Source organism: Rosa chinensis, chromosome 2 (genome assembly GCF_002994745.2).
Source record: "Rosa chinensis cultivar Old Blush chromosome 2, RchiOBHm-V2, whole genome shotgun sequence".
Classification (NCBI taxonomy): Eukaryota; Viridiplantae; Streptophyta; class Magnoliopsida; order Rosales; family Rosaceae; genus Rosa; species Rosa chinensis.
In genome coordinates, this window is record NC_037089.1 from 14,902,284 (window position 1) to 15,040,605 (window position 138,322).

The 138,322-nt window shown below is 38.3% G+C and overlaps 20 protein-coding genes and 1 long non-coding RNA gene across 29 annotated transcripts in view; 5 read left to right on the plus strand and 16 right to left on the minus strand.

Moving 5' to 3' along the window:
- The first annotated feature begins 8,015 nt into the window (after positions 1–8,015).
- On the plus strand, positions 8,016–8,780 carry LOC112183753. The gene has a single exon (XM_024322089.1). The coding sequence runs from the start codon at positions 8,016–8,018 to the stop codon at positions 8,778–8,780; it is 765 nt and encodes a 254-aa protein (XP_024177857.1).
- Positions 8,781–18,707: 9,927 nt separating this feature from the next.
- Positions 18,708–21,052, plus strand: LOC112189672 (trimethyltridecatetraene synthase). Its single transcript, XM_024329019.2, has 2 exons — positions 18,708–19,704; positions 20,209–21,052. Exons 1-2 carry the CDS (start codon positions 18,796–18,798, stop codon positions 20,836–20,838), a joined length of 1,539 nt encoding a protein of 512 aa, XP_024184787.1. The 5' UTR covers positions 18,708–18,795; the 3' UTR covers positions 20,839–21,052.
- A 24,140-nt stretch (positions 21,053–45,192) lies between these two features.
- On the plus strand, positions 45,193–46,801 carry LOC112190580 (protein JINGUBANG). The gene has a single exon (XM_024330026.2). The coding sequence runs from the start codon at positions 45,255–45,257 to the stop codon at positions 46,635–46,637; it is 1,383 nt and encodes a 460-aa protein (XP_024185794.2). The 5' UTR covers positions 45,193–45,254; the 3' UTR covers positions 46,638–46,801.
- Positions 46,802–49,785: 2,984 nt separating this feature from the next.
- Positions 49,786–54,940, plus strand: LOC112185675 (extra-large guanine nucleotide-binding protein 1). The gene is made up of 8 exons (XM_024323952.2): positions 49,786–51,271; positions 51,384–51,521; positions 51,613–51,717; positions 51,834–52,019; positions 52,473–52,653; positions 53,120–53,349; positions 53,817–53,983; positions 54,205–54,940. The coding sequence occupies exons 1-8, from the start codon at positions 50,096–50,098 to the stop codon at positions 54,797–54,799; spliced, it is 2,778 nt and encodes a 925-aa protein (XP_024179720.1). The 5' UTR covers positions 49,786–50,095; the 3' UTR covers positions 54,800–54,940.
- A 231-nt stretch (positions 54,941–55,171) lies between these two features.
- On the minus strand, positions 55,172–58,146 carry LOC112185676 (protein root UVB sensitive 4). Of its 2 annotated transcripts, none has more exons than XM_024323953.2 (10): positions 57,487–58,146; positions 57,118–57,264; positions 56,876–57,022; positions 56,719–56,781; positions 56,567–56,643; positions 56,349–56,454; positions 56,075–56,177; positions 55,820–55,971; positions 55,659–55,724; positions 55,172–55,559 (listed from the first exon to the last, which is right to left on the minus strand). In XM_024323953.2, exons 1-10 carry the CDS (start codon positions 58,111–58,113, stop codon positions 55,320–55,322), a joined length of 1,728 nt encoding a protein of 575 aa, XP_024179721.2. In that variant the 5' UTR covers positions 58,114–58,146; the 3' UTR covers positions 55,172–55,319. The 2 variants fall into 2 exon arrangements, with proteins under 2 accessions (XP_024179721.2, XP_024179722.1); XM_024323954.2 differs by having other exon boundaries at positions 57,118–57,289; positions 57,487–57,627.
- Positions 58,147–58,922: 776 nt separating this feature from the next.
- On the minus strand, positions 58,923–61,961 carry LOC112183755. Of its 2 annotated transcripts, none has more exons than XM_040515126.1 (5): positions 61,748–61,961; positions 60,401–60,881; positions 59,725–60,308; positions 59,300–59,558; positions 58,923–59,213 (listed from the first exon to the last, which is right to left on the minus strand). In XM_040515126.1, the coding sequence occupies exons 1-5, from the start codon at positions 61,811–61,813 to the stop codon at positions 59,152–59,154; spliced, it is 1,452 nt and encodes a 483-aa protein (XP_040371060.1). In that variant the 5' UTR covers positions 61,814–61,961; the 3' UTR covers positions 58,923–59,151. The 2 variants fall into 2 exon arrangements, with proteins under 2 accessions (XP_040371060.1, XP_040371061.1); XM_040515127.1 differs by having other exon boundaries at positions 59,725–60,299; positions 61,748–61,948.
- A 756-nt stretch (positions 61,962–62,717) lies between these two features.
- On the minus strand, positions 62,718–67,736 carry LOC112183756 (B3 domain-containing protein At5g18000). 4 transcript variants are annotated; one of them, XM_040515599.1, is made up of 7 exons: positions 66,864–66,920; positions 66,152–66,293; positions 64,622–65,123; positions 64,097–64,485; positions 63,801–63,893; positions 63,629–63,652; positions 62,718–63,537 (listed from the first exon to the last, which is right to left on the minus strand). In XM_040515599.1, exons 2-6 carry the CDS (start codon positions 66,215–66,217, stop codon positions 63,632–63,634), a joined length of 1,071 nt encoding a protein of 356 aa, XP_040371533.1. In that variant the 5' UTR covers positions 66,218–66,293; positions 66,864–66,920; the 3' UTR covers positions 62,718–63,537; positions 63,629–63,631. The 4 variants fall into 4 exon arrangements, with proteins under 4 accessions (XP_040371533.1, XP_040371531.1, XP_040371532.1 ...); XM_040515597.1 differs by adding an exon at positions 67,688–67,736 and having other exon boundaries at positions 62,722–63,537; positions 63,629–63,893; positions 66,152–66,248; positions 66,864–66,915; XM_040515598.1 differs by having other exon boundaries at positions 62,722–63,537; positions 63,629–63,893; positions 66,152–66,257; positions 66,864–66,892.
- Positions 67,737–69,849: 2,113 nt separating this feature from the next.
- Positions 69,850–72,481, minus strand: LOC112183757 (B3 domain-containing transcription factor VRN1). Its single transcript, XM_040515709.1, has 5 exons — positions 72,304–72,481; positions 70,974–71,394; positions 70,697–70,854; positions 70,278–70,566; positions 69,850–70,187 (listed from the first exon to the last, which is right to left on the minus strand). Exons 1-5 carry the CDS (start codon positions 72,370–72,372, stop codon positions 70,036–70,038), a joined length of 1,089 nt encoding a protein of 362 aa, XP_040371643.1. The 5' UTR covers positions 72,373–72,481; the 3' UTR covers positions 69,850–70,035.
- Positions 72,482–73,624: 1,143 nt separating this feature from the next.
- Positions 73,625–76,745, minus strand: LOC112189296 (B3 domain-containing transcription factor VRN1). Its single transcript, XM_024328601.2, has 3 exons — positions 76,531–76,745; positions 74,499–75,095; positions 73,625–74,406 (listed from the first exon to the last, which is right to left on the minus strand). Exons 1-3 carry the CDS (start codon positions 76,642–76,644, stop codon positions 74,161–74,163), a joined length of 957 nt encoding a protein of 318 aa, XP_024184369.1. The 5' UTR covers positions 76,645–76,745; the 3' UTR covers positions 73,625–74,160.
- A 1,205-nt stretch (positions 76,746–77,950) lies between these two features.
- On the minus strand, positions 77,951–82,578 carry LOC112191004 (B3 domain-containing transcription factor VRN1). Of its 3 annotated transcripts, none has more exons than XM_040515448.1 (6): positions 81,278–82,578; positions 79,679–80,126; positions 79,432–79,586; positions 79,023–79,287; positions 78,590–78,933; positions 77,951–78,463 (listed from the first exon to the last, which is right to left on the minus strand). In XM_040515448.1, the coding sequence occupies exons 1-6, from the start codon at positions 81,392–81,394 to the stop codon at positions 78,221–78,223; spliced, it is 1,572 nt and encodes a 523-aa protein (XP_040371382.1). In that variant the 5' UTR covers positions 81,395–82,578; the 3' UTR covers positions 77,951–78,220. The 3 variants fall into 3 exon arrangements, with proteins under 3 accessions (XP_040371382.1, XP_024186299.1, XP_040371381.1); XM_024330531.2 differs by having other exon boundaries at positions 78,590–78,924; positions 79,432–79,589; XM_040515447.1 differs by having other exon boundaries at positions 79,432–79,589.
- On the minus strand, positions 82,126–82,791 carry LOC112183758. The gene has a single exon (XM_024322094.1). The coding sequence runs from the start codon at positions 82,789–82,791 to the stop codon at positions 82,126–82,128; it is 666 nt and encodes a 221-aa protein (XP_024177862.1).
- Positions 82,792–84,003: 1,212 nt separating this feature from the next.
- LOC112186590 (B3 domain-containing protein Os11g0197600-like) lies at positions 84,004–87,503 on the minus strand. Its single transcript, XM_024325056.2, has 8 exons — positions 87,283–87,503; positions 86,793–87,159; positions 86,491–86,705; positions 86,054–86,339; positions 85,813–85,946; positions 85,380–85,641; positions 84,786–85,288; positions 84,004–84,492 (listed from the first exon to the last, which is right to left on the minus strand). The coding sequence occupies exons 1-8, from the start codon at positions 87,382–87,384 to the stop codon at positions 84,250–84,252; spliced, it is 2,112 nt and encodes a 703-aa protein (XP_024180824.2). The 5' UTR covers positions 87,385–87,503; the 3' UTR covers positions 84,004–84,249.
- A 972-nt stretch (positions 87,504–88,475) lies between these two features.
- On the minus strand, positions 88,476–92,118 carry LOC112183761 (B3 domain-containing protein LOC_Os12g40080). Its single transcript, XM_040513131.1, has 8 exons — positions 91,909–92,118; positions 90,888–91,254; positions 90,597–90,811; positions 90,168–90,453; positions 89,928–90,061; positions 89,483–89,747; positions 89,015–89,391; positions 88,476–88,835 (listed from the first exon to the last, which is right to left on the minus strand). The coding sequence occupies exons 1-8, from the start codon at positions 92,011–92,013 to the stop codon at positions 88,596–88,598; spliced, it is 1,989 nt and encodes a 662-aa protein (XP_040369065.1). The 5' UTR covers positions 92,014–92,118; the 3' UTR covers positions 88,476–88,595.
- A 1,212-nt stretch (positions 92,119–93,330) lies between these two features.
- LOC121051404 (B3 domain-containing protein Os11g0197600-like) lies at positions 93,331–94,119 on the minus strand. The gene is made up of 2 exons (XM_040513714.1): positions 93,995–94,119; positions 93,331–93,814 (listed from the first exon to the last, which is right to left on the minus strand). Exons 1-2 carry the CDS (start codon positions 94,112–94,114, stop codon positions 93,575–93,577), a joined length of 360 nt encoding a protein of 119 aa, XP_040369648.1. The 5' UTR covers positions 94,115–94,119; the 3' UTR covers positions 93,331–93,574.
- A 149-nt stretch (positions 94,120–94,268) lies between these two features.
- LOC112183763 (B3 domain-containing transcription factor VRN1) lies at positions 94,269–96,424 on the minus strand. The gene is made up of 6 exons (XM_040513269.1): positions 96,286–96,424; positions 95,787–96,156; positions 95,493–95,707; positions 95,077–95,359; positions 94,850–94,965; positions 94,269–94,670 (listed from the first exon to the last, which is right to left on the minus strand). Exons 1-6 carry the CDS (start codon positions 96,388–96,390, stop codon positions 94,473–94,475), a joined length of 1,287 nt encoding a protein of 428 aa, XP_040369203.1. The 5' UTR covers positions 96,391–96,424; the 3' UTR covers positions 94,269–94,472.
- A 1,116-nt stretch (positions 96,425–97,540) lies between these two features.
- Positions 97,541–101,469, minus strand: LOC112183764 (B3 domain-containing transcription factor VRN1). Its single transcript, XM_040513271.1, has 6 exons — positions 100,191–101,469; positions 99,064–99,559; positions 98,747–98,952; positions 98,352–98,625; positions 97,903–98,263; positions 97,541–97,782 (listed from the first exon to the last, which is right to left on the minus strand). The coding sequence occupies exons 1-5, from the start codon at positions 100,296–100,298 to the stop codon at positions 98,082–98,084; spliced, it is 1,266 nt and encodes a 421-aa protein (XP_040369205.1). The 5' UTR covers positions 100,299–101,469; the 3' UTR covers positions 97,541–97,782; positions 97,903–98,081.
- Positions 101,470–104,629: 3,160 nt separating this feature from the next.
- Positions 104,630–106,419, minus strand: LOC112183765 (B3 domain-containing protein Os11g0197600). The gene is made up of 6 exons (XM_024322100.2): positions 106,253–106,419; positions 105,738–105,949; positions 105,347–105,626; positions 105,167–105,250; positions 104,908–105,068; positions 104,630–104,807 (listed from the first exon to the last, which is right to left on the minus strand). Exons 1-5 carry the CDS (start codon positions 106,380–106,382, stop codon positions 105,001–105,003), a joined length of 774 nt encoding a protein of 257 aa, XP_024177868.2. The 5' UTR covers positions 106,383–106,419; the 3' UTR covers positions 104,630–104,807; positions 104,908–105,000.
- Positions 106,420–111,086: 4,667 nt separating this feature from the next.
- Positions 111,087–112,685, minus strand: LOC112185889 (B3 domain-containing protein LOC_Os12g40080). The gene is made up of 6 exons (XM_040513272.1): positions 112,556–112,685; positions 112,275–112,468; positions 111,881–112,169; positions 111,700–111,813; positions 111,463–111,617; positions 111,087–111,357 (listed from the first exon to the last, which is right to left on the minus strand). The coding sequence occupies exons 1-6, from the start codon at positions 112,683–112,685 to the stop codon at positions 111,106–111,108; spliced, it is 1,134 nt and encodes a 377-aa protein (XP_040369206.1). The 3' UTR covers positions 111,087–111,105.
- A 9,340-nt stretch (positions 112,686–122,025) lies between these two features.
- Positions 122,026–123,274, plus strand: LOC112185891. Of its 2 annotated transcripts, XR_002930512.2 has the most exons (4): positions 122,026–122,177; positions 122,431–122,474; positions 122,605–122,714; positions 122,822–123,274. It is a non-coding gene; the product is annotated as an uncharacterized LOC112185891 (long non-coding RNA). The 2 variants fall into 2 exon arrangements; XR_005805488.1 differs by having other exon boundaries at positions 122,605–122,836.
- Positions 123,275–125,525: 2,251 nt separating this feature from the next.
- LOC112183766 (B3 domain-containing transcription factor VRN1) lies at positions 125,526–126,740 on the minus strand. The gene is made up of 4 exons (XM_024322102.1): positions 126,657–126,740; positions 126,149–126,563; positions 125,907–126,043; positions 125,526–125,768 (listed from the first exon to the last, which is right to left on the minus strand). Exons 1-4 carry the CDS (start codon positions 126,738–126,740, stop codon positions 125,526–125,528), a joined length of 879 nt encoding a protein of 292 aa, XP_024177870.1.
- A 10,029-nt stretch (positions 126,741–136,769) lies between these two features.
- LOC112183767 (B3 domain-containing protein At4g01580) overlaps positions 136,770–138,322 on the minus strand; it is a 3,870-nt gene continuing 2,317 nt past the window's right edge. Inside the window, exons 2-3 of the mRNA XM_024322103.2 lie at positions 137,049–137,472; positions 136,770–136,906 (exon numbers count right to left, since the gene is read on the minus strand). Of these exons, the coding sequence (XP_024177871.1) occupies positions 136,770–136,906; positions 137,049–137,472 (561 nt within the window). The remainder of the gene's footprint in view (positions 136,907–137,048; positions 137,473–138,322) is intronic.

The window sequence follows — 138,322 nt, forward strand, 5'->3', positions numbered from 1 at the left end:
ACTAGGTATGCCTAGTGGGATTTTTCAAAATTCATACAACAGTTCGTTGTACAACAGATAACAAAAGACTGTTGTGTGTATAATTCAAATTGCATTTTGTTGAGCTCCTTCTCGGAGGGAATCATATGCTCATTTCCCTCCATTCTATGCCTCACACTTACACAACATAAAATCCTTAACTCAGTTGTGCAATGTCTTCCTAAAAAAAAATATTTCAATTTCCTTGCATTCACACAACAGAAACAGATTTGTTCCGTTGTATGATAGAGTTGGTGTTAACACACAATAGCAGATTTTGGTTCTGTTGTGTGATGAGTGTTGTGTGTTTCGATTTTTGTAGTAGTGTAGGCTTAGTGAACGTGGTATTGATTTAGATACCCAATGCCCTTTCTGTGATGAAGAAGTCAAATCCCCACTCCATGCCCTTCGTGACTGCAGCCATGCAGAGTCGTTTCTTCAATTAGCTCATATTCAATCTTCAAATCAAGCAACAAGTATCATTGATTGGTTAGTCTCTTCTTTTTCCCAATCTTCCACTACTTTTGCTATGCTTTTGATGATTATTTGGGCTACATGGAGGAATCAGAATGCAAAAGTGTGGGATGGGGATGTTAAACTCGCCTCCGAAGTGGTACCCATTACTCTAGGGTGGTGGGAGGAATATAGGGCAGTTCATGCTTCAACAAAGGTACCAAGACCGGTAAGGCATGAACTGTGGAAGAAGCCCCCTGTGGGCTTGGTGAAACTTAATGTTGACGCTGCATTTGATAATGTTACCGGTTGTATTGGGGTGGGTGGGATCTTTTGAGATTCCAAGGGCTCTTTTCTATGAGGATTCAGGCACACTGTATCGGTCTCAAACTCAGCTAGGCATGGGGAGCTCCTTGCTTTGCTGTATGGGGTCGAGCTGGTAGTTGCCCATCATTTTGTTCCCCTGATGGTGGAAACAGATTGTCAAGATTTGGTCACTGTGATTAAGAGCTCTAGCTTGAACTGGACTGAGTTGGGTTTCTTGGTGCATGATCTTGAGAAGTTGTTGAAGGCTGCTTCCAATGCCCAGGTTCGTTATGTTCACCGTAGTGCAAACAGGGTTGCTCATACCCTAGCTCAAGAGGCCAAACATGGTTCTTTTTCTTTGAATTCTTTCATTGTATCTCCTCCAAGTGTGGAGGAACTTATAATCTTGGAATGTAATAACATTTGACGTCAATGAAGTTAATTCATTCCCCTAACAAATAAAATAAAAAAATGTTGTGATCTAATATATACTAAAGTTTTCAAGGATTTATTTTTTTATCGGGGATTTATTTCTTAATAGTTAATATACATAAATACATAATTAAAAGATCAGTGTGAAATCAACCTTACTTTATTATGAAATACAGAAATATAGTTTTGATATTGGCCTGCAAGCCATAAAGCCTCAAAACACACCAATAGTAGGATGAAGTTTCCGTCAATCTTTTATTGTGTTTCTATCAATTTCTTTACTTCATAAGAACTTCGGCCAACTAAAGTGAACTAATGGGGCTGAAACATTTATATAGGTTATAGGGGTCTTGACCAAATGCACAAAATGAGGTCAAGGTACTCCCTCTTACTCCATCAATATATTTTTATCTCTACTTACCTAATTTAAGAGCAAAATGTCTATTTTAGGCTCTGAAAAATTAAAAATTATGCGTTGTCACTAAACTCTCTCTCTCCCTCTCGCACTCCCACTAAATTCCGGTGGCCGGATCTTCGTCTTCGGGTTGAATTGAAATGTGATATTTGGAAGGTTTGTAGAGAATTTCAAGACAAACAAAGCTCAGTCGATCTCCCCTTCTAATTTGGCCGGAATTTGAAAAAGATGCTGGAAAATGGCCGAAACTTCTTTTCTTTAATTTGTTGTGTATGGTGAATAACATATAACATGGTGTAAGACATATATGGTTGGAAAGAGGGTTCGAAGATGAAGAGAATTGAACATATTTCATGGCCGGAGGTGGCCAGACGATACGACGGCAATGCAGCAAAATTTGGAACTTATTTTTGGAGTTCCCAAATTACAAAAATGCCACTAACTTAAATCTTTTATAACTTATTCGTTACAACTCCGATTTTAGCGTATTACATATCCACAGACTCGGTTTAACGTCCTCTACAACTTATGTGAAGAAAGTTTATTCAAAAAGTAAACAACAAAAAATCAACTTTTAGTTTATTGCCTCCCAATAAAATATTTTGAATTGATGTAATCTCCTCATCTTTTTCCTCAATCAAAGTTTTATTTGTCTAATTTTAGGGAGATTAGTCTCTGTTTCTCCAATAAACTCCCCCCCCCCCAAAATAAGGCCATATAAACTTTTGTTTCCCCCAACAAAACCCTATAAACTTTTATTGTCTCCCAATAAAATTTTTAAATTGATGTAATCTCCTCATTTTCTTTCTCAAACAAAGTTTCGTTTTTCTAATTTTAGGGAGATGAGTCCCTCTTCCCCCAATAAAATTTTTATTAGAGGGCAATAAGTTCTTATTGGGAGGTAATAAACTTTTATTGGAGGTCAATAAACCACCTAAAACTTTCAAAATCAAGAATATTTTCATTTCTTACTAATTATTGTCCCTTAATAAAACTTTTATTAGCTTTTACCTGCGAAGTCCGATTTTATTGTCCCCCAATAATATCTAATAAACTTTTATTGCCCTCCCAATATCAATAAACTTTTATTGTCCCCCAATAAAAATTATTGAGTTTTATTGGGGGGTAATAAAAGTCTCCGGCGACCTATAAGATCTCCAATGACCTCTTTGGGGACCTCCGGAGTCTGGCAGTCGGTGACCAGATTCTGGCTACTGGTGACTGGATTCCGACGAAGTCTCCTATGGCTTCTCTCTCTTCCATTTTCTCTCTCTATGTGACAAATGGGCAAAGGCAAAATAGTCTCAAAAATAAATAAATAAATAAAAACTTGATTGGGTATTAGGGAATAACTTATGAGAGATATTATGGGTAAGTGAGAAAAAAAATAAGTGAGTGGTGTAAGGGGAAAAAACTTCCCTAGAATTAGTGTAAAGGGACATTTCCCCTTCTATATATATTAAATTATTAATCCTGCCTCATGTACAGTTACTTCAGCGGAACAAAATCACAAGAGTGCAATGGTCACTTCCGGCTCTAGTATACCTCCACCCCCTGTTAAGTGGTTAGGATATGAGTCTCTCTTTGGCAGAGCATCACTAAACCCTATCTAGCTAGGTAGATCCAGTTTTTTACACTTTTACATTTTTACGTAATCAATAAATTAATTATCACGAGTACAATGTGCATAAAAACATCAAATTAATGGAGGTCAGTTCACTCACCCTTGTGTATAATTAATATACATTATAGAAATACATCACATATGCAAGACTTTCAAGAGGGTTACAAATGATAAGATCAATAATGAATGCATGATTGCAATAAACAAATTACCAAGAACTAGAAGAGTGAGAATAGATTAATTAAGACTTGATAGCTGTATAAGATATAAAATTGCCATACAATGTTTTAGAGTATATTTACAGTTTCCCATCATCAATAAGAAATGTTCAATATGCTTGGCTCCAAAACCAACTTGGTGTGCAAACCGTCTCTTTTGCAGCTGTGATTGCGTGGCCGTGCCAGCACCATGGGGTGCAGTAGTCGGGGGAGTCCCTTGACCTGACTTCTTCTTCAAGCATTGCGGACGAGGAGAGCACCAATCTCGTCACAAGGCTCTTTTCTCTGCCTTTCAGAAAAGGACTTCTTGCCTTACGGGTAAGGGCTTTGGTTGTGGTCTCTTGCGTTCACCGAATCAATACTTAGTGTTGTAGACTAAGCAGAGCAATCACTGGGAAGTTGGGAGAAGGCACAGGGTTTGCTAAAGCGTGACTTTAGCTTCGCTGGGTTGTGAGGGCGTTACCCTTACTTCGCTGGTTGAAATAGTACCGGTGGTAGTGGTACTGGCAGTCGGCTCTTGGGGAGACTGGGACTGGAAGTACGGTCGCCGGGTTTGTTTGGTGGCGCTGACAGTCGGCTCTTGAAGAGACTGGGACTGGAGTGTGGTCACCGGTAAGAGTGGTTGCTCCAAGGAGACTTGGGTAATCGTAGAGATTAATTGGAGAGCTGTGTCTTTGCTATATCGTCTTTAGCCTCTATATAGGAATGAAATACTATATTTTAGGCCACAATTATTGGCCTTTGAATCAAATCAAAACTCTTAATAGTCTTGATAATTAATAATTATCCTCTGTCGTAACTAGAATGTAGGCAAAGTTAATCGCCTCTTGAGATGTAAACTCTCGGATGCGAATATGTTGGATATGCATATCTTAATTGCATGTATATCTTCGCGAGGACTCTGTAGCTAGCGGCATGCAATTATATCATCCTTATTTGATTAATTGCAACTTACTCACACTGCTCCACTTCCATGAATCCTTAATTGTATGAAAGACTTGATCGCTTGCACACCATTGGTAGGGAATGATGGCCCACCATGCAAAGGAGTCTGTCCATATATGTGATATATATTATTAATTGATCCACATGCTCCATGTTTAATTGCATGGGCAATCATAATTCCTTACTCAATTGGTCCACCGTAGGACCTAACATGCATGGGCAACTATATATATATATATATATATATATATATATATATATATATATATATATATATAATAAGACTATATACATACCTTCCTTGATGACCACAATCAACCATGATTGCATGCTCCTATATATGCCATTGCACATTAATTGCATGGGAAACTTGACTATTCGCATGGCTCACGTTATTGTTTCTTCTCACGCAATATTTGGTAATCAAGCAAACAAGTCATCATTAATTATCAAATATTTAATAATTAATAGTAAATCAATGAATATCTAGATTTGCTTCAAGATTGCTTGGTCTCTAAGTAGGCTTTATTTAACCTCTAAATAATATATTTCGAACTTGTCGAAAATATATAGTTTGGGCCACGGATATTGGCCCGGTTTTCTTCGAGTCCCCATTATAGGGAAAAAATGTTAATTTTGGGTTCAAACATTGCCCCCCAGACCTCGAAGTCAAAGTTTCCCGTCTCGATTGAAGAGGTCTTGAGTCGGCACTAATCTTGCAATAACGTCGCTTTAAAGCCACTTGCATTGACTTAAATGATATCACTGGACTGATTCCATATACTAAATAGGCCATGAAACTTGAATGTTGATGAGGTCACCTGGACAGACCTCCCATAGGAAAGCAAATATACGCCTGCATATAATTGGCGCGTCTAACTGCAAGCCTTATGTTAATCATGAAAGAGGTTAGGTGCCTCCTAAAGCTTATAAAAGGCCACGGGTATTGGCTTTCTATGACCAAAATCATGTATCTTGGATAATTGCTTGATCATCTGCTGAAGAGAAAAGAAAATGGAGGTGCGAGTGCTTCTCCCTCTCCTGATGGTCATGCATGAATCATGGCTAAAACAACCATCACATGTGTCCAACTGTCCAAGTGAGCCTACCACCATAGTATTTGCTGACCCCACACTTGCTCGCGACAACTAAACCGCATGGGTTTTAATTAAAATGCATCAAGCCACTATACTGGCTCACTGTGAAGTGTTGATAATTATGCCAAGTATCTTCGCGAATCGCGAGTAATCTGCAGCCTATGTATATACCATGCAGAGCGATACATGCATACATGAATGAACTATATGGCTCAACCCAAGAATTATCATGCATGTACATATGTTGGAGTGTTGGACTGCCGCGTACTCTCCTTAATTATATGTGAACAGCGAACACACATATAAGTCACCAGTTTTCCTTCGCGAACCATTCTTCGCGAGGCCATGTAATTAAAGCCACTTCACTGGCTTTTAATCGACTTCGCCTCAATTGTATCTTTGTTGGCGAGATTCAGGCAAAGTATGTCAGCGGAAATTCGCTTTACGTAATCATCTTTAACCGGAAAAAGCTTTGGCGAAGTGTTCCTCGCGAACATTCTCTGACTTCTGCTCTCGCAAACTAACTCTGGGGTGAAAGCGCCTTTGGGCCTTTTGGCTGCTTCGCGAAATATTTTTATTTGTTAGTAGCACCTACTCTCTGCCTCATGAAGTCTTCAAGCTGCTCGCGACACTTCGCCGCGATGAGAATGGGCTTTGTCCACGAACGTTTGCTAACTTGATGGTATCATTATACTTTCTGGACACCGACCAACCTCTTTTGCAGAGTATTTTACACATGTTTAATTATTGCAGAAGAACTTTCTCCTTGTAACCGCATCACGTCTAGGTGTCATCGGCCCGCTCCTTGTTGCTTATAGACCGGCAAGTGTTGACAATTGAACCAACCTAGCATCATTTTATAATTATTTATGCCCAAAACATATGGCTCCAATTAAAAATCACAGTGCATGCCCACTTTTAATACCGCATGTGGCTCAGGCATCATGATCATGCCCTTGTAGCAGCTTTATACAAATATATAAACCATCAGGCCCATCAATAAAGCCTATCTTAGTCCATAGTGGATAAGAACGTGCTGTAGCCATTTCATACCATCATCATGCATCATTAATATAAGCCACCATGTGGGCTATATATTTTTAATATATATAGTGTCAGAATGCACCACCTCCTCACCGCTTCAAATACAATCTTCAATATGGGATGGAGACCATGTAACATAATTAGGTATCAGCTAGAGCCACATGTTGGCTTAGCTATTAGAGCAAATGCACTCATGAACCAAGGGCAATTGTTAATTTACCAATCGAATTGGTACTACCAATTCATTATTCATCTCAAATTAGCAATTGCCCCCAGCTTATACAATGCACCAGTGAAAGACAATTTGCCTGCCAATCCACTATTCACACTTCAAATTTGAATAATTCATTAAACTAATAATTTAATTAACTAATTCATTAACAATTAAATTAATCATCCAATGTTAATGTAATAAAAAATTAATGAATAAATTTTAAAAACAAATAAAATTGTATATCAAGTATAAATATTGTTCCCGATAAAAAAGGATTGAAAAAAAAAAAAACATAGATATCATTATCATAAAAAAAAAAATTATCTATGACAATTGATAAGATTACCGACCAATCTCCATTTGCCATGTGTCGACTTTAGATGCATTTATCTTACAAAAAATATATATAATTTCTGATAAGATAATCGCCCAATCATCATTGAATACGTGTCAATTACAGATATCGTTATTTTCTGAAAATATATTTAGGATATGTGATAAGATTTTCAACCTATACATAGGTGACACGTGTACTTATCCTAACTTTTTATCTTTCAATATTGGTAATAAATAAGCTTCAGACTCCATTCTCTGCTCACACATTCCTCTCATTCTACACCTACAGAAACTTCCAAATCTATCATACATCTCTTTTCTCCTCTTTCCGATGGAAGAATTGAACAAATGGTTGTTAGACAGGGAACGTGAAAATATGGAAGAGCTCGAGAGGATTCAAGCAACAAACTCTCAAGCGGCTGCGATGGTGGCGCAATATCAATTATCGGATGCACCTAGAGGGCGTGGTTCACGACCTGGCCGTGCCCCAAATGTTGAAAGACATAGAGAAGTTTGAGGTCATTTTCTCCTGGAGGATTACTCTGTCACACGTCCAGTGTACGACGAAGTAGGTTTTCGAAGGCGGTACAGAATGCAAAAACATGTCTTCCAACGTATAGTGGAAGACCTATGCAACTTCGATAGTTTTTGGGGACAAAAAGCAGATGCCACTGGAAAAATGGGACTGCTTCTCGAACAAAAAATGACAGGTGCCCTGAGAATGCTTGCGTACGGTGCAGCTGCAGATCAATGTGATGAGATCACTAGGATGGGGGCTTCTACAACACTAGAATGTCTCAAGAAATTTTGTTGACAAGTCGAGTTTCTTTATGGTGGGTGGTTTCTTCGTCCTCCAAATCCCGCTGATCTATATAGGCTTCTCAACAGAGGACAACGCCGTGGGTTTCCAGGCATGATTGGGAGCATCGATTGCATGCATTGGGAGTGGAAGAATTGCTCAACCGGCTGGGCTGGAGCTTTCTCGGGTCGAAAGGGTAGACTAACTATTATTCTTGAAGCAGTGGCGTCTTATGACACGCGTATATGGCACACCTTCTTCGGAACCCCTGGAGCTCAAAATGACCTAAATGTTCTGGGTGCGTCTAATGTGTTCGAGCGTGTCATAGGTGGAATTGCTCCTCTGGTTGAGTTTGAAGTCAATAACAAAAGGTACACCAATGGTTACTATCTTGCTGATGGAATATATCCGAGGTGGTCCACTTTTGTCAAAACAATATCAAACCCTAGAACAGAAGAGGAGAAACACTTTTGTAAAAAACAAGAGGCTTATCGCAAAGATGTGGAGAGGCGTTTTGGTATCCTTCAATCTCGATGGGCCATACTGCGTCACGGTGCTAGGTTGTTTAAATTGGAGGATCTTCGAGCCATTATGATAAGTTGCATCATTCTTCATAACATGATTGTGGATAATGAGTTTGTTGAGGAAGAATTTGTGGAGTCTCAAGAAGCTGATCTAATGAATCCAGCAATGGCAACCGTCTATGACCGGCCTGTGCATCCCGATACTGGAGCACCTATTCCTTTCGAACCAGTAGGGAGAGATGGACAGAATCTTCCTGCATTCATGGATCGTGAATTTCAGGTAGAGTCAGCCTACCTCCACAAGTGCCTGCAAGATGATTTGGTGATGCACAATTGGAACATGGATGGTAACTGAGTATGAACCACCACAATTTGGGATTTAGATTTGAATAAATGGTGGTTTGTAATTTTAATCAATGTTTTCTATGTTTGTGTGCTTTCCTGATATGTTTGGTTTTATTTGTATTTTTAATCAATGTTTATCTATGTTTGAGAATAAAATTTGTTTAACATTAATAAAACTATTGTTATTTGGAGTTACATACTTCTTATTATTGTTAGGTTCATTCATCAATTTATTCAAAGCATAAAAATTTTATTTCATAAAATTAAAATTACATAAGTGAAATTAAGATTACATAAAAAAAATTAAAAAATAAAACTTGATTTCCTAGACAACATTTTATTATCTCTTACATAATAAAATTAGTCGAATTGAGGTATGTAGCAACCGCTGCTACCACCATCGGACATTGTTTTTGCTACGATATCACCCTTTTTCTTTTTCCACCAAGCCTTTGATTGTGGTGTCATGGAATTAGTATCCATGGCCATAATTCTTGCATCTTCTTTCGCCTCTTCAAATTCAAATACCTTCTTTGTATGAGCAGCCATTTCTTTGTTTCTTTTCTTCACTAGCTCAACAGAAGCTTGAGTTGATTCTGCCACGGCTTGAATAGCAAGAGCCATACTTTCTGCTGCATCTTGCGCCTTCTTTCCTTTTTTCTTTGCTTCCTTGGCTCTCTTTTGTCCCATTGGTGGCATGGAGCTTGATGGTGTCTCCAAAACTATTTCATCATCCAAGTCAATTGAAGACTCGTTTTCGGAGAAACTAGCTGTCGAATATGATGCCGGTGGTTGAGAATTAGATGGTGGATCCACAAAATACGGGTGATACTTAACTTTCTCCCAACATTCAAATTTATCAAACTTCTTGGACTGTTTTTTCATGAAGTTATCGTGAGTTTGATTTTCCTAAACAAGAAGAATGAAGCAATAAAAATCAACCGAAAAATTAATATAACATTTGTATGGGGCAAATTTTACTTAAAAAAATAAATAATATTAATAATAATACAACAAAATAGGATCGGGAGAAAAATCAATACCTCGTCCATTTTATTGGTTCCGCTCATTATACGATTACGAGAAGTCATTTGTGCATTGTGCCAATCTTTGAGAATTCTTTTCAATGTTCGAAACTGAGATTGGAGAGCTTGAGGAGTTCGGCTTGTTGGTGGACCTTGCCAATTTTGCACATAATCGGCATGAACTTTCTCCCATAACTTTGAGGAAGTTATTTGTTTGCCGGTGATCGGGCACACGGTCTTACGCGCCCATGAATCGCACAATTGAACTTGCTCGTTAGTAGACCAATTGGTACCTGAATCTCCCATTGTTGGATGATAATTGAAAGAAATGAAGAGAATATTGATGGAGGAAGAAGATGGAGAGGTAAAATTATTGAAAATTTTGATGTGAGAAATTAAGGTAAGGGAGTAGCTATTTATAGAATTTTAAAAAATCAATTTATGATTTTTTTTTACATTTCAAATTATTTTTTTAAGATAAAAAATTTAAGTTACCGTTGAAAAGTAACTGACCGTTGTGAATTAATTATAGCTGTTGGATCAAAGATCCAACGGTTGAGATTAAATAACCGTTGCACAGAAGGATTGGTGAGAAAAAAAAAAAAGGCTGCTGGCAGCAGCGCATGTGCAGTGGAGCCCACCACCAACGGTCGGGCGATTCATTTGCTAATTTTCAGTCATTCGATTGCCAGGGCGAGTGGTCCCCAGGTGGCCCCCTCCAATCAGTCGGGCAATTATATACCGCTGCATCACCCAAACCTTCTCTTTTCTCCAATTGGTCAGTCAACCGGTCTACCGCTGCATTTGCTCTTAAAGTAATTTGGGGCCATAAGTGCAAATCATAGTGCGAGGCGAATGACTATTGTGTAGAAAAATTAAGAACTTTTCTTGGTAATTTTGGTTCGCGAGCTCTTCTTCACTATATATTCATCTTGTCTCAATTCGCAGACTTCATGCGATTAATAGCTTGCTGCGAAGACCTTGTCAAAAGTTCTACCATCACTCCAAAATTTTTCTCTTGCTTTAACTTTCATGCTCCAAAACCTAGGAAAGAGAAAAATGCACCAATAGTCCCTCAACTCTTGTGCACCGGCCAGTTTGATACACAGACTCACAATGGTATCAATGTGATACTTAGACTCAAAATTTGCTATCAATGACATACTTCCGTCAAATTTCTGTGACGGTTCTGTTAAAGAGGTGATGTGGCAAGCATGTGGAGGGAAAAAAAAGGGAAAATGACCAAAATAGCCCAATTCGATAGCTTCATTGACTTATCAATCCTCGAAATTATTTATTTATTTATTTAAATAATTCTTTTTATTATTTTTCTCTCCTCTTCCTCTTGTTCTTCCAATTTTAATTTTTTTTCCTTTATTCCTCTACAACAACGCACAGCCGGACCACCAGAAACTCGCTTGATACCCTCAATTAAAGTAATTTCGGGCCATAAGTGCAAATCATAATGCGACGCGAATGACTATTGTGTAGAAAAATTAAGAACTTTTCTTGGTAATTTTGGTTCGCGAGCTCTTCTTCGTTGTATGTTCATCTTGTCTCAATTCGCAGACTTCATGCGATTAATAGCTTGCTGTGAAGACCTTGTCAAAAGTTCTACCATCACTCCAAAGTTTTTCTCTTGCTTTAGCTTTCATGCTCCAAAACCTAGGAAAGAGAAAAATGCACCAACAGTCCCTCAACTCTTGTGCACCGGCCAATTTGATACCCAGACTCACAATGGTATCAATGTGATACCTAGACTCAAAATTTGCTATCAACGACATACTTCCGTCAAATTTCTGTGATGGTTCTATTAAAGAGGTGACGTGGCAAGCATGTGGAGGGAAAAAAAAGGGAAAATGACCAAAATAGCCCAGTTCGATAGCTTCATTGACTTATCAATCCTCAAAATTATTTATTTATTTATTTAAATAATTCTTTTTATTATTTTTCTCTCCTCTTCTTCTTGTTCTTCCAATTTAAATTTTTTTCCTTTATTCCTCTGCAACAACTCACAACCAGACCACCAGAAACTCGCTTGATACCCTCGATTAAAACCAGAAACCAAAAATGATGAGAGCTCGTTTGCTCTGGTTCGCTCTCAACTTCTCCTCCATCGAAGCTGCAATTTCTCACCTGATCTGGAAAGATCTTATTGTCGACCACACCGCTCTTTCCTCTGATGTAAAACCCAACCTCACCAAACTCATAACCGGACCAGACCCAGAAAAAGAAAAGAAAAAAAGGACTCTCAACCAGACGTTTCTTTGTGACCCAAACCCAAAAACCTGAAGAAAAAAAAAGGGCAAGGATCTAAGCGACGATCAAGTCAACTCGATGAAGGAGGCCTTCACCTTCTTCGACACCGGAAACGACGACAAGATCGCCCTATCCGAATTGGAATCCTAATGTGGTCCCTGGGTGTCATCTCCGACGATGATTCGTCACCCTCCGCCTCCGCCTCCGACAAGTCATGCGCCCCCTTCTCGAGTCTGTTCCTGTTGGTCTTCAGCGACACTGTCAAGCCTCTCCAGGCTCTCGCCTAATTTCTCGGTCCCCGCAGATCTTCCTCGTCGGCAAAATCCGCTGAAATGGAGGGCCGATTTCGGGTCAATACTCAAACCCAGAAGCATTATAACTCAGCTCAATACTCAAATCTCCAAGATCCCACAAAAACCCAACTGTTAAAACATACACACCCCAAGTTAAAACGAGAATCACAATCAAACAAACCCCATTTGGATTCCTAGGAACCCAAATCCAGATCGGAAATGAGAATACAAATTCGAGCCGAATTTATTTCATGAGTTCAAAATGATTGAATGGAAGTTGAGACTTATCGGAGTAGTTGTTTTACGGGTTCGGGTTTGTGGGTGGCGGCGAAATCTGAGAGAGACGATAGAAATACAAAGGGAGGGAAGAAAGAGGATGCAAAAATTGAAAAGGGAAGGAAACTCCGAATTATAGGAGGAGAGTTTTGTGTAGCGGTCGCTGCTCTCACTCAAAAATATAAAGAGAAGAGATTCTGGGAAGAAGCTCTGCCATTCAACCCGGACCTAACAAGCCTTCACTCTACAAAAGACACCATCTCTAGCGAGGGTCTTGACAACACCTCCAAGCTATTTATCTCTTTTTATTTTTCATTGATATTTCTGTCAATAAAAAATTTAAAAAAATTAACAAGAAAGAAAAAAACCAATTAGGTATACTATTTGGATAAAAAGACATGTTTGCCCCTTTTTTTCCCTCCAGTGCTTGCCACATCACCTCTTTAACAGAACCGTCACGGAAATTTGATGAAATTATGTCGTTGATAGTAAATTTTGAGTCTAGGTATCACATTGATACCATTGTGAGTCTGGGTATCAAACTGGCCAGTGCACAATAGTTGAGGGACTGTTGGTGCATTTTTCTTCCTAGGAAATTGCTGCTATACATGGGATTATACTTTTCTTTGCCTCTGATAACAATAGAGTGCTGAACATGACTCCCTTGATGAGCAACAGAGCAAGTAAACTTCAAAAGCCACATGAGTTGGCCTATGGTAACTAGCTATGGCTCCATACCAATCACTGCCGCAACTCAGAACTCTACCTTTGTGAGGGGAAGTAATTAGCTGCTATCATGCGTGACTGCATTGAAAATGAGTATTGCATTCTAAACCTTCATCAACCCACCAGCTCCAATGCGTCTCCAGCTAGACGCATACCCAGTAGAAGCCCATGAAACTGAATTTCTCTCAGACATTCCATCAAACACCTTGTGTGCATATTACATATTCTCATACTTGTGATGAAAGTCCAACAGAAACAGCCCACATAAGACAATTTATTAGCGCATAAGACAACCAACAACTATCGCCCGGAAATTGAACTTGATCTCTGCAGCTTAACCTCGATAGGACGTGTCATCTCCTGCAATTTGATTTAGCGTTGAAAGACTTCGTCTTGGCTCCGCCTTGATGTCTGCCACTATGGTTGGCAGAAGATTGTCCATTAGAGCCCACTCACTGGCCTTTAGATCGACTCCGAGTCGGTTGTAGCATATTTTGTTGGGAAAATTTTGGCGAAGCTCGCTGGCGAGGCGTAGGCGGATTGTATTCAGTGAAATTCGCTTCACGTGATCGTCGCTCGCCAGAATAGCCTTCACCAAAAATGTTCCTCGCGTGCATTCGCTAACTCCTTTCCAGGCGAACATGCGCTAATTTCTGGCGACCTTCGCGAACGAATTCTTTTTTTTTTTTTTTCAAGGGCGTCGAATTCCTTCGTATGTGCACAGGCCTTACTCGACATCAAAGTCAAATGGCCTCCAAATATAAACTAGAAATTAGGTTCAAGCCACAGCTAGGCCAGACACTACCTTCGCATCTAGCGATGCACAAACTTAGAACTCTTTTTGTATTTTTTTTAACTAAAAGAAAGATGCAAACTGAAAATTGACAGAAAATTAGAAGCAAAGAAAGAAGCTAGCAGCAACACGTTTGGCTAACCTCTAGAAGGTCAAGGGGGAGGCCATCTATGCTTCACTCCAAGCTCCGATGTATCAAAATTTATAGCATGAAAATTTTTCTTGTGAGAGTTTGCAGGAAAGCAACAAAGATACTTTGCATCAAAGATTTGGAAGACATTTGGCTCGTAGGAGGAGTAATATTGCCCCCCAAGTATCTTTGTTGGTTGGCGAAGCATGATCTTCAATTGTAATTTTAGATATGACGGTGTCCCAAGATCAGCTTTGTCGCCAACTACCATGTCATAGAACATGGTGTCTTCAAAATTAGCCACAAATTGACTTTTGCATTTGACCACTTGTTGGTCTGAATTCTCCATATCAAGAGCTTCAAAGGACTTGAACTCCTGCATATGATTTTTAGAACCAATAACTAAATTATAATTATCATCATACTCATCATATATTGGTTTCACATTGAGATCATATTTAGAGTCACCAAAGAATGGTGAATTGATCTCTTCTTCAAAGATAGGCATATCAAATCTTTGTTTACCTCTGTCCACTTTCCAGGCATCATATTGAGACGCCTCTATAGACTGTTTAATATCATCATAGACAAATTTTTTTTGCAGGAAATTTAGAGCTTGATAATTATAAACAAGAGTTAACTTGCACTGATGATATGCGAGTTCACATCCCACAATGATAAACCGGCCATTTGAATATTGAGTTTGGCCATTCTCGAAATTTGGGATGCGAATATATCTTCCACATATATCAAAACCACAGCTTGGCTATTGACTATATGTGTAGTCAAGAAAGCCACAAATAGGTTGGCTGGGAACAATTCTTAATTGACAACCATATTGATTATCATGTCCTTGTGCTTGCCCAATATGATTGCCACATTCGTCATCTTCTTGGCCATGTGATTCATATAGGTCAGTAGCTTTTTGAATAAAGTCATATTGTGAACCATCTTTGTTGTAAATAGCTGATTGATTCGCTAGACCACATTTAATCACCTCTTGGCCCTCGTATAATTCTGTTGATTCACAAAGCCGCTTTGGATGATAAGAGGAATGAACATGGGCAGAATCTTGCCCCCCATGTATCTGATCAATAGCCACGTATTTGGCTTGATCAATGGAGAAATCAACTATCTGTTCAGAGACAATTTTATTGTCAAAAGAACAATCTTGTTGATCATTTTCTCCATATGTAGCCTCTATGTAAGGCTGTGATTCACCAGTGAGACCCCTAGGTTGATTGCCACCTATAGGCAAGTTAGTCTCAGAAATGACTTCTTCGCTAATAGCTTCTTGACGTTCCAATCTGTCTTGATGCGAACTGACTTGAGTAGCCAAGGTGGAACCTTCTTTGCGCAAGGTCGAGAACTCCAATGCGGTCTTGCATTGGGTCGCTATACAATCCAAGGTATGCTGATATTTTTTTATCCACTGGGTAAGCTCTCGATCGCGCTGTTTAGCTTCTCGAGCGCGCTGCTCCCTTTGCCTTTGGTCGAAGTCGCGAAGACGTTGTTCCATCCTTGCGATTGACGTAGCCAGCTGCCTCCGATATTTGTTACTGTCGATAGTAAGGAGTTGTTCATCAATGCTAGCACCTTCTGGGATGGGGAGAGACGCGAACTCATCATCAATGTCAGTATTGCCAGTGGTGGCAACATTGGCCATCTTGTCACTTTAGGAAATTCCTTTGGTAAAGATCTTCCCCTGGCATCCAAATGATGGCGAACACAAAAAGACTCTAGTGCGGTCCCACCGGGTGTGCCAAAATGTTTGGCTCCAAAACCAGCTTGGTGTGCAAACCGTCTCTTTTACTGCTGTGATTGCGCGGGCATGCCAACACCGTGGGGTGCAGTCGTCGGGGGAGTCTCTTGACCTAACTTCTTCTTCAAGCGTTGCGGACGAGGAGAGCACCAACCTCTTCACAAGGTTCTTTTCTCTGCCTTTCAGAAAAGGACTTCTTGCCTTACGGGTAAGGGCTTTGGTTGTGGTCTCTTGCGTTCACCGAATCGATACTTAGTGCTGTAGACTAAGTAGAGCAATCACTGGGAAGTTGGGAGAAAGCACAGAGTTTGCTAAAGCATGACTTTAGCTTCGCTGGGTTGCGAGGGCGTTACCCTTGCTTCGCTGGTTGAAATAGTGTCGGTGGCAGTGGAACTGGCAGTCGGCTCGTGGGGAGACTAGGATTGGAAGTACGGTCGCTAGATTGTTTGGTGGGGCTGACAGTCAGCTCTTGAAGAGACTGGGACTAGAGTGTGGTCACCGGTAAGAGAGGTTGCTCCGAGGAGACTTGGGTAATCGTAGAGATTAATTGGAGAGCTGTGTCTTTTCTATATCGTCTTTAGCCTCCATATAGGAATGAAATACTATATTTTAGGCCACAATTATTGGCCTTTGAATCAAATCAAAACTCTTAATAGTTTTGATAATTAATAATTATTCTCTGTCGTTGCTAGAATGTAGGCAAAGTTAATCGCCTCTTGGGATGTAAACTCTCGGATGCGAATATGTTGGATATACATATCTTAATTGCATATATATTTTCGCGAGGACTCTGTAGCTAGCGGCATGCAATTATATCATCCTTATTTGATTGCAACTTACTGACACTGCTCCACTTCCATGAATCCTTAATTGCATGAAAGACTTGATCGCTTGCACACCATTAGTAGCGAATGATGGCCCACCATGCAAAGGAATCTGTCCATATATGTAATATGTATTATTAATTGATCCACATGCTCCATGTTTAATTGCATGGGCAACCATAATTCGTTCCTCAATTGGTCCACCGTAGGACCTAAAATGCATGGGCAACATATATATATATATATATATATATATATATATATATATATATATATATATATATATATATATATATATATATATATACCTTTCTTGATGACCACAATCAACCATATCAACCATGATTGCATGCTCCTATATATGCCATTGCACATTAATTGCATGGGAAACTTGACTATTCGCATGGCTCACGTTATTGTTTCTTCTCACGCAATACTTGGTAATCAAGCAAACAAGTCACCATTAATTATTAAATATTTGATAATTAATAGTAAATCAATGAATATCTAGATTAACTTCAAAATTGCTTGGCCTCCAAGTAGGCTTTATTTAATCTCTAAATAATATATTTCGAACTTGTCGAAAATATATAGCTTGGGCCACGGATATTGGCCTGATTTTTTTCGAGTCCCCCTTGTCTGGAAAAAATGTTAATTTTGGATTCAAACACAATATTCTCATGTGTTTACAGTTCATTGACCAAAACGAACGCTGTCTAGGATCCAGTACTAAATGATATGTTATTTATATAGTTCCTTAAATTCTTATAAAGCCAATTGTATATATTATATATATAGATAAAATGACGTTTCAAATTTTTATAAATTGATAGACATGCAGCCTTCATCTTCCCATGTGAGATTTGTAATCTCAACACATGGTACTTGCTGTAGTAGTAACGTAAAGTAGTTCTAATGTAAAGTCTATGACAAATTATAACTATATTAAAACTGAAATAGGAAAATGACAAATGAAAAGAACAGTGCAATAAGTGTTCTGTCCTTGGCTCAAGCCTGGTATTACAAATAGATGCATGAATGTGAACTATATATATATATATATATATATATATATATATATATATATATTTTTTTTTTTTTTTTTAAACCCCACCCCATTCCCACCCTTGATGGGGCTCGAACTCTTGACCTCTTATATATGAGACCAAAGCCTTACCACCCCACAAAACACACACACCCAAATATATATATATATATATATATATATATATATATATATATATATATTGGCTTGGCATGCAATTCAAATTTGCATTCTCTTCAAAACATAGAATTTCATTTGCTCTAACTATCAAATAAGTTTTAGTTGCCTCTTTTTCCTTTTTTGTTATACGATTTAAATGCATTTATATTGCCCGCAGCTAAGTGCGGGATCTGTAAACTAGTTATATTAAAATGGGTAATCCTTACGTAGTAGCAGTAAACCCACATATTATGCTATAAATAGAACAATTCTTAGGTTCACCCCAGGGTGAATGAGCATATTCACCCCTGTTATCGATTAACATATTTTTGCTTAATAAATTTATAATCCAATGGTTTATATCTTAAATTATCCTTTAAAGATCATCTCAGTAAAAAATTAATCGAATCGGAAATCATTTAATTATCTAATTGAATCAAACAAATGGATGGTTCTAACAACACTTACTACTACTATGATGAACCGTCCATGTATTTCATAGAAATGAATAACTAAAAGGTCTTCAATTTGATTGATTTTTTTACAGAGGTAATCTTTATATTACGTTATACAACATGAATGGTTGGATTAGAAAATTATAAAGTTATTATACGTTAATCGCAAGATAGGGTGAATGAGCTCATTCACCCTAGAGGTGAACCTAAGAATTGTTTCTATAAATATACCTGCAAAAACTTCAAGTCCCTCATCACCTGCACTCCACATTACTAAAATGGAGCTGGTTTCCACTTGGCCCGTTCTAACCTTGGTCTGTCTAGCAACTCTAACCCTTCTCTCCAAACTTTTCTTTTCCCAAAGCCGAAAACTGAAATCTCCACCCGGTCCTAAACCATGGCCTATTATCGGCAACCTAAACCTCATGGGTCCAATCCCTCACCAAAGCCTTCACAAACTCTCCCAAACTTATGGACCAATAATGCAGCTCAAGTTCGGATCCCGCCCAGTTGTCATTGCTTCCTCTGCAGAAATGGCAAAGCAATTTCTCAAAACACATGATCATGTCTTTGCCTCTAGACCCCAAACTGCAGCTGGCAAGTACCTCACTTACAACTACCTCGACGTCACTTGGGCGCCTTACGGTGACTATTGGCGCCAAGGCCGCAAGATTTTCATCACCGAGCTCTTCAGCTCGAAAAGACTGGAGTCTTTCGAGTACATTCGAGTTGAAGAGATACGCGCTTTTGTATCGCGCCTCTGTGCCTTGTCAGGGAAGCCGGTTATGCTTAAAGAGCATATCTCTCGCCTAATGCTAAGTACAGTGAGTAGGATTGTGTTGGGAAAGGATTACTTCAGCCAAACTGATATTCAGACCTCGGTTGTGACGCTCAAAATGTTTCAGGACATGTTAGATGAGTTGGTGTCGCTTAGCGGGGTTTTGAATATAGGGGACTGGATACCATGGCTGGAGTTTTTGGACTTGCAAGGGTACGTGAAGCAAATGAAGGGATTGAAGAAAAAACTGGACAGCTTTCATGATTATATTCTGGATGAACACAAGGCAAAGATGGGAGGAGTGCAGGATTTTGTGCCGAAGGACATGGTGGACTTATTGTTGAAGCTGGTTGATAATCCGGATCTTGAAGTTAGGCTCACACTAGACGGTGTCAAGGGATTCACCCAGGTAGCATGTGCGCGCTATAGTATGGAAGTAGTCTTTTAGTAGATGCCACATCATATAACACATTTATATATACTCGATTTTGTTTGATTTACTTGTTTTCATGTAAGTGTGCATTACAAAATGTTTTATTTTTATTTTTAATTTCGATTCTTTGATTGAAACGTAAGACCTCCCACTCCCCTAATAAATGAAGACTTAATAATATAACCAAATTTTTTTTGATCTCTTAGTCTTCAGTTATCGAAATATTGATTATCGGGGCATTGGTCATTTAAGAGTTTACATTAGGTTGCATTTAGTGGTATGATTAAAAGTCAAGCAAATTCAATCATAGATATGCAAACCCAAGAACCCGATAGAGATATCCATATCCGTACTTGTCCATTGCTATGAGTTCTCAAGTGTTTGCTTTACTTATTTTCATGAGGATAATAATTTTTGGTAAAAGACACGTACATCATATATATAACACAACAAATAGTTGATTTTGCTCATTGAAAACAGGATTTAATAGCCGGAGGAACGGATACATCTGCAACGAATTTGGAGTGGGCAATGTCTGAACTCATAAAACAACCACACCTCATTAGAAAGGCAACCGAAGAGCTTGACAGAGTAATTGGGAGAGAGAGATGGGTGGAAGAAAACGACTTGGAACACCTCCCCTACATAGATGCAATCATGAAAGAGACAATGAGGAAGCACCCTGTTGTTTCAATGCTTGCACCACATCTAGCCCTTGAAGATTGCAACGTGGAAGGTTACCATATTCGTAAAGGGACTAGAGTGTTCGTAAATACATGGAGCATAGGGAGAGACCCTTTATTATGGGATGCACCAGAGGAGTTTAATCCAGAGAGATTTGTATTGGGAAGTAAGGGGATTGACGTGAAGGGACAAAGTTTTGAGCTGCTTCCATTTGGTTCAGGAAGGAGGATGTGCCCTGGTTATGGCCTAGGACTCAAAATGATTCGGTGTAGCTTGGCTAACATGTTACATGGGTTCAACTGGAAATTACCTGAGAATATGAAACCAGAAGATTTAAGCATGGAGGAAGTTTCTGGGTTGTCAACACGTCGGAAGGTCCCACTTGTTGCAGTTGGGGAGCCTAGGCTCCCGATCCATCTCTATTAGTTACTTTATGTTTATGTGAGTGTGATGATGATGTTCTTGCTATGAGAGATTCTTATATAGGGTAAATGCACCATCTGGTGGTGGGGCAGACCAATTAAAACTCAGAAAATTTTAAGTGTGTTATGAATTTTTCCTTATTAAAATAAAATACCAAAAACACCTCCTTGTATGTTCACTGATTGGGCTGCCCTACAAGCCACGTGGTGCGTTTGCACTACGTAAGAATCTCTCGCTTACTATATATGACTCATTATTATGGAGGTCGCATATGTTGAAATTTATAAGTACTTTAGAATTGTGAAAACTTTATATTTAGAAAAATTGTCACATTTTTTTTAATGACAGAATAATTGTCACATAACGTGACCATTATAATGATTTCAAGAGTTACGAATCGAATTTGAATAGTAATAAGCCTCGTTTGGTTGGCAGAAATATCAAAATAGGAAATTGATTTATTTTCCTTTCCATATCTATATGGAATGGAATAAGTTTTGGTATTTTCATGTGGGTGTTGGAAATATTACTAACTACTTTATTCGCCCTATATTCTCTTCTCACCCTACATATATTTTTTTTAATTTCAAGTTTACTTTGTTCACCCGGTTGTAGTATCTGAAACATCCTTTTCCAATCTAGCTTACTGCGGCACTCGAAAACTATGCAGGTTCTTGTTCTCTTTACCTATTAGAGCTAATTTTCACTTGATACATTCACTCAGGTATTGGAGAAAGTATAGAAATTTAAAGATTAAACTTTCCAACACTATTTCATTGAAATATTCAACGGGACATCTAAAAAACTCAAACTGAGCGCATATAACAACCTTTAGTTGTATACTCATTCATAGAGGCATTATATCAAACACCCTTCATGCACATTTTCTAGAACTAATTTCCATCACGATTTAGAATCAAAGAAACCTACTTTCCTTCAATATTAACAACAACCTCTACTTGTATACTTATTCGTAGAGGCATTATATCAAACACCTTTCACTCATATTTCCTAATAGAGCTAATTTCCATCACGACTCGGAATTAAGGAAACCCACTGTCTTTCAATATTAGCAAGTGGGCACCACTCTGGATCAAGAATTTGGTTCCAACTTTCAAGCAAACATCGTTATCAACAAAACCCAAAGCAGCCATAAATAAATAAGCAAAGCACACTTTCCTTCAACAAAGCACACTTTCCTTCAATATTAGCAAACACCTCCTGTTACCTCCTGTTGTATACTGATTCATAGAGGCATTATATCAAACACCCTTCATGCACATTTCCTAACAGAGCTAATTTTCATTACAACTCAGAATTAAAGAAATCCACTTTCTTTCAATATTAGCAAGTAAGCACCACTTTGAATCAAGAATTTGGTTCCAACTTTCAAGCAAACATATTTATCAACAAAACTCAAAGTAACCATAAATAAGTAAGCAAAGCACACTTTCCTTCAATATTAGCAACAATCTCTAGTTGTATACTTATTCGTAGAGGCATTATATCAAACACCTTTCACTCACATTTCCTAATAGAGCTAATTTCCATCACGACTCAGAATTAAAGAAACTCACTGTCTTTCAATATTAGCAAGTGGGCACCACTCTAAATCAAAAATTTGGTTCCAACTTTCAAGCAAACATCGTTATCAACAAAACCCAAAGCAGCCATAAATAAATAAGCAAAACACTCTTTCCTTCAATATTAGCAACAACCTCCAGTTGTATACTCATTCACAGAGGCATTATATCAAACACCGTCCATGCACATTTCCTAACAGAGCTAATTTTCATTACAACTCAGAATTAAAGAAACTCACTTTCTTTCAATATTAGCAAGTGGGCACCACTCTGAATCAAGAATTTGGTACCAACTTTCAAGCAAACATCTTTACCAATTAAACCCAAAGTAGCCATAAATAAGTAGGCAAAGCACACCTTTCTTCCATATTAGCAACAACATGTAGTTGTATACTCATTCATAGAGGCATTATATCAAACACCCTTCATGCACATTTCCTAGCAGAGCAAATTTTCAACACGACTCAGAATTAAAGAAACTCACTTTCCTTTAATATTAGCAAGAACCTCAAGTTGCATGCACATATCCTAGCAGGGGCAATTTTCATCACGACTCATAATTAAAGAAACTCACTTTCCTTCAGTAGTAGCAAGCGGGCACCACTTTGAATCAAGAATTTGGTTCCAACTTTTAAGCAAACATCGTTATCAACAAAACCCAAAGTAGCCATAGATAACTAATTAAGCAAAGCACAACAAATTTTGATAGCAAAAGGAGGCAAAGCTTTGAGCTTTAATGGAAGTAGTTAGAAATAGAGAACAAGAACCTGCATAACATGTGCCATCGTAAGCTATAACCAAACCCCATTTAAACCCATAATGGGGGCCAATATACATACAGAAAATGGCGGGTTTGCATGGTGTAGATTCCAAAGCAGTAATAAATTAAAACGATGGGTCATTTCGGTAGCAAGTGATTAATTTCAGAGTGAGAGTGATAGTGAAGAGACAACGCCAATGTGTAGTTTTTAGTTCTATAATCATAAACAAAGAAACAGGAAAACAAAAGTGTGATCACCTCATTTTCAGGCTCCAAGTAGCGATAATATGATACGTTTCGAGGCATAAAAGTTGTTAGCATAACACGAGAACGATTGAAGAAGATAAATGCTAAGAAAGAAAACGTTAGGGTTTAACGATGAATGAAAAGATTAAGAATGAAGTTTAAGTATGTGTTCTGTAGGATGTAATAAGAAAAACAAATTGTAATTTTTTAATAAGATATTGTCCTTTATTATAATTTTATATTAGGTTGTTTTAGTCTTTCAATAAATCAAAATCTTGTAAGGTGAACAAAGTAGTTATTAAGGTGGCAATAGCTGCACCCAAAATAAAATTATAATTTTCAGTAACACCCTTTTACTAATTAAAGTACAAATATGACATCAACTTGTTTGTACATGGATTCCGAGAGAGAAGAGAGAAAGGGACACAAGATGTACAGTGGTTCATCACCCATTTTAGGATGGCTACATCCACTTGAAAGTTATACTATATAGAGTGTTCCATGCTATCTAAGTATGAGGAGTCCCCTTTTATAGGTAAGGGAGGCTTCATCCTTTCCCTCATCTTCTATGTGGGATACAAAAGTGTTATATTAGTAATACAAATGCTATACTAGAATACAAGAGACTATTCTAGTGTAGAACAAGGCTTATTATGAGGCAACTTGGTGAGGCCGGGAGGGTGACCTCCCGATAAGGTCTTGGTCGGCTTCCACAATGACGATGCAGCTTGTAGGTTGGTCTTTGGGATCCAAGTCGTAGTTGGGCCCCACCGTGGCTCTTGGGCTCACAAAGAAAGTGTCAATTATGCTTGGTGACGTAGCTGTGCTAGGGGCATCCCCAACAAGTCCCCGAAGTCCCCGAGCAAAAAGAACTTCTTGGTTGGGGAGTTGTAATCCTAAATGTCAACAAGCATGAGTGATAATCAGGCGACACCCCTACTAGTCCCCCAACTCCGTAAGTAAGAAGTGCCTCTTTGCAAAGGCAGTGTCAAGGGGAAATAATGTTTTCAAATGGCATAGAGCATTTATAAAATAAAGTGAAAAAAAAAATATGTGTGCATGTAGAATGCTTAATGTGTCAAGTGACTCATATGACATGTATGAGTAAGAGTGTATGAAATGCCTTATACATGATGATGTATATATGTGAATGATGCATATATATGACAATGATGTCGTGTGTGTTTGATAATGACGCATGGGTCAAAAATGTACACGGCTATGTAAGCATAAGAAGTGTTTATGCTTGATGCACAATGATACATATGATGTATGATGTATAGGATGTGATGCACGATGGTGCATATGATGCATAAATGTGTGATGCACACGTGGTCAATATATATGTGTAGGGGTCGAGGGGGCGAGTCCCCGAAGTCTTTATCAAGTAAAGGAGGCAATCGAATTTGTTAGTTTTGTTGTTAGGTCACATTAATGGAATGCGAAAGGAATTTGATTGTTGGAACAACAATGGTAGAAAAATTCAATGTTTTCGTTAATGTGAGTTATGCCGAGAAGGCATATATGTGAGAGGATAGCTCGGAAGTGCTGGAAATGCATGAATGGATAGCTCAGGGGTGATGCCATGAGGCATGAACGTAAAGCATGAAAACGGCGTCGTGGTGTGTGAGCATAGAGCTCGAGCATACCATGAGGTATGAGTAGATAGTTCGTAGATTATGCCATGAGATATGAGCGTATCCGTTGCTAGTTATGCTTAGCAGATACTAAGCATAACCAGTGCACATGCGTCATCCACCTAAGATTTTTTTGAAGCGAACGCTTATTCCCTTTTGAGTGGACCCCTTGTTAGGCCCTTCGAGGAGCCCCCCCACTTCCCGACCGATAAGAGACCTCAATGTTGGGTAAATTGTTTGATGAGAGGGAGGCTATGCTTAGGCAGTAGGCATTATGTTGCGACTCTAATATTAAAGGCCCATGCGTTAGGGTTAACTAAAGGGTCAATGGCAGATGTGGGCCCGTTAACCTATCCCTAGCTGCGGAACATGACTCGACATGAGCGAGTCATGTTCCGCGGACTCCTGGAGTCTAGACCTCACAATGCGATTTATGGTGAATTAGCACATTTGGGTGGAGTAGTAGCCACTGACCGTATTGATTATGAACATGTTTATAATGCAGACGGGTGCTCCAAGTTGTTTGTACAAATAAATGCCCATTTTGATAATGGTGAAGGTAAATAAGCTAAGCATCAATTAAACATGTACATGAGAATCTCCAACGAGCAATATGTGTACATGTGTTTAGCTAGGGTAGCTAAGTGGTTCCATTGAGGTGAGTTGCATGCATGCATACTGCTAGAACACTAGAATCCAGAAGGTATTGCGACATGGCCCGGTACTAGTCAAAAAGTGTGCTAATGCCTAGTATTAATGGATAACGGAAGCATATATACCATGGAGTTTATGCATGCTTTTGAGATAAGAGAATTCGTCTATGCATGGGTGCATGTATGTGTCAAATGGTTACAAGCATTTCATGGCATGCAACTAGTAAATCATGCATGAAGTGTTAAGGGTGAAAGTGTAATTACACAACATGATAAATTCTGCTACTCTAGTACCTAGTATATATAGCTGCAGGTCTTCACTCTTGATGAGCATGTAACTGAGCCAAAAGTTTTTTCAATACAAGTTCTTTCTCTCAATTTTTTCTTTTCTTCTTCAAGCTTTCATGGTATCAGGAGCTCAGGCTGCGTTCTTGGAGTACTAAAAGTTCATGATTCTCATACAAATTAACTGCAAATCGTCGTGTTCTTGTTCATACTAGCTCAGATTGAAGCTCAGATAAGTTTTCATCATCTATCTTGAAGAAATTTCTAGTCCTTGTTCTTGAAGATATCGTTGTGATTCTACTGCAAATTGATTGTTGTTGCTTGCTTCGAAGCTTTGGTTTCATATATCCAGTGTTCGATTGTGCTTTTCTTCAAGAGAAAGTTGTTAATTCTTAATGCTCTGTGAAATTTGGTGTTCTTGGTTACAAAACCCTAGATAATTCTGGAGCTCTCACCACATCTACTAGTGATTTGTAACTATTGGAGTAAGATCTCTCACAGTTATTTTGTCGAACACTTGGTGTGCATTTCAATTTGAGCTCAGTTGGACTACTTCTCATTCGACTTTTTGATTTCTCTCAATATAGGAGGTTTCTTCAATCTGGAATGGTTCTTGAATCATGCTATATCAGTAATTCTATTTGAGATGAGTGGTTTTATATGCTGAACAAGTGATGATTGATCGAATTATGCTTATTCTCTGTTGATTTGGACATATCTAGAAGCAGATGATGAGATATTATTGTGCTACTATTGGAATTTGCAATATCAGTAACATTAATACAAAGAACGGTGTAGCAAGTCACATCCATTGATAGCTGAGCTTTTTGTCACCTACAAATTAAATTCCATTGTTGGTTGCTATCTCTACACTAATTGTTTAGCATCCATTGAGATATTCTTGGTTGATCTATTCTATTGGTCTGCAAGATTCATTGATAAATTTTGTTCGTTTCTTGAAGAAGCATTACAGAAATGTTACATAATAACCATTATTGTTTAATGAAGATTCTTGATATGAAAGATTGCTACTTGTTCATAGTTGATTGACAAGGGTTTCATGGATTTGCAATAGACTTGTCTAGAATGCGTCTGAGAATTGTAAGAGAGGATTTCTAGGCTTTGGACTAAGGCTTTACTATTGTTTTTGTACTTCTACATTCAAGAAACTACATTTTGCTTCAATGCTACCTTGAATCATGTATAAGAACACTGAGCTACAAAATTGTCTTCTCTCCACTTCACCAATCTAATCAGAGTAAGCTTAGATGACTCTAACTATGTCTCTTGGAGATTTATGTTAGAATCAATGTTGGTGGGTTGTGACCTAATGGGATATATTGATGAGTATGTCCCTTGTCCGCCACAATACAGAGTTGCATATAAGGCTGGTTTTAACCCAGAGCCAGAACTTACGCAAGAATATAAGGATTGGAGGAAGCATGACTCTGCTATAATGACTTTACTAGCTGGTACTTTGTCATTTGATTCTCTTTCATTCATCATTGGTAGTAAAACCTCAAAAGAAGTCTGGTTTTCACTTGAAGAGAGATATGCTAAACTTTCAAAGTTAAAAGATTTTGAGCTCAAGACCTCTATGCAGAATATTCATAAAGGTAGTGATAACATCGACAAGTATCTGCAACGCATTAAAATTGTAAGGGATCAACTTTCAGTAGCTGGAGTTTCTATTCCTGATGAAGAAATGGTTATTTTGATTTTGAATGGATTGCCATTTGAGTTTGCTACCATGAAAACTATAATAAGGATGAAAACACTAAAATCCCCTGTTTCAATGGAAGACTTAAGATCTCTCTTGTTAATTGCTGAAGATGAGATGAGATTAATCAATCTGTGAAGTCCATTTCTTTGTCTTTAGAGGCTGCGATGGCTGCATTTGATGATAATTCCAGAGGTATTTTACCTTCTCATTCTTTGAATAATAGTTTACCTAATTCCGAAATGGTTTGCTCATCTACTACACCTGCTGCTATCATTTCAAACACTAATGCTCTTACAAGCAATTCTTCAAAACCTATTACTCAATTTAGTTGTGTGCCTCAATCGACTGTTATATCTACCACACCTGGTGTTGCTTCTCCTTTTAGATGCACTATGCAATACATGCCTAATTCTGAGTATATGATGTGTGTTGCTCCTGCTGCATTAAATGGCTACATCAATAACCCTTCTCCTTCACCATACATGTTCAATGGACCCCCAAATGACAACTTATGTGCTCCCAGTGATCTAAACTGTTCTCTAGTTAGTGACAAGTCTCTCAGAACCAAGATGGGCTGTGGTGATTCTGGGTCAATTGTGCAGGTTCTACTGTACATCACATCATCCAAGAGGAAGGTTTTTGTAATATAGATGGTTATATTGATAATACTAATGGAACCTTCGTATCTGAAGCTTGTCAAATCTGCTGTAGTTTTGGCCATTTCGCTAACACATGTTCTCAGAGATTTGCTCCAAGACAAGTTGTTACTTTTGGATCATCAATGCAATGTCAAATTTTCTTTAAGAAAGGTCACAGCGCAGCCGAATGTTTGCGTAGGCACTACAATGGTATTCAACAACAAAGTTATGCAACACCTAAGGCCTTGCATGCTTTCATCTCCACTCAAACATTGCCAATTCCTCCTGCATCTCCGCTACCAGTTCCGATGTACCCTCATTTGCAGCTAGCTCTTGGTAAGAAAATTGAAGCCTTGCTAATATCAGGCCCTTGGTTGCTCCCTTCAACTCTGAACATATCTTTGATAAATTGTAGGAAAGCTTGTCAACCTATGGAATTATGACCATCACTCCCTCTTATTCCTCCTGGTTGAAACCAATATTATGAGTTACTGTATTGCTGCTAGTGCAATCTGATGGTAGCTTCTCTCCCATCAGCTTGAGGGGGGATGTTAAGGGTAAAAATGTAATTACACAACATGATACATTCTGCTACTCTAGTACCTAGTATATATAGCTGCAGGTCTTCACTCTCGATGAGCATGTAACTGAGCCAAAAGTTTTTTCAATACAAATTCTTTCTCTCAATTTTCTTTCTTTTCTTCTTCAAGCTTTCAAAGGACAGCGGGAAAATGGCAAGTGCACCAGGGGACTAAGTGTCAAAATAGGACTAAGCATGTTGTTTGATAGGTGGCACCAAGTTGTGAGTGCAGCATAACATATACTCGATTGAAACACTAGTGTGCCATTGACAGATGTGATGTCATAGGCTGGGTTTTTGAGGGGGTGGGGGGGGGGGGGGGGGTTTGTTCTGGGCTCCCCTGCTTATAAGTACAACATCGTGTAGCGTTTGGTAACTCCTCATTCAGCCGGCTTCTAACAGAAGCCATGGCTTTTTCCATCGAAAAGCAGAAGCAAGGAGACCCCTCCTTTTGGAAGCAGAAGCTCCACACTGCCACTGTAGCGCTCTTTACTGTATATTAATGACTCTTTGATAATACCAGCGGTTGCCCTCCCTTTCTTGAACAATTTACACAGCTGTGGAATCCTACTGAAGAAGAGAAGCCGCTCTCCACTTATAGACGCAAAACAACCTTCGACACTTCAATTGTAATGCATAGACGATTCAATTTTCTCTACGCATAGACGCTCCAATTCTTCTCTTTGTCTTCTCGCTTCAATTCGGAGGTAACACTCTCTGTCTGCAAATTCAAAATTTGGGGTAAATCATAGCATAGATTAAACTGTCGAATTGGAAAAATTGGGGATTCCATGATTATATAAGGATCGATATCAAAGCAATTGGGATAAATTAGAATGTTTCTGATGTCCTGTTTAATTCCCAATTCAATTTTGATTTTTATTTATTTACCATAACTGTTAAGCATGGCACCTCTTATCAGCTTAACCAGCTAGACAAGTTTGATCAGTTTGGCAAGGTACATATTTTTGATTTAGTTCAAACCAAGCTAGTTTGTGTGTCATGCATGCTATCATATGTTGGCATGTTTCAACGATGAAATTTTGGTAGGTGTTTTGATTATAATAATGTTGGGGGATATCTCAAACTGATGGAGATTTGTCTTGAGGTTTGTTGAAATAGCAAATTAAAGAAATAAGGGAACTATTGGTTTGGTGGGTATCTAGATGACTACCAAGTTTTTCATCTTTTACTACCTATTGTGGGCTATGCATATAGGTTGCAAACTTTGATTTTTCATTGCATATATACTACATTCTCATATGCAGATCGTACTGGTCAAGATTCAATGCTTGTCTGATAGTTGTGTTGTAAGAATCCCTATATGAGAGATCAAGTAGTACGTTGTAGATCAATTAAACTATCATTAGTAGATAGTGGTAGCTAGTCTTCCAATTTCTCTATTCCTTTGTTAGGTTATTCTTACTTCTTTTCTTTAAATGTCAGTGAGAGTGTAGTGTGATTTGTTCTGTAGTTTTCTTATGAACAATATCAATTTCTGACTTCAAACTGTGCAAATGAGTCCCATGATGCTCAGAAAGTGTTTGTTATAGTTGGTTCCATGTATCTAAGCCCTGCACTTTTTTTTTATAGAATAAAGTAGAACTATATTCACATGCGATACGATTACAAGATATAAGTACGGGAGAGTCAAAAATGACAATCCACAGCCTAATATGAAAGTCAGAAAACAAAAGCGCGTTCACTATTAATTAGCTGCTCTGCCTATAACTTTCACAAAAGTACATACTTATAACCAGAAAATGGAAGAAGTGGAAAAAGGCCTTCACTTCATGTCCCCCCTTATGTATTAATCCGTTTCATTAATCAAGGCCTGAGGGCAGTCACATAGCCCTTATTTATAAAAAATAAATAAATAAATAAATAAATAAATAAATAAATAAACCAATGAGAAAAACTCATAACCAAGGAAAAAGTACCACTAAATGTTATAATAATAACCTAAACCAACTCAGCAACATTCATGAATAAAGACCGAGGTGGACTACGATAGGCCCATTTCTTTTGTCCAACCCAAAAACAGAGGTTTGGACAGCTGTCCTGTACCAACTGCTTGTAGCCAGTAGCAGTTCCTACTCCCACAAAATGGGGTGGTTACTTCTTATGAGTAACCGCCTCAAAACTTCCTGCAACCGTTCCTACCTCCAGCCGGTGAAACTGGACCGCCACCACCAGTGGCGAAACACGAAGTTGATAGACGGCTGGTTGTCTTGCATTGAGAAATTCTTCTATGTTTATTTGTTCATCTCTGTCAGCCATGATGAATAGAGTAAAGTAATATGGAACTCAATCGAGTAACTGAACAATTTGGAACAACACACTATTTAGAAACTGAATACTATGTCCCAATGGGAGAGAACAATAACCATTAAAACAGAGTTGAACCCATCCAAACGAAAATCACCTGCAAAAACCTATAATCAGAGATCACAACTAATCAAAACGCAATGATATTTGAAATATAAGAGAGGAAAAGATCAAAGTTGGGAAGTAGTATTTCTCATTCAAAGATGTCGTCAGAGATTGTTATGATACTCCTCAGAGGTTGGGTTCTTGATTACAGATCTAAAAGTCTATCGGTGACTCGGTGTCTGGTAGATTTTGAAGTGATTCGTCAGAGAAGCCGCTTGCTCGATTCGAGTACGGCGGTTAATGGTGTGCAGATACTTGATCATTGTCCAGAGAATACAGTGCCGAAAAACAGAGTTCTTCTATTTAAGATCACCGCGGAGGATCAAGGCAGGCTGGCAGGGTATGACGAAACACGAAGAACTCGATGGCGATCTGCAGGAGAGTGAGAGGAAGCCGCCATTGGTTTTTTGTAGGGGCTGAGGCAAGTGGTTTGGTCCAAGTCAGAACTGGGTTGGGTTGTGGTGGTGGTAGGGGTTGAGGGGTTAATGCTTGATGCTTCCCAGCAAATGGGAAACAGCCAAACAGAATTGCACAGTTAGCCAATAGGCTATAGGTGAAAGGAATTAATGGGTAAGGAAAATTGTATTCAAATGTGAAAACTAAAATGATTAATTGGCTACTACTCGATCGCGATGATGATTGACCATTTGCACCCTCAATGCAAATGCAGATACGTAAAATCAAATTTTATTTATTTTTCATCTAAGCCCTGCACTTGAGAAGATGAGTGATGCTCTCCGATAACAATTGCAATAGTTGACATTTAAGTTATAAACTGTTCCAATTACCTTTGACTGGGTGAGTGTTAATGCTAATGATGCACAACATAAAAGCAAATTGCTTACTATCCCAGTGTTAATTGATAAAGAAACAAAAGTCAGACCTGTAGAAATACCTGGAAGGTAAAGAACGTAAAGAAAAAAAATTGTACATCAATTGAGCTTGAGGCACAGTATTCCCATAATCTTTACAAGAAAAATATTCTGGAATTTGTAAACTTTGACATTCTATGAATTGTGAGTTACACAGAAAGGGAATGTCATTTAAACTATTTGAAACTAGAATGAATTCATTGTTTATGCTCACTGTATCCTTGTGATCATCAACAGGGAGGGCTCTGATTCTGACGATTTACCAAATGAGACCAAACTAATTGGGGATCCACAGCCGTGTGACAAAGAAGTAACAGAAAGGGAACTTGTAGTAGGAAGTGAGTAGAGAAAAAATCATAAAGATCTCAAGTGAGGCCTCTCAATACGATCCTCTTCCATCTTACTATTGTTGTTACTGTTTAAAGTTGAACTTCTGTAGTTCTTTATATGCAAGGTTTTCAAATGTATACAAGTAAAATAATTGGAAGCCTTACATTGGATAAACTATTTGATATAATCTTCTTTATGTTTTGGATAGGTTTGCATTCATGAGAACCATTTGGAGATCAAGACTAAGAGCCTTGGTAGCATGGTGAATGTGATGGAACTTGAACTTCTTTCAGCAATGGAAATTGATGAAAATGTTGAAAAGGTCAAGCATATACCAAGTAACTTGAAGATGTGAGTAGACTATAACATCTAGTCACTATCTTGCTTGTGCAATACACCAAGGAGCTTGCTTCTTAATTTATGCTCAAAGTGTAGGTATGAATTAGGAATACTAGTTTGACAAAAGCAATGGTTCAATGGCGTATAACATTTGATAGTAGGCCAATCCCATTTGGTGTTTATAGAAGGCCAATCCCATTTGATTTGACAAAGGCAAGTAGTTGCATGAATAAATAGCCTAGTTTTCTTAAACATTGATAAATTGATTTCTTGTTTCTATTTTCTTAGGATTACTTCGTATCTTTCTGAAATAAGTCTTGTAGATGCCGGCAGGGTAGTAAAATAAAGCTCCAAAACTAAAAAAAAAACTTCTACCTAGTCTTCTAGATAGATAGAAAGAGCATCACCGTGATTTGCACATGCATGCATGCAATTGAACGAACAATAAGAAATAACATTACTTAGAGTTTGATGAGTGCACGTAATAACGTGGATCTTTGAAAATGTGATGATATTTTTTGTGGTTACTTGATGCCAATCAAAAACCAATTGTTATTAGGGGCCGTGACCACTTACCTGATTTTAAGATAAAAATAGCCCACTTACTCCACTAAGAGTTTTTTAACCTCATTTACCCAATCCAACAGTGTTTGACAGTATTGCTCTTATTTTAATTTATAAATTACACTCATATCTATCTCTCTCTCATCCTTCCGATCTGCGTTTTCTCCCTTCTCTCTCTCTCTCTCTCTCTCTCTCTCTCTCTCTCTCTCTCTCTCTCTCTCTCTCTCTCTCTCTCTCTCTCCCCGCACCGTGCCCGTTGCCTCGCTCCACAGAGGCCGGATGACGCATAGGCCGAAGACGACTCCTCAGAGGCTGCAGATTGAGGACTCTGTTGAGATCGGACGGCGACGAGCACGGTCGATTCGGTGACCGGGCTTCTGGTCGATTTCAGCGATCTGGGCTTTCCGGTCTGCGGCGCCGATTGGAGAAGCAGCATCCTCCTGGTAGGCGAGAAAGTGGGCTTTCCGGTCTGAAGATGACAAAGCAGCTTTGGTCGGCCTACCTTGTCGGAGTCCAACACCTGGTAGGCGAGAAACGCGTCCGATCTTGATGTGGGTGCCCAGATCATTTTTCTGGGTGCCCAAATTAGTTTTTTTTTTTTTTTTAAAGTAAAATAAGGGGCAGAAGGAAAGAAAAAAAGAAAAAAAAATGTTTTGAATGTCAATTGGAGGCCAATAGAGAGAAGTTAAATGTCTATTGGGGGCAATAGACGTCTAAAAATCACATTACTGGGGGGGCAATAATATTTCTATTGACCCCCAATAGACCAACATAGTACACTACATTTCCACACTATAAACACAAATAAACGTATCAGTTATCAAAAACATAATTCCCACAAATAATAACATAGAGTCAATAGATTATTGGGGGAATAACATATAGTCAATAGATTATCGGGGGGCAATAATATGTCTGTTGCCCCCAATGGACCAACATAGTACACTACAATTCCACTCTATAAATACAAATAAATGTATCAGCTATCAAAAACATAATTCCCACAAATAATAACATAGAGTCAATAGATTATTGGGGGGCAATAATCTGTCTATTGGGGGACAATAAATTCATACGCCGGAATCCCAACACCAGTCCAGTAGCCGGATTCCGGTCACCGGTCGCAGGATTCCGGTCATCGGTCGCCGGATTCCGGTCACCGGTCGGCGGCCGGCCACTGGTCACCGAAGTCGGGCAAGGTGGAGGATGATTTCTCCCTCTAAGTGAGAAAGAAGGAGAGGGCAAAAAAATCCCAAAAATTAATAAAAAAGAATTAATTGGGTATTAGGGAAATAATCCCTTAGAGTGTTTTGGGTAAACTGGGTTAAAAAACAGTTAGTGGAGCAAGTGGGCAATTTTTAAGCAGAAATTGGGTAAATGATCATTTTCCCTTGTTATTAATGTTACTAATATATTTGATTAAGTTATTTTTAAAATTGTCCACTATTAATCATATGGTCACCATCATTTATAAAAATTGAAAGTTAAGAAAAAATTATAAGGACATAATAAAGATTAAAATACCGATAACAAGAGCATTTGAACTACATTGTATTACCAAATAATGACAAAATAATCTTTCATGTCCAAATTGGTCATTCTACAAACATAAAGCACAAGTCAGTTTTGAGTTTACCAAACACTTTGTCACTGTTTTTGCCACTGACAGCACTTATTAAAAGTCAGTTTACCAAACACTCAGCCGCTTTGCTTTTCAGCCACTTATTCTTAGAAATAAGCAGAAGCCATCTTTTTCTAAAAGCACAGACATACCAAACACACCCATAATAAGTGCTTGTAAGTTAGTTATACTCATGTCTGGTATTTGACTTGTTATACGTGCATCTGCCAAATAAAGAGATGAAAAGAGATAGAAGCAAAGACTTATCTTCTTGCTTGCTCAGTTTGGCCACCGATTGAAGTCAGACGAAACTAGGTGTTTGAATAAATTTTTCAAATCAGCTCCTTAGTGAGTATCCTTCAGCGGATGACTAATAGTGACTGATGTCTAGATGAGCGTGCCTGGGTAATTGAAAGGGGAGGTAGTTTGGTGGTTAGACCGGGGAGTCCACGGAGGATAGTGACTGTGGTCGCTGATATTAGCGGAAGAGAAGGTGGCTGGTAGCAACGATGCTCGGCGAGAGTTGTGAATTTATCATTGGGTGCAGAGAGTGAATCTGAGTATCTAGAGTTTAATGGGTGTCCGGTGAAGAGAGGTCGATGACCCTCGTGGGTATGTGCCGCGAAGAGAGGATTAATTTGGAAGCAAAGAAATTGGCAGGTGACCTTGGGGACAGGGTCATTGTCTGAGAGGATTTGTATGATGAAGATATGACATTTGATGGAGTTGACCGGAAGTGGCTTTTTGATTAGATTCCCGCAGACGATGCCAAATGTTTGTACATGAATTTCGAGAGAGGAGAGAGAGAGGGACACAAGATGTATAGTGGTTCACCACCCGTTTTGGGATGACTACATCCACTTGAAAGTTATACTATATACTGTTCCATGCTATCTAAGTATGAGGAGTCCCTTTTTATAGGTAAGGGAGGCTCCATCATTTCCCTTATGTTCTATGTGGGATATAAAAGTGTTATACTAGTAATATAAAGGTTGTGATAGTATACAAGAGACTATTCTAGTGTAAAACAAGGCTTATTATGAGGCAATTTGGTGAGGCCGGGATGGTGGCCTCCTGATGAGGTCTTGGCCGACTTTCACCATGACTTTGTAGCTTGTAGGTTGTTCTTCAGGATCCAAGTCATAGTTGGGCCCTACCGTGGCTCGTGGGCCCATCAAGAAGGTGTCAATTATGTTTGGTGACATCAATTATGTTAGAGGCATCCCCAACACAATTTATAAGAAATTTTGGCGAGGGAATATAAATTTTTTAGAAGGATAATTTATGTAATTTTACATTTGACAGTGGGAAATGGAATTAGAATACCATCCCTGACTAGGTAATTCTATTTAGGCTTTATGAGGGAGTCAATTTCCAGTCAGAACTCATTTCTTTCCGATCTCTAACTACAACCAAAGTACCAAACGACACATCTAAATGAAAAATAAAATTGATTCCGATTCCATGCCATGATTTCCTGCCGTTCAAATGGGGCCATAGTGTTTATTTTCAAGGTAATTGTCGTATTTATGGTAGGGAAAATGTCCATTTGTCTAAATTTGAGCTACACTAACACCACTTAGGCCCATTTTGGGATTGCTTCGCTTTAAGAAAAATCAGTTTTTGTCTAAAATTTTTGATTTTATTGTGTTTGGTAAATAAATAAAAAATAGTTTTAATTGAAAATTACAGGTCACTGGCAACAGATTTTAGAAGCAACCTTTGATAAAGTAATCTGGGATTCACATCCAAAACCAATTGGCAATGGATGGAGTGGCCCAAACCCTTATAAACCCATAGGCAAGGTCCCATTTTTCCCATGTGGGATGTATATATTCTCAACACGCCCCCGCACGTGTGGCGAATTTTCAAGCCATACACGTGGACAACTTTTTGGGTGACGTGGAGCCCGTGTGGCCGTTTGGCATGCACACGTGGGTAACCCGCTCTGATACCATAATAAAGTAATCTGGGGTTCACATCCAAAACCAATTGGCAATGGATGGAGTGGCCCAAACCCTTATAAACCCATAAGCAAGGTCCCATTTTTCCCATGTGGGATGTATATATTCTCAACAACCTTTGGGTTGCTTTTAGAAGTTGTTTTCAATTAAAACACGCTCTGAAGTTGTTTTATGTATTGACAGCACTTTTAAAATTAGTATTCTTTACCAAACACAAACTTGTTTTATTCACAGCTGATTATTCTCACAACACAGTAACAACAGTTTTTTTTTTAAAAAGTCACGACAATCCGAAACTAGTCCTTACCCCAACATCTTATAAGATTGCTCAATTACCCAACAAATTACATATTTTTTGCCCTAATACCCAATTAAAATTTTTTTTATTGTATTTTGTTTATGGATTAATTCCAGTTTACCCACTTCAACTTTAGGTCGAGTATCATGTTAGTCCTTGTTGTTCTAATTTCATCAATAACACCCTACACTCTCAATTTTAATCAATCGTGTCCAATTCTCTAAGTTGCATCCAAAATATCCGTCAAGTGATGACGTGGCAGGGTGGTCTGGCCCACACAAAGGGGTAAATTGGACAATTTACATATTTTTACCTCCATGCCTTCGTCTCTTGCATTCTGCATGCCCTCCACATACCAGTTTTCAACACATTTTCCTTGTACACCGATTCCGACTACGGCGACACTCAATATCGGTAGAGATCTCTTCGTTTTGACGTTGGCTAGATCTCCATGGAGTTCATTTTCCTTAAAAGTGACTCAAGAATGAGAATCGAACATCAGAAGCTTCGGCTGTTCATGGTGGTTTCCGGTCGAATTCTTCGACTCCAGTGACGGCAGCAGACGAGACCAGTGGTGGTAGCTATGTCTGTTTGTATTTGATACTACAAGTTTCTTAAAAAAACTATTGACAGGACCCACCCCGGATTTCACCTTGAAATCCGAAGTGACCCTGAGGGCCCACCTTAGAAGAAATTCTACCAAAAATTTGGCGGAGCTTCCCCTAAAATGGGCTACCCAAACCTGTAGAAAACATTTACACTCCTCAATCAATTCATCCTTATGCTCCTGGAGCCACCCTGCTCCCCAAATCAACATCAGTTTCCAATTCACAAAACACACATCTCAACTCGAATAGCATAAATCCCATAGGAAATCAGAGCAATTCTAACAGAAAGGTATAAGAGGAAAACCCAATTCAACGACAGATGCGGAAGCCATGCTGTTGACTATGCCTCAACTCCGTGTACGCCCGACCTCAACCAATTCGCCTGCAAACTGGGCATTTGAAACCGAAGGGCCCAGGGGAAAGTACATAAAATACGTTAGCGTGAGTGGACAAAAATAAACAATTTTTAAACCAAGTGGATTTTATACTTTCCCACATTTATTTCCTTAAAAACCCTCGATGCATGTAACGATTTAGAAAACAAATCACGAGAAGCTCCGCTCAAGAAAAACCGACTAGACCGAGAGGAAAGATCGAAACTCCGATACTCAACAGGATAAGACCAGCCCCGCTGGTTACACGGAAATCAGACTAGGCCCCTCTAGTCGAGAAATGATAGGATATGGGGAAGAGATATCACCATACGGGCAATGGAGCCTCCAGGCTCTACCTACCCTCAACTGCCACTCACACATAGATTGTGCGAGGAGGAGAACTAATAACCTCAACTTCCACTCACACATAGATTGTGCGAGGAGGAGACCAAATAACCTTGACTGCCACCCACGTGAGGAGGAGAATAAATCACCTCTACTGCCACTCACCAACATAAAGTAGGTGAGGAGGAGAACAAGCTACCTCAACTGCCACTCACCAACACAAAGTCAGTGAGGAGGAGACCTAATAACATAACCCACGTATGGTGAGGAAAAATCATCGAAAACCAGTAAATCCATGTAGCTTCCCCACATTTCTCACGAGATAGAAACCATGTATTCAACGACGTGACCCCGCACGCCAAGATTACCCTCAATCTCAAAATGGATAAGTGAGAAATAGGAATAAATCGACGGCGTGTCCCACACGCCCAGATATTCTCAAATCTGTAACCAAAACCAGAAATTAGTATAGGTAAATCCCATTTCCAAAAATCTCTCAAAATCTCCAAGAAGCCAACCAAATCCAAAATCCTTAATTAGGCATTCCCGATGCCAAAATTGAAAGTCAATAAACAATTGAGAATATCCACCTCCATTGAAACTCATCTTAAAAATCTTCCAGGAGTTTAACTCGGTGATTAGGGATATGCTTAATTCCAGAAATTTACCTCGGAATTAAGGAATTCATCAAATAATATAATAAAACAAAACCAACCTTTGAAACTCATTATTGAAAGCAAATCCATGATATAATTCGAAATCAATTTCCGAAAATTAATTCATTTCCTCAAAAAGTAATATGAATAATCACTAAAGCATTATTTAAGAAAATAAATGCATGCATCGCTATTTAAAACAAAAGTCCACTCACAGTACTATTCCGACGATCACGCATTCGTGTTCCGTCATCGAGCAATAGCTCGGTACGTCATCCTGTACACAATTATATTCCGTGTAGGCCTCATCAAAAAGCCCGCGGATCAAGTGGGCCGATGGAGGCCCGCCGGCCCGGAGGGCTTTTAGCCCGGCCCGGCCCGTCAAAAAACCCGCAAAAGCCCGCCTTGGTGGGCCGAGGGCCGGCGCGCCTAAAGCCCGCAAAAACCCGGCCCGGCCCGTAGGCCCGGCCCGCCAAAGGCCCGCTAGGCCCGGCCAGTAAAAGCCCGCTAGGCCCGGCCCGTAAAAGCCCTTAAAATATTATATATATATATATATATATATTTGTAGTTGTGTGTGTGTGTGTTTATAAATATATATACACACACACATAGATATATATATATTTGTGTGTGTTTATATATATATATGTGTGTGTGTGTGTGTGTGTTTATATATATATTTATATATGTGTGTGTGTTTATATATATGTATATATATATTTATATATGTGTGTGTGTTTATATATATAATATATATATAGAGATATATATATATGTGTGTGTGTGTGTGTGTTTATATATATGTATATATATATATATTTATATATGTGTGTGTGTTTATATATATGTATATATATATTTATATATGTGTGAGTGTTTATATATATAATATATATATATAGAGATATATATATATGTGTGTGTGTGTGTGTGTGTTTATATAGAGGATATATATATAGAGATATATATATATATATATATATATGTGTGTGTGTGTGTGTGTTTGTTTATATATATAGTATATATATAGAGATATATATATATGTGTGTGTGTGTGTTTATATATATGTATATATATTTATATATGTGTGTGTTTATATATATAATATAATAATATATATAGAGAGATATATATATATATATATATATATATATATATGTGTGTGTGTGTGTGTGTGTGTGTGTGTATGTATGTGTGTGTGTGGAAGTTCTTATATTTCTATTATTCTATATAGAATATGTGCATATATATATATTCTACATATCGGTAATCGGTTGACCAATTAGATCGGGTTCAAAACTATGGTGAAATTGACTAAATTTTTAACCACACGCATAATTTATTGTAATAAACTCATCCAACGGTCGGTTTTTCCATTTTCTTTGAATTGATAGGGGTTGCTCTTTGGAGTGTATGATATATAAATATAGGTTTATAAGAGTAACTAAGTTTGACCTAGTTGATCGAATTCGAAACAATAACGAAATTGGCTAGATTTTCTACAATCACCATAAAACATTACAATCTCTCCATCGAGCGGTTGGTTTCTCCGAATTCATTTTCTACTTCATGGTTGCTTTAGAATGAACCTAAACAATTTAAATGCAATGTATAAGTCATACAACTAAAGGAATAAAATTGGTATACACCAATGTGTTTGTAATTAAAATTTAATTTTTTTTATCTTATGTCCACGCACATCCATCGATGGAATATATACAAACGTGATGTGAAAAAATAAGCACATTTCGCGGTTGCCACGCCATCGGTCAACCAATAAAACATATAAGTGACTACGGTTGACCAATCCGATCGGATTCGAAAATATGATGAAATTGGCTAAATTTTTTACCACACTCATAATTTATTGTAATAAACTCATCCAACGGTCGGTTTTTTCATTTTCTTTGAATTGATAGGGTTTGCTCTTTGGAGTGTATGATATATAAATATAGGTTTATAAGAGTAACTACGTTTGACCTAGTTGATCGAATTCGAAACAATAACGAAATTGGCTAGATTTTCTACAATCACCATAAAACATTACAATCTCTCCATCGAGCGGTTGGTTTCTCCGAATTCATTTTCTACTTCATGGTTGCTTTAGAATGAACCTAAACAATTTAAATGCAATGTATAAGTCATACAACTAAAGGAATAAAATTGGTATACACCAATGTGTTTGTAATGAAAATTAATTTTTTTTATCTTATGTCCACGCACATCCATCGATGGAATATATACAAACGTGATGTGAAAAAATAAGCACGTTTCGCGGTTGCCACGCCATCGGTCAACCAATAAAACATATAAGTGACTACGGTTGACCAATCCGATCGGATTCTAAAATATGGTGAAATTGGCTAAATTTTTTACCACACTCATAATTTATTGTAATAAACTCATTCAACGGTCGGTTTTTTCATTTTCTTTGAATTGATAGGGGTTGCTCTTTGGAGTGTATGATATATAAATATAGGTTTATAAGAGTAACTACGTTTGACCTAGTTGATCGAATTCGAAACAATAACGAAATTGGCTAGATTTTCTACAATCACCATAAAACATTACAATCTCTCCATCGAGCGGTTGGTTTCTCCGAATTCATTTTCTACTTCATGGTTGCTTTAGAATGAACCTAAACAATTTAAATGCAATGTGTAAGTCATACAACTAAAGGAATAAAATTGGTATACACCAATGTGTTTGTAATTAAAATTAATTTTTTTTATCTTATGTCCACGCACATCCATCGATGGAATATATACAAACGTGATGTGAAAAAATAAGCACGTTTCGCGGTTGCCACGCCATCGATCAAACAATAAAACATATAAGTGACTACGGTTGACCAATCCGATCGGATTCGAAAATATGGTGAAATTGGCTAAATTTTTTACCACACTCATAATTTATTGTAATAAACTCATCCAACGGTCGGTTTTTTCATTTTCTTTGAATTGATAGGGGTTGCTCTTTGGAGTGTATGATATATAAATATAGGTTTATAAGAGTAACTACGTTTGACGTAGTTGATCGAATTCGAAACAATAACGAAATTGGCTAGATTTTCTACAATCACCATAAAACATTACAATCTCTCCATCGAGCGGTTGGTTTCTCCGAATTCATTTTCTACTTCATGGTTGCTTTAGAATGAACCTAAACAATTTAAATGCAATGTATAAGTCATACAACTAAAGGAATAAAATTGGTATACACCAATGTGCTTGTAATTAAAATTAATTTTTTTTATCTTATGTCCACGCACATCCATCGGTGGAATATATACAAACGTGATGTGAAAAAATAAGCACGTTTCGCGGTTGCCACGCCATCGGTCAAACAATAAAACATATAAGTGACTACGGTTGACCAATCTGATCGGATTCTAAAATATGGTGAAATTGGCTAAATTTTTTACCATACTCATAATTTATTGTAATAAACTCATCCAACGGTCGGTTTTTCCATTTTCTTTGAATTGATAGGGGTTGCTCTTTGGAGTGTATGATATATAAATATAGGTTTATAAAAAATTAGCGTCTTTAAAAATTTATTTATCAATAAATTAGTATCTATATATAAATATAGATATTTTTTGGTACAATATAGTTATATAGATCTATTATCTTTGGTTGTATTTGATCATTATCCATTGAATTTCCAAAGCTTGATTAAAAAAAAAAACTTGTGTCTTTAAATATTTATTTATAAATAAAGCCCGCAAGGCCCGGCCCAAAAAAGCCCGCAAGGCCAAGCCCGGCCCGGCCCGGCCCGAAAAAGCCCGCAAGGCCCGCTTTATATGGACGGGCTTGGATCCTTTGATTTTTAATAAAGCCCGGCCCGGCCCGGCCCGCAATTATTTAAAAATATGGCAAGGCCCGGCCCAGCCCGTTGACGACCCCTAATTCCGTGAATAATTCTTCAATAATTTAATACAATTCTTAAAACCAATTCCTCATAATTTCACCTCCCAATTCTCCTCGGATTTAGCCCAAATTATACCACTAATACCAATTCATTAATTTAAAGGTTCCAAGGCAGAACCGTGAGATATCCGACAGTCGGATTCTCGTACTTCAATAATCGAAACCCTAAACTTCATAAATTCATAATTAATTCCAAGTTACTATATCGGCCGTGACCTTGATACGGAGCTGGAGCTTCTAACTATACCGACATCTTATACGTCAAAATCCGTCGCCGGATGGAGGAGTTATGGCCGGAAGAAGGTAAAGAGGTCGGAGAGGAAGAGAGAATCGGGGAGAGGGCTCGGTAAGTTTCCGAAAATGGAAACTTACCACAGTAACTCGGCTATTTATAGAAAATTATCATGAACAGTAACTTTAGTATTTTGGCCATAACTTTCGCATATGAACTCCGATTTTTACGTACCACATATGCACGCGCTCGGTTTAACGTCCTCTACAACTTTCATGAAGAACATTTTCTCAAATTTTGACCCGAACAAAAAGTCATATTTTTGGGCCACTAAAAGTATCGAAACGACGGTAAAAGTGAAAGTAGTTGTCGTTTACCGTCCAAATGACTAGTAAACGGGTAAGTGAAGATACGGGATGTTACAACTATTGTTTGAATTTTTATTGGACAATGGTTTTGATGTAGAGTCTTGTTGTGCTGAAATGGCTCCAACAACAGTTTTTGCTATCCATTTAGTTGTGTTTATCTCCCTTGAACAATTGTTTTTATTAAATTGAGAGTGGTATGAAAGTGACTGATATTTTACTAAAAGCAACTTTGATACATATAATAAACTCCAATAGATCCAACAAAGACAATTTCATAAAGCATTAATCCATTTCATTAGCTTAACAAGCTTTCAAGTTTCATAAGCTTTACATGATGATAAAGAAGAATACAATTTGCTGGGTGTTCCAAGCTTGATCTCCCAATGATGGCATGGGGTTACATTGGCACTATTCCAGTGTTCAACATTTCCTCTGCTCTGTTGTATCTCCCAACATCGCACCTAAACAAAGGCATATCAGCAATCATTTTCTAAATCCAATTGTTCTTTCTGCCAAGCAAAATTGAAAACACAAATGTCATTTGTATCAAAAACTGAAGGAATGAGAATTGAAGAAAGCAAATTATCCAATCAAAGCAACATTGAATATAATGAAGTACAAGAACTAACAATTCAACACAAAGAGATCAGCAAATCACTTCTTTAGCTTTCTAAAATTGTATGTCCAGTTACTTCTAAAGCAACCTCATCTAAAACTAATCCAAATTCCAGAAACAAGAGCATTCCCAGTGTCTTCAAATTTGATATGAATTGCAATAAGTCAATTTGTCAACTTGTCAAAGGACGTCTCATATCTTCTAAACCTCAAAGCTTGACTCAATGCCAGCTATCCACTAATATACAACACTTTTGAGAAACTTTCGTTGTACAAAGATGTCATGCATCGTACATAATTTGGGCCGTACCCTTTTGTTCATCTTCTTTTCTTTTCCTTTCTCTTAAAGAAGAAAAAATCCAAAAGACCAAGGGGCCATCTTTGTCCATTGACCCAGTCAAACATTAACCCCGCCTTTTCCGTTGCTCCGTTCCCGGAGGCGGGTAATACCCAAAGTTAGATTTCCGACGCAGAGGCAAACCTTTTCTCATTCCTGCTGTTGCCACCTAACCCCTCTCGGACAAAACCGTCATTTCACTCCCGCACGGCGGACCTCATTCCGACGTGGCACCAGACCGTTGGCTAGAGCAAATAACAACCAAACCGGAAAAACAGGAAACGAATTCATTAGCAGCTAATCCATTAGCTTTTGACACTCATAAATTTAAAAAATTAAAAATTAAAAAAGAAAAATCTACCTGTAGCTGCTATTTTATTCTTCTGCATTCCTTCCCTGATTCTTTTTCCTTCCATTTATTAATCATGAAGGGATCGACGAGAGCCAACAAAGTGTTCTCCGAAGAGTCGACCAGCCTCCCTGGACAGAAGTTCGGCCGGTTGAAGAACTACCCCGACGGGGACGAAAGCCCTAGTCCTCCGAATTACGACCCGGACTTATTAGGCGGCGAAGACTTGTCGTCCTCTCCATTCACCAAGTCTCCTTGGTCCACGCACATGTACAACAAGGAACATACTTCTCCAGAGGCGGCCGGGGAGCCTAACTTCTCGCCGAACGTCCTCATGGGCTCCCTTGTCCGTGAGGAAGGCCATATATATTCTCTGGCCGCCTCCGGAGACTTGCTGTACACGGGGTCGGACAGCAAGAACATTAGAATCTGGAAGAAACAGAATGAATTCTCCGGTTTCAAGTCCAACAGTGGTTTGGTCAAGGCTATCATACTCGCCAACGATAAAATCTTCACAGGGCATCAAGATGGGAAGATTAGGGTATGGAGAGTTTCAACCAAGAACCCAAGCAACCACAAACGAGTCGGGACCCTTCCGACTCTGAGGAACTTATTAAGGTGCTCGATGAAGCCGAGTAGCTACGTCGAGGTGCGACGACACAGCAGCAAGGTTTTGTGGATCAAGCATTTCGACGCCATTTCGTGCTTGAGCTTGAGCGAGGACAAAACCTTGCTCTACTCGGCGTCGTGGGATAAGACGTTTAAGGTGTGGAGAGCCTCCGATTTCAAGTGCTTGGAGTCCATCAACGCTCACGACGACGCTGTTAACGCTCTGGTGGCGGGATTCGATGGCTTGGTTTTCACCGGTTCGGCTGACGGAACCGTCAAGATATGGAGAAAGGAGTTACAAGGGAAAGGGACGAAGCATTTCTTCTCGCAGACGCTGTTAAAACAGGAATGCGCGGTTACGGCGTTGGCGGTAAACCCAGAAGCGACCATTGTTTACTGTGGATCGTCGGATGGTTTGGTCAATTTCTGGGAGCGGGAAAAGAATCTCCAACACGGCGGCGTTTTGAGAGGGCACAAGTTGGCGGTTCTATGCTTAGCGGCGGCCGGGTGCTTGGTGTTCAGTGGCTCAGCCGATATGGGGATATGCGTGTGGAGACGGTCGTCGGAGGGGGACCACATTTGCTTGTCGGTGCTGACGGGGCACACCGGGCCGGTGAAGTGTTTGGCGGTGGAGACGGATAAGGAGGCTACTTCCGGGGAGACGCGATGGATAGTGTATAGCGGGAGTTTGGACAAGTCGGTGAAGATGTGGAGGGTTTCGGAGCAAGCGCCGCCGATGGTGCCGAACCAGAAGCACCAGCATTACACGTCCGATGGGTACTGCGTGCCCATGTTGAGCTCCGCCCCAAGCTTCGCCTCTCGTACATCTATGGGTTCCAGAAGAATTTAGCGTTTCAATTTTTCTCAGCTGGCCGGATATCTACGTACCCTTTTGTTCTTTTTTTCTTGATCTGATTTGACAACATTGAAGATTGTATACTCGGTGGATTGTATTGTGATATCATTGTAAAACTTCACATTAATTGATCATGAGAACGTAAAGATCACATAACATATATCTTGTGATATCGATCATTTGGTATTTATATCTGCGTAGATATGATTTCGTTGTAGTTATTATGATAGATCTTAATATTGTCGGTATCATTTTTGTTAACGATCGTGTGTGTGTGTGTATTCACCTAATAATTTAACATGCAACTAGGGGTGTAAATGAGTCGAGCCGGAGTGAATACCAGGGTGATCATGTTCGGCTAATTTGTTTTTTATCGAGTTCGAGTTGGGCTAAAACTTGAATTTTTTTTTTCCAGGCTCAAGCTCGGCTCTGCTTGAATATTTTTCTTAAGCCCCTAGCTAGGCTCCCCTCAGCTCGATTTATTGGACAAGATCGAGCTTAAATAGGCTCGGCTGAGTTCATTTGACTTTAAATTTAAAAATTAAAAAAGGAAGAAAGAAAATTTAAAATAATAATCCAAAATTTGATGTCTAACCATCACACAAATCCCTTTTGACTTTATTGTAATATATTTTACGTAAAATCTCAGATTCTCTTCTAATTGAAAAGGAAAGTAATAAAAAGAATTAAAGATTTGAGATTAGAAAAATTATATTTTTAATTTATATTATAAATTTTCATGAGTCGAGTTTTAACAAACGTCGAGCTTTAACAAACTCGAGCTACTCATGAGCTAGGCGAGCCGAATATATCATTGTTCAAACTTGGCTCTTTCTTTTGTCGAGCCTAATATTGAGCTCATATTCAGCTAATTTATCTTACGAACACAAGCCGAACGAGCTAAAATCGAGCCTAATACATGTCGAACACGAACTGTATTGAGCCTATTTACAGCCTTACATGCAACTCAAGCTGCTGATTAAGTTTTATAGCTAAAGAATGCTAATTAAGTTTAATCAGCCATAGTAAATTTTAATTATGTTCGTCCTCTAATTGATTTAGAATACACGTACTGTGAACATTGCCTAGGACTTTAAGTACATGCATGTATCATCAAAGTATCAATCATATATGTGGCCAACTTTGAAAATGGATCAATGAAGAAGATAAAACAGTAAGATCTTAATTATTAATGGCATGGCGAACAAAACGTTTTCAACATCGATCTTAAATAATATTATATTGATGATTAATTGAAAACAGCACACCAAGACGTAATAAGTACTACTTAAAACCAAAAGATTCGTTTCAGATGATTGAGACTTCACACCATCTTTGATTCTATGATGCTTTCCTGGTTCTAAAGGAACGAATTCAATTTGTAAATTGTAAAACTGCGTCACCAAAAGTCTTCTCAATCGTGAACTACCGGCCTGTGTAGATCTTTCAAATATCTCAGTCTTAGGAATGTTTGAGATTAATTAGGTGGCTCTCTGACTCTGTAAGCGCGCAGCTTTCTCTAACCTTACCTTAAATGTGATTTCGACTTCGATCATATATATGGGTGGATGACAGCAGCGCATATGGCTACATTATTCAAAGTAAAACGTTGAAAACAAACTAATGGATTAATTAATTGCTCTGCATATTGGACTTCTGCTGGTGATTAGGTAATATTTATCCAAGATACATGCATTTCAAGCTCGACCGATTATTGATTGAATACCGATTATTAGTAAAAGAGGTAATCGATGAGAAAAACTTTAGTGCTTAAGTGCATCCATATATTCATCAAGTTTAGCTTAAGTGCGTTTTCTACATTATTTCTAGATAGGGCTAGGTTACAACTTACAACAAAAGGAGGTAGCGGCGGATTCAAAAATTTACTTAAATTTGGTGAATTTGGATCATAATAGCTAATGAACAATCTCTGTGAGAAACTATTCAGATAATTTTATAATTTTTCAAAAAATATGTATAACAAGCTCAATTGTTGCTCCTTATGGGGGAGAAACTTTTTTTTATTTTTTATTTTTATTTTTTAGTTGAGAGTCCTCAAATTCACACTAACAACTAAAGTTTTTAAATATAAAAGACCATGTATGTTATTTGAGGGGGTGCATCAGCCCACTTGCACTAGGCTATTGCTGGATCCGCAAGTGTAAGGAGGAGCGATGTCGAAGTAAGAACATCATAGCTCGCTCATAGTTGGAGACTATTCGGAGCTAGCTCTCTTTAGCGAGACTGCCAACCACCAGATATTTCTCTCAATCAATATGCATATATGCTTCAAATCTGAAAAACAAGTGCCAGCAAAACTATAGGAGAATCTAAGAGGGTAAAAATCACTCAAATTTTGCCTCATCTAAGACACTAATCAAGACTATAATAGTATGCTACACAATATCAAACTAGCTCAATGCATGCACATCGATCCTTAACTCTCAAGAATTTGCGAGCAAATTAGAGTCTTTTATTTTGAAAACATATTCCATGTAACACAGTAAAGTAAAATCTTAAAACGAATACATATAATTAAAATCAGATTTTTGACCTTCATTAATCAGTATATATGTATAAACACACTAAGTAGTTTAAATTTACAGATCAAAGTAAATTTTCTTGTTTAATTATCGAAAAGAAAACGTTCTAAATTCTCACATTAATTTTGGATCATGCAAAGGATTGGCAGTCAGTTACACTTGCACCAGGAATGGAGAAATGCAAGGAAAATCATCAACCCCTCCCCATTCAAACAGGTAAATAAACTCTCATCTTTACTAGTTACTAGTTACCCGTTACTATTTAGTATTGACTACTACAACTCACAGTCCAATCCATTAAATGCAACCTCGTTATCCAAAGCCCAAGTTTCACACTGTAAAGGACAACAGAGAATCCACGCTGGGATATCTGACTGCACAGACAAAACCCGGAAGTCCTGAACAGACCAAAACAGAAAAAAAGTCCGTAATACCCTCCTCGTGGTCCTAAACACCACAACACAAAAGACAAAAGTACCCCCGTACCGGACCCCCACCCAGTGGCACCACCCAACAACCGAAAAAGCGAAAAAAAAAAACCAATCACCCCGGATAAAAAAAAAAAAAGTAACTCAAAAGATTCCAAATCCAAAACCAGCTCTCTCTGTCCCTTTCCCCTCCTCTCCCCCTTCCAACTTTCCCAAACGCATTTTCCTCCTCCCCAAAAACGTTACCTATCCCCTGGAGACTTTCCATGCCTCTTTCCTTCCTTCCTTCCTTCTCTCCAATCCCACTTCCCTCTTCCTTCACTCCACTCTCACCTACTCCGCTTCCCCAAGTTTCCTTGGATTTCGCGCTCTAAGCTCATGGTTTAGCTGATTGTGAGCTGGTTTTGTGGTTCGGAATCTTTCCGGTTAGGGTTTGTTGTGTTGGAGGGTAGGGTTTTCGGATTCTGTTTTGGACTCCGCAATGCCGCCGGAGGCGGAAGAAGCGGAGGAGGGGGCGCAGTACTCGTTTGCTATGGAGTACAAAGGTCCTCCGGTGAGTTACGATCTTCCGAAGGCGGTTCCGATCAACGTCGACAGAATCCCCGTCGCGGCTGTCGTCGGACAGGTGTCTATTCCGGATAAGTTGTCGTTGCCGGTGGTCCAGCCGGTTCTCGCGCCCGGTTCGCTGATGAAAACGTTCTCTAAAGAGCTCAAGGCATCCCAGTCGACGGTGTCGCCGACCTCGGTGATCGCTTTCGATCGGAGGAGCGAGGACGACACGACGAAGGAGTTGGAAGGGTCGGAGTCGGCGACGGTCTCGCCGGCGTCGGTGATTGGGTTCGAGGAGAGAGCTGAGGAGAGGGGGGCTGGGTGTGGTGCTTTGTCCGGAGAATTGAGTAGCTCCGGCGGGTTGGAGTTTTCGAACGGGTTGAATTACGGGTCGGGTGAGCTGTCCGATGTGAATAATGGTAGCTGGGCTTGGAGCGGAGGAGCATTGACGGCTCCGAGTGGTGGGAAGTTGAATAGCGATTTGAATCAACCCGAACCCGATTGGGCTTCCTCCGAGTCCGTTTTGAGCTTGGACTATCCGTCTTCTCGGGTTTCCTCCACCAAGGCTGTGGATTGCGATGTGAAACGACCCGCTGTGGTGACGTTTCGGGACATTGAATCTGATGATGATGATGGTGTTGAGGAAGATGAGGCTGAGGTTGTGCCGGTGAAGCGGGAGCCTCAGAGCAAAGGAAAGAAGAAGTCTTGTTATAGATGTCTGAAGGGGACTAGGTTCACTGAGAAGGAGGTGTGCATTGTTTGTGACGCCAAGTATTGTAGTAGTTGTGTTCTGAGAGCTATGGGGTCGATGCCAGAAGGCCGAAAGTGTGTTACTTGTATTGGATTTCCTATTGATGAGAACAAAAGAGGGTGCTTGGGGAAGTGCTCTAGGATGCTCAAGCGGCTGCTGAATGATTTGGAGGTTCGGCAGGTGATGAAAGCCGAAAAGTTTTGTGAAGCAAATCAGCTACCGCCGAATTACATTTGTGTGAATGGACATCCTCTTTGTCATGAGGAGCTTGTTGTGCTACAGACCTGCTCAAACCCCCCGAAGAAGCTAAAACCAGGAAACTATTGGTATGATAAAGTTTCTGGACTTTGGGGAAAGGTGAATATGGTTTTCTTTTAGCCGATTTGTTGTTGTTGTTGTTGTTGTTTTGTAATTGTGATACTTTAATTTGTGACAAGATTTAATACCATGTTGCTGCTTAATTTTACAGGAAGGACAGAAGCCTTCGAAGGTAATCAGTCCCCATCTTAGTGTTGGGGGTCCCATCAAGGCAAATGCTAGTAATGGAAACACACAGGTTTTTATCAATGGCCGGGAAATTACCAAAGTTGAGCTTCGGATGTTACAGGTTGAACTTTCTACACTTATAGAATAGTTGTTATTAGTTGCAACAGGTTAATGTGGAGGGCTAAATAAAGATATTTTGTTGAACATTGCAGTTGGCAGGAGTTCAGTGTGCTGGTAACCCACACTTTTGGGTGAATGAGGATGGGTCATACCAAGAGGAGGGCCAGAAAAATACTAAAGGATACATATGGGGAAAGGTATGGTTTCTGACAATACTTGTACTTTCCATTTATGGTCTGTTTTATTTTGGTCCGATTTGTTTGTTTGGTTTAGGTTTCCATGTATACTAATTTGTTCTTAATCACTATTTCAGGCTGGAACCAAGCTTGTTTGTGCTGTCTTGTCACTGCCAGTGCCTTCTAAATCTTCGAATCCTTGTGGAGAACCCCTGAGCTATGTTGGTAGCAGAGTCGTCCCTGATTACATTGAGCAGAGAATACTTCAGAAAATTCTTTTAGTTGGATATAATGGATCCGGAACAAGTACTATATTCAAACAGGTGATTGCTATATATATACATCCTACTGTATCGCCACATCAACCTATGTGTCTTACAGGTGTATAGGAAAGAGGAGTCTGATTCCATTATAACCATTTTAGTATCTGTGGATGCTATAATAACAGGAATCTTGGAATTTCAATGTCCTATTTGTTTATTTCTGTTTAGTTGCTGCGGTTAAAGCATACTTGCTGAAGCTTCTAGTTTATTCTCATTGGGGTTTTTAAATTGAGTTATTTATGCATGACCATGTGTAACAATAAGCACACATACTGGAAAAAGATAGTCAATGAGTATCTTCACTAGGAAGGACCTCTCTTCACCTACATATTTTTACCAAGTCTTTTAATTTCAAGTCTCACTGGTTTTTCACTATAGCTTTTAGTCTGCCCCCTTTTTTAGTAGAATCCAAAAGAAGTACGTTACTTACCGAGTTATTAATTTTCCTTCCAGGCCAAGATTCTATATAAAGCTATCCCTTTCTCGGAAGATGAGCGTGAAAATATCAAGTTTACAATACAGAGCAATGTATATGGCTATCTTGGTATACTACTGGAGGGACGTGAGCGTTTTGAAGAGGAAAGTTTGGCTGAGATCAGAAATCAATGTTCTTCTAGTCAAACAGATGCGAGAGGTATGAGTTCATAACTTTTTCCATCCCATCTTTGACTTCATACATGTGTGCATGCATGTAATAATTTTTTACAGTTTTACCCCTTATTACAGCTTGATATGGAACAATTCAAGCATTGATTAACTGATCTGCATGACGTTGTTCTCTACATGCTTGCTTCATATGGGAATATCAGTGATTTAATCAACTGTATACATAACAAAACATCTATCTAGAAATCTAGATTGTATATAGGAGTAGAAGTAAATACCATCAATATAAGATAAAGCAACTTACAAAAGTTGTGTCGGCTTCGTCTTTTAAAAGCAGTTCTCTTTTGTTCGTTTATGGTTCTCTTTTGTTCGTTATGGTTAGTTATGTCTGTTACTTTGGTGTTATATGCTGAATCACAAAAGTCAGAGGGTTGTATTCTGCATGCATATGTTGACTTTGATAGCTTATAAATTTCTCCGCTTTTTAACAACAGGGAACAACGACAAAACTCTTTACTCCATTGGCCCGAGACTGAAAGCATTTTCTGATTGGCTTCTCAAGATAATGGTGTCAGGTGATTTGGAAGCCATTTTCCCAGCTGCTACCCGTGAATATGCACCATTGGTTGAGGAGTTGTGGAATGATTCAGCCATTCAAGCTACATTCAAGAGGAGAAGTGAATTGGAAATGTTACCTGGTGTTGCTACTTATTTCATAGGGAGGGTAAGATAATGGCCTGTGCTCTGAGTTCTAAATCTTCGAAACTGTTATAGAGATAATCATGCCATTCACAAGTATTACATGTGCCTAATTTAATCTACCTAATCTGGCCCAAAAGACTGGGGATGCACAGTATCTTGAAAAGAGAATATAAATGACCCTGTACCTTTTAAGATCTTTAAACCCTTAAAGATACAGTTGTAGTTATAAAAGGGCACTCAGAACAAGAGTGGAAGCAGCTGATTTGGTAGGGAGTGCCCCTGAAAAAGCATGTCTAATTATATGTTTATATCCTTTTGACATGTTTAGAGTTCGTTGTAGTAAAATCAAGTATTGTTTGGCTCCGAAAATGCTTGGTTGGCATAAAAGTGCTTGGAGCCGCATACTGTTGCTTGGTTTACAATTCCACATTTCAGTTCTGGCCTTGTAATTGTTAAAATTTCTCATTTGTATTCCTTTTCCCTGTTCAGGCTGTTGACATATTAAGAGTAGACTATGAGCCCTCGGATCTGGATATTCTATACGCTGAAGGTGTTACTTCATCTAATGGGCTTGCTTGTGTAGACTTCTCATTTCCACCGTCGGCATCTGAAGATAACATCAATCATAATAATGATCAGCAGGACTCTTTGCTTAGGTCTGCTATAGTGTTTATTGTACATTTCCGATGAATTAACTTCATTGAAATAAGTTAACAGTGATAATATCGAAATATTTAGATAGTTCCCTTGCACTGTTTGACACGTTGACTGCTCTATATTTTATAACTTTGATTTATACTTCTACTGTATGCCAATACTTCTTGCTTTGATGGGTTTGACTGTACACTAACGTTTCTCGTATCTGGTTGCTTCTCAGGTACCAATTGATTAGAGTAAATGCTAGAGGACTTGGAGAAAACTGCAAATGGTTGGAGATGTTTGAAGATGTTGGAATGGTCATATTCTGTGTATCCTTGAGCGACTATGATCAGTTTTCTGTGGATGGTAGTGGGTCCTTTTCAAACAAGATGCTACAGACCAGAAGTTTCTTTGAAAGCATCATTACTCATCCAACATTTGAACATATGGACTTCCTTTTGATTCTAAACAAGTTTGATGTGCTTGAGGAAAAGGTAGAAAGGGTACCACTTACTCATTGTGACTGGTTTGATGATTTCCATCCAGTGGATAGCCGTCATCGGTCCAGCAGCAACAACAGTAGCAACAACATTAATAGTAGCCCCTCGCTGGGTCATCTAGCAGCTCACTACATTGCAGTAAAGTTCAAGAGGCTATATTCTTCTCTAACTGGAAAGAAACTGTACGTTTCTCTGGTAAAAGGGTTGCAGCCTAATAGCGTAGATGCAGCTCTTAAATATTCAAGGGAGATTTTAAAATGGGATGAAGAGAGAGGCAACTTCAGCTTTGATTACTCTGTCTATAGCACTGAGGCAAGCTCTTATTCACATTGATGTCAAACTGATGAGGCTTGTAAATGAGTTTGTATTTTTGTGGGAGACTAAGCAACCACTGTAAATGTAATGGTTTGTATATGAGCAATAGAAAGATTGTTCCTTTCACCGGTCCTTGCTGGTTCAAGATACGAAAGATCATTATATTTTACACAAAAAAGCATGTGAGGCAATTACAGGACACCGTTTATCCTCAACCTGTGCTTCTCCATTACTTGCAGCCTTCATTTGATGTAGTTCTGGATAGGCATGATAATGCAGGTTCTCAACTGGGTAAGAATTGGAGAACAAAAGAGTCGTATACACAATGAATGCAGGGGAAATTCTATTCCATTTTCTTTGCATAAGCACCACTGATATACAAGCCAAAAATAGAAGGATCAGCTGCAAATTGTATTACTATAAATTAAATTGATTACAATTGAGTTTTCTGTGATCCCCAAAATTCTCCATGGCACGGAGAACCACCAAAGTTGAAGGAAAAAAGAAGAATCAATAATATACATACATAAAGGAATCTTCAGTCATCTACAAAACTATATCGAGTCTGCTCTTGTGCACTCAGTAAGATATTCTTAGTAGCCCAACCCCGGGCCACCATTTGTTCATTCAACAGGTACATATCGCCCTGTGCACGCCGTTTGCACTCATCAATCAATTTTGGCCATTCTTTTAGAGCCGAGTCTAATGCATCTCTAGCATCTACCTTGTCCGCCCACCTATTCTCGTCCATAAGCAGGACTTTGCGGATATAGCATGCCTACATAATGAACTGGTTAATGGGGGAAGAACTCACTAATTTAATAATATTGCAAAAGTTTTCCTCTTCTATTTATATTCTGACAAAAACATCTGTCACCTGCAACAGACCCTTGATAATATCTGTAGTGCTGGCTCTTTCCCGTAGACAAAGAAGAATTCCATGCTGTAATTGATTAAGGAGTTGAAATTAAGATCATTACAGAGTAGATGATACATGAGCACATGACACACATGTTGAACATCCATCAATAAACTTACTTGCTTAGTTCTTCGTTTTCTTGTATAAAATGTCTCCATGGATATGAAGTAATAATCATCATCACTAGTAGATCTCATCGCCATCATGGATAACTTGGGGATTTGATTCTTTGGATCCAAGTACCCTATTCTGATGGGCCATAATCCTTTGTCTGATTCAAACCTCAGTTACTAGCTTTAGCTTATAGGCACTTACAATAAAAGAAACAAACATTGAAACAAGGCTACGAAAGAAATGCATGTGTAAGACCTAACCTTTGCTCTGCAGGAAATCGATTCCTTCTTCTTTACTCACTTCTGCAGGTGAAGGAACTTTACCTAACTTGATCCAAGTATTTAGCACAATTTCAAGTCTATCCTGAAAGAACAATAAAAAATGAGATGCTGAAGCAAAACATGTATTAAGGAATTGCAGTTCCATTAATCCTCTAAAACAGGGAAATTGTACAGGTACAAATTGGTGTCATAGCGAGACTACCAAGCACATGCTTCTAAAATAGCAGAGGTAAAAGGGAGAATGCTCACTCACCTTACTTAATGTTTGTAAATGGACATGTTTAAGCCCTTGATATATTCCACAAAGGTCAAGTGCTGAGAAGATGGGGTATACAACAAAGGGCAAGCCTGTCCGCAACCTGGAATGTCAGCCAAAAGTTAGAAATGTATAGGAACAATAGGATTCGATAACATATCAGTGAAGACACAAAACAGAATAACTAATTCCCGAATATGGAAGTAAAAAAGAACCTTTGGTTGTTCTTCAACAACATATTCAATAATGCAGCAAGCAAAAGGCCAAGGTTATCAAAGCACACTGTTTGAATCTGAAAACCATATTATCAGTTGGGATATACAGAAGGATAGTTGATAGAACCTCAATGTTAGGAAAGATTATATACCTGTGCCTTTGCCGAAAGTTCACCAAGATTATCTGCTATTGCAAAGCTTCTATGAACAGCAGACTGCTTAGACAGAGGAATAACTTCAACATTCAAAATGAGAAGGTGCTAAACCCAACTCATAGTAATAAAAAAAAACTTGTAACTCAGTTCTTACACTAGTTGCTATATAGCAAGCCAAGCTTATTTGTTTTGCAACGTTGGCTAAAGACGCAAGAAGCAGGAAATACTGAGGATATGCAGGTGTCAACAGCTCAACTCCAATACTCAACGTGAACAGAACAGAGGTTGAAAACCGAACTCTCTTCAAATGATATAACAGGAAATTATCAATTTGCTGAAGCCCTGTATATCACATTCTAAAGCAAAAGCAATCCAAAATACAGTACAAGTCCCTACCTTCAAATTGGTATCAAAAGCAGACGCTAGACTAGCAGTATAGATGCACCTACTCAGCCGTCCAAGTCCATCCTTCAAGACCCAGTTAAGAGCAGCAGCCGCTGGAAGCGAACGAGAGTACCCAATCCCAATGGCCCGAAACATTGCCTAATCAGTGCATCCCCAAGTATAACTAACCATATAAAACCAAAATTCATTCATTTCTTTATCTTCCACTTTTACATTGATTTTTGATTCTTTACTCTCAACATTCTAATCCATCCTCATAACACAAATCCTTTTCACTCATTTCACCCATAACATTTATACATCATTTCTATTCCCATTTCAATATCTTGATGAAGAAAATGAGGTGCATAAAATTATTACCTGAGTAGCAAGAACCTGCAGCGCAGAGCTAAAAACGCGGTGCAAGAACTTCCATTTCACATAGCTCATATAATTCCCACTAACTTGCTTGGGAATAAAGAAATCCCACACAGCACAACTACAGACTCTATAAAATTTCCGAAACCCATCGTCCAAATCCAAACCAAACGACGCCGCACGGCCATCAACACCGACTAATTGCAAGCAATCCCCATCCCAGAAGTACCGGGAAACCCGACCCGACTTCCGAATCACCACCGGGAGCCGACCCGGCGGCGTTGAAGGACCCGGGTCTTCTCCGAGGCCTTCTTCCGGCTCGTACCCAATTGAGGTTCTGAGGGAGTTGGTAAAGGTTGGGGCTTTGAAGGTGGTACGGAGCTTCCTGGGGAGTGGCTTGCGGGGTGTGAATTGGGGTTGTGGGGTTTTCCATGAGAGGAGGAAGTGGTGGGAGTTGGAGGCTGCATAGAAAGATGATTGCATGAGAATTGGAACTGTGGGAAAATTAGGGTTTTGAGAGGAAGGGGGGTCTAATTTTGGCGCCTTAATAGTGAGAGGTTCAGGGTTTAGGGGTTTGGAAGTAGAAGAAGCGGTTTGTACTGAATGAGCACCACTGAATGACACCATCATTGAACAGAAAAAACAAGGTCCTTTTCTTTTTTCTTTTTCTTCTTTTTTTTGTCTTTTTCAAATAAAGTGCAAATGGGAATGCCGGAAAGTGTTTATTTTAAGACTGAGAAATAATTTTGGTTCAAGATGCTCCCACTTTGATAAAACGCATTTGTTAAAGTAAGTTCATCCGTTGGGTCACCAGGTCACCTACTATTCACTGTTTTTTAGTGTGTATTTCCATTTTCCGGGTCACGGGCACAGTTTCCAATAAGACCTGGGTCATCAGGTCAGCTTGCAGGTCACCAAGGTGACACAGGGTGACACATGGCGACCCAGGGCATGAAATACACTGTGCCCGCGACCCAGAGAGTGAAAATACACATAATAAACAGTGAATTACTGGTGACCCAACGGGTAAACTTGCTCTTATAGCACACGTTCGATTAAAGTTTTGACACTTATAAATTTAATAGAGTTTCATGGTCGAATGTTAAGAAAAATAATCACACGCTCAATCGAATACTGTAAAGTGGTTATATTAACTGAATAAGAAAAAAAAAATTTATTTTCACTATTTTTCTTGTCCTCCAAGTACCAAAAATGAAACTTAGAAACACCGTGAGAGTTAATAATTGTTTTTCTGTAAGGATATCAAACGAAAAAGAGCATTTGCTTTTTATAGCACATGTTTAACGGAAGTTTGAAATGTCATAGAACTATCAAAATCAGAAAGTGCAAGATTTTCCTTTTAACTTGGTGGGGTGAATTCAAATGGGAGATGTAGAGAACTTCTGCACAAACATTACGCAAACTCATTGTGAACTTTCTACCGTCCAATATTCAAGCCTCTACTGCTCATTGCTTTTCAAAATGACATTACTGAATAGAAAGTTATGAGGTCATACAACAAGATGCATTGCCTTCATTTCAATGATGCATGCACCTGCTACGTTTTCTTAAAATAGATATATAGTTGAACATCAGGACAAATACACAATAGTAGAAGCATCCTGAAAAATGGACATGCCAATTTCCAATTGCTGATGGAATCAGACTCTATCCAGCTTTCTCTTTTCCTTTTTCCGACTTGAATTGAACCCCAGTCGTTTGTCTTCCCCCTAAGTGAAAACACAAAGAACAAATATGTGTAAAGACAATGCAGAATGGAGCATAACTACACAAATCAATAACACAGATTACTCACCTGGCAAGGTGCAATTTGCAGCTTCTGCGGAGCGGAAAATTGTAACATCAAGTACATTGATGCTGTCAGTCAACTCAAAGACGCACACATCACCCACTTTCAGATTATTGTCATGCTTAAATTCAATCCATCCAGCTTGTAATCTAACTGTTTTATGGACATGATAGATACCAAGACGCCACCTCCTCTTATTAACCCGAAGTTTGATGCGACTACAATGCCTTCCAAGATGTCTGTAGGCAAAAGTACGTGGAAAATGCTGAAAGAGAAACAGAGGAAAGCATGTAAGACAACAAGAAAAGTTTCAGAAATCAAAACAGATATGAGAGGAAGTATGCTAGCTTGATATTTCTAGTACTGATATCTACATGAAGAATCTAGCAAAAGTTGTGATGGCCAAGCACAATTGCCTCTAGAAATCTTACCACACAAGATCCTCTAATATACGAAGGAGACATGGCAATCAAACAAGAATCCAGCTTGTCAGATTTGGATATGAAATCATTAGCTCTGTGACGGGCTATAAGTTCTCCGATTCCATTAGATCCAGGCATTTTCCTTAAAGCCTTATATTTCCATCCTGTGATTTTTTGATTGCTAGACGAGCCACTGGCACGTGTTATGCTTCTTTTTGTTTTAGCTTTAGAACTGTTTATCTTTCTCTTCTGAAGCTCTGATGATTTCCTCATTGTTTTTGCTTTTGAGCATCGTGGAAACTCGTCCAGAATTTCAATAGAATCATCACTTTTCCCCCCATCTCCATCGCTTTCTTCTTCCTCTTCTTCATCTTCATACCCACCTTTGTCTTCACTGTCAGCTTCATTTTCATCCTCCTCAATCTCTTCATCTTCCTCATAATCATCATCATCCTCCTCACTCTCTTCCTCTTCTTTGTCATCATCGTCGTTATCAGTGTGCATCCTCCCAAGAACCTCATGTTTTGGTTTCAAGCTAGAAGTCCCTTCCACATATTGTTCCGCTGGAAAATCATTATCTTTTCCTGTAAAAGCTTAAACAGGATGTAGGTTACAAGCCAGACAAACAAAAAATGAAATAAAATAAGGTAAAGATTGCAGTGAAAACAAACTATGTATTCCTTACTTGTAATTCCTGGTTTGGGACCATGTGTCTCTTTACCAATCCAGCTTGTACTGTCTTTCTTGTGCTGCTGATGACTTGGTAATGAAGATTTCTCCCCTGCTCTTCTTGAGCAGGTTGGAAAGTCATCCAAGATCTGAACAGATGAGTCATTACTATCAGCTTCTTCCATCCCTCTGGAGCTACCAACATGCATTGATTTCGGTGTGCCACTTACTCCAGCAGCGGCATCTGCAAACTCCTTTCTGCAAGCATTCTTCCCATATATGTGGACATAGAACTCCGAATTTCCATTATAGAAAAACACTAGAAACTCGCAACCCCTTAAACCATTCTCAAGCACAAATTCCTTCCAACCATTTTGGAAATAGAACTTCTGATGGACCATTTCAACATCAACAAGCCAAGTCTGAGTGCCGATTCTAAGATGGCACTGTTCAGGTACTCTCCCATCAAAATGCTCAAGAAAAGCTCCGGGAATTTTCTGTACATTAGGAATAAAATCAGAATATCAACCAAAACACTTTTATTTAGACCCCAATAGTGACAACGATGTTCATATTAACTAAGAAAAGGTGATACATGGGAGAAGTAAGTCAGTGACTTAGATCAGTTTACATATTATTGGGATTTTAGTACTGCTTAGGCAGCTATATAGGTTGGGTTTAAGGGACTAAAGTGGACTGGTTCTTATTGTATAACATAATTACACTCCAAATTGAACCAAATATTGGTGGAAGTGGTTCATTGACTCAAAATTATGAACTCAGTTAATGGGAATAGCAAGATAAAATCAACAGACACACCTAATTACAGAACAGAAAGTAAAGATGGAAGCTTTAGCACTCAAGAGTCACAACCATTGATCAAAGCTCATATTTGAATTAGGAAACTTCAAAACATCTACCATAGAGAATGAAAAAAAGTTATCTTTTTATTTTTCTTTGTTTTCTTACAACTAATAACTGTGAATTTTCTATTTTATTGTGAAATGAAACAAACAACATAGGCAAAATCATAAAATGAAGCCTCTGTGTTCAAAACTGCTGAGTCGAAGCCTAGTTTGAGTTATTGAAACTGCAAAACCCACCATTAACATAAACAGATAAAGGTTTGATATCTCTCTTTGCTTTCTATCAAGTAACTGACTGAGAGTTCCCCAAAACACACAGTAAATTCTATGAAGCATGAATTAAACTCTATCATCCATAACTGTGGATCAAAAGCTCACACTTGTTTCAGTGAAACTACAAAACCCAGATATATTCATAGACAAATTAACCATTTTAACTTTACTGTTCTTTCAGTTCTCATGTAAATGGTAAGTATATATGAGGAGCTTGGGCTTACCAATCTGTTACAGAAGTGATCCCCTATAAGAACCTTGAAGAAAGAGGGTTTTCTTGTTGTTGCCATCAAGATTTTGCTTCGTCTGCTTCTCCTTCTGATTCTCTGAATGGAGAGGCTATGTTAATCTGTCAATTGTTTTCTTTGGTCTGTCAGCTTATAAATATTTCAGAACTGATCTTAAATTTCTGTCATAACTTTTTAGATTATTATACTATATATTTTGTTTCTTGCACTTTACTAATTTTTTTTATCTATATTACTATTTTGGTGATTGCTATGGAAAAAAAATGCAGTCTGCACTAAAATCAGTATGACTCAATATGGCAACGTTGATTACTACACAGCACATGAACATGGTCAGAAAACATCTCACATTAATTTTATGGTGGTCCAAAAGCAATCCCATTATGATAGTACAAATAGTAAACTGAAAAATCCAAAGGTAATTGGAAGAAGCTTTCAATTACTTCTTTATCTGTTATGTACACAAGAATGTATAAAAGAGGTAATGCAGCAAAGTTGGTCATTGGCTCATTTCAGAGCATAATGTGATAATAAATCTTCCTCACCAAACCTTTTGAAAATGACATAGTTTTGCTTCACAGTAGCTAAAGATATATAACTTCCAAATATTTGATTTAAAGTTTTTCCAACATTATCATTCTAAAATAAAGAAGATGGTGAACATTAAATGGTCATAGTAAAGATGGATTAGATACTGGCTATAAAGGTATGTACCAAAAAGAAGAACATAGATAGCATAGGTAGTGACTGATTCCTTCAAATGATAAAGAAAGTTGATAATACACTGACAGTTAAAACATTAGATATTTGATATATTCTAATGTGATCAAAACAACAATTCAATTCTCAGAATTATTTACCAGGCATCTCCTTTAATTCGTTAATTTCAATTCAACCTTGACCATGATTTTCCTTCCACGAAACACAGAAAATAAAAGAACAAAGACATCATGTATGGAAATATTCACAAATCAACAGACTACTTGCCAATACCAAGAACAACATTTTTCCCAGTATTTCTAGGCTTCTAGCCATTGTCCATTGTATACATCAACATTTCCGATTCAGTATCAATAACTTCATCTATGAGGGAACTACTGGCTTGATTAATTTTAGTTCCTTCAACTGAATTTCAAACCCAGCTATCTTTACCATGTCGCTTATCCTAAACTTCTGCATCACCCTCATTGCCACAGCAATGTTTCCACCAAACCTCCCTACTATTTCATATCATTCCCTTAATGTCTTCACAATTCAATGATCTATCCATAAATGTTATCTTCAACCCATTCCTTCAAGTAAAAGAACTTTAAGAAGTTCCCATTTAGAACTTCTTGTCAGCAGCAGACCAAAAGAAAGGACATAGAAAAGAAATCTCAGGAGGCCTCTCTAGTGCTTCTTCGAAATGACATTAACGAATTTAATAATTATGAGATCAAGTCTAATATATCCTTCTCTTGAACACATGTAATTGCTTAACAACTACACCATTAATGATTGATGGCCAGACTAGTTCACAAGCCAATCTACCGATATAACATATTAACCTAAAGATCTGAAACCAAGTCTTGGAGAAACTAGATGTTACATTCTGCATATGATAGTTGAAAAATAGGACATATATAAGCAATAAGGGAGAGAAGCAGTAAACATTTCAGTTTCCCAAATTAAGGTGCACTACTAGATTAAAGTGTATCACTTCATCTCTCTGGCCAGTTGTTTTAATTTTTTCGAGTTGAATCATTCCTCAACTGCTATCCTTCCCCCTATACAAAACACGAAAGAACAAAGGTATGTAATTAAATTATGCAGAAGGGAGACCGAATAAATTCATGAACCAACAGATAACTTAATTACCTGTTAACTAGGAGCAAACAGCATCTGTAACGCGGAATATTTCAACATCATATTGAAAATTGATGGCATCCGTCAAGACAAAAACACAAGCATCACCAATCTTCAAATTTTTGACATGCACAAATTCAGACCAGCCGGCCTGTAATCTCGTTGCAGTCCCAATATAACTGACCTTGACAAACCAAGAGCTCTTCTCAACCCAAAGGATGACGTGGCTAGGCTGTGGATTAGTAAAATGTACTGCGGCAAAACTCCGTGGCAAATTCTGAAAAAGAAAAGGAAAAACAAACAAAGGGAAAGTGTGAAAGACATATAGAAGTTCTTCATCCTGATATAGATATCGGCACATTGTGTTTCCTTCAATTTATTTCACCCTGATATAGATATCAACATATAGAAGTTTTGAAATTTGTGATGGTAATCAACATATAGAAGTTTTCAAATTTGTGATGGATACAGAAAGCTTACCAGAAAAGCTCCATGAGCATATGTGGCAGACAAGGAAACCATGAAACAAGGGTTGACAGAATTAGATTTGAAAGCATTAGCTCTTTGTAGAGCTATAACTTTTAGGATCTTTTCCTCTCTAGACAAGCCACCAACAGTTTTGATGTTGGTTTTTGCTTTTGCACTAGAAATTTTTCTCTCTCTCTGGTGCAGCCTCGATGCTAATGTATATTTCCCCACTGTTCTTGAGCATGGTAGAGAATCGTTGAGGGTTCCAACAGAATCACCATCATCTTCCTCCTCAACCTCTTCATCTTGAGTTTCTTCTTCTTCTTCTTCATCATCTTCATTTTCGTCGTCATCCTCCTCATCATGATCATCTTCATCACCAGAATCAGTATCAGAATTATCTGCAGGTAAATCATAATGGATGGAATTGATAACATGGTTAGTCTTTTTGGCACTTCAATCAAATAAAAAAAAAAAAAAACAGAATTGCAGTGAACACATATTAATGGTAGAACAAAGAACAGTTGTATTCCGCACCTATCATTTCTGATTTGAACCAATGTGCCTTTTTCCTTTTCATTTGTGACTTCTCAAGATGTGGAACCCTCTTTCTAAAGTTAGGGGTGATATCTGCTCTACCACTAGAACTTGTTTTGTTTTTCTTGTGAGGCAGAGGACATGAAAGCAAAGATTTCTCCTCTGTTTTTCTTTGACAGGGTGGAAAGTCGTCCAAGATCTCAAGAGATACATCATCATCATATTCATTAGCTTCTTCCATCTCAGGAATTACACACAGATTTTTGCAGGTATTTATTCCAAATATGTCCACATGGAAGTCTGAGTTTCCAGCATAACGGAAGACTAGAAGTTGACCATATTTCAAGCCATTGTCTTGGACAAAGCGATTCCACCCCAGTTGGAAATAGAACTTGTGATTGACCTTTTCCACATCAACAAGCCAAGTTTGACCTAGGGTTTGAAGAAAGCACTTGGGAGGTACCTTTCCATTAAAATACTGGAGAAATGCTCTAGGGATTTTCTGCAATGAAAATGATCAGAAAGGCAGACATAAACCAGTTAGACCCCGATATGAACAAAACATGGGTGGTACATAGACTCCATAATACAAGAATATGGGTTCACTTGGAGACTAAATGGGATAAGTACAATAAATATTTCACCCCCCTTAAAATAAAGCAAACAGACCCCAAGACTTAAGATGGTAACATTCGTTTGGAGTACAAAGCACAGGGGAAGTAAAGTCTCAGACTTTAAGAATCAAAATTGTTGATTAGAGTTCATGTTTGAATAATGGAAATTGCAAAATCCTCTATGAATGTCAAATGTAATCTCTTTATGAATTGATTTCTTTCAGTAATTGCAAATAGAATTGTTCATTGTAAATATGTACACTATAACCAGTTTAAAGATTCTCTATATACTGTGTTCATTAGGGAGTCCAGTACGAATATGAACTGCTGGTACTTGTTCATAGACTCCCAAAAACAGACTATGAACTCATTAGAGGCTAAGTAGGAATTAGTATAAATAAATCAAGCAAAAAAAAAGAAGAAAAAGGAACCCAATAAACTCAAAAAATAACAATTATTAGAACAGAACAGAGTAATCCCCAGTTCTATGTGAACTGAAACACTCACTTCCATATTCAAAACTGTTGATTCAATCAAGGGAAACTACAAAACCCACTTTGAAATAAAAATCAGTCTTTTATACTTTTTTTAATTTTATTTTCTTGGATTAAGGACAGTGATATAGAGTTATAGACATGTTATATGTGAACAAACACACAAAAGGCTATAAAGCATGGAACGAGGCTTTAGCATCCATAAATCTTGATTTCTAGCTCAAATGTGACTTTTGAAAACTTCACATATACCCTTTTGATATATCAAAAGAAAGAAAATGCAATATTTTTGAAGTGTTCTTTGTTTCCAGGCAAAATACAAAACAGATATTGATATGAAAAAGTAAAAACAGGGGGAGCCATATACAGGGATTCTTCATTTTTAATATGAAGTATACAGTACAGAGGGAGCTTGGACTTACCAATTTGATAGAGAACTGATCACCCTGAAGAACCTTGAAAAACGAGGGGTTTCTTTCTGTTGCCATCAAAAACTTTGTTGCTTCTTTCTTTCTTGCTCTTCTCAATCTCAAGTGTGGAGAGAGTCACAGAGAGAGTAAAGAACTAAAAAGAAATTAAATTTCTAAGCCACTCTACTTTTTAAATGTTGATTATTTTTCTTCTTTCCTTGCAATATATTACGTTTTATTGCACATTTTACTAATCTAGCTTTATGTGTTCAATGCAGTCTGCAATATTGGTGATCAGTTTGTGACTAAATATGGTAAGGTTAGTCCACATCATCTTGACATGGTCAGAAAGCAATCTCCCAATTGACTTCTCACAATTCTATCCCAATATTTTATCTAACATAATTGCAGCTGCATAGATTGTCCACAGCAGAACATATATGCAGAGCAGGGACTATCCAGAGACATACCCACTTTAAATACACCAAATTAAGTGATATGCCGTTTCATAGTAAATGTGATAGTTGAGCTCAAATGACATTAGTTAATTAATCGATATCAAAATGACGGAAAACGTAAGCTTCCAGTACAATGTCATTGATGTCAAGAGATAAGGAGGAAGGAGGTTTGGTGAGGTAAGAATAGTGGAGTACTAATCAACTTACTATACCAGAAATTTCTTGAAAACGCATTTACCAAACAAAAGAGATCTAAGATTATTTACCTGCAATCTCTTTTATTTCTTTGACTTGAATTGATCCTCAGCCATGGTTTTCCTTCCACCAACACACACACACACACAAAAAAAAAAAAAGAAGAAGAAGAAGAAAAGAACAAAAGCATATCAGAAATTAAGACAAATTCACAAACCAACAAATTGAAGTATTAGCTCTCACAACAGAGATATCTTTCCTCAGTATTTATAGAAAATGGATGCATTGGTGTTACCGATTCAGTATCGCCTACTTCATCTTTGATCGGACTAGTGGCATGATTAGTCCTAGTTTCTCATTCTCAATCTTATGAGCCTCAGATATCTACATTAGCATGACTGTTTTCCGAAGGGACTCTACAAACTTCTTTATGCAGCTACTATTTCCTTACATATGTCAACAAAGAATTATGAATCTCTAACATATTAAACGGTGAGAAATTCATCTATCTTTAGCCGAGTTCCCTACACAAATTCCTTCCAACCCTTTGGGAAATGGAAAATAGAAATTATTAATCTTTTCCACATGAACAAGCTCTAGGGGTATCGCCATCAAAATGTTTGTAAAAGCCTGAGGGATTTCTTGTACTAAAATGTGATTAGGATGTAAATAGAAATGAATGTAGTAAACCTAGCCACAGGCTAATTTAGACATAGACAACTTATGTTTATATTTTTACCAACAATGAAAGAAACGCTAAAAGCAAAACTCTCAATAGTGAAAATAGGAAATTTTCAGTCTCCAAAGTTATCACAAAGAGTTGATTAAAGAAGCATTTAGTGAAAATGATTGTAAGAGTAAGAAAAGGGGATACTTAGCACAAACAAATGAATACATTAACCAGGGAATAATAGGATCTTGGGGTTGAAGGAGGTTGAGTCTCTCATCAACTATGACTCAGTGGTTCAGTCACAGTGGGGATAATAAACCAATGCAATTTTGTAAATTACAATCTCCATAGATTGTGGTGTAATCCTTCTGATTTTCCTTTCCTGCAAATCGTAATAACAGGCTTTATATGTGAAGTGTAGAATAGTGAGTGTACGTAGAAGGTGTTACTTACCAATATAATTCTTCTTCTTCTTGAATTGGGGATTTTCTTCTTCTTGTTCCCCTTGATTTTCTTGCCACCATGATTTTTTTTGTTATTGGGTTTTCTTTTCCTTTTATGTTCTTCACCTAGGGTTCATTAATAGCCGTTTTGTTTTTGGTCAATATGTTGCAGCAGTTCTAAACTTCTAATTAATATACCTCAATTTTTTTTTTTACACCTCTTAACAACAATTCCTAATCTAATTATTCTGTGTTTAGGTTTTGCTCCAAAAGGGTGTGTGTGTTTGGTGGGGTGGTAAGGCTTTGGTCTCATATATAAGAGCTCAGGAGTTCGAGCCCCATCAAGGGTGGGAATGAGGTAGGTTTATTTAAAAAAAAAGAAAAAAAAGAAAAAAAAAGGTTTTGCTCCAAAAAAGTCGGAGTGAAAACTTGGGTTTCTTCGTGCAGTGGTTTCCCTCGTCTGGGGCGCCGATGAAGGCTCTGCCTAGTCAAAGTATGGTGGCTACAGCCAGGCGGGGATGTAGTTGCTTTGGGCGTGGTGTCATGCGGCATCTCTTTTGCTCCCACACAGTGACGGCGGCGGTTCATGGAGCACGATGGTGGACGGGGAGACAAGGATTCAAAGGCTGGGCTTCTCTGATTTTGATGCGTGGTGGCTATAGCTGGTGCAGCGGTGATCAGTGTCGATGGTCAGTTGACCATGGATGGGGACAGTGGTATGTTGGTAGTCATCAGGCCCTATGGCATAGGGTTGATGGCTGGGTGAGTGGAGGGGAGTGGTGGCCTGTAGATGAGAAGATCAGCTGGGCAATTCTTGGTTTTCTGATGATTGCTCTTAAGCTGGTGCCGGAGCTTTGGGGAAAGGAGGGAGAGGGCTGTGGCTGTTTCTTATTCTTGATTAGGGTTTTAGGTTTTGTTAGGATTTTTTGGTTAGGGTTAATAAGTCTCCACTCTCTTGAGCTGGGGTTGGTTTATTTTGTGGTGCCATGGTTATGGTGTCATACCTGGGGACGATTAGGTTTATGGTCGGTTTACTCTTGGTGTCAATATGCTGACATGCGATCCTTGCACGTGGTCTTGGCTTTTTTGAGACACGGTGTCGAAGAGGACGTAGTCTCTTATATATGCGGTTGATTACAAGAGTTTACTGAGAAACTCGGGTAAATTTGGTCTAAGTAGCCTGGGAAATTGGCTTATTGTGGTTATAGTTGAGCCCCTATCGGCTCATGGTACTTGTCACTGTCTTCTCTTGGGGTTTTGGTCTATGTCCCCCACAAATGTATGGTTTTGGTGATTGAATGAATGTTCTTTTTCTCTAAAAAAAAAAACAAAAACAGCAATTCCTAATCACCCTCACCACTAAGGATTTAGTCCTTGGACTAATTCTAATGCTCCTTTTTCCATTAGGAAAGAAATAATCTAAAGCTTTATACATCAAGCACTCCTTTTTATTTCTTGAAGGAATTATTAGTTGCAAACTTGCAATGTGACAAAAGATTCCACAAACTTGACGGCCTACCAAAACTGACACCTCTAAAGACTGAAAGGTACATACTTCCTGTACAACATTGGGTCTTATATTTTATGTTTTTGAATTAATACCTTGCTAATCAGAATGAAATCAGTCACCTTTGATTGTATTAGATTTTACTTGTCCAATGGTTTGTATTTTCTTAGGACGGAAACAGTCACCAGTGATTATTTAGAACTGTTTCGATACAAGTTAATTATGCTCATCTTCATTGCAATTCAATCATTTCCAGGAAACCTGTACAATTCCTGATTAATGACAATTCATATTATTCCTCTAATCGTCTAGTGTCTTCATGACGTACTGTTATCTTTAACCAATAATTCTTAAAGTAAAAGAAATTAAAAGTGTGATCATGTAGAACTTCATGTCAGCACCAGACTAAATAAAACAAAGAAAAAGCTCTAATGCTAGCTTGTTCAAAAGAACATTACTGGAATCAATAATAATAATAGTATGCTCCAAGATACAGCAAACACATCCTTCTCTTGAAGATTTTTAGCTGCTAATTAGTAAATGCACCATAGATTCATGATCGGGACCAAACAACCATATCACCAGGGGACCACACCTGAAGTATTTGGTCACTGATCATGAATCTAACTAGAATCACTAGAAACATAGTCGACGGTTTCACGAGAATCATCATCATCTTCCTCCTCCTCCTCCTCTTCATCTTCATTTTCCTCATCACCCTCTTCATCATCATCATCTTCATCATCCTTCTCATGATCCTCATTATCAGACATGTCTGCAGGTAAGTCATGGATGGAATACATAGCATATTTAGTCTCTTTGCACTTCAATCATATAACAAATGAAAAATCAATAGATAACTTGCCTGGGGAGAAGGTGCAAGTTGCTGCTTCTTTGGTCCGGAAAATGACAACTTCGATTAAAATTGTAGTGTCTTTAATCAACATAAATGCACACAGATCACCCTCTTTCAAATTATTGTCTCGCATGAATTTAGACCAACTACCATGTAATTTGCTTCTGTTGGTAGTAACGTCATTACAAGTCAATTTAGCCTGCCAAGTTTTCACTCTTCCATCTGAAACCCGAAGGGTAACATAACCAGAGTTCTCAATAAGAGGTTTCACTAGCATGGTGAACTCTGATGGCAACCACTGAAAATTAAAAAGGAAAGCAGGAAAAGGACAATAAGACAATAAGTATCTTTGCTCAATGTTTTCTTCAACACTCCGAACAATATATAATTATATATATACAAGTTTGCAAGAGTTCAGGAGGGCTTACCACAAATTTATACTTGATGTAGGAGGGCTTCATGGAAACCAAGAAAGCAGAAGGGTTTTTGAATTTGAATGCTTCAGCTCTCACATGAGCTCTCCACCGTGGCTCAAGTTTTTGTCTTGTGAATCTTTGTGTGCTAGAGGTGCCTCCTTTATCTTTCTCTGCATGAAAATCAACTTTCTCGGTTGAAGATTATAATCAGATGCATATTACATACTAGAAACAGAAATGGCAGTAAACAAATATAACTTGGTACAACAATAACTACTTAATACCCTACTTTTCATTTTTGATTTGGACCAATGTGCTTCTTTGTTTTTCATCTGTCCTTTATCACTCGAACTTGTTTTGTATTTCTTTTGTGGTGGAGGACTTGACTCTGGAGAGTCGTCTGAGATTTGAAGAGATACATCATCATCTTCTTCATTAGCTTCTTCTATCTCAGGCATTACAAACAGCTTTCCACAGGTATTTTTTCCAAAGATATCCACATGGAAGTCTGAGTTTCCAGCATAATGGAATACTAGAAGTTCACCATACTTTAAGCCATTGTCTTGCACAAATTCATTCCACCCCTTTTGGAAATAGAACTTGTTATTAACCTCTTCCACATCGACAGCCCAAGTTCGGGCTGCCGTTTGAAGACGGCACTGGTGAGGTATGTTTCCATGGAAATGCTGGAGAAATTCTCTTGGGATTTTCTGCAACCAAAGTGATTAAAGAGGCAAGTTAAGTTTAGGGATTCTCATTGCAGAACTCAAATATTTGACTCAAATATGAACAATACATAGGTGTCCATAGACTCCCTAATACATATATGAGCTCATTTGGAGAGGATAAGTAAAACTAAAATTGCAACTGACCCCAAACTCCAAAGAATAAAATTTACTACGACTACATAACACAGCTGGGTAAGTAAAGTTGGAGACTTCTAATGGAAATTGCAAAACCGAGTATGCAGTAAACATGCAATCTTTTTGTGTTTTTCTTTAACCGATTCCTTTCAGTAACTGTAGATTCAAAGACTAAAACCATTTCACAGATTCTTTCTATTATGCTGTGTTCATCCGGGAGTTAACTAGGCTAATTAATTAGGCTCCAAGACGAAGATCTATTGCTTGTGCTTGTTCATAGACTCCAAAACGCACACAATGAACTCATTAGTAGGATTGATAAAATAGGATCAAGCAAAGAAAAACAACATATATAAGTCAAGACTAAGGTAAAGTTGGAACCTTTTTGTTATTCAAGAATCAAAACTGATGACTCAAAGCTCATGTTTGGATCAGGGAAACGGCAAAACCCACTATGATGCAAAACTTTTATCTTTTTTCTTGTAATTTGTCTTCTTTCAAATACAACATGGTTTTTAAAAACAGTTTTTATGAGAACTCAAACACACAGTAAAGGCTATAAATCATGAAACAAAATTAAGCATGCAACACTCCTGATACTCAAAGCTCTCATTTGAGCCTGACAAACTACAGAACCCACATCGACATTAAAAAAAACATCATATCTTCTATGTTCTGGGTTTCTTTACTAGAGTAATCACAGGGATTTTTCATTCTCAAAATGAAGAATAGAGTACATGGGCAGCTTGGACTTACCAACTTGTTAGTGAACTGATCACCCGGAACAATTTTGAAAAAAGAGGGTAGTTTTCTTCTTGGTGCCATCAAGATCCTGTTGCTTTCTCCTTGCTCTTCTCAAATGGGGTTCTAACTGGTGGTCTCTTATTGCACTTACGCATTCTGAGCCCAGAGGAGACTGAGTGAGAAAATTTTGTTAAATGCTACTCTACTTTTGTTGTAGTTCATTTACTATTATTTTTCTTGTTTCTTCTTTACATTTATCAGGTTAGTACATAGCTTTAAATTTAAAAGATCAATGCAGATTGCATTGTGATAAGTTTGTGACCAAATATGGCAAGGTTAGTACACAGCACCTTGAAACGATCATAAAGCAATTTCACAAATCATTTCTCACAACCCTATTCAAATATTTTATCTTATTCTGAAAACTTTGGTCCTGTTATAATGACTAACATATATTGCAGTTGCAGGGATTCTCATCATGATTTTTGGCTTTGATTTAATCTTCTGCAGAAGAGGTAAGGCTGAGCCAACTTTTCAAAGAGTAGATATAAGCAGGGCAGGACTTATATGAAAGGAGCAAAGAAATAAAAGCATCCAGTACTATACATGCAGGGCATGGCTTATCTAGAGACAGTCCTCTTTAAATACAGCAAATGTGATGGTAGAGCTTAAAATGACTTTTTTTTTTTTTGAAGAAAGGAGAAGCTTTATTACTAAATACGATTTACATCGTAATTCGTACATAAGGCATCGAGGATAAAGTCTGGAGCATTAACAAACCACTCACAATGGACATTGGACTCATAACTATAGCTGGCTAATCTATGGGCAATAATATTGACCTGTCGAGGAGCAAAACAGATAGTAATCTCCCTATTTGCAGCAAGGAAGTTCTTGAGCTTAAAATGACTTTAGTTGCTTAATCAGTGTGTAAATATGTAAACTTGAGGAAGGGAGTTAGTTATAAGAATGGTAGAGATCTAAAGTCTCATGACAAGAGTTAAAATTGACAAATGTCGGATCTTTCCATGCCTCCACCATATACAATCTTAAAATACAGCAAATGTGATGGTAGAGCTTAAAATGACTTTAGTTGCTTAATCAGCGTGTAAATATGTAAAATTGAGGAAGGGGGTTAGTTATAAGAATGGTAGAGATCTAAAGTCTCATGAAAAGAGTTAAATTTGACAAATGTTGGATCTTTCCACGTCTCCACCATATACCATCTTGTTTCACAAACTTGAAATTTGTGAGACGGTGGTGCGTGCAGATTTATATCGAGAAAGTTATTTGGATATAGGGTTTAGGTTTCGTACAACTACTACAACAAAATGACAGATCATTAACTAAAACTAAGAACTGGATCCAAGTTGGATACCAGACAACTTTTGAGTCTTCCTCTGTACCAAGGGCACATTGCCATTCAGGGAGAGGACTTCTAAATTCATACCACTAACACAAAAAGTTCGATATTTAGTTGAATGTTACCACGTACAATGAACTAAAGATGATGTTGACAATGAAAGGAGACTGTCAAATTTGGCTAAAAAGCACACAGATCTCCCAGATAATGCCTTTTCAAATGTACTGTTCAAGATGACATTGAATTCAATACATTAGGGATATCATAGCTAGATTAATGTCTTTCGAAGGTGATTAAGACGACAAATTAGAAGCAGAATATAAACACATCAGTACATTGAATCCATCTAGCTTCTCGTTTAACTTTTTCGTCTTGAATTAATGCCATGGTGGTTAGCCTCTCCCGGCAGCCAAAAGGAAAGATCCACAGGAACAAGTGGAGCGGCGCACATATTCATAAACTAACAGAGTACTTACCAGCAGGGTACAAGGTGAAACTAGCAGCCTCTATGTAGCCCGGTAAAATACAACATCAAATAGAAATTCATTGTTGTCTTTCAACACAAAGACACAAGCATCACCCACTAATAAATTATTGCTTCTCACAAATCTAGGCCAACCAGTCCGTAATCTGCCTGATGATTTGTGATAATGCATATCTATATACCAAGGTTCCTCGTTTGAAACCGTTTGAAGCATGATTTGAGTAGGCTGCTTAACAAGATATGTCTTGCTAAACAAAGATGGCACATGCTGCAGAAGAAAAATATGTTAAAGATGTATGCTTGGTTAATTTTCACACTGGCTTATAAAGAATGGACTTAGCAGAAGTTGTGATTGTTTACCAGATAACCTCCACGGGTACAAGAGGGATTGATTGCAACCACAAAATGAGGGTCTGCGGGTTTATAAGCTTTAGCTCTCTGAAAAGCTGTTTCCTTTTTAATACCATGATTATCTTCATCCTCACCCTCCTCACTACTCTCATCACTTTCATCGTTTTCGTTTTCATCATCATCATCATCCATTTGAATCTTGGGGTTGATTTCTGGTTTGCCAGTTGAACTTTTTCTGTTTTTCTTGCAAGGAGGAGAACCTGGGAGTGGAGATTTATCCCCTGAATTCCTTGAACCCCTTGGACAGTCCTCCAAAACTTCACCAGACGAATCACCATCTTCAACAGTTATCGGATAGTCAATTTCTGTGGCAGTTTTGTCAAATATGCAAACATCGAATTTAGAATTCCCTTCATATCCGAAAACCAGAAAGTGGCCGTGGTCAAGGGAGCAAGAATTAGAGAACTCTGGCCAACCCTTTTCAAACCAAACCTGACAATCCCGTCTCGTAACATCCACTTCCCATTTTGAACCACCCCGAACCTTAAGACATACTGAATGTGATAGCTCTCCTCCATATTTCTTCACAAATTTGTATGGAAGTCTCTGGCCATCAGAAAATTGTATCAAGTACATGATCGTAATTAAAGTAAGCATTTCATTATGTTTCTGTAGGCAGGAAATAATTCATGTCAATGACATTCTTTACAAACTAACATTATCTGTCATTTGACGAAAGAGGGAGCATCAAAACCAAGGTTCTAAAAAACGCTTGGCGCTAGTCGGGCGGAAGCCCGGGGACTAGCGCCCAAGGGCCCAGGCGGTTTTTTATTTTATTTTTTATTTAAATTTTATTTTTCTTTTTATAACATATAATTATATAACTAAAAATATAAAAAGTATTATAATGTTCGAAAATATTATCAAAAGACCATAATTCATTAATTCATAACTGCTTTTCAAAAAAGAAAAGAAAAAGTTCATAACTAAATGCACTTGTCCAGTTGTCCATCAGAGCATCAGTCAATATCAATAGCTATCAATCCTATGATTCCTAATTTCCTATCATTACCAGATACAATTTCAAAATTGGAAAAACAGATACCAAATGCCAAATGCCAAATGCCCAAAAAGTCAAAAACAGATACAAGTTCAAAACAGAATAACAGATACCAATATTTGGATTATTTGCTGCCACGATCCAAGTCATCCAACAGTTTCTGGCAAAAAGAAATCGAACCCAGAAAGCAAATATTCATACTCAATTGCAAATTGCGAAATTTGAAATTACTCAAAGTCTCAAATCAGTACAGAAACCAAACATTCATAGTCAATCATCCAAAACGGCAAAACAAGAGCAACCCAGAATTATACACTAGTGAATATCCAGCAAAGCAGCAACTTACCAAGCAAGACTTCGACTGAAGAATCAGAATGTGGAATCGATAGAAATCGAAGTAACATCTATGATTCTCTACACATACTATTTCTACTGCTCCTAAAATTTCAAACTCAAAAGGGTCAATGAAAGGGTTGATTTTACTGCAGATGGAAATCGAAATAACATCTATGATTCCACACACATACTATTTGTACTGGGTCCTAAATTTCGACATCAAAATCAAACTCAGAAACTCTTGAGAACATCTTATGGACTTATAGCTAACCAAATAAATACAGTAATGAATTTAAGATTTAAAGTATGAGGATCACCATTAACACTTCCCTAGGCTTAACCAAGAGAAAAAAAATCACCTTGCAACTTGTGAGCAAAACCCAACAAAAAAATAAAATACTTGCAGCAGCAATCTGCCTTAAAGAACGACACATTTGATATTTGAGCATAAAAAAGTTTGACTCTTCTATCTGCTTTACAATTTCCTCATCAGTCCAAACACAGACAATTACAAAAGTGTAAGGTTCAAGAAACGATAACAAAACATAGGAAACAAAGATTCAGATTATGTCCCTGTCATGAACCCTAGTTCTTCAAAATCTGCTCAGGACAAGAACAGAGAGAGAGAGAGAGAGAGCTGCTTACTAGTTTGGTGTCTCTAGAAGTGCCGTTTAGAATGATCTTGAAAAAATGGGGAGTTGTATTTGGAGCACAAAATGGTGGCTGGCCATCACATTCCCGGCGATGATCCATTGTCATCGTTGTAGTGCAAAAGCTCCTTCTTTTCTGGTCCAAGTTTTGTGCTTTAAAATGGGGTTGAAGGCTGTTTTCTCTTTTTACTTTTCAGCCAGTGATGACCAGTTTACTGTTCCTTTGATTTGATTGCTCAGAGAGAAGAGAGTGGACAACTCACAAACCCAAGGCTTCCGATTTTCAAGCACGTAAAATATCCCATTATGAGCTCCCCCTTCAGTCCAGTCCAATCAATTCAATGTAGACTAATTAAATGGCCTAACAGTATTTTTCTTCTCATTATTGGTAGGTACCCTAATTTCGAATATCGTCCCCCTCGATCAATCATAAACAGCTTAGGTTTTTTTTTTTTTTTGACATCACACAATTATTTTGTATTAGGAATCAATGGAGTTTCACATGTTGAAACTTGCAAGCAACTGTTTCAAAGTTGTACCAATTTTGTATTCTCTTTATATTTGACCTTTCCAGTTTGGTCACTAACCGTGTAATCAAAGTGACAAAACCGAATATTGATATTGATAAAGTTTCCTCAAGAAAATGTAAAGCCCATAATGTAATGTAATTTGCTGAGTCGTCCAACCACACCAGCACATTAGCACAAACCTGATGTTTGAGATTTCAATTTCATCTAGAATGAGTTTGGATTATATGTCATGTTATCATTTAACGGTAGATTGAAGATCAAAGTCATAAGGGCACAAAATTGTTACAAATTTAGAACCCGTGTAACCCCAACACCGGGCAGTAAAATGTGATCGACCATTTCGTTCATAACATATCAAACATTTTATTGCAATGCAAAGCAAAAGAGCATTGGAAATCCATTTTTTGAAAACAATGTTTTATGCTTTATGGCATCTGGATTGTAACTATAATTGCCATACCACACACATATGAGACAGAGTAAACATGAAGGTTAATCATGTACTTCTCTCATTCAAAATGTCAATCTCAGCGGGCTATTTAAAAATAATCCCCTCTGTAATGCTTTTGGATAATGATAGTACTAAATGTAATTATATTGTTTTATGGAAAATAAGAAAATTAATATACATCCAGATTGTAAACTTTCAGTTTCATTGCAAGGTCACTTTTCTCAACGCAGCTCATACATGCAACATAACGTTCCAACAAAAGAGCACTAATTCCTTTAGCAAATGCAAACCAGCCACCAGAAAATTTGGTTGATATAAAGTTGAATACTATCATGACAAAAGTACTCATCATGTGAGACTGAAGGATCATAATTGAGATTAATAAGATTTATATTTACTGAAAAGAGTAAAGGCATTTCCTAGTACTAGCTTAATGCATTTTCAGATAAACTGTTCCAAGTTGGATATCAAAACACCAGCACTAGACCTCCTAGTGGCTCCTACAGAGCAATAAGATCAGAACATCAATTTAGGGAAGACAAATCAAAACACGATAGAGATGCTTTTCAACTTGATTTCATCCTTGGGTCGGTTTCCCCTGAAACTAAAAAGAAAAGAACAAAAACGGCAGACTTGATGGAGCACATATTCACTACCCCAGCAGATTTACTTACCTGCAGGGGACCAGGTGAACTATGTAGCTTCTATGTGGCTCGGAAAAAGACAACATCAAATACAACCTGGATGTTGTCGGTCAACATGAAAATACAAGCACCACCCTCTTTCAAATCATTATCTTGCACAAATTCAAACCAACCAGTTTGGAATGTGGTTCTTGCTGCAGTATAACGTAAGTTGACAGACCAAGTTCTTTTACTTGCAACCCGAAGGATGGCATGTCTAGGCTGCTTAACAAGATATCTATTGGCAAACTTGGCTGGCAAATACTGAAGAAGAAAAAGATATATCAAGAAAGACAGTAACAAAGTTTATAAGACCAATATAAATGTAAAAGATATTATTTTTGCAGAAGTTGTGATGGTCGAGAAGGGTTTTCTGTAAAGAAAGCTTACCAAATAATGTCCAGTGATATACGAGGAATGTAATGAAATCCTGAAATCAGGGTTTGCAGATTTGAAACCATTAGCTCTCTGAAGAGCTATGTATTTTCCATAACTTGCCATAACAGGACCAGGCATCTTCCTAGGAACCTCAGGTCCTCCTTCAGTGAATTTTTGAGTTCTGGAACTAGGTCTCATTCTCTTATGAATCTTGGATGCCAATGGAGATTTCTCCTTTCTTTTCAGATGAGGTGGAAAATGATCCAAGATTTCAATTGATTCATCATCACTATCCTCTTCATCTTCATCTTCATCTTCATCATCCTCATCATCACCATCATCAATGTCTGCAGGCCCTTGACAATGGTAATGGAAGTGATGGCATTTATACCAAGTCTGTTTGGCACTTGATCAAATAACATTCCTATGCTAACAAACAAGTTACCTGGTGATAAGGTGCGATTTGCAGTATTTATCCTAACTTCAAATACAAGTCTGTTGCTGTCAATCAACACAAACTCACACACATCTCCATCTTTTATATTCTTGTCTCTCACAAAGTTAGTCCAACCAGACTGAAATTTGGCTCTTCCTTTTGTTTCTTCATATGTCAATTTAACAGGCCAAGTTTTCCTTCTACCCGAAACTTGAAGTATAGCATTACTAGGCTGCATAAGAAGATGTGTCTGGACAAACGTTTTAGGCAGCCACTGAAAGTGAAAAGGAAATTAAAGAAGAAAAACACAATCACTACATTTTCGAAGAGAGAACATACATTTACGAGAAAGTATCTTTGCTCAAGTCTAGTTCACACGCATGAAATATATATAAATTTGTTCCCACAGAAAACTTACCAAATTTTTTTGAATGATATAAGAGCTATGCATGGGAACTTTGAAAGAACGCTTGTAAGATTTAGCTCTCCTAAAAACTCTTGGTGTCTGTTTTCGGCATCTTTGAGTGCTTGATGTGCCTCCCCCATCTCTTTTCGCTGGAAAATCATGTTTCCCTGCTAAAAATTATAACAGGATGTATAAGTTACAAGCTAGATTCAAATGGAAGAAACACATAGTCAGGTTAAACTTAGAAAATGGTACATACTTTTCATATCTGATTTTGACCAATGTGTCTCTTTCTTCACACGCTCCTCAAAATTGACATTGATTTCTGCTTTAGGACTCAAAACTGTTCTGTTTTGCTTGTGAGACAGAGCAGTTCGTCGAACATCCTCTGAGATCTCAAGAGATATATCATCATCTTGATCACCTTCTTCACTTTCGAGCATGCTTGTGGTATAGTCAATCTCCATGTTGTTGCTTCCATCAAATATGGAAACCTGAAACCTAGAATCCCCTTCATACCCGAAAAGTAGCGAGTAGCCTTTCTCAAGAGAGTGAAACTTAGAGAACTCTGGCCAGCCTTTCCTAAACCAAACCTCTTTATTGTAGCTTGTGAGTCCTATTTCCCATTCTGGACCACATGGGAGCTTAAAGTATACTAGATTTGATAGATCTTCTCCATATTTATCCAAAAAGCTCTTTGGAATCCCCTGCACACCAAAAATAATTCTGATCTTTCTGTGGGCTAAAAATGAAGCATCTCAATAATAGCATATGAACTGCAACAAACAACTGGTGCAGTGGTAAAAGTGGGAGTAATCATTTGTGAAAATCAATGTCGATGGTGCCAGGGATGAAACCAACCATACAAGTGGGGTGGGAGTATCATTAGAAATCATAGAGGTTTCTCTATTGCGGGTGCAAGTCTACATGGGAACCACAACTCTTCCATAGAAGTGGAAGCGGATGCAGTGGTAAAAGGTCTTCAGTTTGCAGCCCATTTGAAGCTTAAAAATATCATTCTGGAAGGTGACTGCCTTGAGATCGTTAGGGCCTTGGAGAATCAGGCCACCCCTCACAGTTGGAAGATCTCTCCCATGCTTTCTAGAGCTGCTCACCTCTTACCTTCGTTCACCGGAATCAGATGGAGCTGGATCCCCAGAGAAGCTAACCGTGTTGCGGATGCAGCGGCTAAGCTTGCTAAAACGAGGTTGTGCTCTCAGGATTGGGCTAATAGGCCCCCAACCTCCCTCCTGTCTATTTTGAGAAGTGATGGTCTTCCTGGCCCTCCCTAACTATCCATCAGTTTGCTACAGTTTGTTTCTGTTTTGTTAGTAGGCTCTAGTTGTAGGTTCCATCTTATGTGTTTGTCTCCTTTCTTTCCCTGCAAGTCTTGCCTTTCTGGCCTTTGCAATGAATTTTTCTTCAGACCAAAAAAAAAAAAAAAAACTGCAACAAACAACTAGAGTCTTCATCTTAAAGCTAACCACACCCTAATCTCCAAACACACCCCCAACACCCAAAAAAAAAAAAAAAAAAACTATCCTATTCAAAATTCAAGATTTAACATGTGATGATCTTAATTATGAATCCCCTAATAACTTGAAAACAACCAAACTTGAACAAAATTACAAATAATAAACCAAAATCTCGTAGCTGGGGATATGTTCACCAGTCAAAGTTAACGGAACAAAGCTGTTGAGAATCCTCGCATGTTTCTCATGTCCAAAACACAAACTAAAATCCAAAGAAACCATAAAGACTAAGATTCTCTCTTTGTTAAAGAAACCTTGTTCTTCAACAAGTACAGAGAGAGAGAGAGAGAGAGAGAGAGAGAGAGAGAGAGAGAGGAGATGCTTACGAGCTTTCTGTCTCTGGAAGTGTCGTCTGAAATAACCGTGAGAAAACGCCGGGGAGTGGTGGAAGACGATCTTGGCCGGTGATCATCACATTTCCGGCGAAGATACGAAGAAGCCATCGTCTAAGTTCAGAAGCAGAGCTTTAGTGAGTAAATGCGGGCAACCGGAAACTAGCTGGCCAGTTACTTTTTCACTTGTTCAAGTGCTCAGTTACTCACCTCATCAATTCTCAACTACAAAGTAAATGTTTTGATTTGACTAGCTGGAGAGAAAAAGCTGGCCAGCTTAGTACTAATTATCACACCACCACCCTCTCAGTGAACTCGTTGTCTGTATTGACCCTTTTTTTTTTAAACCGATAAGGGATTAGGCAATATTAGTTCCTCGGAGGTAGACAATGTAGAAAACAAGTCCCACCCTCAATCCTAAAGAAGAGGGGCATATATACCACATTCTGGAAACCCACCGCCCGTCCCCTTATTGTAAAATTTTATTAATGAAAAAGCTAAAATTACAAAAACATGGGACAAAAAAGTACCCCCAAGTACAATGCAGAAAAAATAAAAGATGGAAAAACTGAATTTCATCTGCTACTGTAAAAATGTTACAACATAACCATAAACATGTGGTGTTGCAGTAAATCCTTGCTTCAATGGAACCATGAGTCCACCAACTTTTAGGAATCACGCTAATAGGGAAAACCCTAGTCATCCATTCGAAGAAAAAGAGAGAGAGCAGGCGGTGGAACCTCATGCCATACCAACGAAGAAGAAGCCGAACCCAAGTTCACCATTCTGTCTGCAACAATATTCCTTTCACGAAGAACATGAGAGCAATAAAAGGACATCAATCAGATGCGTGATAAGCAATTTAACCATGCAATACGAAGAGGCCATGGTGGAGAGAAGGAAGAGGAGGTAATGCATGCAAGAACACTAGTAGAATCACTCTCAAGCCAAATATAGCGCCAACCAAACTGAAAAGCATAGTCAATCCCAAGAATAACTCCCATTAATTCGGCAAAGAAACCAGTTTGGTTACCTAGTCCATGACAAAAACCACCAATGTAATGACCAGTACCATCTCTAAACACACCACCACAAGCTGCAGGCCCAGGATTACCCTTAGCCAAGCCATCAGTATTAAGTTGAACCCATGGAGAAATTGGGGGATGCCATAGAACCAATCTTGAAGCAGTGTGAGACCTTGAGGTAGGTTGAATACCCAGCCCAATCAATAAATTGTTATCTAAAATACCACTTGAGTGACTGGGCATGTGGGGAGCAGCGAAACGAAGCCAAGCTTTAGTGGACCGGAAAACTCTTATAAGAGAAGGAGGTTTATCATCAAAGCGTAGCCTATTGCGTGTCTTCCATATAGCCATTAATACATAAAGACAGCCACCAATCCAAAGATTTTTCAGTTGAGGAGAAAAAGGCTTACATGCGATTGTGTTTAGAAAATCACCAATAGAACCATTAGAAGGCACTGAGTCCCAAAGCAACATGCCAACCATTGCCAAACATGTTGAGCAAAGGTGCATGAGACAAATAAGTGATCTGAGTCCTCCAAATAGCTAAAATCATAGAGCCACGTCGTTGAAGTTGATCATCAGTGGGCAACTTATTATGCAAGAGATGCCACGCTAGCATAGAGTAACGTGGAGGAATGAAATGCCGCCATATCTTTGTTGCCCAATCAACCGATGCTAGGCGCTGGTGAACAAGCTCATAATCCTCTAAAAAAGAAAAATGCCCAGAGCTAGAAGTTTCCCAAATTAAGAGATCAGGTGTTGAGTCAATGGGAAGAGGTGTATGAAGAATTTCAGCAGCCAAAGTAGGAAAAGTACACACAATGATCATTATGCTTGTTTATTTTTCAGTTGCATTTAGTTCAGTTGATGAAATTTTATGAACTAAGAGTTACATTATGAACCAGAAGCCTACAGTAGGGCTCACTAGCTCCCTAACCATATAATCTTCCATATCTTGTACTTGCCTAAAATAAGAACCAATACATTAAAATCTAACATCGATCCCTTTCGCCTCCTTAACTTTGTGAACTTTTCATATGCTTATGGACTTGTCAAGTTCAAGAGAAGTGAGCTAGAGACACCATTTTGGAATTCATGGAGCAACCAGATTCGACTTTAAATTATCGATTTTTCTGTTTTTCAACCGGCCTCATCAGTGTGACTCCCATGCATGGTCTCCACATTACCTAAAATAGCCAAGTTGCAGGTTCTGGTAGATCAGTATGTAGACGCACGCCATGATAATGCATGCAGACAAGAATACTTCTCATATACATTGGTAGAATTACAGTTTGATTCATCAATTGGTAATGAACTGCCTCCTAATTTGACTCTTATTAAAAAGAACTATCTTGTTTACGTTCCACACCATGCATTATGCATATGGTTAGCTGTCACTAGAATACAGTGTCATTTTGTATGATCTTAATGAAGATTACGAAAAAAGCAATAACATAGATGTTACATTGATGCATTTTCAAATGAACTGTCCAGAAGGACATAAATGACACCAGCATTACATGCCTTTCTGAGGACTTTTTTTTTTGGGCTCCAGGAAGTTTCATTCAAACAAAAGAGAAATAGTACTAGCTAGACTCCAATGCCTAGGATAAGAACAGATGGGCTTCATAGCTGAAATGGACAAGCCATAATTTCAAGTCAACAACTTAACAAAAACCAGATAAGAAAATGGGATTAGTTATAGGACATTTCATTAAATGCAGTAGCAAGCTCAAGATCTTGATCAAAACAACATAAGAGATCTCGTACATTGATTCATGGCAGGGTCTTTAAGATTAAACTTGAATAGATTCTTGGCAGTGGGTTGCTTTCTTTTAAAAACAAAATAAAGATAAGATCGACAACACATTTGTAAATTCTGCGGCTGGCAATGCTACTGAAATTACTTGCCTGCAAGAAATATGGTGGAATTTGCAGCTTCTATGTGTTGCGGTAAACATGAACATCAAATATAAACTTGGTATCATCAATCAATTCAAAGGCACACACATCATCCTCTTTCAAATTAAGGCCATGCACAAACTCAATCCAACCATCTTGGAAGCCAGCTAGTTCATCTGCAAAATAGAACTTGACAGACCAAGGTTCCCCATTTGAACCCTGTAGCTTGACATGACTAGGCCGCTTATCAAGATGCTTCTTGGCAAAATCAAATGGCAACTCCTGAAAACGGAAAAGGGAGAGCATAAAAGACAGTAAGAGCCTAAGAGGATTTAGAAAAAGAAAACAACATATGAGTGGTGTTCAATTGGTGACCAAGTGACCAAGAATTTTGTTCGTCACCATCTTTGGATTTAATATGAGTATGCATTAAATGCAAGAATTTAGATTTTTAATTTCAACTCTTATTCAAGAATGGATGATCACAATTCATGATCACTGGTGAACAAGTGAACACCTCTGAAGGATATCCATGATATTAATCTGCAAAAGTTGTCAAGACTAGGGAAAAATACCAGAAAAGGTGCAAGGACATCCCTGTGATGCATTGCGTGCACGAAATAAGGTTCTACAGAGTGGAAATGCTGAGCTCTCCAAAGAGCCTTATTTTTTCCCCTGGCCATCATTGGGTTCATGCTCCTTGGAACATCAGAATGAGGTTTTACATCCTTGAAGGCCTTAGCTCTCTGAAGAGCTATATCATTTCCCGTGACTGTTATTGGATGAAAATTCCTTGGAACACCAGGTCTTTGTTTTAAGAATTGTCCAGTACTTGTTGAAGCACCAACATCTTTGATGCTACTTTTTGTACTTGAACTTAATCTCTTTCTCTTGTGAAGCTGTTGTGGTGATGAATATTCAATATCTTCATCTTCATCTTCCTCTTCATCGTTGTGGGCGTTGTCAACACCATAATCATCACCTTCATCATCACTATAATCTTCATCACTAGTATCATCATCAACCTCATTCTTACTATCCTCATCATCTTTGATGTTGTCATTAGCATCATCAATGTCTACACGCCCCTCACATTAGATAGAAGTGATGGTGGAGTCAGTATCTAGCCACTTTACTCTAATAACAATTCCAAATTTAACAGAACTTACCTGGTTGCAAGGTGGATTTTGCAGCTACTATGACAACAAATGAAAATGTATTTTCATCAGTCAACACAAACACACACTCATCTTCAATTTTCAAATTATTGTCTCTCACAAACTTGGTCCAACCGGACTGGAATTTGGCTCTTTTTCTCCCAACCTCATATTTCAATCCAACATGCCAAGTTGTCGTCCTACCGGGAACATGCAGCTCAGCATTACTAGGATTATTACTGAGATGTTTCTGAGAAAATCTAGAACACAACCACTGAAAACAAAAGGAAATTAAACATGAAAAAGATGGTATTAACTTTTTTGAACAAAGGATAATTCAGGTTCTGATCAGTAAACGAAAGCATATTTCCTTTATTCTTGTTCACACAAACATGAGCTATAAGTACATATATTAATTAGCATATGGTTGCCTGTAGAAGCTTACCAAACAATGATTGATAGCAGACTTCTGTAGGACTTTTTTGAAAGAACGGTGAGTGTTTTCATTAGCTGCATAGTCATCATTGGTATCATGAAGCCCACGGTCATCTTTATCATCCACATCATCTTCATCAATGCCTTCAGGTTCATCCCAAGGGATCGAAGTGAGGGCATATCCATAGCAATTAGATAATGTATGTCGGCTAATTATATAAACTGTAACTCAAAAAAGAGCAGATACTAACCTGGTGATGAGGTTGCAACTTCTGTTCTGCGGAAAATATTAACTTCAAACAAAAGTTCAATTTTGTCAATCAACATAAAACCACAAACATCACCAGCATTCAACTTATTGCCTTGAACAAATTTATTCCAACCACTCTGCAATCGGAATCTGGCTCTTTCTATATCATATTTCATTTCAACAGCCCAATATCGCCTTGTACTCCCTTCCGAAACACGAAGGCTAACATTACCAGAATTCTTACTAAGATTTGTCAACATATTCTTGGAGATCTCAGTTGACAGCCACTGAGAATAAAAAGGAAAGTAAGAAAAAACATAAAACATATTAGGAAATTGAGAACAGCAATTCTGGTAAGGAAAAGGAAGTAGGAACTACTTCAATTTTTAAATTGCTTAATAGTTTAACACTGACAAGATCTATTAGTACAGAACTTACGAGCATATGTCCTTTGATATATGAGGAGTGCATGGTAACCAAGAAACAGGAAGGGTTTCTGGACTTGAATTCATTAGCTTTCTGAAAAGCTGTAACTTCTCCACCTGTAGCCGAGGAGTCCATCCTCATAGGAACCTTGGTTGTTGGTTTTCGGGATCTTTGAGTAGTACTAGACTTGCCTCCCTCATCTTTGTTGGCAGAAAGATCCGTTTCCCCTGTTGAAAGATTAATGGCAGAAAAACCCAATATCAAACAAAGTTAACACATGCATGTTGATGTTGATTAATTTATATTGTAATTACCACCACTTGAAGTTGCTTCTTTCTTCTTTTGAGGCTGTTGAGGCCTAGCCAGTGGAGAATGATCATTTACACCATTTTCTTGCATATCAGTGCTTTTGATAGGATAGTCGATCTCTATTTTTGATTTATCATAGATTTTAACTTTGAATCTGGAATTCCCTTCATATTGAAAATCTATCGAGCCGTTGGACTGTAGCGAGTAAAACTTGAAAAAATCTTCCCAACCCTTCTCGAACCAAAAGTGACCTTTGTGTTCTGTGACTTCTACTTTCCATTCTGTACCACATGGAAGCTTAAGATGTATATCCTTTGATAGCTCTTTTTCATATTTCTCCCGACATTTCTTCAAATAAATCCTAGGAATTTTCTACATAACAGAAAATAAAACTTGTTCATAAAGATTCTCTCAAAATGAAAAATCAACCCTTTCAGTAACATGCATGTGTTAGAAATGAATCATAGAGAGAGAGAGAGAGAGAGAGCTGCTTACGAGGTATGCAGTGGGACTGTCCTCCGACATAGACCTAAGGAAACTGCAATTGGTAGGAGAAAACTTTTGTCGAGGATCCTTCTTCCGGCAAAGAGAAGTCATGGTTGAAGTTCAAGAGCTTAAAGATCTAGATGAGTTCTAAACTATGTATTTGGTTTTCAACTTTGTCTTCCCCTGTGGAAACGAAAGGGTATTTTCACTATTTTGTTTCAGGTTACAGCTCCCACAGTGAAAGTTAGAGAATCAAGAGTTAGCTAGGTCCTTAAATAGGAATTAATTAAGTCGCTTCAAGTGGACGTAGTAATTAATTACTGAGTTGGAAATAGGAATCCCCCTTGACTTGGTCAACTTGTCATAGAAATTAGGTAGCTTCAAGTGGACGTAGTAATTAATTACTGAGTTGGAACTTTAAATAAATCGGTTTTTCAGTTCTTCAACCTCATTAGTGCTAGTCCTATGCATGTCCTCTACATTACCTGTTGAAAATAGCCAAGTTGCAGCTTCTGGTGGTTAATCAATATGAAGATGCAGCCATGATAATGCATGCAGACGATCTAGAAATCTCCTCAGTCCTCATATACATTGTTAGAATTTTTCAGATTAATTTCGTCGATTGGCAATGAACTACCTACTACGATGTGCTTGAAGGTTGTAATGGTTGCTAAAATTTTATCAATATTATCTTGTTTACGTCCCACACCATTATGCATATGGTTAATTAGCCATCAGTAATGATTATAATGAAGATTACCGAAAAAACAGCAACAGGGATGCTAGATTGATGCCTTTTCAAATGAAATGTCCTGAAGGACAAAAATGATATTAATATAGCAGCAATATATAACTCATAAATTACATGCCTTCCTAAAGGCATTTTTTGGTTTGCTCTCTGGGAATTTTCATTCAATGTATGTATGTAATATAATACTAGAGATTCCAACATCCAAGATAAGAACATGGACAAGCCAGAATAGTACTTAGTCACTATTTAAGAAACAAACAGAAACTAAGATAGGGGATAGGGCACTGCATCACTGGGTTAGAGAAATGAAGTAGCAAGGTCAAGATCTTGGTCTATACAACAGTAGAGATCTCCTAGATTACTCTGCATCATTAGGTTACAAAAGCACAGCAGCAAGCTCAATATTACAGATCTCGTACGCCAATTCATATATTGCAGGGTCTTTAAAACTTTCAACTTGATTAGCCAAGGCAGTTGCCTATTTTCAAAACAAGAAAATTATAAGAGACAAAATGTACATGTGCAAATTCTGCAGACGGCAAAGCTACATAAATTACTTGCCTGCAAGCTTCTATGTGGTGTGGAAAATGTGAACATCAAACAGAAACTTTCTCTTCTCAGTCAACTCAAAGCCACATGCATCACCCTCTTTCAGATTATGGCGTTGCACAAATTCAATCCAACCGCCCTGGAAGCTAGCTCCTTTGCTGAAATGTAACTCGACAGGCCAATATATGTCATTTGAACCCCACAGGCTGACATGACTAGGCCTCTTATCAAGATGTTTCTGGACAAAAGCAGATGGCAACTTCTGAACACAGAAAGGCAGAGCATGAAACAGAGTAAGAAGACTCAAAAAGAAAAGGATATGTATGATTTTTCTCTGTAAAAGGAACTGAGTTTGCTTTGTTCTTTTTACAAGACATCTGTAGAAGGAATCGAGCATAATTTCTATTGCAGAACACAGTTGTCTAGACTCAAGAAACTTACAAGAAAAGATTCGTGGACATTTCTGGCAGTCATTGGAACCACAAAATGAGGTTCTACATACTTGAAGACTTTAGCTCTCTGAAGAGCTATATCATTTTTCGTGGTCCTTACTGGATGCATACTCCTTGGAACACCAGGTCTTCGTTTTAAAAATTGTCCAGTACTAGTCGAAGCACCAACATCTCTGATGCTACTTTTGGTACTTGAACTTGATCTCTTTCTCTTGTGAAGCTGTTGTGCTGTTGAATATTCATCATCTTCATCGCTGTGGTCGTTTTCATCATCAGAATGATCACCTTCATCATCACTAGTATCATCATCGTCCTCATTCTTATTATCCTCATCATCTTTGATGTTGTCATTAGCATCATCAATGTCTATACGCTCCTCACATTAGATGGAAGCGATGGTGGAGTCAGTATCTAGCCACTTTGCTCAAATAACAATTTGAAAATTAACAGAACTTACCTGGTGGCAAGGTGGATTTTGCAGCTACTATGACAACTTCAAATGAAAATATATTTTCATCAGTCAACACAAACACACACTCATCTCCAATGTTCAAATTATTGTCTCTCACAAACTTGGTCCAACCAGACTGAAATTTGGCTCTTTTTCTCCCAACCTCATATTTCAATCCAACACACCAAGTTGTCGTCCCACCAGGAACATGCAGCTCGGCATTACTAGGCTTATCACTGAGATGTTTCTGAGAAAACCTAGAACATAACCACTGAAAACAAAAGGAAATTAAACACGAAAAAGATGGTAATAACTTTTTTGAACAAAGGATAATTCAGGTTCTGCTCAGTAAAAGAAAGCATCTTTCCTTTATTCTTGTTCACACAAAGATGAGCTATAAGTACGTATATTAATTAGCATATTAGCATATGGTTGCCTGTAGAAAGCTTACCAAACAATGACTGATAGAAGACTTCAGTAGGACAGTTCTGAAAGAACGGTGCCTGTTTTCATCAGCTGCATAGTCATCATTGGCATCATGAAGCCCATGGTCATCTTTGTCATCCACATCATATTCATCATAGCCTTCAGGTTCATCCCAAGGGATGGAAGTGAGGGCATTATCCATATTAATTAGATATGTGTGTCAATTAATTATATAAACAGTAACTCAAAAATAGCAGATACTAACCTGGTGATGAGGTTGCAACTTCTGTTCTGCGGAAAATATTAACTTCAAATAAAAGTCCAATTTCGTCAATTAACATAAAACCACAAACATCACCAGCATTCAAATTATTTCCTTGAACAAATTTATTCCAACCACTCTGCAACCGGAATGTGGCTCTTTCTGTATCATATTTCATTTCAACAGTCCAAAGTCCCCTTGTACTCCCTTCCGAAACACGAAGGCTAACATTACCAGAATTCTGACCAAGATATGTTAACATATTCATGGAGATCTCAGTTGACAGCCACTGAGAATAAAAAGGAAAGTAAGAAAAAACACAATAGGAAATTCAGAACAACAGTTCTGATATATATGGAAAAGGAAATATTTTAATTTTTAAATTGCCTAATATAGTTTAACTCTGACAAGATCTATTAGAACAGAACTTACGAGCATAGTTCCTTTGATATATGAGGCGTGCATGATAACCAAGAAGCAGGAAGGGTTTCTAGACTTGAATTCTTTAGCTCTCTGAAGAGCTGTAGCTTTTCCACCTATAGCCGAGGAGTGCATCCTCATAGGAACCTCGGTTGTTGGTTTTTGGGATCTTTGAGTAGTACTTGACTTCCCTCCCTCATCCTTTTCGGCAGAAAGATCCTTTTTCCCTGTTGAAAGATTAATGGCAGATCAAACCAAGTTAACACATGCATATTGAGGTTGATCAATTTCTATTGTAATTACCACCACTTGAAGTTGCTTCTTTCTTCTTTTGAGGCAGTGGAGGACTAGCCGGTGGAGAATGATCATTTACACCATTTTCTTGCATATCAGGGCTTTTGATAGGATAGTCAATCTCTGTTTTTGATTTATCAAAGATGTTAACTTTGAATCTGGAATTTGCTTCATATTGAAAAGCCAGCGAGTCGCGTGACTGGAGGGAGTAAAACTTGCAAAAATCTTCCCAACCCTTCTCGAACCAAAAGTGACCATTGTGACCTGTGACTTCTACTTCCCATTCTGTACCACATGGAAGCTTAAGATGTACAACCTTTGATAGCTCTTTTCCATATTTCTCCTGATATTTCTTCACATAACTCGTAGGAACTTTCTACATAACAGGAAAAAAAAAAAAAACTAGTTTCATAAAGTTTTTCCTTCTCAAAATGAAAAATCAACATTTTCAGAAGCATCTGATTAATAGCATAACTTTGACAAAAGAGCTAATATAATAATTAGTAGCAATAGAGGGATAGAGCAAATAATTATAAAGATAGAGACAGATCTAGAGCTTCTTATAATCATCCTAAACCCTAAACCCTATTCATCCTATGAAGTTCACTATTGTCCTATGTTTGGTATGCACAAGGATTTTCTGCAGGAAAGGGAAAAGCTAGGAAAATCATTTCTAGGGAAATTCATTTCAGATGTTATTACAACTTTCCTGATTATGCCCCACTGGTGACAATTATTACTGAAGGAAAAGCTCATGAGAATTTTTATTTCCCATCTCCATAAAAACAACAAAAGAATTGATTTCCTTTCGCAAACCAAATGAGCTGGCGTAAACCCTATTGAGAGAGAGAGAGATCTTTACAAGGTTTTTACTTTTTAGCATAAACCCTATTCATCTAATGATGGCATAAATTATACAGGGATTGTTACAAGGTTTTAACCTAAACCCCATTCATCTGATAATGGCATAGGTTATAGTAATAGAGAGATATAGCACATAATTTAGAGAGAGAGAGAGAGAGCTGCTTACAAGGTTTGTTTCTTTAGAACTGCTCTCCGAAATAAACTTAATGAAACTGAATTTGGTAGCAGAAAACTTTGGACGTGAATCGTTTTTCCGGCAAAGAGAAGTCATGATTAAAGTTGAAGAGCTTCAAGATCCCGATATTCTCTTCCGGTGGAAAAGAAAGCTAGGTTATGATCGAATTATTTGACGTTACAGTGAAAGTCAAACAGTCAATACTCACGATCATTGCGCTAGCATACTTAAATCGGACCTGAGTAACCGTTAAGATTTTTGCTAATACGGAATTTACCATTTTCCCTTTTCAGGATTGCATGTTAATTATGTGTCCATGGCCTAAAGAACACAATGATACTGATCATATCCTAACTAAAATTTTTACTGTCTTCCTTTTTTTACGCCTCTGCTCTAGTGAATGGAAGTTACGAAATGAGCAGATAACTAGAAGAGTTCTTTTCCATGCTCAGTCAACCACCTCATAATGCTAGCTAGACACTTCAATGTCAGAGTTTTGGTGCAATTCAACTTTAATCTACGTTTTCGATTTCATCTATGTATGTTGCTCTATCATGTCCGCATTCCATATACGTACAAGTTCTAATAAAAAATAGTCAATCGATATGAAAACAGATACATGATAAACCACAGGTGAAAAAGTGAGTAACTTGCCCACCAATCTTCCACATTTTGTACTGTCCCTTGAGAACCAAGCCCCCCCCCCCCCCCCCTAATTTTGTGAACTTTTCATATTCTTAATTACCGATTTTAAGAGAAGGACATCAAGAGATCTACCAATTTCTTCATGGTTCAATGAGATTCAACTTAATTTAAATTATTCGGTTTCTCTGTTTTCGAATATTTCATCAATGCTACTCGATCTGTCTTGTCCAGCATTCCCTTTCAATAATACTGCCAACAGCTTCTATGGTGCAGACCTTTGAAGGAAAAGTTGGTTAATCAATATGAAGACACACATCACCATTACTTGTGCAGGTAAGGATACTTCTATTATTGGCAAGCCTTCTTGTGATTGATCGAAGAGATTCTTGATTTCCTTATGGATGTTCTCTTGATTAGAAGATTGTAATGTATATTTGCTTGAACTCTATCAATAAAACCTTATTTACATTCCACACACCATATGCATTTGGCACTGTACCACGATCTGTCATAGAAAAATATGTAGAAGCTTAATAACAACTAGAAGATAAAACTTCAGTTTCAGTGCAAGGTCGTTTATCTCAATGGAGCTCAAAGATGCAACATATCCTTTTCTGAGAAAATTTTTAATTCCCTTGAAGATGCAGACCAGCTACCACAGTCCACAGATGACTGAGTTGATCGATCATTGCTAACTAACTAGTTAAACAACTTCATGTCCCCAAATCTATCCACTAACCAGATATCATACATAACATAATGCAGGCATGGATCGTATCACTAGAATGAATGATAGTGAAAATGAACATCATATATAATGCATATGAACCTAAATAACAGCAATAGATTGAGATGCTGGACTAATGCCAATTTCACATGATCCTCATCCGTGAGTTGCCTTTCCTCGAAACCAAACAAGAAAAGAAACAAAACATATACATGTTTTTGTAGAATCCAAATCTATAAATACTAGTCTAGTTTCCTGCAAGGGACAAGCTGATATTTTCTTCTTCTATGTGGTGCGGAAAAAGTGAACGTCAAATAAAAACTTGCTCTTCTTAATCAACTCAAAGGCACACGCATCACCTTCTTCAAAATTATTGCCTCGCACAAAGTCAGTCCAACCACTGCGGAAGCTAGCTTGGTTGCTGAAATGGATATTGACAGACCAAATTTTCCCATTTGAATCCTGCAGGCTCACGTGATTAGGCCTCTCAGTAAGATGTTTCTTGGCAAAACCACATGGCAAATTCTGAAAGAAGAAAGGAAAAGAATGAGATCTATAAGATTAAGAAGAGAAGAAGAGAAAAGGACATTCATGATTGTAATCTGGGAAGAGGAGGTTTGCTTAGATCTTTCCAAACCAAAATCTGTAGAAAGAGGCAAGTGAAATATCTGATTGCTGAGCACATGTAGAATCAAGAAAACTTACCAAAATACCTCCACAGACATAAGTGGGATGCATTGCAACCACGAAAGAAGGTTTTACAGATTTGAAAGCATTAGCTCTCTGAAGAGCATTATCTTTTTTCTTGTTCCCTATTGGACTCATGGTCCTTCGAACATCAGGTCTTCATTTCAAGAATTGTTTATTACTAGTGGAACCATCTACATCTTCGATGTTGCTTTTGGTACTTGAACTTGATCTCTTTCTTTTGTGAATTCGTGGTGCTAATGGATATTCATCATCACAATCACCATCATCATCACAATCACTATCACTGTCATCACCCTCATCTTCAGCTTCATCATCATCTGCATGCCCATCTCAGTGGATGGAAGTGATGCCGCGTAGTCAGTCACTTTGGCACTGCTTCAATCACTAACAATTCAAAAGTTAAGGGACTTACCTGGCAAGGTGCATTTAGCAGCTTCTATATGAACTTCAAATGAAAGTCTAGTTTCATCAGTCAACACAAACTCACAGGCATTTCCAACTTTAAATGATTGTCTCGTACAAACTTGCTCCAACCGGACTGGAATCTGACTCTTTCTGTTGAAACCTCATATTTCAATGAAATAGGCCAAGTTCTCCTCCCACTGGGAAGACTCAGGTTAGCCGTATCAGGCTTCTTAGTAGCGTGTTTGTGGAACTTAGCAGGCACTGGCTGAAAATAATAGGAAATTAAAGAAGATAAAGACGGTAAGAAATTTTTTGAACATATATAGGATATTCGGATTCTGTTCCTTTAATGAAAGTATTATTCAGTAATTATTGTTAGCACATACATATATATGTTATCTATGCATACATGTTATCATCTTGTTGTCTGTAGAAAAAGCTTACCAAACGAGTAGTATAAGACTGTCGTATGATAATTGTGAATGAACGATTGTCATGAGCAGCATCATTATCACCATTGTCATCATCATGCTCGTGATGTGCATCAGCTTCATCAATATCTTCAGATCCATCCCAAGGAATATAATTGATGGCATGCATATATACAGTAATTAGCCTCTATCATATCATTCATATCTAAACAGTAACCTAAATATTTGCAAATAACTTACCCGGTGAGAAGGTGCAATCCACAGCTTCTCTTGCTCGGAAAATCTTAACTTCAAATAAAAGTTCATTTTTGTCAATTAACATGAGGTCACACACATCACCATGATTTAGTTTATTGTCTTGCACAAATTCACTCCATCCAGACTGGAATTTGGCTCTTTCTTTTTCATATTTCATTCCAACAGTCCAAGTTCTCGTTGTGCTCCCTTCCGAAACACGAAGGGTAAGATTACCAGAATTCGTAATAAGATGTTTCACATGCATGGCAAAGTCACTTGGCAGCCACTGAGAGGAAAGAGAAAAGCAAGAAAAAAGACCTTAAGATATCGAGAACAGTGATTCTGCTACAGAGAAGGACCTAGATTTAATTGCTTAGTTCATTTTAACATGGACAAGATCTATGAAATAGAAAACTTACAAGCATATGTTTTTCGATATAAGAGGGGCACATAGGAACCAAAAAACAAGAAGGCTGCTCAGTGTACTTGAATTCTTTAACTGTCTGTACAGCTCCACTTCCTCTTGTAGTCGAAGGGTGCATCCTCCCAAGAACCTCAGTTGTTGGTTTTTGTGATCTTTGAGTATTACTAGACTTGTCTCCCTCATCTACTTCCGCAGGAAGATCCTTTTTGTCTGTCAAAAGATTATAACACATCTCAATGAAAGAAAACACACAAAATCAAACAATTTAATAGATGCATGCTTTAGTTACCACCAATATTTGAACTTGCTATATTGTTCTTTTGAGGCAGCAGAGGACTAGCCGGTGGAAATTGATCATCTACATCATTTTCTTCCTTCTTGGGGGTTTTGATAGGATACTCAATCTCTGAGTTTGTTCTATCAAATATGTTAACTTTGAATCTAGAATTCCCTTCATATTGAAAAACTAGCGAGTAGCGATACTCGATGGAGTAAAACTTGCATAAGGTTTCCCAACCCTTGTCGAACCAAAAGACACCATTATGTCTTGTGACTTCTATTTCCCATTCTGTACCACATGGAAGCTTAAGATGTACGATATTTGATAGCTCTTCTCCATATTTCTTTTCATATTTCTTCACATAACTCCTTGGAACTCTCTACATAACAGAGGGAAAAAAAAAGATTTTATATTTCAAACCCTTTTGTGTGTTGGAAATGAGTCTGAATAATAGCACAAGTTATAGTGATAGCTAAAGGGATAGAGGGGCACAGAGAGAGGTGCTTACAAGATTATTGTCTCTGTGAGTTTTCTCCGAAATGGACTTATGAAAGCTGAGAGGCGTAGCAGAAAATTTTGGTCGCTGATCAATTTTCCAGCAAGGAGAACTCATGGTTGAAGTTTAAGAGTTTCAAGATCCAAACTCTGTTTGCGGAAAAGAAAGGTTATATTTGCAGTGAAAGTTGGACAGTCAATTGTTGGCTAGGTACTTAAATGGGAATAAGTAGCTGAAGTGGACGTAGTAATCAATTACTGATGCATGCACCTAAGTCTATATAATATATGCACAGTCAATAGGCTCTGCTTATTTGACGTTACAGTGAATTTAAAGAGTCCAGACTCCAGAGTTTGCCAGGTACTTAAATAGGACTCGAGAGATTTGGATATTTACCAGTTGCCCTTTTTCATGGTTACATGCCTATTATCATGTCCTAAACACACTTTAGGAAATGCTACAGATCAAAACCAAACTAAGACTTTTACTGTTTCCCTCTTTCAGCCCTCTAGGTACCTTCCACTGTAAAAGTTGCAAGAAGGAGCAGATAACAAGGAGAAAATTTTCTATGCTCCCGACAAACCACCAATTAGTGCTTGACACCAATTCAGAATTCAAGGCACAATCATATTCAACTTTAATTATCCGGTTTTTATTTACTTCATCTATGGCTGCCATGGTCCTGCATTCCCACAATGGAGCCACATTCAAAAAGCAGCTGATTGCATGGCAATAATGGCCAATTACAGCTTAATTTTAGGGTGCAGGGAAAACACAGTACCTTTGAAACAGAAGTCGAATATCGATATGAATATTCAAAAACACATACATCACCATCACTGCACATGAAGGTGAGGATACCTCTCATCTTGGTAGAATTTTTTATGTTAATTGGTTAAATGGTGAGGAAATTTCTTGGTTTGAAGATCTGTCTTGATTTCCTTAACTTCCCCCATCATGTATCACGGAATGACACTGACATACTATCTGGCTAGTATCAAGTAGCAATACATATGGATACATCCATAACTTACCCAATGACACATTGCCCATCAAAAAGACACAAATTTTGTCCTGAACAAAAATAGTAAATTGCATGAAAAATCCAAGATATATAAAATCAATAATAATTCATTTCATAATTTTCATACGGTTTAATAGAATACAAGAGGTGCCTCTATGTAATGTCCAGACACCCTCTTGAAATTCAGCAATGGGTGATAATGGAGCTCAGAATACCTCACTGAATGACTTTACTCTGCCTCTTCAACATCTGAAAAAATGAACTTGTAGTATAATGTCATCATTCATCTCCATAAGCTCAAATATGCAAACATCTCCGACTCTTAATGAATATTCCTCAACAAATGTGGCCCAGCCAGTAGAAAATGAAGCTAAAGATGGCTTAAATGCTATCAAATCCACAGGCCACAATCTATCTGTGACCTGAAGCATCACTTTTTGTTTCTTCCTTTTAATGAAACTCCAAGCAAAACTAGCTGGTACATGCTGCACAAATGGGAAAAAAAATAATGACTAGAGTCATCACTAGAGTATAGGTGATGGTGATCAATAAAAAGCCGGAACTTGAAGCAAAGATTGTAGAATCTTTATTGTCAATAATCGTACCACAACTGACTTCTCCATATGGGAGGAACCCAAAGTGACTTTGAAAAAGGGATTCTCTGAGACGAAGTTGTTGGCAGCTTCATGATGATTATCCAATGGAGCCGTCAAAGATGAAAAGGGCCTTTCAGTAACCTGCACACTTGTCTTTGAAATTTTGTTCTTGCCTATGACAAAATCACCTAGACACATATATTTATCTGATTACATTCGTTAACCTTAATTTGGGAATTTCTATTTCTAGTGGACTTACCAGTTTCAAGAGAGCCAGATACACCAATTCCACATATCACACCGCATTCAGATTCTACTTCTATTATCGGACTTCCCTTACTTTTGACTTGAAAAATTGCTCCTCTTCCACCTGAATATAAGAAAACGATAAAACATGTATGCATAGGTTAGCCGTTAGTGGAGCTAATGGACCAAAGACTCGCATATTATCAGATTACCTGGTGACAAGGGGCAATTTGCAGCTTCTGCGGCAGGATAAAAGACCACTTCAAATACAAATGCAATGCAGTTAATTAAGGTAAAGACACATGCATCACCAACTTTCAAATTATTCTCCCTTACAAATAGTGGCCAACAACTCTGGAATCTAGCTTCTGAGCGTTCATGATGATACTTCAATTGAACGGACCAAGTTCTTCCATCCAAAACTTGAAGGATCACAGTAGCAGGCTTCTTTGTAAGATGTCTATTGGAAAACGCAGATGGCACAGACTGAAGTGTAAAGGGAATGCAGGAGGAAGGGAAACTATAAGAAACATTTTGCAGTGAAAATGTAATATTATAAGCTTGCTTATGCTGGCATATATATGAGGGTTGTCTATAAAAAGCTCACCAAATAACCTTTTTGAATATATGAGCGCTGCATGACAACCTTGAAATAAGGCTTTTCAGATTTGGAAGCAATGTTTCTCTGTATTAAGGCTTTTTCATTTATATTTGATGTATGCTTCTCCCCACAAAACTCAGGTGATTGCTTTAAAAACCTCTCAGTGCTAGATGAGCCTCCGCCATCTATTTTTGCTGGAAAACCACTTACACCTGTCAAATTTATCGCACAAGATTACCAGACAAGTATGTTGCAAGCCTGCATCTCCAACAGTCTTGGCAGAACACACTATAAGAAATACTTTTTAAATTTATGTTCCATACTTTTGATTTTTGATGCAGAGCAATGAGAATCTTTGTTTTTCTTTGGATTCTCAAAAGGTTCGGTGTTCTCATTTTCAAACATCTGGTCTGTTTTACCAGTCAAACTTGTCTTCATTTTCTTGTAAGATTGACGACACGGTAATGGAGTTTTCTCCCTTGTTTTTGGGCTGGGTGGAATGTCCTCCAAGATTTCAACAGAGAATTCATCTTCAGGAGCTTCTTCCATCTTGGGCCTTTTTATGGGATAGTCAATCTCTGTGGTGCTTATATCAAATATGAAAACGTGGAATTCAGAATCCCCTTCATATTCAAAAACTAGAAAATCACCGATGCTAAGAGAGTAAAACTTTGAGAACTCTGGCCAACACTTCTCAAACCAAACCTTTCCATTGCTTCTTGTCACTTCTACTTCCCATTCGGAGCCACTTGGAAGCTTAAGACATACTGAATTTGATAGACACTGACCATATTCATTCACAAATTTCTTTGGAATGCCCTGCATTGATCACAACAGAATACGTGTCAAGTATAAGTACTAGCTCACAATTTAACAGAACAGTATCTGATTTTTTGTACTATAGCACAAGTGAGTTTTGCTCGAGTGAATCATGCTTGAATTACAATCTAATAGCACATACCTGAGAGGGGAACAAAAACCATTATCATATACATGTACATATATATATGTAAAGACCGAGAAAACAGAAGCAGAACACAGCTAGGTATCTAACTTGATTGGGAGAGATAACAATAATAAGCTAGTTGAGATCCCCTTGGCCCCAATACATATTGATAAAAAAGAATAACAAACATCTATGACATGCACTTGTATATTTTCAGTCTAAGATAGACGATATTCCAGAGTCTAATCCATCTCTTCAGAAACCATCATATCACTTGTAGTTAGTACATCCCTCATTCCTTCAAGTAAGTGGTTGAAGTAAGTTCGTAATTAACCATCAAAACCATACCCTTAAGTTTCATCTCTAATGTTATATAAAAGTAATCGACTTCTTTTCTAGATTCAAATTCGAGTGTACGTAGCTGCTCGATCAAGTGCATGCTCATTCATATATGCAAGTATTAGAAATAGATAGAGGAGGTACTATTTAGATAGAGGTACTTACAAGTTTGACGTCTCTAGAAGTATCATCCAAGATAACTTGGATAAAACGGGGAGTCGGAGAACAACATATTGGCCGGCGGCAGTCGTTTTCCCGGCTAAAAGAACTCATGCTTTTTAACTTCTTCGATAGCTATTTATCGCCAGATTTTTTAATATATAGAACAGAAAATATGGTAGAGTAGTGCACAGAAACGATTCTTCTGAGGTAACCACTGAAGAATCGTTTCATATGATAGACTGATCGCAACACAGTTTTTAAGTAATCTATTTCTTTCTAATGTTTTCTCTTCATACAAGTTCTAACGGTGGCTGAAGTAGGGTTTAGTGAACTACCGTCCATGAGTTTTTTTTTTTTTTTTTTTTTTTTTTTTTTGGCAGTGGAAGGATAATTTTTATTAGATAAACAAAACTTTACAAACACAAACACACTTACAAAGCCCACAGTGTGGGGAAAACGCAAACAAACAGAAGATAAACAAAACAAGTGGGAACAACCCATCATTATCCATCCAATTAGCAAACCCTCCAAGGGAGGAATGGACAGCAGCATAAACATAACCAGCCACCTGTCGACTAGTTAAGTGACCCAGAGACGTCACAGTACTGTTTGCCATCAGAAAATTGGAATACACCCAGTTCATCCAGACATCGGAGCACCACCACAGGTTCAGCCCAATTGTAGACCCAACGGAGAAGGAAATAGCTGGTGCTAACACCGCCACAAACCGATCCATTGCGTGATACAGAGACACCACGAGGAATGCAACTGGTGAACACACCAAATCCCATGCAGAATCCAACAACCAAATCTCAAAACCAGACAAAAACGCCATCGAACACCATCAGCAGATCGCCAGGCAAGAAAATGCCAGGCGGAACGGTAACCAAAGAAAACATAAAAAAGAAATAGGAATCGAGAAAGGCAGCAGCAGAAACGCTGACGTGCCGTTGTAAGACATACGATACAACACCGAAGTCGGAGCACCGAACCGGTGAACATTCGTTGAAAAAACTGATTGGTGAGGGAGACGTGCACCTGTTGTGTGAAGAAACTGAGAGTTGAAAATTGGGAGAAAGGTAGGGATAGGTAACCTGAGATCTATAGAAGAGGAAGATTTGGGTGATAGGATAAAGGAAGAAAACTAAAGGGAAAAACAAACCTGCCACCGAAACGGTTCGGGATGAAAACCACGGAGGGGTTTAGCTGAAGAGGAAGAGAGAAGCGAGAGCCTCTCTCTCCTAGGACAACTACCGTCCATGAGTTTGATCTTCCCCTTAAAAAAAAGGTTGATTGTCAATTGACCAAATGGTTGCATTTTTTTTTTTTTTTAATAGGATTTGATGTTGGGTCCTTGACCAAAACAAAAGCTCCAAAATGAGCAAAAAATATCTTACTTATTCTAATAACTGATTTTTATTTTTACTAACCCAATTTAAAATAAAATGACAAGTTTACCCTCCATCTAATTAATGAATTACATCCATGCCATCAATTTTCTATCCTCTCTCTATCCCTCTGCGAATTGCGCTCTCTCTCTCTCTCTCTCTCTCTCTCTCTCTCATCACTCTCCGATCTACTCTCTCTCACCGCCACTGTCATTTTCAAATTATGCCGCCGGTCTCACCAGGCTCGCCACGTCGCCGGAATGGTTTGGGTAGCGGAGGCCAGGAGATTTCGTCGGAGCCAGTTTTGGAGATCGTCTCCGAGCACCGGTTATGGACAGAGGCGACGCCGGTTATGGACATCGTCTCCAAGCGCCTCCGCCGCTACTTCACCGCCTGCGACATCTTCAACTCCACCAGCTCCCGCTTCAACAATCTCAATGCTGGCCAGGGAGCAGAGGACCGCAAGAAGGACCACCACTACAAAATCATCACCAGCAACTCTTATGCTGGATACGACGGTGCCGACCCGACCCGGTCAGGGCTTTGCCTTGTTGGAATTTGGATCTCCATGGTTGGTTCCTTATATTCGAGTCCAGTTTGGCACAGTTTCGAGTCCTGCAATTTTGATTTGATTTGATTATTATTAGTCTTACATGCAAACAAAGGTGAAAAGCAAACCTAGGCTTTTGGGTTTTTTATTTCTTTTATTTTATTTTATTTTTTTTATGACAAACATCAGCTTTTGGTCAAATTGTTTGGTTGAATACTGTTTTGGATGTTTTGAACTACAGAGAGAGAAAAAATAGGGGCAGAAGGTCTAGAAAGAAGGAAAAAAGAAAAAAAAAATATTGGGGGGCAATAGACGTTTTGAATTAATGTAATCTTCTCTTTCTTTTTTCTTTAATCAAAGTTATATTTGTGTAATTTCAGAAAAATTAGTTCTCATTTCTGTAATCGAAACATCTATTGAGGGGCAATAGACGTTTTAAAATTGATATAATTTCTTCGTTTTTTTTTTTTTAATCAAAGTTTTAGGAAGATTAGTTCCTATTCCGGCTACTGAAAGTTCTATTGGGGGGCAATACATGACTGATAGTCGTCTATTAGGGGCAATAGATGTGTATTGGGTGCAAAAAAACTTTCCGGTGAGATTTTCAGCAAATTCCTGCAGGCGGTAGCCCGTGACAGGACTCAGGCTACCGATGACAGGACTCCAGCGGCCGGTGACCAGAATCCGGTGAACGTTGACCGGATTTCGGCGATTGGTGACCGAACTTCGGCGAAGTCTCCAATGGTTTCTCTCTCTTCCATTTTCTTTCTCTCTTTCTAAGTAACAAAGGGGTAAGGGTAAAATGGTATTAAAAAAAAATTAAAAAACAAAAAAAAAATCTTAATGGGGTATTAGGGAAGACCTCCTTAGACTGTTTTGGGTAAGAGAGAATTAAAAAAACTTAATGGGGTAAGTGGGAAAAAAATCTCTAAAAATGGGGTAAATAGACAAAAACCCTTTGATGTTATTAGATATCAAAGCCATAAAAACAGGCCAGAGTCTAACAGAACTTACATAAGAAAATTGGGACAAAACCGGATAACCTATCTAAGTCACTCAACTCATTAAAATCTAAAGAAACGCTCGTTGAACAGCAAGCCAAAACTAAGCAAGAGTAGTCTCACTCTCTAAGGAAGAAATATTCATCTAGTCTAATATGTCACTCACGCAATTGTGGTTCAAATATCAACTAGAAACGTCTTAGAAAAGCCTATAGAAATTACCCCTACTTCAAAAGGCTTGAGTCCAGAATGTCTAAAAGCCGAGATAGCTTAAGAGAGCGTTAGTCCCTTCCCCTTAGGGTACGTTGGAACTGACACCATCCTCAGCCTCCTCAGTAGCCAACAACCTCGGAAATAGATTGCTCCTTGGGATATTCTTGAAGGTCTGCAGCCTTTCTCCAAAGTTGAGTCCCCCACGAACAAGCCCAGTCATCAATACTGGCCCATTGAAAGCAGCCCCAAGAAACTCCATCCCAGAAGCCCAAATTAGCCAGATCAAAGTCAAGCCTAGTTCAAAACTAGGGTTTGCCGCCTGTTTTTTTGAATCTTCCCCGCAGCTTGCCGCCGCAGTCACCAGCGCTGCCAGACCAGTCCCGGCCAATCTGCGCTCCGATCCGGCCACCGCCGAAGCCATCTTGGCCATTCTACCGTCGTCGCATATCACTGGAAACCTACAGCACCACAGCCCGACTCGGGTGCATCCCGACTCGACTCCACTACCAGCGTCTCCATTCACCTCGATCTGACCCCTGATGTGGTCAACCGAAGCCGGCCTACGACGCAGAGCCCGAGCGCAGCGAAAGCTGCAACTGCGAACGACATGATTCGCTAGCCCACGTCGAGAAACACCACCCTCAACCGAGAATCTCCTCAGCCGGAGTCTTTGGGAAACTTGACCGCGATCCCAGCGCTAGTGCAGAAGTGACCACAGTCTCTCCACACCCGGGCCTCCGCCATCTTGCTCCTGCATGGTCTGGAGAGCACGCGCCGTCATCACGAAATTGGAATTTCGCCCAACCGGGTCGCTCCGCAAGTTTCTGAGGCCCTCTCTCCATCCCTCTTATATTGGTCTTCTTTGTGTGACCAAATGGTTGCATGCCAAACCTTATTTTATGGAAAAATGTAAATAAAAGAAAACACAAAAAACATATATATGAAAAATTGAAGAAGTGTGAGCTAATTCGACGTTCTTACTTTTTTTAAGTTTTTATAGCAAAAGGTGCATTGCACGGTATGAGGCTAGTGATATAACAAATGTAGCACTACTGAATTGCATTACAAATGAAATACCCTTAAACTAGAAGTTGATTAAGATTTAAATCATTCTAAACTAGATACATGATCAAAGTTATTCACTTTATTATCAGACTTTACAAAAGTTAACTGGATCCTCTTGAACTAGTAATTTTCCAGACCCTCTTGAACTGCAGCAAAACAAGTAGTGGTTCATTTGAAAATGTGAACCTTCAGTACAATTTCCTTCATCTCCGTGAGCTCAAATATGCAAACATCTCCTTCTTCTAAACAATGTTCCTTCGCAAATGCAGCCCAACCACCACATAAACTGGCTGAATAGTTACTAGGAACCAAATTTACAGGCCATGATCTATCCTGAACCTGAAGCTTCACGGTTTGTTTCTTACCTCTTTATGAAACTCTTGAAAAAACTAGCTGGTACATTCTGCATATGAAAAAGGTGTAAACTAATGAAATATATTGGTGATTAATTTTAGAACTAGAACCTGATCGAGTTTGCATGAAACTTTTGTGAATGACCATACCACATTCTTCTTCACTCTCTGGATTGACCGCAGAGAGACTAAGAAGAAGGGATTCTTTGAGACGATTTTATTGGCAGCTTCAAGACTGACTCTTTAAGCCCTCAAAGATGAAGAAGGCTTTTGAGTAACTGGCTCATAAATCTTCAGCGTCTTGTTCTCAACTATAAAAAACAAAAAATAATCAGATATTATCCCTGACTTGAAAGTATGAAATGTTACATTCTAGTGGACTTATCAACTTCAATAGATGTAGACACACCAATTTCACAATTCATGTTGGATTCAGCTTCAAATATGGGTCTTTTCTTTTCTTCGACTTGAACAATTGCTCCTCTGCCATAGCCTGCACTCCCCCAAAACCACAAAGAAAACAACATACTCTGAAAGTTAAGCAGAGAGTTTATGAAGCAAAAATTAGGATGCATGTTGGCATATCTACCTGGTGAGAAGCGGCAATTTGTAGCTTCTATGGTGGGGTAAAAGAAAACTTCAAAGGAAAGCTTATTGCAGTCAATAAGGACAAAGACACATACATCCCCAACTTTCAAATTATTGTCCCTCACAAAAGATGACCAACCACTTCTCCATAATCGAGCTTTTGAGTTTTTATGATCATACTTGAACATCACAGACCAAGTTCTTCCATCTGATACTCTAAGGATGGCAATACCAGCAGGCAGCTTGATAAGATGTCTCTTTGCAAATTCATATGGCAAACTCTGAAAAACAAAATGGACAGGCAGACACTAAAAACACATATTTATGATTGTTCTAGAAGGAAGAAGAAGTGGAGGATGTCATGCTAGTAGGGATCTACATAGATGGCTTACAATAGTACCGCCATGGATATGAGAGGGCTGCATAGCCATCTTGAAAGAAGGTTTATCAGATTTGAAAGCATTAGCCCTTTGAAGAGCTATAGCTTTCTCAGTTGTAGTCAATGGCTTCATCCTCCCAAGATTCTCATGGCATGTTTGCTTTGGAAATCTTTCAGGCCTAGAAAAGCATCCACCATCAGTTTTGGTGGCAAAATCAGTTTCCCCTGTTGAATATTAAAGCCAACAGGATATTACAATCTACAATAACAGTGACACTGCATCTTATTATTTGTTTTCATAAGAAAAATTTTATCCCACACTTTTCATTTTTGATTTAGAGTCTCATGCATCACTTCGTAAGGCATGTATACTGAGTTCACAATTCAAAACAATGAGCAAAAAATGTGTTATGCAGAAGGCAAACCTAATGGAGTTTCAAATTCACAAACCTAATGGAGCAAAACAGGTTACTTGTGATGGCATTAAATGAACGAACTGAGGTAAAACACTGGATATATATTCCTTACTTTTTATTTCTGCTTTGGAGCAATGTGAATCTTTGTTTGTGACTGGCTTCTCTAACACGACCATGTCATAAGGCTGAGTGTTCCCATTTTCAGAAATCATGTCTAGTTTACCGCTCAAACTTGTCCTCATTTTCTTGCGAGGACAGAGTGATGAAGAATTCTCCCTACTTTTTGGGCAGGGAGGTAAGTCCTCCGAGATGTCAATAGATAAATCATCTTCATCAGCTTCTTCAATCTTGGGTATTGTCAAGGGATAATCAATCTCTGTGGCACTCGTATCAAATATGCAAACTTCAAAGTGAGAATTCCCTTCATATCGAAAAACTAGGAAGGTGCCGTAGTTTAGAGAGCAGAATCTAGAGAACTCTGGCCAACCCCTTTCAAACCAAGCCTTACCATTGCATCTTGTCAATTCTACTTCCCACTCAGAACCACTTGGCAGCTTAAGACATACCGAATTTGAGAGATCTTCGCCATATTTTATCATAAATTTCTTTGGAATTTTCTGCACAACAGAATGTGTCAAGCTAATAAAGAACTACTTTTTTCAGACAAATTCTGTTAGAAAAAAAAAGAAAAAGATATATATGGTTAAGAATTAAGATCTATAAGATGACTCTTAAACAAATGAACCATAAATCTTAAACAAACCCACATGATATTACAACAAATCGGACAGAATGAACCAAATCACATACCCATCCTCTTCTGAAATAGCAAACTTAACAGCCGATTAAACAAAATCACATGCAATCCTCTAGAACATATCATTTATAAAACGCTAGCTTTACAGCCATCATATATACGTACTTCAGATGGAACCATACATGCATAAATCAATAAAAACAGAATAAATGGGAAAAAACTAATCCAGTATAAGATCAACAAGTAGAAGAATTCATGCATGCATGCAATGACTAACAATAACAAAGTGTGTGTGTGTGTGTGTGTGTAGAGAGAGAGAGAGACAGAGGAACATTACCAGTTTGTGTTCTCTAGAAGTGTCCTCCAGAATAATCTTGAAAAAATGGGGAGTTATAGCACAAAAGATTTTCCGGCCAAGAGAACCCATTTCTGAACTTTCAAAAGCTTTATCACGTACTGGTTTATGGATGGAGCAGAAGAAACTGTACGTTGTTTCTGAAGGTTTGTTTTGTTTCAGTTTGAGTTTTCTTCTATTCCCCAGAACTTATCATCTAAAGACCAAATGAATATCATCCTCTCATGTGCAAGGAGCCAAGGAGGAATTGTCACTGCTCAGAACTCAAAACCCAATGATTACTTGATTCTACTAGTCTACTCAACCTTGTTTATGTTTTATAATTTAAAATTATAATAATCTTAATGTTGTCCTCGAAGTTCGAAGTGAATAATTTATCAAAGCTGCATGCAAAAGATATCTGCCACTGGCCACAAATCAAGAAAGAAACAGAATCTTTTACTAGATTTTCTTATTCCACAAGCCAAGTGAATAGTGTCACTTCCAATGGCGGCATGCCTAAATCAGTGCCTTGGAAATGATCTGAATCATGAAACCCTTTTCTTTTTCTTTTTTTCTTTTTTGCGGGGGCTGAATCATGAAACCTTGAAATCAGGTATACGTAAAAACAATCGGTGATAATTTCAAATTTCAATTTTTGTAAGAAATACATAGCGGATGTTCTATACTGGCCATAACCGGTCCTTAATCTGAAAACAGAAGTTTTTGATCTAGTGAAGGAATTTCATTCACATGTGTAAAGAACAATACAGAACATGAGATATATTAATGGGCCAAATTGTAACATAACTCCAGACCGTCGGGCCTAAACCTATCTTTCTAAGTACCACATTCAGAGCCGGACCTGACATGAGGCTCGTGAGTCCGTCGTCTCAGGTCAAATGTCTAGTAGGGGCCTAATTTTTTTTTTTTTTCTAGGGGTATTTAAAAAAATTATTAAGTAAATAAAATGCAAGTCTTTTACTAAAAAATGAGATTGGTTTAGTTGGCAAATTGCATTCCTTTTTTTTATGTTACTCATAGCCTAGGTTTGAATCCCCTTTCTGTTGTGTATTTATTTTTCTTTTCAATTTTCTTTTGTAAATATTTTTTGGCTATTTTTTTTCTTCTCTATAAAAAATGTAGGCCCATTTTTATTTTTCACCTCAAGCCTCAAAATCTTAAGTCCGGGCCTGACCACATTTTGAGAAATCTTTTCATACTCTTAATTGAATCCAATTGAAGACAAGGTAAGAGTTAGGCACTCTCTCTCTCTCTCTCTCTCTCTCTCTCTCTCTCTCTCTCTCTCTCTCTCTCTCTCTCTCTCTCAAGAAGAGGGCGACTAGGGTTTCCTTAGGTAAGCTTGGAGGCTCTCGTCCGGCGGCTCCCGTGCCGTGCCAGGCTTTTAGCCCTGTCAGTAAGCGGTGAGTGCAGCAGGGCGGGGACTTTTTTTTATGGCTGTTTCTCAGCCTGTTGCTGCGGCGGCGTGGCTCAAACCTTGACGAGTTTGCAAGCCTTGTGGTGGTCTTGCATCTTCTGATCGCTTAGAGGCTCTGGCGAGAGCAGTTTGGTGGTATCGACATTTTGTCCCTTGATCGGAGGTTGTTGGCGGGATAATGTGAAATGGGGTTTTGACGGGCTCTTTTGGATCGAAGTTCTCCTATCTGATATGGGTGCTTTGGGGGAGGTGGTGCTTCTTGTCGGCGTGCTGACGATAATGGAGGATTGGATGGTGGCCGACGGCTACTCGTGGCGGTGGCTAGAGTCTTGTAACCTTGGTGAAGATCGTGGTGGCTGCTGCAGTTTGGAGTTGGCTAGGGTTTGAGTGCTTTTGGGTCTGGGCTTTGCTTTGGGCCCAACTTCATTTTTTTGTTATTTCTTTTTGTCTAATAAGGCTTCCTCTTTTACGGGTGGATGCAGTGGGCCTTGGCCTTGTTATTCCTTGTATACCTTGTTTCTCTAGGACGTTACAATGTGCCCAAGGATCAGTACTGATGTACACCATGAGGGTCTTAGGCGGATGTACTGATTTTTTGGTGTTGTAGCTTCTTAGTGTTCAAGGCGTAGTAGTCTAGGCTAGTAGCAAGGTTCTAAAAATCGGCCTAGGCGGCTCCACCCCGTTCCGATTTTGGCCTAGTCGAGCAAGCTAGGCGCTGGGTAGAAAATCGGCCGCCTAGGCGGCCTAATCGGTGTTGGGCGGTTGCGTTTAGGCGCTTTTGTTTTTTTTGTTTTCATATCTCTTAAGACATGAAACAAAATCGACGAAGATTAGAAGATAGGGTTCTGGGTTCAAAATCGCCGCCCCCCCCCCCCCCCCCCCCCCCCCTTTCTCTCTCTACGGCATGCCCTCTATTCTCAGCCTCTCTCCAACAGCCGTTAACATTATTGAGTTACTGCCTTGCTGGTAAGTCGAATTTCAATCAAATTTCTGACTCACAATCTCACAATTTCAGTCGAAGACTCAAACTTTTCACTCTTATTTGCTGTCTTCGACTCTTCCTTAATCTGTGAAGCTGCAAGGCAAAAATTTTGGGTTTGATTTCTGGGTTCACGCTAGGTGATTCTTCAAGATCAATTTCTGGAATTCTGGGTTCAAGCTTGGTGATTTACTGGTTCTTCAGGCTTGGTAAGTTGCCCTTGCTTCGATTTCTGGGTTCGGATTTCTTCAAGCTTGGTTCGAATTGCATCTGTTTTGCTATACATATGAGATGAAATCATGAAATTTGTATATGTAATCTGTTTTGCCTTTCTGGGTGTCGAAGTTCAAGCTGGATGAAGTTTGATTGAGCTGTTTTGGAGTTTGATAGTTTGGTTACAAACTTGAAATTTTGAAATTAAGTTGCATCTGTGGTTGTATTTGTACTCTTGAATCTGTTTTTCCAGTTTTAGATTGGAATTAAGTTGTTTTTCCAGTTGTATTCAGTGATTTGTATTTGTTTTCGACTTTTGCCACTGCCAGTTTTGGAATATATGAAAATACTCTGTAACCTCTGTCGTGCCATGCTACTCTGCTAGTTTTGACTTTTGAATGAAATGGAAATATGTATTGTGCTCTCACTGCTCAGTGCTCTGGCAGCTCTCCCAATTTTGGCTGATATGAAAATATGTATATGTTCATTTAATATGTTGTGCTAATGTACTCTGTTTGTTGTTCTTAGTTTTTAAATATACTAATCATTCATTCAATTGTTACTTTGTTGGTCCATGATTCCATGGATATTACGTGCTCTGTTGTCCATATGTTGTGCTAATGCGGTCTGTTTGTTGTTCTTAGTTTTTAAAAATATTAATCATTTATTCATTCAATTGTTACTTTGTTGGTCTAAAATTCTATGGATACTGCATGCTATGATTCTATGGATACTGCATCTGATATATCATTGTTGTTGAAGATTTTATTCATATTTTAAGTATTTTTACTATTTTCAAATATTATAATTTTTATTTATATAATTATATGTTACAAAAATAAAAATAAAATTTAAATAAAAAAAAACCGCCTAGTCCCCGCCTAGGCGCCTGGGCGCTAGTCCCTGGGTTTCCGCCAGACTAGCGCCTAGCGTTTTTTAGAACCTTGGCTAGTAGTCATTTTTAATGTGCAGTCAGTGCACTACTTGAGCAATGACTATAATATGAGGGGTGTTTGTACCCTTCATGCTTGACCGAGTGAGGTTGTATGATTTTATCTTCCGTTTCCCTCAAAAAAAAAAAAAAAAATTGAAGACAAGGTAAGGGATTAATTGATCATAAGTCTGGGATGTTCGAATTTGTATGAAATATTTCAACCTCATCAATCACCAGACAAATAGAAGTCCAGCAAAACGTAGTCCATAAAGTTATAAAGTGACATGCCAAACGCCTCTTTCAGAATCATTTAAATTTTTAATCGACATCTGAAAATGTGAACTTTCAGTACAATGTCATTGATCTCCATGAGCTCGAATATGCAAACGTCTCCTTTCTCTAACCCGTTTTCTTTAGCAAATGCAGCCCAGCCACCAGAAAACTTGGCTGAATTCTTGCCGAAGCGAATCACCTTTACAGGCCACGATCTATCTTTAACCTGAAGCTTCAGGGTTTGATTCGCCTCCTTAATGAAACTCTTGACAAATGCAGCCGGTACAGACTGCATCAAAAGGGATGTAGTAAGTAATTATAAATATAAGTTGGTGATTTATTTAGGACTAGAACTTGAAGCAAGGTTGTCTGAAAATGTTGACAAGGACCATACCACATTTGACTTCTCTTTATGGAGTGACCCAAGAGTGACTAAGAAATAGGGATTCTTGGGGACGAACTTGTTGCCAGCTTCAAGATTAACCCTTGAATCCCTCAAAGATGAAGAAGGCCAATGAGTAACCTGTCCACTAATAATTGGCTTCTTGACTACAGCAAAACCAACAAATAAAATTAAACTGATTAATTTCCTTGACTTGAAATTTGGGAATTCTCATTCTAGTGGACTTACCAATTGCAAGAGAGCTAGATAGACCAATTTCACAATTCATGTCACATTCTGATTCAACTTTAATTATGGGGCTTCTCTTTTCTTCAACTTGAATTGTTGCTCCTCTGCCTTCCCCTAAAACCACAAAGAAGACAGCAAATTATGTAGAGCTAATGGAGCACAAAGAACTTAGCAAGTTTACCTGGTGGCGAGGGGAAATTTGGAGCTTCTACGTTGGGAAGCGCAACTTCGAATAAAAGTTCAATGCGGTCCATAAGGATAAAGCCACACACATCCCTAACTTTCAAATTATTGTCCCTTACAAATGCTGACCAACCATTCAGTAATTGAGCTTTTGAGTTCTCAAAATCATACTTGAATTTTACAGACCAAGTTTTAACAGACGAAGTTCTTCCACTCGAAACTTGAAGGGTGGCAATGCCAGCAGGCAGCTTAATAAGATGTCTCTTGGAAAATTCAGATGGCAAAGACTGCAAAAGAAAACTGTAAGAATAATCTTATTATTATTATTCTAGCAATAAAAAGATCATAGTAATTCACTAGAGATGTCAAGCTGGAACAGCAGGTTGTCGTACCAAAATACTTTTATGGATATTAGAGGGCTTCATTGAGATCTTGAAAAAAGGGTTGTCATCAAGCTTGAATGCAGTAGCTCTCTGATGAGCTATAGCATTTTCAATAACCTCGTGATCAACTGTTTGTTTTAGGAATCTTGGAGTGCAAGAAGAGCCTCCAGCTGTATTTTTCTTTGCAAGAAAATCACCTTTCCCTGCTATAGATTACAATAGGATATTAGATGAACAATGGCATTGCATCTTGTTAAATAGTTCTGGCATTAAACAAAGTATTTCTATACCTTTCATCTCTGAATTAGAGCAATGTGAATCTTTGTTTGGCATTGACTTCTCAAACAAGACCATGGAATCAGGTTGAGCACTCTCATTTTCAGAAATCCTGTCTGATCTAGTACTCGAGCTTGGTCTCATTTTCTTGCAAAGAGGATAATCAGGATATAGTAATGAAGGTTTCTCCCTTGTTTTTGGGCAGGGTGGAAACTCCAAGATTTCAATAGATAAATCATCATTTTCATCTTCATAAATCTTGGGCACAGTTATAGGATAATCAATCTCCGTGGCAGTCCTATCAAATATACATGCTTCGAATGTAGAATTCCCCTCATATCGAAAAACTAGGAAGTTACCGCAGTCAAGACAGCAGAACCTAGAGAACTCTGGCCAACCCTTTTCAAACCAAGCCTTACCCTTGCATCTTATCAATTCCACTTCCCATTCAGAGCCACTGGGAAGTTTAAGACAGACCGTATTTAAGAGATCCTCACCATATTTTATCAGAAATTTCTTTGGAATTTTCTGCACAACGAAATGTGTCCCGCTAAATTAAAAGAACATTTTAAGGTATCTTTTGAGGGCAACAAATGGATCGTCCAAATGATTAGCAAAGCATTAAAATCAAAAGCTAAGAAAATTTATGATAAAATTGCAATATTTCAACTCTCAATCTATCAGCTAGACAGTCTACAACATGGCTTTCCCACCGATCTGAAACGAACCATATCATATTCCAGCCAATTGCACGTACAGAAAATAGCATTTCTCAGGGACAATTATACAAACTACACCAAACCACTTACAACCCTCTCTAGCTAGAGCAAATCATATATATTACATCGAATAATGCATGTGACATAAATCTATGGAAATATAGTAAATGCACAAACCCTCATACAATAGAAGGCTAACAAGTAGAAGCACAGGCATATACTGACTTAAAATACGAAAGAGGTATACAGAAACAGAGGCACAATTACCAGTTTGAGGTCTCTAGAATTGTCGTCCAGAATAACCTTGAAAAAATGGGGAGTGGTAGCACAAAATGTTTGCTGGCCAGGAGAAACCATTTCTGAACTTTCAAAAGAAATGGTAATTTTTGAGTTGGTTCTGTTCTGAGATTGAGTTATACTTTGTAATCCCCAGCACTTTTCTGTAGAAAGTAAAAACTATAAGGTGAATTTCCCACACTAATTGAGTGTATCATTTCCTATGAACTGAATGGTTACCGCACAAATCTCAAAGACCAATGCTTAATGAATAGCTTCTCAACTTTTAATAACTTAAACTGGAATTAAAATATGCCTTAATTATTCTTAGTGAGTGATTAACCAAAGCTGATAAAGTGATAAACATATTGCCATTGGTCATAAATCAAAAATCATTATCTATTAATAGATTTCCTTTTGCACAAGCCAACTGAACCATCACTATTCAAATAGTGGCGTGCAGCAATCAATACATTGGAAATGATCAACTTTGAATAATGATACCTTATAATGAATGACTTCTTGAATAACACAAAAGCACCCATTTAGATGCCCAAGAGAACCGATTTCTGACCTTCTCATCACAAAATATGAAAATATTACTTGCACAGTTACACACTGCTTACACCCTCATCAGGTGATTTATGTTTTTTTTCTTCTTTTTTTGATCAAATCAGGTGATTAATGTTGGCGTTCAATGTAGGATTTCACTCTTGTGACTTTCAGTTTTTCTGAATCACCAAAATATCAAGACTCATTTCTCCCCATTTTGTTGTTCTTATTTTTCAGTAGAAATAAGAAAGAAGAAATACAAGAAATTGCAACATCGTAAACTTATGTTATCACACTGAAACAAGAACACAAAGCTTTAATCTATATATAGCACAAAAATTGTCAAATATAAAATATGAAGACTAGGGTAAGTCTAAGGTGTGTTGATGTTTGTTATATATCAATTTTTTAATAAATATATATTTGTTAAAGTAAAACTCTAATTTGTATTTGGCCCAAACTCTAGGTTACTTGACCTAGTGGTAATAGGGTTTAATTAGAAGAATCTAGAGATTATCTTTCCTTGTATGATTCAAACTCTATGCATTGTAATCCTCTATATAAAGAGACCCATATTATCAATGCGAACACACAACAATTTTCTCTCAATTTCTGATTCCTTAAAATACTTTATCAGCACGAAGCCCTAACCCTGAAACCTAAATTCGTAGCCTTCAAATCCCAGAAACCACCGCCGCCCACCTTGAAGATCTCAACTCCAGGAGTCCAGAACCGGCCGGAAAAACACCAAACCGGCCACCGGAAGTGACACAAATCTCTCTGCCCGGTTCAAAGGTTTCCTCAACGCCTCTTGCAACCATCCTCCACCAGCAGTAGAGTCTTGTCCCCAGATTCTGGGAACAGGAAAATTTACCACCGGAACCAGCCTAGAAACATCCGAACCGGCAGCCTGAAGATACTGCACCACCGAACCGCCGCCTGCTTCAGTCAACCCAGCCCAGAAACAGATGCAGCCCTAGGCCCAGAAGCTGAGGTGCAGCCCACAGCCCAGAAACTTGACCAGCCTCAGCCCAGAAGGAAGCAAATCTGAAGCCCAGAAGCAGAAGAGATCCAGCCTAGAGCCACGTCAGCATCCACGCAGGCACACAATCAGCCTGCCACGTCAGCATCCACGCAGGCACACAATCAGACTGCCACGTCAGCAGATCGGTCAACTTCCGGTCAACCTTTTTCCAGCGAATTTTAGTCAACTTCCAGCCACTTTTCCGACCAATTTTTCCGGTCAAGATTTCGGGCAATTTTTCAATGTAAACTTTTCTAAAAGTTCCCCGTTTTTGAATTTTTTTTATTCTTTTCTCGGGGACTTCCAACCTCCCTTCTTCTTTATAGGGGAGACCAAATTAAGCCGAACTGTGGGGGTTTATGCTCACTCCAAGCTTGGAGCTTGTAGAGTCCTTCAAACTTAGAGTTTGTTGAGATAAAATGATCGACCACAAACATCATTGTTCCGATCTAATCCAACCCCTCTTGAAATCGAATTTCTTAGAAGTGACTACGCTCGGAAATTCCTAATTTCTTGGGAGTGACTACGCTCAGAAATTGTTTTCGTGGTAGCCTTTTTCCCTTCGAAACTAACCCTAATCTTTTGTTGTTTTTCAGGATAAGTAACCTGAACAAGTTGAGCTTCGCTCCACTAGAGACAACAGGCTCAGGATACCACAAGTGGGTCCGTGATGTGCGCCAGCATCTTAAGGCTGATGAGATCCTGAGTATGATCCAAGAGCCAAGTCAGAACATGCTTACTCTTCAACAAGCTACCGCTTTTGAAGCGAATAGAGCTACGAGAGAAGCCAATGAAGCTAAAGCCATAATTCTCATGACAAGGCATATGAATGATACGCTCCAAAATGAGTACCCCCAATGAGGAAGACCCCATAAAACTATGGGTAGAACTCGAGCAGCGTTTTGGCAACGTTCGTGACTCCCTGCTTCCTGATTTAGAAGTGAGATGGCATAGCCTCCGCTTTTGTGATTTCAAGTCTGTACTTGATTACAATTTAGAAGCACGTCGTATCAAGTCTTTGATGGAATTTTGTGGGCAGAATATCACTGATACGATGTTGATCGAGAAGACTCTCTCTACCTTCCCCGTCTCTACATTGATGATAGCCAAGAACTATCGGATTGATGTCAATGCTGGACGCATCACAAAATTTCATGAGCTTATTGGTGCCATGAATGTAGCTGAAAAGTACAACAACATACTTGTGAAGAACTATAACTCTAGACCCGTGGAAGAAAAGTCACTTCCGGAGTCTAATTATAGTCGCGCCCCTAAGGGAGGGCGCCAGGAGCGAAACCCTAAGGAAAGGGATTATTCTGGACTTTCTAGTCCATATTCTCGCCCCAAAGAGGAAGGAAACCGCCAAGATAGACGTACACGGAACCGTAGAGGTCAACGTGTGAAGAGAGAAAGAGGCATAGCCTCCGGCTATGTTGGTGGCGCCACCAAGGATCATAGTAGTCCCCAACGCGCTCTAAACGCGTCTAGATCAAGGGAGCCTGACCATGATGATGCTTGTCTTCGGTGCGGAGCATCCGGACATTGGGCTAAAGCATGTAATGCACCCCAGAATGTTGCTAATGCGTACAAGACGTATAGTGAAGTAAGGGAAGCAAATTACATGGAGCAAGAAGATCAAGATGACAATCTCGCTTTAAGGGTTGAAGACTTCAAAGGCCAAGATCCAGTGACTGGCGATTTTGATTAAGTTTTTTTATTTTCCAAGAGATGTAATAGGCAATTTCCATATATGTTTGTAGTAGATGCTAATGGTTTAGTATTTCTTCAAAGGGGGCTCACCCAAAGTAAGTGTGATGTCTAGGAAGGTTCTGAGATTAGTGGTACTTAAGCGAGCCTTGCTCCCCGACATCTCTCTACTCACCTGGTCATATTTATTTTGGAATTACCGAAAGAAGTTAGACGACTACCATTATTAACTAGCATTTTGGATTAGATTTTCTTTCATCAAAGAGACAATGATGTAACTCCTTTGGCTTAGGAATAAAATTTTGAGTTCTTTTCATTATGACTCCATTTTAATTCTGAGCATATTACTTTGTGACTATGATGGCTGGGTCATCAATATTAATTCAAGGACATGGAATAGCCCAAGTTCCCCTTGCCAAATGGCACCTTGATTACTGTCACAGAAACTCTCTACTCTCCTAGGGCAAATCGCACATATGGATAGCCAACGGATTCCATGCTAAAACGCATGTAGAGAACGGAAATGAGTTTCTTTGCAATACCTCTAATGATTGCGAACAAAGGCGCATCTTAGAGAAGTCTATGTGTCTCTCGAGTGGACTCTATGTCACTATTTGAGCTATTAAATCCAATAAAGTTATGAGAGAAGATCTCTTGGATTTAGACACATATTGGCTTTGTCACGACAGGATAGGTCATCCTGGTCATGATATGATGATCCGTCTACTAAAGACTTCACATGGACATCTTTTCTCTCGAGCGAAATGAAGCATGAATCAAAAGTTGATTTCTGGACTAAGTGTGACCGACGCTGCTGCCTAGGGCACCGCCTCCGTCCACCACCAGCCTAGGGCTGGCGTAGTCTCTATCCATGATGCCATGGATGGCTCCATCATGGTGATGGCGCCCCTAGGTGATGCTGCAATCACCAACTTTGCTTCAAATAGCGTTTCAGACGCTCAAGCCCAACTAAAATCCTCATTGGTTACTTCTAAAGTCTCTCGCTCGTTTTATAAAGCCCGTTCCTTAGGGAAATTAGGACTGAGACCGTCATATCCAAAGGATATGAAAATACTCATTTTGTTCTTACATAGAATCCGTGGGGATTCTCTGGACTGATTCAACCATTGCGGACGTTTAAATATCACATGATGTTGGTTGACACGCTGGTCACGTGTTGTGCCATTGTCCACTTATAATGCTGCTTATGACTCTCCTAGCACATATCATATGCCAACGGGCTTACTCTCCAAATCATCATATTCAGTCAATTGGATTTGACTATGCTAGTAGAGTTTACATCGAAGACTTTCGATGGTTATTGCATTGGGACTAATGTTGGACATCATATTCTCATGAGCACACCCAAATGGTCTCGCGGAAACGACTACGATGGTAGTCTGGACATTGGTAATGTGCACCAACCACCTTACATCCGCTTTAGGGTGATGCAATATCGCATGCAGCTATGCTAATTCGTCTACGACCCACTGCCACTCAATCTACCTCTGCGTTACAGCTAGTGACTGGGTACAAATATCGTACTTACGCATATTTAAGTGTGTCATTTATGTGCCAATTGCGCCGCCACAGCGCTCTATAATGGGTCCTTACAAACAAATGAGCAACTCATTTGGATTTGACACTCCAACAATCGTACGCCACTTAATGCCCTTGCATGGCGATCTCCTTACCGCTAGATTTGCAGATGCCACTTTGATGAAACAGTCTTTCCGTCATTAGGGGGAGATAAGAACACAGATGTTCAGCAGGAACGACAGGAATTGTCATGGCCTATCCCCACTATGTCTCATCTCGATCCCTATTAAAGTGATGAGATCACACAAATATGCTGCAAACATGCCTGCAAGGAAGGACGTCCCTACGAGAGGACGTAGCGCCACCCTACACGGAGGTAGGCATGGCGCCAACACCAAAGAGAGTGGCACTCTGGCATTACAGGCCATGGCCCTAGGTAGGATGCATGGCAGGCCCGTGGGTTCGAAGGATACTTTGGCACACTCTAATCCTTTGATCATCGACACTCAAAATCTGTCTCATGAGTATCTTCCGGGTTATGGTTATCGTTGGGGCACGCCTCAACATCAGAACCTATTCTTGAGAATATAAAGCTCTATGAAACTTACACTAGTGTACATGAGACGTGGGATAGAAACTCCATCATAATTGATGATGTAGTTGCTCATTTCGTTGAGCATTAGTTTGTTGAGTCTGATGATATCGAACCACGCTCCGTTGATGAATGAATGTCAATGTAGAGAAATTTGGCCTAAATGGAAAGATGCGATCCAGGTTAAGTTGGATTCTCTAACAAAGATGAGGGTTTTTGAGCTAATTATGCCAACACCTTCTAACATAAAACATGTTAACTAATGGGTCTTTGTTAGAAAGCGTAGTGAGAAAAAGATATGGTAATCTCGCCTTATGGCGCAAGGCTTCTCACAAAATGCCCTGGAATCGAATACGATGAGACATATTCTCTCGTAATGGATGTCACTGCACTCCACTATCCTGTCAGTTTGGTAGTTTCTAAATAACTGATCATGCAACTTACAAATGTAGTCACTACGTATCTCTATGGGGATCTAGATACGGAATGTACATGAAGGTTAATGGTGAACTTCGATCATTTACCAAAATCAAGTGGTTCTAGACCATCACTACTAAAAACAATTGCAATTGCTTCGAAAATTTGCGACGGAAAACTTTTCCGTCGTGAAAAGTCAGCTTTTGCGACGGTATGTGCTACGGCTATGTTACCATCGCATCTTGGAGAGTTTTTGCGACGGATGTAACCTTACCGTCGCATAATTATACATCTTTTGCGACGGTATAGTCACGCCGTCGCTTGTATAATTAAAATAAAAAAACAAGACTATTCAATTAATCCTTCATTCCTTCAGATTAGATCTAGACCAAAACTGATTTTCTTTCATGCCACTTCCTCCTCTCTCTCTCTCTCACGCTTTATTCACCAAGCTCAAAACCCTACCCTAGCGATCCCCGGCTTCCATTGAAGCAAGAGATTTGGTGAGAAGTGGAGGAGATCGAGCTTCATTGATGACATGGTCGAGGAGGAGGAAGAGGAGGACGACGATGAATACGACCCCTATCGTGGCGGCAGCGGCGGGAGTCGTAAGCGGAGCAAGAAGAGGCCTTCTGGTGGATTTTCTTGATTTCGCAGCGGTGGTCGATTCAGATGAGGAGGAAGATACTGTACATTATCAATAAGCCCCTTTCCTTTTTCTCCTTCTTTGTAAATTTAACCCCAAATTGCTTTTAACCCCAAAAAAAAAAAAAAATCACCTCCATGAAAATCCCCAAATCCAATTTTGATCTTTTTGATCGGTTTTGGTGTTGTTGTAGGTACCAATATATATTCAGATGAACGAAGAGGTTGCGATTAAGCTGGTGAGTGTAGCAATTGAGCTCCTGATGTTGACTTTTGTTTTGATGCTCATTTGGTCCTGTTTGATGCCAATTTGGATGCCAATTTTCAGAACATTCTGAAAATTTGGGAGAATATGGTTTATGAGTTTATGGTGTGCTTGGTAGACATGCTTCAGCTTTCAGTTTATTAGTAATGCCATAGGTTTGGGGAACCAATAGTTCTTAAATCAATGGAATTTGTGGTTAATTGCATTAGTGGTATAAACTTGCTTTGTCATGTACGAAAGAAAATGGACAAACTCTTGCATTTTCAGGAAGCAAATAGGTCCAGATCTCATTAGATTTGGTAGTAATTTGGATGTAGTGTAGGTTACAGCAGATGAGTTATCTGGGAGGGTTGGCTCTCGCATTCTTCGCTTTGGGCCCCCTTTTATGCTATTGTAATTTGTTTCCAATTCTTTTTATTTATTCTGTTTTTGGGCGCAGCTTTGTACTAGAAATCAAAGTTTGATATGTAGTCTGTACGTATTTGTTCTATCCAGACTTGAAAAAACTTTGCTTTAAGTATGACACCGAACCATATTACCAAGCTCTAGATGTTAAAGTCAAGGTATGCAGCTTTACATTTTTCATTTTTGTGATTGCAAGTGATATCACAAAGACAAAACCCAATTCAAGTTTGTAGTCAAGTGACCTTGACTACAAACTTGAATTGGGTTTTGCAAATTGTGATGAAACTTGAATTGGGTTTGCTTGTCTTGGTGCTGTTTTTAATAAAGAATTGGATGGTCTAGTTTTTGTAACTTACTGCTTTTGTAGTCTAGTTTTGGATTCAGGAATGTGAGGTCTTAAGTCTTAATAGAATATCCTGCATTGACAGTTAAGGTTTATCCCAAGCATGCTTAAATCACATTTCTTTTCTTTCTGCTGTTTCTGGCGATTGGATTGATGGGGTTTTGTTCTTTATTGATGATACCATAGTAATGCAAACCGATGATAATTCTAATACAGTCGATGTGGTATGTGGGAATAGCTTGATTGAGTAATGTCCTCTAAGATTGGCTAAGTGTACAAAGATGACTTTGCTTTTTGTCTTATTGTATGTCTGTTCCTTAATAGAGGTTTATCTTTTCTTAATGATAATTCTTGTTTAAAGTTTACTCAATCCAAAAGGTAAGATCTTAAGAGTCTGAGTCAGAATGGTATGAAAGTTTCTGTTTCTTATAGTGACATTAGCATGACTTTACGTTTCTGATCTTGGTTGGAATTTACAGATGCAATCCATCCTGCTGATGTTAGACTTAAAGAGGAAAATCCAGATGATGATCGAGGGCTTGGTTTTTTCAGAGACAATCTAGATAGAGTTTCTCGATGGACTCAACCAATAACATACTTCAATTTATATGAAGGTGATCGTTTTACGGTAAGCATTTAGCAGAAAGGACATATATTTTTACTTCAATACCATCACTTTACTGCCAAATAGAAATGCTAACTTTTTCTTTTTCTTCTTCCCAACTCGTTCTTATGGATTTTATATTGTGAAACTTTGAAGCAATTGTTGGTAACAGTGTTCTTACTGCCTTGACTGTGTATATGTGCATGTAAAATAAATCGAGTTTCTCTATGAACTTTTGATATTATGTAGATTATATTTTGTGTACTTCTCCATGATATGATTGTTGGAATCATCATTCATCTGAGTTGCCACTTAACAATTTATTAGGATTCTTGTTGTGTTAAAAGCTCTCTTATATTATTACTGAGTGATTAGGTAAATTGTTTTATGCAAATATGTATTCTGTTTTCCTACTTCCTCAGTCATTCCACTTCATGATCACCCTGGCATGACTATTTTTAGCAAAGTTCTGTATGGTTCTTTGCATGTGAGAGCTTACGATTGGGTGGAGCCTTCCCACGAAAGCAAGGGATCAAATTACTTTCCAGGTCTACTTTCTCATTGAAATTTCAGCTTTTGCATGGTTTACGCTTCTTACAAATAACTATTTTCATATTGCTCTTAGTTCCTAAACACAATGTTCTCATGATCTGAGGTCAAATTATGTGGTAAATGATGGTGTGCTCTCCAATGCAGTAAGATTGGCACACTTGCAGACTTAATACACATTGTACTTACATGGGTTGAAGAGATTTTACATTCCTCTTTCTCATACTATGAGTCTTTTGGTATGTATTACAGGAGATGAGATGACTTGAATTTTCTGGAAATCAATCAAGGATAAGGTGTGTTGATCTAACTCTTATTTCTCCATCAATATGTGTGTGTTGTAATATATTCTTTTTTCCAGTTTAGATTTTCTGGTCAAGATTTTGATTACTCAATCTTTCTCTTCTCATCGTGTTACATCTGCAGCTTATTCTCCCCTTTTTGGATTTGGACATTAAGTACTTTGACCTTGGTCTTCCTCACCGTGATACCATTGATGATAAAGTTACCATTGAAAGTGCAGAGGCTACTCTTAAGTACGTTTGCTTGATTGGTGTAGGTTGTCAGATAAGGACGTTTTGTATATGCAAACATTTACTTCCATTTTCTTGTATTTGAAAGTTGATATATACATATTATGCAGGAGGATTAGAATGGGGCTGCTCTAGGTAGAAGTGTTTTGGTGTGGATCCTAATATAAATTTGAAAGTATGCTTAGGCAGCAGCTGTGGTTGATAGTCTGGCCATCTTTTAGAAGTGAAGGTGCTGCAGTGCTGTTGTTTTGGCTTACTCTTGATTGCTGCTTGGTTATAGATGATGGGTTTCATATTGTAATTTGATATTTTTCGGTTCATAATAATTGCTATAGATGGTACTAGCTTTGGTGTGCAATACACACCATTTTTTTTTAAAATGAAATATTCTTTTGCGACGGCAAAGTATCCGTCGCAACCAATTCACCCCATTTTTTTTTAAAAATGAAATATCTTTTTGCGACGGCAAAGTACCCGTCGCAAATAGTTTAGCCATTGCGACGGCAACAGTTTTCCGTCACAAATAATTTTTGCAACGGCATTTTACCGTCGCAAATAGATTTTGTGACGCCACCTATTGCAACGCCAGCATTTCCGTCGCAAAAGGCTTAATTTTCCGTCGCGAAAAGTTTTTTCCGTCGCAAAAGCCCAATTTGCCGTCGCAAAATAAGCGTCGCAAAAGCAATTCTTTTTAGTAGTGCATGGAGCACGTTTTACAAATAGGTTAAAATGCTCACTAAGATGACTACTTGATTGGGAAGGGATATGCCCACGCGTTTCCATAACAAGTTTCGGATTCTATCGCGGTTCATGTTGGACAGGATCTTCATTGGAAGCCCTTAAAGAGTTAAGGGAAACTGCTGAACACTAGAAATCCGAGTTTGAGATGAAGGATTTGGGAGAACACGATTATGTCTCGATTTGGAACTTGAGCATCATGTTGATAGATGCTTAGGCATTTTGACAAGGTCAAAACTTCAAGCACCCCCATAATCGTCCGTAGTCTTGATCCTGAAAAAGATCCTCTTCATCCGAAGGATGATGGCAAAGATGTGCTCGAGGCGTACAATAGGCACATTATTGTACTTAGCTAAATGCACAAGACCGGACATCTCGTTTGCAATGAACTTGTTAGCTAGATATAGTTTTGCGCCAACGAGACGCCATTAGATTAATGGGAAAGATATCTTTCAGTACTTGAGATGTACGATTGATATGGGCATGTTCTATCCCTATAGAAAGATGGTGGATTCGGACCCATCACACACCAGGAACGCCTCCAACACTAGTCTGCGTCCTCTATCCCCATCCCAAAACAACGTGTTTTAGAAAGTTTTGCTGATATTGGGTATCTCTCTGACCCACACAAAGGTCGTTTCCAAACTGGTTAAGTGTTCACAATGAGAAAATACTGTGGTATCTTGGAGGTCTACAGAACAGACCTTAGTCACTATATCTTCGAACCATGCAGAGATTATTGCTCTTCACGAAGTGGTTCGTGAATATATATATGGATTGGATCCATAGTTATGCATGCTCGAACAATTGTGGTTTGAAGTCTACCTTAGATGAGCCTACACAAATGAAGCAAGGCTACATCAAAAGCGACCACACCAAGTATAATCAGCTACAACAGACTCTCCTCAAGATCAAAGTGAACTAGGTTCAATCTGAGGATAGTGTAGCAGGCTTGCTCACTAAGTCATTGCCTAAATTCCACTTTCGAGAAATATGTTGGTAGCATCATTTGCTGAAGTTATCCGAACTCCCATGACCGTTGTCATCAGGGGGAGATGTTTACATGTATGGTCTCGAAAGGTGATGGGTGTGTTGTGCTCTTTTTCCCCTTCGACCGAGGTTATTTTTGTCCTACTAGGTTTTTGTTACTCGGCAAGGTTTTTAGAGAGGCAATGAGAGAAGCACCACGTTTGGGCAACACAAGGGGGAGTGTTAAAGTAAAACCCTAATTTGTGTTTGGCCCAAACTCTAGGTTACTTGACCTAGTGGTAATAAGGTTTAATTAGAAGAATCTAGAGATTATCTTTCCTTGTATGATTCAGACTCTATGCATTATAATTCTCTATATAAATAGGCCCCTATTATCAATGAGAACACACAGCAATTTTCTCTCAATTTCTGATTTCCTAAAACAATATTAAATTAGTTGGTGAAACCTGTTGTATAGGTCAACAGATTATCCACTTATAATTTGATATGTGTACTTTGTAAAAAAAAAAATGACTAATACTAAATACTCATTAATTGTTTTATATGTAAATTGTTCAAAAACTTGTAAACTAACCTGTTGACCATCATACCATCTGATAATGGGCTACGGTTTCTCTCCTCTCATCAATTTATGAATGCAATCTCTTTATGGATAGAGAACATGTATTACTTGGTGACTAATCGAGGATATGGTATTTATAGGCAACAAGACTAAGCCCCTCCCATAAAGGAGACTTTTAGAACTAAATACTTTAAGCCACATTTATTTCACAAATCATGTTCACTTCGCTTTTTAATAACCAAGTAAATCGGTATTCCCTAATCGATTTGGTCATGACAAAGAGGGATTCTTAGATCAATAAGTAATCCCAATTCCATATATTACTTGTTGTTCTACATTAAGTTGCCAGCATCTGATTATCCAAATAATTCTTACATGCAGTTACATATAACAACAGATATATAGAAGAATAATGCTGCTGCCTCCAATATCCAGAGATTTAGACTGTACTGAAATGCAACAAAAAGTGGTGGACTTCAATGGTAAAAAGGTAATAATTAACTGTCCTCACCACGCCAATTACATCATCCTCTAAACATGTGTACTTTCAGTACAAGGTCATTCACCTTCATGAGCTCAAATATGCAAACATCTCCTACACTTAAATGATTTTCCTTCACAAATACATGCCAGCCGTGATTAATTTTAGCTGTACGATGGATTTCAGACAGATTCAAACAAGCAGACCAAAATCTATCTCCAACCTGAAGCTTGAGGAACTGCCGCCCGTGTTTCGTGAAACTCATGATAAATCGAAGCGGTATATTCTACAACAAAGGAATATATAGTGCTGAATTCAAAAAATACAACATGCATGTATATATATATATATATATATATATATATATATATATATATATATTGATGATTCTTCACTGAAAAAGGAGTTCAATTAATATTATTACCAGAGTATAATTATGGATATAATGGGGCTGCATGGCTATCATGATGGAAGGATTTTCAGATTTGAAAGCCTTGGCTCTCTCAAGAGCTTTGGACGAGCCTCCCCCATCTTTTTTCCTAGAAAAATCATCTTCTTTCCCTATAAACACGTCAATAGGATATCATGCTTGCATGAACAGTAGAAGAACCATAATTTCGATAATAAAAACCTAGCCATACTCGAAGCAAACATCAATCGAAGTACCTTTCATTTTGGCTTCACTAGTTGGACCAAGTGTTCTCTTTCTTCTGGAAGGCCTAGCAGATGGTGATGGAGATTTGTCTCTTGTTTTAGAGCAGGGGGTAAAATCATTTAAGATTTCAATGGAGTTATCATCTTCAACATAAGAGTCATCGATAATGATGGGATATTCAGTCTCTGTTGCAGTTCTATCAAATATGCAAACTTCGAACATAGAATTCCCTTGGTATGTAAAAAGTAGGAAGTGACCGCTGTCTAGAGAGTAAAACTTGAAGAACTCTTGCCAACCCTTTTCAAACCAAGCCTCACTATCGCTTTCTGTCACTTCCACTTCCCATTGACAACCACTTGGAAGCTTAAGACGCACTGATTTTGATAAGTAGTCTCCATATTTCTTCACAAATTTTGGTGGAATTTTCTGCACGATAGAACATTCATGTCAAACTAAGGTATTTCTTAGATCAGACACACGCGCGCGCACACAGAAAGAGAGATAGGCAGCTAGTATTACCAGTTTGATGCTAGAAGTTTCATCCACAATAACCTTGAAAAATCGGGGAGTAGTAGCAGAAAATGTTGACCGAAAAGCACTCATTTTTTATCTTCGAAAGCTTTTCTCACCGGTTGATGGAGGAAGCATGGAGAAAATTAGCTGTAATTTTGTATGTGTCTGCACCCTTTTAACTTCTCACGTAGAAATCTATAGCCCAATTGTAAGTTCGGATACTCGGATAGGCAGGTTGCACTGTTTTGCAAATATATGTAATTGAAAATGCACCATGGTACTCAAGTAGTCACAAAGCTCGAAGAGAAATCTAATGATATCAACTGTATTGATGGTCATTGATTTTATCCCATGAATGAGTTTCGAGAATCTTAAATTTAACTTGAAGCCGTGAATGATTAATGGAAGAACTGAAAGGTTCATGAACAATATTTCAACCAGATGAGTCATGAGATGAACCCATTAATTGCATAGAACCATCCAGATATCTACAAAGATAAGTAAACAAGCTCCACCACTTACCCACTTCTATTTTTAACATTTTGCCCACTTCCATTTTTTACATTTTACCCACTTCCATACAAGTCAATGGGGTGCTTATGTTATACGAGGCCCCTGAGCTTCTCATTAAGTATCCACACAGGTTGGGATTTATTTACAAAAGATTCGATTAACCCTTGTTAACGGACTTCTAAAACCAAGTCACAGCTCGACAACTAGGCTCCACTATAGTCTATAGCTCTTTATATCAGTATGAAATCACTTTTTTACGAAATAACATTTGGACCATCGATCGCATGAATTGATTGTCAGATTTCTTTTAGACAAACAATGCTATTACGGAGCCACCTCCATAACCCAATTAAGAAAGAAAAAGTACCTATCAATTTTTTCGAATGAAAAAGTACCAATCAATTGTACGTATTAGGAACATAAAGGTTCCATTGACTTTAGAAATTAGCTCCACAATCGATCATTTGGTGTACTGAAATAGTCTTCCAATTATAATAGGTGTCTCTAATTAGTTTGATTAAACAGTTGATCCATGTATGATAGTTGACATAGTAACATTTGGTTAAAAAGATAGCTACCTCAATATGAGCTAGGACTTATACATAAATGTACAAGATCATTGAGTGAGAGAGTGCATATACTTGTACAATGTACATCATGGAATGCATATACCTCTTATTGGCGAATTCACGAGTTCAGGTCCCGGTGGATGCACGCAAATGGGACCCTTGGGAATAGTTATGTGCATCAACAAAAACTGTCAATCGCAACTTTACAATAGTTTTTTTTTTTTTTGGTCTGCAACTTTACAATAGTAGAAACTAGAAAGTTACATGTGGTCGACCTCAACACGCCTCACAAAATGGCATTACTTATGTACTTGCCTAATCAACGGATCTAAAAATGTGAAATTTCAGCACAACGTCATTCATTTGTATCAGCTCAAATATGCAAACATCTCCATCAGTCAAACAATTGTCGTTGGAAAATGCATGCCATCCAGCAGAAAATTTAGCTGTTGAATATTTATCATAGATATTCAACTTCACAGGCCAAGATCTATCACCCACCTGAAGCTTCACAGCTGTTGCTCTTGTGTAGCAAAACTCTTGACAAAACTGGCTCGTACATTCAGCATATAAGGGATATAAAGTTCTAATCGAAGAGATGTAAAGTTTAATATCAAACAATCAGGCTAACAAAGGTTAAGAACTAATTATGAAAAAACATTTATTATTCTTCTGTGGATATATGGGAAAGCTCAAAAATTAATAGGCATGTTAGGTTGATCATTAAATAGCAAACTACAAAGACCCCCCTAGTAGAAGTCCAAAACACAAATAACTCCTCCACTTTTGATTTTATACATCTAAGGACAAAAGTTTACACTTAAGGACATTTTGTCTTTAGTAAGTCTTTTACTTTCCTTAATAGTTATCTCTTCCTTTGGTAAAAATAAAATTGACGGAGCGTAGTGGGCCCATGCTTTTGAATTTGTTTGTTTAACCATATTGCAGGTATAAGTCCATCCTCTATACTCGAAGGTAAACGGTTATTTTTACCATTCATAATTTCGATTGTTGATAGACTTGAGTTGATTGCTATCTGCAAAATTACTACTAAGGAACTGCAAAAGGAGAGAGAGAAATTGAGAAAATTAAAAACCTATAGAGATAATCTTAGTAGAGATTCTCCCAATTACTGGGATATTATCTATAGACTACAGACTAGAATCTATAGAATAGAAGAGGAGATAGATAATCTCTTAGATGTTCTGGAAGAGGAACAAAAACCTCTTGATTATTTGAGCATTGGTTAGATCCGCACATCACTGGTATCAGAGCTTGTAAAATAGCTCAAGGAGAACCCCTCCTTAATGGGGACAATGTCAGAATTGTTATTAGAGAAAATAAATTCTCTATTGAAATCTTCTGATGAGAAATATCAGAAGTTGTTACTAGAAATATCTAGATGTCAAACTCATCTAGAAAAATTACCTGCTATAATCCACCAATTGGAAAGATTGGAAAACAAACTGGATTATATCAAAGAACTTCCAAAAACGGAAGAAGAAAAGCTGACAGTCGTCAGTAGAAAAATCAATGAACAGCAAAAAACGCTGGAATCTATGAAAAATATACTGAAGGACAAGAAAGGGCCTACAGTAAAAAAGAAAACTAATGGATTCAAACCATTAGAAAAACCAGACACAAATCGTGTTTCAAACATGATTTTTCTGGAACCATCTACTAGTCAGACTAGTATCCGGTATGAAAACCCGGAAAAAAGAGAAATGAAAATGTTAAGCATCTTTGGGAAAAAGAAAGGAGTACAGCTCCTTAATGCTGAAGAGTTCGAATTCAATGAAATTGAACAAGAGGTAAAAAACTCCTCAATCCCAAAATTAGATTTTAAACAAATCTACAAAAGGGGAAAGTTTGATCTAATGGATAGCCATTATTTTAAACTACTGGAAATCACAACCCCCGCTACAGCAGGTGGAGAGACTGATCTTCTATTAATCACTCCTTCAGAAGTTGCTAGAGCTCAAGCAAAAAAATATCAATTTATGCATATTGGAGCAGTCCAAGTAGGCATAAATCTGCTTGCACGAGAAGGCATAAACTGTTCGGTCCTATGTGTTCTACAGGACAACAGGTTAACAGACTTCCAAGCTAGTTTGTTGGGAACACTCGAAGCATCCTTATGTGATCAAGTAGCGTATTTCAACTGCTTCCCCAACTTCACCACCAGCTTGAAAGATGCAGCTCATTGTCTACGACTGAGAGTCAAGACAGATGGCATATCTATGAAAGAAGATATGCAAGAACTTGCTATAGTATATAGAATATACTATAAATTGATGAGTACTACAGTAGCCCCTAAGACAAGGATAACGAATATCCCAGGTCTTACTACTGGATTCCTCACCAATCAGAAGAACCATTCACAACAGATCCACAAGGTTACTTGGAATGAAGTGACTTTTCCTCTTGAATGGAAATTATCCGGTCCAAAAAAGCAGCCGGAAAGAGCAAAAGCAAAGATCTACGAGAGTAGAAAGACTGGAGAAATTAGTCTTAATTTTGACAATCACAGAAAAAGTGATGTCTGTCCTGAGAACCTCAGGATAAACAAGAATAATTTTCTGAGAAGAAGCTACAGCACTAGGGAAGCTAGTGTCAGTGGTATAAAACCCACTATTGAAGAACCAATTTCTGAAGAAGAATTGGAGGCTGATCTGAACAGACCAGTCAATATGTTCAGAGCCGAGAGGCTCTATGAACTCTATAAAGAAGCTGAGAATTGTGAAAATTCTGAACGATTAGAAAAACTAATCGAGGAAATGAAAGAATTCAAAATCAGAAAGACGAGAAAAGTCTTTCCTTATCAGGATATTGAAATGGAAGAAGGAGAAAGCTCCATAACTTTCATTAGCAGAGAAAAAAGGAAGGTAAAACTCCCATTACAGAAAGCCCCCACGGGTAAAAAAGGAGAAAGAAATTCACAAAGATTTGTCCCAGAGGACAATCTGCCTAGAGTTCCTATCACGAACTACGGCATCTGGTTAAATCTAGATAAGAGTCTAGATAAAAGAAAAACCATTGACCAATGGGTAGATAGCCTAATGATGGCTTCTGCACTTACCCTTGGCAAATTTGAAGCACCAGATCTGCAGGTGTACTATGAAACTACTCTCACTGGAGTAGCAAAAAAGTATTACCTATCCTTCAAAGAAACTGCCAGAGGAAGAGACTGGCTTGAAGAAATCAAAAATTCAAAATCTCCGTATGATTTTACAGTACCACTGTACGATCAGTTCTGTGGAGATCTTTCAAATCTGAGTGAAAAAGCCAAAGAAACGGCAAAATCAAATATCTATGCTCTCAAGATCTGTGACATGAGATATTTCGAAGAATACCTGAATGAGTTTCAGGAATATTACTGTACAATTGGTGAACTAGAGAATACTGATCTAGTTAATCTGTTGCACAGGAAGCTCCCTGAACCATGGAGAACAGCTGTGAGAGAAAGCATAGCTGAAAAACCAATTGAAAGATTTTCAGTTGGAGGAATTGCCGACAGAATCCGGCAATTACTGAAGGAGCAATGCAAAGCCAATCTTAGAGCTAAGATGGCCAAGAAACAACTCAAAGGAGTTGAAAATTTCTGTTATGGAATACTGGATATGCCCACAAACTGGGGATGTCATGAATCCAAATTCCACAGAAAAAAGAAAAAAGAAAAATATTACTCTAAAAAAATTCAAAAAGAGTAATCAGAAAAGAGATTGGAAATTCAATAAGAGTTCCAATTACAAGAAACAAAAGGATGAAGATCCTAAAAAGAAATTCTTCAAGAAAAAGAAGAATACTCATCAGCATAAACAACCAAGCAAGAAAGCTTGCAGATGTTGGTTATGTAAAGCTGAAGGGCACTATGCCAATGAATGCCCTGAAAAGGGTAAAAAATCTATTAAAGCTCTCTTCGAAGAATATGAGCAAATAGTAGAGGTAGCAAACATGAAAGGCTACGAAATAGCCTATTCTGATGATGAAGATGATGACAGGTCAGTCTACTCTGCCTGGTCTGAAGAAGAAATTTCATCAGATGAGTCTGAGATCGATTCTGAAGTAGAGTACTTCGAATCCAGACAAATGAATGTTTTGAGAATCAAAAATTGGGAAGAAAGCAAGACAGAATCCTTCATGTCTTCTTATCAGGTGAACCCTGGTACATTCGTTTGTGACTACTGCTTATGTCATGAAAAGAATGGTCTCCCTATGTTTTGTAAAGAGTCCAAGAAGACTTATCATAAAGAATGCTTCATAGCTGAAGCAAGAAGAAAAACCAAAAATGGTCCTGTCAGCCAGTTGGTTGAGCAAGAATATGAAGAATATTTCGCTGAACAAAAGGCGAAAGAAGTGGAAACTCTATTCCAGGAAACCATGGAACCATCTTCCTCGAAAAAGGAAGAAATCATCGATGAAGAAAAAATCGATGAAGATATTGAACTGGTTGAAATACCAGAAAATATAGAACTGGTGAAACCACCAGAAACTGTTCATCAAACTGTTCATCTCTTAGAACGACAAGAGGCTACTGAAACATGGGATCTACTTGGCCAACCATCAGGCAAGTTTGATTATAAAGTCAGATATGACCCTCCGTCATGGTTCAGTGACCCAGACATCAAAGAGATAATTCCTACAAACTGAGATGATACAAATAAAGAAGAATGCAAACCACTCATTCCAAAGGAACAAGCTCAGGAAAATGAGCTTCATCAATCGAAAGTCGTCTCTACAAGTAGATACAGCAACTACATAGAGATTGGACTCAAATTCCCTGATTACAGAAAATATCATCTACATGCCTTTGTAGATAATGGATCAGGTTTTACAGTTGCAAAAAGATTTGCAATTCCAGATGAACTCTGGAGAGAAGATAAGAAAAAGTCTGCTACTGGTGTTACATTTGATGGAAGCCATCTCACCATGAAAAAAGTAGCAAAAAATGTTCATATCACCATTGGTGGAGGAACATTTATCATCCAGAATGTTTGGCAATCTGAAGGCCAAGGATCTGATTTCTTGTTGGGAAATGATTTTATTCTCCAACAACGATTCATTCAGGATGAAGAAGCGATAGGCTTCAGGAAAGGAGAACGGGTGTTCTGGGCAGACCGCCTCACACAAGCCAGAACTGTGGTCGGTCCCGGTTTTACTACTCAGTATCAGAGGTCGCAACAGAATAGTGGTGATCTTACCCCCTACAAACCAAAATTCGAACCCATACTCCAAATCAAGCAACAAGAAGAATTACTTGTTGAAGAATCTTCTGAAGAAGAAGAAGAAGAAGAAAATAGTGAAGATGAAGAAGCTAGTTTCATCCATGAGCATAACCTCAAGCACTTTCAGAACAAGCTCGAGTCCCAGCAAATTCCCACTCTTGAAAAAATCAAGAAAACACTAGAGCAAAATGTGGATACAAATCCTCAGAAGTTTTGGGAAAAAGACCCAGTGGTCTGTGAATTGAAATTGCATGACATGAATGCTATCTGCCATGTCAAAGCCATTCCTCATTACAAAGAGGAAGATCAAAAAGAATTCAGAAAAGATATTGAAGATCTTCTGAACAAGAGATTAATTCAACCTTCCACTAGCCCTCATCATGCTCCAGCATTCTACGTGAGAAATCATGCAGAAAACCTACGAGGAAAAGCTAGAATGGTTATTGACTACAGAGATGTCAATAAAAAGACTGTCAAAGACGGTTATCAAATTGCTCAAGTAAGAGTATTGATTAACCAGCTCAGAGGAGCCAAAGTCTTTTCAAAGTTCGATGCAAAGTCGGGTTTCTGGCAAGTCAAGATGCATCCTGAGAGCATACCTCTCACTGCATTTGGAACACCACAAGGCCATTACGAATGGTTAGTAATGCCTTTTGGTCTAAAGCAAGCTCCCTCAATCTTCCAAAGAAAGATGGACAACATCTTCAAGCATGTGGCAGAGTTTTGCGTCGTCTACATAGATGACATCCTAGTCTTCTCCAAAAACAAAGAAGAACACATGAAACACCTCCATGAGGTAGTAAAGCTGATAGTTCAGCATGGAATCATCCTAGGTGAAAAGAAAATCTTCTTTATCCTTGATGAAGTTGATTTCCTAGGAATAAACATCAAAAATGGAGTAATAAAACTCCAACCTCATATTCTTGAAAAGATCTGGAAGTTCCCAGACAAAATTCCTGATGCTAAGAGTCTAGAGAGATTCCTTGGTGTCATAAATTATGGGAGAGATTTCATCCCTAAAATCTCAGGGTTAACAGCGATGTTATCTCCTAAGACAAGTTCCAAAAGAAAATGGAACTTCACAGAAGATGATGAAAAAATCGTGAAGCAGATAAAAAATCTCTGCAAAAACCTCCCTCCTCTGCAACAACCAGAAGAGAATGATGAAATTATCCTCCAGACAGATGCGAGCGATAATTATTGGTCCGGTGTGGTTCTGGCAAAGGCGCCTGGAACTAACATTGAAAAGATCTGTAAATTTTGTAGTGGCAAGTTCAGCCCTGCAGAACTAAATTATCCCACAGGGGAAAAAGAAATTTTGGCTGTCAAGAAAACGATTTTAAATTCTCCAGCTTTTCTTGGAAAACCCTTTACTGTCCGCACCGATTGTGCCAGAGTAAAGAATTTCAAAAATTTCAAACTTGATAAAGCTGCTGATAGAGGAAGATTAGCAAACTGGCAATTATTTCTTAACCAATATGATTATAATGTTGAATTAATTGCAGGAAACAAGAATTATCTTCCAGACGCATTGACCAGGGAAATGGCAATATTCAGCCAGAGAGAAGATGACGAAGGTCGTAATCCCAGAAGCAGAAGGACTGGGAAAGAACATGAGCTTCAAGGAGATCCTATGGAAACCAAAGAAAAGGTTCTTAAAAGGTTTCTGCTAAGTCCTAAAGGACTAGCCTCAACTGATCAATCCCAGGCTAAAGGATTGGCTAGCCCGTCTCAAACGGCAGACGGTAAAGGCTCATCAAGACCGTTGACGGCTGCTGCTTTGCCAAAAAGCAGACCAACTCCAACTGGAGTCATAAATGTTTTTAATTATGAATTAAGAACTTTTGACACTCCTGTGTTCAGAACTGGCAGGAGACTAGCTTATCACCAGAAGGCAATCCTGGATAATCTCTTATTTGCTTTTCAAGAAAGAAGCAGTGGTCTAATGTTCCCAGCACTCTTTGCATTAGCTGAAGAACTATATGAGAACGCCAGACCACAATTTGAAGAAAGTCATATACAGCAGAGTGCTGTAAGAAAAGAAAAAATTCTCTTCCTTGAAAGTCCAGAAAGTGCTAGAGTTCCTGTCATGGCACTTAATGAATCAGACTGGCATGAATTCCATAGTCTGATAGGTAGACATAATCCAGAAGACCTAGTTCCTCCAACTCTCTTTATCGTTTCAGGTCCTTATGTTGGAAGATACCTGGTTAATGTTCAGAGTGAACATCCTCAAGAACATAAGCTCTGGCTTGTTGAAAATGGTTTTGTCCATAATCTGTGGACTAAAACAAATGATGATCTAAAAGGTTTGCCGCCTATCATTGTCAATACAGTCAAAAATGTAAGAAAAAATGGCTGTATGCTTCGACTGAAGTTCAGATCCACTCCTCCAGAATGGATCCAGAAGGCAAACGGTGAAGTTGAATATATTCCTCCTTATCATTATGTAAGAATTATTCAAAGGAAATATCTTCAACCAGCCTGTGTAGGGTACAATGGCCAACCAAACTCAAGCATCCCGTGGATGAAGGCCATGACTCTAGAATATATCAAAAAGATCATCTCTGAGGATACCTACAATACCTTCCTGGCAGCAGGAGAAAAAATTATCATCACTGCTTACGATCATCCTGACGTAGTCAGCAGTGACTTATTCCTATCTCTTACCAGAAAAGAGATAGATTCGACACTGGCATGCTTACGATGGGTGGAAAAACTTGAAACTGACAACCACTACAAGATGTATGTTGATACAGATGTCGAAGACAATGCAACAACAGTAAGGATGGCCCAGGCAGATAACGACTCGTTTGTCCTTGGTCACAATTCAGAAACCGATGAGAACATGTGAAGCAGCAGGTGTAGAAAACACCGAAAGTCCTTTTGGATTTTTCCCAAAAGTGACTTTTGCTTTTCAAAAAGCAGGTGAAAAACATTTCACCTAAAGGAATCTGCTTTTTCCCCAGCCGACCTCCACCAGCAGGAGCACTAAGGAAAGCAGGAAATCACGGAGTCGTTCTGTACATTTTGTTGTTTTGAATTGTAATTTGAGTTCCGCTCCCTATATAAGGAGCTTTAGCTTCCCTTAGAAGGCATTCGAAGTAGAAAACATCAGTCTAATATTCGAAAATTGAGCAGAATCAGATTCTCTCATAAATAAGGAAGCCATAGTAGCAGCAGTAGCAGGTTTTATATAAATCTCTTTATGCAAGTGTGCCTCTGATTCCAAGTAAGTATTTGTAATCAAGTTATGAGTAGCTAAGCAGCTTCTAGCTGTTTGCCCAAGAGTGAGGCTCTGGGTTCTGTATCTATATTTATGTTTGAATAAATAAATTCAGTTTGTGCTCAGTACCCCGTCACAAAAATATTTTGCTGTTTCTGCATTTATGTTTTGGTAACAGTAGCAGTTAGTAAGCAGTAGCAAGCTTTCTATTTTATTTTAAAAGCTGACTCTTATCATACTAAGGCAGCAGTGATTCCGCCCTGATAGTAGCCGCTTAGACAGGAAGTCGTTAGGCGAAGTTGTGGCATGTTGAAGGCTAGTCCTTAGGCTGATACTGTGTTTAGTCTGGAAAAGTAAAATATAAGCTGATACTGTGTAAAGAACAAAAAGAGGTAAAAGGAGAATAGTGTGTGTCCTTAATTGTATAAGGGAAAATGTTGTGGACTTTGTTGTCAAAAAATCTATTGTCTGGTAGTGCTTTGTAGTTAACTCATCATTAAAAGCTTACCAAAGTATTATAATGGAGATATGACGGGTGAATGGTGACTACTGAAAAAGGTTTTTCGGATTTGAAACCATTGCTCTTTCAAGAGCTATAGTTTTTACTTTTTACATTAGCTGTTGACGAATGCATCCTCCCACAAACCTTATGTGTTCCTTTCCGAAAACTTTGAGTGCTAGACAAGCCTCCACCATATTCTTTTCTGATAATATCATTTTTCCCTGTTCAAGATTATAATACAATAATACAAACAGTTAAGAACAGTAGGAGTGCATTTGTTTTGGTAGAGAACACAACAATTTGTTTTTGATTAAAACTATATATATTTACACATAAATAAACTATCAAATATGCATTCCATACCTTGAAAATTTTCTTTACTATTTGAACTTATTCTTCTTCTCTTGTGAGGCCTAGGAGATGGTAATGGAGATTTCTCCCTTGTTTTTGGGCAGGAATGTGGGAAATCGTCCGGGACTTCGACAGAGTTGTCATCTTCACAATTAATGTTATCAGATTCTTCTATATGGACGGGATAGGCAATCTCTGTGGCACTAGTATCAAATATACAAACCTGGAATTTAGAATTCCCTTCATATCCAAAAAGTAAGAAGGCACCGTAGTCTAGGGAGTAAAATTTAGAGAATGCAGGCCAGCCCTTCTCAAACCAAACCTTATTGCCGCTTCGCGTCACTCCCACTTCCCATTCACAACCACTTGGGATCTTAAGACATACTGAATTTGAGAGATGTTCTCCATATCTCTTCACAAATTTCTTTGGAATTTTCTGCACAACAGAACTTGATAGATTAATTTAGAATGGCATTTACAGTAAACAATTTAGAATGTCATTTATGGTAATGAGTTACCTATCATTATTATACTAAAAAAATTAAGTTAATGATTACTAAATTTAATATCTCCACTCCCTAGCCTATGGAGAAGATTAAACATTTAACTTCGTAGTGTGGTTTCTATATATTGTGTTTGTTCCAATAAACTGTAATGTGGTAGCTCAATCAGTTTGTTGATGAAACCATGATTGTAATTAAAGGGTGAGTGTGGTAGTTCTTATCCCTTTGTCAGGGATTTGTGCCATTGAGTTTTCATTGGTAAGGTTTTAATGAGTCCACCTTCTGATCCCTCAAGTTTCTAATTAATCGCAACTTCGAAATCTATCTCCTCTTCAGTTGATGAAATTCCTCAATATCTATCAAAAGAAATTTAAGCTATAAGCTAAGACATGAGTGCATGACTTGACCAAAAATCTTGAAACGAAATCACATTAGCTATACCTTTTGCACCCTTGTAATGATCCAAGTTTCTATTTTAGCCAAACAAAGTTATTAAAGCAAACTCTATATAGCTAGCAACAACATACACCACACACGAATATGTGGAGTAAAAGTATCTATAGAAATTCAACTCCATTTTAATTGGAAATACCCAAAATTTGCAATGCTTAGATTTCTGGTTTGGGATTGTATTCTCCAACACATCCAAACCTCCTACAGCTATCATATTATTCCATTTAATACAACACATACAATGCTTTCTTTTTGCAGCAAACATTCTTCACCATCAAATATTCATACAATTCCATGAAAAAATTTAGGGAAAAATTCACCAACGGTGTC

Excerpts from the sequence above, each read along its gene's own strand:
- LOC112183755 (XM_040515126.1), bottom strand. The coding sequence starts at position 61,813 with ATGGCAACAACAAGAAAACCCTCTTTCTTCAAGGTTCTTATAGGGGAT. Across the intron at positions 60,882-61,747 it reads ATCACTTCTGTAACAGATTG|AAAATTCCCGGAGCTTTTCT; the intron begins GTAAGCCCAAGC and ends CCTAATGTACAG. Across the intron at positions 60,309-60,400 it reads TCCCAAACCAGGAATTACAA|CTTTTACAGGAAAAGATAAT; the intron begins GTAAGGAATACA and ends ATCCTGTTTAAG.
- LOC112183757 (XM_040515709.1), bottom strand. The coding sequence starts at position 72,372 with ATGGCACCAAGAAGAAAACTACCCTCTTTTTTCAAAATTGTTCCGGGT. Across the intron at positions 71,395-72,303 it reads ATCAGTTCACTAACAAGTTG|AAAATCCCAAGAGAATTTCT; the intron begins GTAAGTCCAAGC and ends CTTTGGTTGCAG. Across the intron at positions 70,855-70,973 it reads GTCCAAATCAAAAATGAAAA|AGAAAGATAAAGGAGGCACC; the intron begins GTAGGGTATTAA and ends ATTTTCATGCAG.
- LOC112183764 (XM_040513271.1), bottom strand. The coding sequence starts at position 100,298 with ATGAGTTCTTTTAGCCGGGAAAACGACTGCCGCCGGCCAATATGTTGT. Across the intron at positions 98,953-99,063 it reads CTCTGCATCAAAAATCAAAA|GTGTAAGTGGTTTTCCAGCA; the intron begins GTATGGAACATA and ends TAAATTTGACAG. Across the intron at positions 98,264-98,351 it reads AAATTGCCCCTTGTCACCAG|GTGGAAGAGGAGCAATTTTT; the intron begins GTAATCTGATAA and ends TCTTATATTCAG.
- LOC112185675 (XM_024323952.2), top strand. The coding sequence starts at position 50,096 with ATGCCGCCGGAGGCGGAAGAAGCGGAGGAGGGGGCGCAGTACTCGTTT. Across the intron at positions 51,718-51,833 it reads AAGGATACATATGGGGAAAG|GCTGGAACCAAGCTTGTTTG; the intron begins GTATGGTTTCTG and ends TCACTATTTCAG. Across the intron at positions 53,984-54,204 it reads CAGCAGGACTCTTTGCTTAG|GTACCAATTGATTAGAGTAA; the intron begins GTCTGCTATAGT and ends GTTGCTTCTCAG.
- LOC112183763 (XM_040513269.1), bottom strand. The coding sequence starts at position 96,390 with ATGAGTTCTCCTTGCTGGAAAATTGATCAGCGACCAAAATTTTCTGCT. Across the intron at positions 96,157-96,285 it reads CTCACAGAGACAATAATCTT|AGAGTTCCAAGGAGTTATGT; the intron begins GTAAGCACCTCT and ends TCTGTTATGTAG. Across the intron at positions 94,671-94,849 it reads AGTCTTATACTACTCGTTTG|CCAGTGCCTGCTAAGTTCCA; the intron begins GTAAGCTTTTTC and ends TATTATTTTCAG.
- LOC112185676 (XM_024323953.2), bottom strand. The coding sequence starts at position 58,113 with ATGATGGTGTCATTCAGTGGTGCTCATTCAGTACAAACCGCTTCTTCT. Across the intron at positions 56,455-56,566 it reads TTGTTGAAGAACAACCAAAG|GTTGCGGACAGGCTTGCCCT; the intron begins GTTCTTTTTTAC and ends CTGACATTCCAG. Across the intron at positions 55,725-55,819 it reads GAAAACGAAGAACTAAGCAA|CATGGAATTCTTCTTTGTCT; the intron begins GTAAGTTTATTG and ends AATCAATTACAG.
- LOC112183766 (XM_024322102.1), bottom strand. The coding sequence starts at position 126,740 with ATGAGTGCTTTTCGGTCAACATTTTCTGCTACTACTCCCCGATTTTTC. Across the intron at positions 126,044-126,148 it reads TAGTGAAGCCAAAATGAAAG|GGAAAGAAGATGATTTTTCT; the intron begins GTACTTCGATTG and ends ACGTGTTTATAG. Across the intron at positions 125,769-125,906 it reads ATATCCATAATTATACTCTG|AATATACCGCTTCGATTTAT; the intron begins GTAATAATATTA and ends CCTTTGTTGTAG.
- LOC112183765 (XM_024322100.2), bottom strand. The coding sequence starts at position 106,382 with ATGAGGACAAGTTTGAGCGGTAAACTAGACATGATTTCTGAAAATGGG. Across the intron at positions 105,950-106,252 it reads CTCCAAAGCAGAAATAAAAA|GGGAAACTGATTTTGCCACC; the intron begins GTAAGGAATATA and ends AATATTCAACAG. Across the intron at positions 105,627-105,737 it reads ATATCCATGGCGGTACTATT|AGTTTGCCATATGAATTTGC; the intron begins GTAAGCCATCTA and ends TTTGTTTTTCAG.
- LOC112183761 (XM_040513131.1), bottom strand. The coding sequence starts at position 92,013 with ATGACTTCTCTTTGCCGGAAAAACGATTCACGTCCAAAGTTTTCTGCT. Across the intron at positions 90,062-90,167 it reads AGTTGCAACCTCATCACCAG|GCTATGATGAATATGATGTG; the intron begins GTTAGTATCTGC and ends ATGAACCTGAAG. Across the intron at positions 88,836-89,014 it reads ATGTCCACGAATCTTTTCTT|AAGTTGCCATCTGCTTTTGT; the intron begins GTAAGTTTCTTG and ends TTCTGTGTTCAG.
- LOC112190580 (XM_024330026.2), top strand. The coding sequence starts at position 45,255 with ATGAAGGGATCGACGAGAGCCAACAAAGTGTTCTCCGAAGAGTCGACC.
- LOC112185889 (XM_040513272.1), bottom strand. The coding sequence starts at position 112,685 with ATGAGACCAAGCTCGAGTACTAGATCAGACAGGATTTCTGAAAATGAG. Across the intron at positions 111,814-111,880 it reads AAATTTCCCCTCGCCACCAG|GGGAAGGCAGAGGAGCAACA; the intron begins GTAAACTTGCTA and ends TTGTGGTTTTAG. Across the intron at positions 111,618-111,699 it reads ATCTAGCTCTCTTGCAATTG|TCAAGAAGCCAATTATTAGT; the intron begins GTAAGTCCACTA and ends GTTTTGCTGTAG.
- LOC112186590 (XM_024325056.2), bottom strand. The coding sequence starts at position 87,384 with ATGACTTCTCTTTGCCGGAAGAAGGATCCTCGACAAAAGTTTTCTCCT. Across the intron at positions 87,160-87,282 it reads ACAGTCCCACTGCATACCTC|AAAATTCCTAGGATTTATTT; the intron begins GTAAGCAGCTCT and ends TCTGTTATGTAG. Across the intron at positions 85,289-85,379 it reads AAAATCCACCTTGCAACCAG|ACATTGATGATGCTAATGAC; the intron begins GTAAGTTCTGTT and ends AGGGGCGTGTAG.
- LOC121051404 (XM_040513714.1), bottom strand. The coding sequence starts at position 94,114 with ATGAGTCCAATAGGGAACAAGAAAAAAGATAATGCTCTTCAGAGAGCT. Across the intron at positions 93,815-93,994 it reads ATGTCTGTGGAGGTATTTTG|AATTTGCCATGTGGTTTTGC; the intron begins GTAAGTTTTCTT and ends TTCTTCTTTCAG.
- LOC112183753 (XM_024322089.1), top strand. The coding sequence starts at position 8,016 with ATGATTGGGAGCATCGATTGCATGCATTGGGAGTGGAAGAATTGCTCA.
- LOC112189296 (XM_024328601.2), bottom strand. The coding sequence starts at position 76,644 with ATGACAATGGATCATCGCCGGGAATGTGATGGCCAGCCACCATTTTGT. Across the intron at positions 75,096-76,530 it reads CTTCTAGAGACACCAAACTA|AGACTTCCATACAAATTTGT; the intron begins GTAAGCAGCTCT and ends TCTGATGGCCAG. Across the intron at positions 74,407-74,498 it reads GTACCCGTGGAGGTTATCTG|CATGTGCCATCTTTGTTTAG; the intron begins GTAAACAATCAC and ends TTTCTTCTGCAG.
- LOC112183756 (XM_040515597.1), bottom strand. The coding sequence starts at position 66,217 with ATGGCAACAGAAAGAAACCCCTCGTTTTTCAAGGTTCTTCAGGGTGAT. Across the intron at positions 65,124-66,151 it reads ATCAGTTCTCTATCAAATTG|AAAATCCCTAGAGCATTTCT; the intron begins GTAAGTCCAAGC and ends TTTTCATTGCAG. Across the intron at positions 63,894-64,096 it reads ATGCTCATGGAGCTTTTCTG|AATTTGCCACGGAGTTTTGC; the intron begins GTAAGCTTTCTG and ends TTTCTTTTTCAG.
- LOC112191004 (XM_040515447.1), bottom strand. The coding sequence starts at position 81,394 with ATGGCTTCTTCGTATCTTCGCCGGAAATGTGATGATCACCGGCCAAGA. Across the intron at positions 79,590-79,678 it reads GTCAAAATCAGATATGAAAA|CAGGGAAACATGATTTTCCA; the intron begins GTATGTACCATT and ends TATAATTTTTAG. Across the intron at positions 79,288-79,431 it reads ATATCATTCAAAAAAATTTG|TGGCTGCCTAAAACGTTTGT; the intron begins GTAAGTTTTCTG and ends TTTCACTTTCAG.
- LOC112183758 (XM_024322094.1), bottom strand. The coding sequence starts at position 82,791 with ATGGTTGGCATGTTGCTTTGGGACTCAGTGCCTTCTAATGGTTCTATT.
- LOC112189672 (XM_024329019.2), top strand. The coding sequence starts at position 18,796 with ATGGAGCTGGTTTCCACTTGGCCCGTTCTAACCTTGGTCTGTCTAGCA. Across the intron at positions 19,705-20,208 it reads GTGTCAAGGGATTCACCCAG|GATTTAATAGCCGGAGGAAC; the intron begins GTAGCATGTGCG and ends CATTGAAAACAG.